We start from the raw sequence: 104,306 nt of genomic DNA on the forward strand, positions 1-104,306 counted from the left end.
ACCCACCCCACCTTTAGTAGCACTTTCCATAAGACCCGGAGCCACAGCTCCAAACTTCCTGCATGAGTCTATTACTTTCTATTAAAGAAAGATCCCCCAAATCCTGTATGAGTGTAATCTCATTGATGCATTTTCCCCTCCTGACTTCACACAACTCTCAATGTTAATTTAGGACACGCAGAGCTGGGCACTGAGGTCTTCAGAGTATGTAGTGATTACTGCCGGGTTATCTCCCATTGCTCTGATAAAAAGTAGCTGAGAGATAACTGAGAGTTGTAGTGCTCATGAGCCTGATGCTGCAGGGTCTGGCTGAGCTCCTGCTGCTGGGTTCTTACCAGATAGCTGTGGCTGAGGCCCTGCATCTTCTCTATATTTCTTCAAAGTCTGTGGCACAAATCTACACAGACTTCGGGTGTACAAATTTCAAAGGCTAGGAACTGTGATGTCAGCTATCTTCAAAATGACTCCAAGAAAACAAGAGAAGGCACAAGACTGGGTATTCAAAACAGATTTTGTGCCTTGGTAAAACATATGAGGATCTCACATGATATTCTTATTCCTGCCCATCCTTATTCTACTAAACGCAGTAGACCTGATGCATACCAGGTGAGACTCCCACTTCTCACCTTTTCCAGAAAGGATTCCCCAGTGCCACATGCTGTAATGTCACGCTGCTGTAGCAGGAGAAACGATGCCAAAGCAAATCTGGGAGGGAGGACTGGAGGTTAGTGCAGAAGGTTGGTGCCAACTCTGCATGGATCAATGTGAGTATGTCAGCATGAGGGCAGTTACTAGAGAAAACAGTTCCCTGGATGGGGTGGCCATGCCTGTGCAATTTCAGTGCACTTTTCACACAAGAGCTGGAGCAGCTTATCCATGGGGAGCCAGAACTGTACTCTCCAAACTGAGACTTCTCTCACCATGGACAATAACCTAGAGACAGAAGAAGTGCATTGGTGAAGAAGAGGGAGGTGATTACTACCTTGTTCCTTAGCTACTCACAGCTTTGTCTGATTTTCTCACTTGTCTGGTTTTCCCAAGTTAATTTTACCTACTATGATTTGTTCCTGGCAAAGCAGAAAAACACACTGTATCCTGAGCTCTTAGACAATGTCACTGAGTTTCTTATGTTCCTGAGCAATTATGTGCATTGGTATAAATTAAGGGTGTTTTTAGAAAAAAATGATTACCTGCAGATGATCAAGTGTTGGCCTTCTACTGAAACAAGCACCTGGCAGAAGGGTTACTTTTAAGGTAAGCCCAGTGAATGCATCCACATCCAGCACTGGTATATTCCCCTCTTATTTCAGCCTGGTTACCACTTAGAAATCCCTAATGAGTTCTAAAATGAAGATCTTTATGTATTAATTCTACTGATGTTGCTGGCCATATTTAGAGAAGATGGTGTGGATATTCTTCATGTCTAATTTTCCTTGGGGGTCAGCCATTTGCTTAAAAAGCTTTGGGTTCCTCATCCCTCGGCCAAGTATAGGAGGTCTTTGTCCTGAGTTAGTTCTTCACTGGTGGAGAGAAGGGCCAGGAGGATCCCAGCTGTGTGGCCCTTCTTGCACCACTCCCCTACATCAGATCTCACCCCCACAAATACCTTCCAGGTTGCTTTTCCACACCAATAACCAAGCTGCACGGAACAGTTTTGAACAGGTAATTTCTCCTGCTAAACCTTTGTGCTCCAGGCTCATTTCTAAATGGAGCACGAGTGGCAATTTCTTGATGACACCACCATGTTGGACCATGGCTTTCCTGTTTTGGGTGAGCAGAGCTGTTCCAGTACCTTCCACACAAAGAACAGAGAGACATCAATCTGCTGAGCAGCGTCAGACAGTTGGGGCTATGAAGTAATGTCTCCTGTTTCATCTTGATTTGTCTTGTGGTTGTAGGGTGTAGCTCCTGAAGCTGGAAGAGAGCAAAAGTGGTTTGAAAGGATGGTGAGAAAATATGTAGGACTCTTTAAAACTCTCATATTTTATATTTTAGAGCCCTGATGCATGGTTTAGTTGGGTTTAGTTGTAGCTGTTGAAGAGTTTACCTCCCTGTATAGCCAGGGAGGATTTTTTTTTTTTTTCAGTGGTATTATCCCAACTTGGCTGCAGCTGTGCAGCAGAGTCCTCAGCTGCTGCAGCTCACAGCCTGCTGTGAAGTGGGATCATTTGCAGAGCCGTGGGGTGGAAGGTGCTGCTGCTCAGCCAGGAATGAATCAGCAAAGCCAGCCCAGAACGATGGACTCCTGTTTTGAGCTAAGTCCAGTAATTATTTTTTTTTCTCTCTTTTTGGCACACATGCAAATGCATCAGCTAGCACATGCTGCTGCAGGAAATATCACTGTGACCATATAAAACTAAAATCTGCCCTGGTAGCTACACTGCTACTGACCACAAAGGCACAGAGCAATCCACAGCTTCTTCTCCAGAACAGCAAGACAGGGATGGCTGCTAATAAAAGAGTGAGGGAAATGGCTTTGGTGGAAAAACTATTGTGTTCATTGAAGGGGTGGAATGCAATAAAAAATTTATCTCAGTGATGGGTGGGGAGAATGCTACGTGCATTATATCATCCACTGCAGGTCAGATTGAGTGGGGGAGTGTTTTTTGTGGTGGTGGGAGAGTTGTGCAGGAGGTATGCTGTAAAGAGACTTTTCCAAAGGTGCTTGTTGCATTTCTTATTATAGTAAACTTTCTGCAAGTAGCTTTTCACTTATGCATCCAGTCTGCTTTGTAAAATCATGGCCTGATTCTATTGGCTACCGGTAAGCTTTACATTTTATTTTATTTTATTTTATTTTATTTTATTTTATTTTATTTTATTTTTAAAGATAAAACAAGAATAAGTCCAGATAAATGTAGACTTTCTTGAAGTATGTTGAATTTAATCAAAGGCTCTGTCTTTGTTCAGAGCATCTGGAGGGAAAGCCCCCTTACAGACACAGGGCATTCCCAGCACCCACCACAGACACCGTTGCTCCATCTAGTAGAAACTTCAGTTGGAAATTTGTAGCTCTTCTATGAAGTGAAACCCCGTGAAACCTGTGATGTCCTGCTGTTTTTACACTGTTTGCATTTCAGTCACTAGAGGGCAATCTCGCTCTCAAAAACGCACACCTTCACACCCATCCAGGATCTTGCTTGGTCTCAAAACCGGTGTCTTACTAGTTTTCGTTGGACTGAGAGACAAATGAACTCGATTAATTGAATGCTATATTCCACTGCCAAAAAGGAGAGAAGGCAAGAGACCAAGGGGGAGCTTTCTAATGAATAGCAAGACTCAGGCAGAAAGTCTCTAAACTCTGGGAACTGCTCCAAGAGCCAGTTATGGATTTATTGCTTTCTGCAGCAGAAGATGGGCTTGCAGTAATTCCCAACAGCCTTGTTTTGGGGAGAGCACCACCAAGCAAAGTGCAGACAGGGTGCTGGGAAGGAGGGAACATTTGGGAGTAGCCACAGCCCTGCCCCATCCGGGCACGTCCTGCCCTTCTCTCCATGGGCCCACTGAGAAAGCAACACAATCATGACTTCAGCTTCCTGGCATCTCCATCTCCCTCTTTTTCTCTTTCTCCCTTTTCCCCGGGAGAGATTTTCCCCAACTCATTTTCTGATGCCATTCCTTCAGCTCTGGTGGGAATGGTCAGCCCTGACTGCACATCATCTCTTCTTTGCGTCATGGGACCCGTGTGTACACAGTGTCCATTACAGACCATCTCCCCCTTCCTCGTGCTCCTTCTTGGTTTGGAGTGATGCCTAGCACTGAAGTTAGGCTACCTTGCGAACAGTATTCTTGGTGGAGCAGCCCAGCCCCTCTGAGCAAAACTAGGACACTGCAGCGATAAGAAAGATAACAAGCTAATTCTGCCTTCATGATACATGTTTTCCTCTCCACCAGTGCTAGGATTGCTATTCTTAATGATAAATATCACTTTTTATTATTATTATTTTTTCCCCCTAGGACTCACATCCAAGGCCCTTGTGCTATCACATGAGAAAGGGGCATGACACCAGTGCTCAAAACAAGGGGAGGGATCCTGCTTGCCCTCTCAGGCCAGCCTCTGCCATGTATGTGTACATCTTCCTAGCATCACCATAGCAGGAGTGCAGTGCCCCCAGCCTCTCTGGGGTCTGACTTCTCTGGCTGGAGGAAGATGAGGAGTCTCACAAAAAAACTAAACAGTTCCAGGTGGCAAATGTTCAACCCAAGATGTTGCAGCACAAAGAAATTGAAAATGCTTTTTTCATGACGCAGGTATTTGTCAGTTTTGCTCCAGGCAACACCTTTTGTCTGAAAGAAGGGGACAGAATCAGAGCCTGGCTTTGAAAGTATCTGCTGGGTGGGTGATGAGGAATGCACAGAGCCTACCAGGCACCAGGGCTTTTGAGAGCATGCAGAATACATTTTCCACAGGAAAGATTCTCTAATTTACCCTTAGCATCCTCACAAATAGAAATTACAAGGAAATACATCAAGGAAAGAATTAATCAGATTGAAAGGCTTTGTAGTAATTAGAAGAATGAATGGCAACTTCTCAGGCTCCCTTGGGTGGTGGTAATTACCAGCTGCATGACTGTGATGTGTGCAAGTTAAAGTTTTCTGGATTAAAAAGCTGAACATCATCATTTCCTTTTTAGAGGAACCTTTCTTGGACTTAGGCAGCTGTAGGGGCCAATAGCTCAGAGAAACCTGCATTGTGCCTCCTTCTGCCATGCCACTTTAGCATGCGGGGTGTTCTGCAGCCTGATCTCAAGCCATGGACCATTTCCCATCACTTTTTTGCTGTTGCCTTGGAGGAGATGTGTACCATTTATAACCCAGCAAACCAGGCAACCAAATCCTTTCTGTGGCAGCTGCAGACAGCCTTGGACCCATCTGCTTCTGCACCATATCCCAGCAGCAAAGGCCAGGTCATATTCCCTGCAGTGCCAATTCTGTCACTGGTGTGGCTGGGCAGCCCAAAGTGCAAGGCTGCATGCCTCATAACTCCAGGGGATAGACACAACTTGCCAGGGAAGGAGTTTTATTAATTCAAGAGAGCTTTTGAATGTCTGGTTTTAAGCTAATAATGACCTGAAATGGCAATGCATCTCAGGAGGAAATAAAAAATCTCTGGCAAAAAGAATTTTGAAGAAAATGGACATCAAGTGATGGATTCCTGTGGTCCCCTTGTAGAAGGCTAAGGACACTGGGCTAGGGGTTTCGTCAGTCGCTGAGTCCCATCACCTGCTCTTTCTGGTCCTTTTTCCCAGATGAACCAAGAGCTGTTTCAAAGGTCCTTAGACACTCCTAGCTCTTTTGGGAAACAGAGTGTTTCAGAGCCGCACTGATCATCAGGCACTTTCTTTGAGTTTTCAGGCTGAAATTCAGTTCACAGCCAGCATTGTCTGGTTTTGTACCAACACAGACTCTAGCTGCTGTTCTCCCTCCATAAGGTTTTGCTGTCTCTACAGCCATCACAAGGGTAATCATAAGCTCCCTTGGCTTTAGCAGAGCATGACTAGATATGCCAAACTCTTAAGGTCTCTTTTTTTCTCTGATGAAATATCTGCTGCAGTCCTGCTCTGCACCTTTTCTAGGTGTAGTTCACCTGAGTGTGAATAACCACATGGGGTCTCATCAGTATCTCCCATAGTGGCACGTCACATAGACAGTACTAATCCATGCTGTGCTGAAGAGAAAAGAACACCAAAGGGTCAAGTCCCCTTAAAAAATAACTGCAGCTTCAAAGGAGGAGCGACTATCGTCAATGATTTCCTCCAGCAAACCAGGTTAGGCTGGTTGAAAGGCTTGCCGTGGTCTGCTTGTCTTTGAAGTGAACCGAATTCCCAAGGCTGTGAGCCAACAGATTCATCATCTCCTGCAGGCCTGAGCTCTGGCCAGAATCGATCGGTCTGTTTCGGTGTGTTCCTCCCTGTGCTCCCCAGCCCCTGGCTGTCTCGGGGCTGAGCTTCTCCCCAGCTTCTTGAGTCGCTCGTGGTGTCCATCCCTCCTTGCAACACCCACCTGGCTTTTTACACCTCAGCCGGAGAGTCTGTCTGTTTTCTAGCTTTGTCATTACAATACTGTAGGCTGGAGAGGCAACAGATCAGTGACCAGAGCTAATAGCAGCAAAAAAGATTAAATGAACAATAGGTCTTGAGAGTAATTTATGAATGCCATTAGCCACTGAGAGGGAATTACGTTATGGCTGTAGCTCCGAGGGGGGAGCGTGGTTCTTATCTGGGCAGGAAGAAAAAAAAATAATGTCTGATTGCATTTGGATTAACAAACAATGGCATTGATCAGTCATGTGAGGCATCTCAGACTTATGTTTAGATTAGGTCTAGTGACATCTGAACAAAGATAAACGGTGTTTCCTCTATCTTGTGTTCAGACCCCCGTGGCCAGCGAGCATCGGGTTGGCATCTTGGGGCTGTGGCCATACAGCGACGACCACTTTTTTTTGATGGTTCTCCATCAAAACTCTTGCAGAAAGCAGGTTTTCCTCCTTTCCCACGTGCAGTGGTCTGCCTCAAACAGGATATGGGTTGCACGAGCGTTTCCCTGCAGCCTGCCTACCACGACCCAAGGATGGCACCGAGCAAACCCCTCCTTTGTCTGAAATTTCTCCTCCGTGTTTTGTTTCACAGTCAGCGCGGCATCTCATTAAACTGCTCAGCCTGGCAGCTGGGACCGTTTGTTATCGTGTGATATGAAGGCTCATAATCAGATTAAACCTCGGGATCATATTGTGGAGGGAGAGATTAGGCTGCAGAACAAAGCACGAGTTTAATTTTGTGCGACAGTGCAGTCACCTCTCCTTGGGGTCGAGAGGGGCAGAGGAAGACGCCGCGGAGGGTCTGTGCCCCTGGCTCCTGGCTCAGTTTTCAGCAGAAAGGCTTTAGGACCTGCTTTGAAGTATGGGGTGGCCCTGCAGCCACCAGCTCACGGGGCTGGCTCACTCTGCTTGCTGTCCCAAATGGGGACTGGAAGTGAGGGCTCACATGGGAAGGAAAATCCAGGGGGTGTAGGTGGTGCACTGGCAACTTAATTTGTATCTCTGTGCTGGAGTTAAAGCCATTTAGGGGGCAAAATCTGTATAGAAAACTGCTTTTTCTCAGGGAAACTCTGGGCTCGGGGGAGGTGCAGGCACCCACATCATCACATGCATGTCCTGTTATCACCAGTGAAATCAGTGGGACTCTATAAATACACCCACCTTCAGAAATGGTGGCTAAGCTGACTCCTGTCCCCAAAGAAGTAAACAGCTGTCAGGAAGTGGAGATAAAAACGCATACATACATTTTTTACAACTGTACCTAAGACAATTGTAAGCTCTGTTCCTGCACTCCCTGTTACTTGTCCTGGAGATGCACTTAATGAATAATATATTCTTTCACCAGCTTGATCTTTTGCTCAGATATTATGCCCTCTTCCTCCCCCTTTGTCTGCTCTCTGTTCCCTGGAGACTAAGCAGCTTAGGGCAGGAGCCTGGCATAGGAAGATCTTCGTTTTCCTTGTGCTTCCTGAAACTTAACACAATACAAACCCGCAGAAGAGCCTCAGAGTAAGGGAGGAGATCCTGAATCCGAACCGCTGGAAAGCAGCCAGAGACCTTCCAGCTGCCCGAGACGATCGCTGCGGTGAGGAGGGGAGCAGATGGAGGAGAGACACCGGCACCTCGCTCGGCACAAGAATTACCTCCACGCAGATCGCCAGCGGTGTCCCCTGCTTTCAGATGATGAAGTGCTGGCGTGCTGGGGGTGGCGGTGCCAGATGCTCGATGTATGGCTTCAGGGAGTGCGCATCCAATGTTAACAAAAAGAAGAAGACGGCAGCGGGCTGTCTTCCCCTCTCAGTGCCTGGCAGGAACTGAGAAAGGGCACTCGCACAATGGGAAGGCATAAATCTGCCTGTGACACTCTTTAACCTTGCAGCAGGATCGGAGGATGGGCCAGCGGGAGTCCTGGGCTGTCCCCAGGACCTCCACATAACACACAGCTTTTGGGCAAGCTCCTGGCCCCAGGAGGGGCTGGGGAAGCTGCTCTGGAGGCAGAGCCCTCCAGCAGTGCCTGGGGGCTTCTGTGCTCAGCCCACAGCAAGGGTAGGACTGGAACAGAGGTAGAAATCCTTCTCCAGCTGGCCAAGCCCACCTGGGCTACAGCAGCGCTCTGAGCCAGTGCTGCACGGGGTGAAAGCAGCTATGAGACCTCACGAGCTCATCCCTGCATGGCACCACATACTCCCAACAGCATCTCTGCTGGAAAAAAAAAGGATGCTCTCAGCAAAGGCATCCCAGGTCTTGCTGCAGGTGATGGGCATGTGCAGTATGGATATGATATGCATTATACAATGGGCATAGCATTCTAGACATAGGCTGTATTTTCCTGCATCCCTCTCCATGCGTACGCAGGCCACATGTCACAGGGGCACAGCCCAGGCTCCCTTTGCCCCTGCACCATGCTGGAGATGAAGCCGCTGACCCTGTGAGCAGGGTGCAAAGCACATTGTGGCCGGGTGAGGAGGCTGACCTGGCCAAAGGCTGGCCTCCTGTTACCCTGGGGACTTTCTCAGGTAACGTGGCCCTGTTCCCGGGCACTCTCTGTTCTTGTGCTCTCCCAGCACGGAGAACCTGTAGCAAGCAGTTCGTTCACTTGCTAGGATGTACATTTTTCCAGGCAAAGTGGAGGACCACGTACCTGTTTATGTTGTTTAACATCTCTCTTTTACTTAGGAAACCACAGCAAAGGCCACTCTTCATGTGCTCAGGCGGAATCTCTTTGAACCCTCACCCTGCAATCAAAGTAAGAAAAAGGAAAATAATGCTTCAATAAATAGTCACTGTTTGCATCCCAAATATGTGTAATTTATGAAAAACAAGCTATCATTCGAAACCAGTGCCTGCTGACTGAGCTCTTCAAAACACGTGGTTAGTAAACAGGAGGGTAGCGGGTTCCGTGCGTGTTTTTCTGAACAGGAAATATCTCAAAAAAAAAAAATAAATAAATTGGCAAAACTCCATATTTAAAATGCAGCCTAAAGCACCACTGTGGGAACAGCCTGGGAGAGCCCTGACACCCATTTCTCTTGTACCTTGTGCCGTGGGCACTGCAGGCAGGGCTTTTGGAGGGGCTGGTCTGGTGCCCACATGCTGCCCGTGCTATGCTGGAAATTTCACACGAAACTCTGAGGTAGGAGCAGGTGCATCCCCTTCTCAGTTCACAGAGAGGCCGGCCGGGTGTGTGAACAATAATGAAGGAAAGCTGCAATATGTGCCAAACTCTGAGGCTTAATGGGCAGAAACCCTAATATCAGCCCAGCAAGCGTCTTGTAATGCTGACAACAGGGCTACAGGGGAACAAAACGCTGGCTCTTGCCTATGTACCCTGGGCAACAGCTCAATCTAAAAATCACTCTGTAAGAGGCCACACATCAAATGTAGCTTTTATTGATTTCTTTCCGTGGTCTGCTCTTACAAGCTGGAAAACCCCCATAACAAAATCCTGGTCAGATAAAACATAGGTGCCAGAGTCATATTTGAAATGCTTATGATGCAAGGTACACAGTGGTGTTTTGACAGAAGAAGACCATTAAAATCACTGTGATCTCTGCTTTTCTCCTTCCATTTCCCTTCAATTTGTTGACAGAACATCCCTAAAAGCATCCTCAAACCCTCCTAGACCTCCAGCCAGACCCTGTCAGGCAAGGCATGAACACGCTGTGATCACCAGCCCACCTCTGAGAGCCTGCAAACACTGGCTAGGACTCGAGGCGGGTTTGCTAAACATTTGCTAGGACATTTAAGCTGCGGTTTGTCCTGCTGAGCGTGGCCATTTGGCACAGACCGTGCTGTGCATCGTTGGCTGGGGGAAAGGGAGGTGTGACTGTGGTGATCTGTGTTCCTTGTGTCGCTGCATGGTGCAGGAGGGCAGCACGTGGCTCATCCAAGGTGACATGCAGAGGGTGGTCTGGCTCTCCCAGCCCTCTGTCCTGCTGGCCTTGCTGCTTGCTTAGCCTGTGCTGAGCCAAGAAGCCATCCCCGAGCCTGTGGCTGCTCCTCAGAAAAGCTGCCGCTGTTGTTTGTGACGCTGCTCTGCTCTTCTCCCTGCTGATATTTGATATTCTTAATGGATATGGGTTTCTTGCTTGCTTGCTTTGTTTGTTTGAATCCTGCTTGGTGTTTACAAATCCATCTCTTGTCCAGTTGCAGGGCTTTGTCTGCACAACCCCTAGCATTTCTTGTGCCTTGGATGTAAATATTTTTGTTGGTTTCTGGCTCTATGTGCAAGCTGGTCATGAGGGGAGCATCATCGCTCCTGCCGCCCGGCCCCCACTGTCCTGTAGCAGGGCAGTGACTGGAAGCATGGTATTTCTCAGATGGACCAGAACGAGCCGTGTTAGCAGGAATTTTGTTTCTCCAACCTGTGCAGACAGCTATACGACTCTCTGGACTGCCATCTATCTGCCCAGAAGCACGGTGACAGTGCCCTCATGTTCAGTGCCAACCGGTGTTCACCTCCTGAAAATTTCCTCGTGCATTTTAATGCCATGCAAAGCTGTGTGGTTTAGATTTTTTTTTTGGTTGGTTGTGTTTATTTTTTTTTTTTTTGCTTTCCTCACCAGCTCTGATCCAAGCCTACGTTTTCCTCTTTGCGAGCCCTGCCAGCATGAGCAAGCAGGCTCTCCCTCCGTGGCACACATACCTGGTGTCCCCTGCCCCCCCCCCGCTCCCTGTGCACCTCCTCGGCTGGGAACAAGATGTACCTGCTGGGTGGTGTGCCCCAGCACCTGCCCTGCGCTGTTCTCTTCCTCAAGCCCTCAAGCCAGCACCAAAATTGTCTTCCTGTTTTTTTTTTTTTTTTTTTTTTTTTTTTTTTCTTTTCCCTGTAAATGAGTGTGTTAGATTTATTGGGCAATGGAAACTTTCCGTTCCAAATGACTCAAGTTAAGCTGGAAACTGAAATATTTCTCAGCAGCCTTTTACCCAGCTCCCCCCCTGCTCCTTCTCCCCAGAAGAGCTTTCAAAGCTGCAGATGAGCAGGGGGAGGCACTTTCTGCTCCCCCCTCCTCGGAGCACAGTGCAGGCTCCAGCTTGCAGCCCCCCTTGGGCAGCACGGGGTCTGGATGCAGCCAGGTACTTTAGCCTCCATCCGTCATCCAAATGCCAGACTTTTCGGCTGGCCAATGAAGCTTACTGGCACTGACTTGTCTGCTTTGTCCCTCCTTAATGCCGTGTGCTCGTAACCAGAGCCACGGGGTCCAAATTCCTCCCCGCGCCCAGCCAGCGGCGCAGGAGGAAGCGATGATGCCCCAGCCCAGACAAATCTCGGCGGTGAGGGTGGCTGGGGGGGGCCCTGCATGTCTTGGCAGGGTGATCCTGCCCCCCCAGGACCCTCAGGGCTCAGCTGGCCCCACTCAGCACTCAGACCAATTTGAGGCGATGCTGCGTGAAGCCTCATCTGCCTCAGAGAGCGCGTCTATAAATGGAGTTATTCCAGATCAGGGGAAAAGCGCTCGCTCTTCTTCTTCCACACATGGTGTTACTTAGGCAGAACAATTAACATTCAAACGCCACTTGCATCCAAATTAATTGCTGAGCCAGGGCAGGCCCTGTGTCAGCAAGTCAGCCCAGCCCTGGCTAAGTGACTTTTGGAGCCCACGTGCCCGGCAGCGCTCCCCAGGGCACAAAGAGCACGGAGGGCAGTCGGTGCGACTCCTCAGGCACAGCACCGGGGCTGCAGCAACCCCCAAGGCTTGGATGGCAGCCAGGAAGGGGGAACACCTCTTGTGCCCCATGGCACAGCCCCATGGCACGGCCAGGTGCTTCCAGGTGCAGGTACAGGGGCTGTAGGGGATGCCTGCGGCCCTGGCATGGTGAGGATGGTCCGTGCAGCACCAGTAGCTGAGCCAGCCAAAGTGCTTGGCCTTGCACCGATGTGACAAAATGAGTCACATCACCCGGCTTTTCCTGAGAACAGCAGGCGTCGCTGAGGCTGACTCACTGCAGTATGCAAAGTGCAAGGAGCCATCTCGGCTCCGTCCCCGGTGGGAGCGTGGCTGCAACCAAATCCGCCCGGGTGGGACCAGGAGCAGGGGCTGGAGCTGTGCTGCAGCAGTCCCACGGCATCAAACCAGCGTGTTGGCCGTGCTGCAGCACAGCCAGAGGCTTGGCACTGGCAGCCAGGCGAAAATAATCCCTCCCTGTCCTTCAGGGGGCTGTGTTTCCACTACGGGAAATGTGGAACGGGAGGCTCCTGGCTGAATTTTTGCCTTGCTGCAGCTCTGCAAGGTGACAGAGCAAGCCACACCTTTTAATTTCCTCTGTCCCATCTCCAGCAGCATGCGTACTGTTTGTATTCCCCTCGGTTTGCACCTCCTTCTGCTTCCTGCTGGGGTTGTGTTTGTGTTACCTACAGGGATACCTGTAAATCCGGGCTATTTCCCTCCATTCCCTCTCGATAGCGATCATTTCTCCAAACAAACTATGTGATTTATACTCTTTTGTACATCAAATGTCTATCAGCAGTCATAAACACATGTAAATCACTTCCATGTTTTCCATATTAAATATCACTTCCCCAAGCCCTAAGCACAGAGGGACAGACCTTGCTGCTCACCTTCAATATGACTGAAACCTGATGGTCCCTGCGCAGGTGCCTGTTGCTGTTGCTCCAGCCAAACCCCAGATCTCCCAGCCATGTAATTACCAAAAACACAATGTTTTGATTTAAAATCCATCTGGGGGATCACAGAGGGGGGTGAAAAAATGAGCCTACAAGCCTCACATTTCTGAAACCGAGCAGCAAACAAACCCCTAAAAAAAATCCTTTTAAAAAGTTGTGATATTTTAGCCATTTTCCTGAGACTTTGGAGCCTCAAATATGATTTTTTTTTTTTTTTTTTTTTTCTACAGGAGGTTTAGAGCTGGCAATAAAAAGGAAGCTGTTAATGCAGCCATCAAGCAGTTCTGACAATACAACCTGTGGCAAGGCAGCCGACACGGCTGGTGGTGCCAGGATGGCTGCGTACACGGCACGGGGGTAAGGGGGGGCTTCTGTATTTAACAGGCTAATAGGGTGGTTTGGGCAGAAAATGAGACAAGCGAGTCTGTTAATTAGGAATAGAGAGCCTCAGTCCCTGCAGCTCTGGTACACATCACACTTTCCTCCAGCCCTTGGCTTCCTCTCCGCCCTGATGATTTCATCTTTCTTGTTCCTCTTATATTGGATTACGAGGTCTTTGAACAAAGGCTTCATTGACCCAACGCAGCAGCGTGGCCAGCTGTAATGCACTTTCCTGCTCTCCAGGTCCCTAAAAGGGTTTCTCAGCGATCCCCACCAGGGGGGACAGCAGCTCTAGTGCCTGCTCCGTGTTAATCTGCCTGCCTTTGACCTCAGGGTGCTGTTTAATAGCACAGGATCACCTGGCGCTGGTGTCAGCAACCTGGAGCTGACATTTCTTTGAGGCACCCACTGCCCAAATTTTTCCCAGTGATGTTGCGCTGCTCAGCCTGTAGGAAGCTGGGACATCTGACGTTAAAGATTTCAAAATCAATGAGTTTTGTAACTCGTGGCTAAAAGAGCCATGCCAAAGAGCGCTGCTGTGTTGTTTTAGGCTCGGTATTTGAAGCAGGAAGTGCCCGAGGTCTCATCGGGAAGCCAGTTTCCACAAACCCAGACCAATTTTGGCAAACTCGGGAGGCTTGGAAAGTGCAGATGGCTTTTATACTGATCCCAGTCACGTGGAAGCAGGAGGGTGGGAAGAAGCCCGGTTCCAAGGCATCTGAGGGTTTGCTCATTGCTTATACAGAGCCCAAGTTTCACGGACAAAACGTTGCACTCTCTGCTGCATGAGTCCCTCAAGTGCAGTGCCTGGCCACGGTGTGTCCCCATGGCTTGGTGTCACCCACTGGGCTTATTTAGGGTTCCCAAGGGACACACAGGGTGCTGGGCACCCTGTTTCATAGGGAAAACATCCTCTTTTATCTTATTCTGGCATAACTAGTGGCATTATTAGGTCTCCTTCTTATAGTTTGGTGAGAGCCTGACGAGGAGCTTGTGGCATGGGGTGATGGGCATCAACAATTAGAGGGTTGTAGAGGTGGGATTAGGGATATGACCTGTCCCATTGGTCCCATGCTGCCAACAAAGTGAGTCCAGCTGATGCTGGGGACCATGGTCACCTTCCCAGTGGGAGCACCATGCCCACCTTCTGCCTGCAAAGCTTGGTGTGATGGACTTTGGGGGCTGACATCAAATGGGTGATTGGGGTGTTGGGAACACAGTGCCCCCATTTCCAGTGCAATCCCAGCAGAGTCTGAGTGTGTGGCCCAACATGGGGCAACCATGAGTTCCTGCTCCGCTGTCTGCCTGCAAGGGAAAAGGATGTGGAGAGTAGCAAGGGAAGGAGGAAAAAATCCACCTCCCTGCTCTGATGAGGCAGGGAGAGGCTGTCTGGGGCTCACCCAGCAAGGGCAAAGGCTGGGCTGTGGATATTCTTGGAGAAGGGGGTGGCTGGGGGTTATCTGCTCATCTCAGGCTCACTGTAATGCTCCCAAAGGCTGCATCAGGCTACCAAGAATAGTAATTCCCCCGGGGGCAAACATTCACGGCAGCTGCCTGTGCTCCTCCACAGCTGAAAAACTGTGCTGCAGCAACCAGAGGGGCAATTCTCCATCAGAGGCTCTGAATGCCAGCCACCTGTAAACCTCTCTGCCCCACCTACAGCCTCAAGATCCCTGCTCTCAGTAATTCAGCGTGGCCAGATGCATCCAGGAAAGGCTTGGCTCCTGTCCCCGGGGGACTTTGCCTCCCGGGCACCAGGTAGAGCTGATACTGCCGTTTTTCCCCAGGGATGGGCTCGCCCCAGCAGCCAGCGGACGAGAAGCACCCAAGTCCTGCTTTGCCTCCAGTAAAGGGCAGCCGTACACTTCCATCTTCCTGCATCTGGAGGTGCTGAGCTGATTAATCTGCTATCAACCCCCTGTCCTACGGCTGCTGTGGCCATGCCAGCACGTGGAGTGAAAGGCTCTCCTGTTCCCGGCGATGGGCACCGCCGTGCCAGGTGTACGATGCCCTCATTAAGGGAGGAATGCTTATCTCCTGACCCGTGATGAAGACCGTGGTGTGCCCTTGGTTGTGTCTCGGTCCACGCGCCAGGCTTTTGGCCCGAACACGGTCATCTGAGGATATGTGATTAGATAGCAAGAAGCAAGGAGCAGGTACGGGCAATCACAGGTGAAGAAAGATCAGAAGTAGGCTGAAAATCCCAGCTGCCTCCTGGCTGATGCATCCAGGCTGCTGGTGCTTCCCTGCTGCTACTACCAGGAGTGCTGTGGGATGGGGAGGGAGAAGCAGCCAAGTGCCCTTAAATTACCCCCTAGCAAAGGAAAGGAGCGAGTCCTGCTGCCTTCATTGCAGGTGGGCTCTGTGGGCTGGTCTGTGGGCATGAACTGCTTTGGCAGGGGAGGATAAAGCAGTGGAGGAGGTGGTGGGCATCTAGGGGTACCCCAGGGGAGTTCCTGGGGACAGGGGATGCTTGGAAAGGTGCAGGAGGTGGAATATCCTCCTGCAGTGATCATCAAGTGTGGAGCTTGCTCCAGCACGGGCATCTCAGCTGGGCTCGGCCGTGGTTGTGGCTCCTGCTGCAGTAGTTTTCCACTGGGGGATGTGTGCGAGGCTGGATGTTTTCCAGAAAGTAAGGCAGGAACATTGACATCTTCCAGGACCCCCCTGGCCATCAGCTGGTGGAGCTGACTCATTTTTATCTTGTTTCGAGGGCTGCGCCTGCCTTTTATTTACCTCTCCCCTTACATCTCCCCCGACACAGCCACTGCATGTACCAACACCACCAGCATCGCCAGCACCCCTGGCTGGCTCTGGCCACCAGCGTGGCATGTGGCCGTCCCCATCCCTCCTCCCAGCAACATCTCCAGACTCTCCTCTAGCCCCCAGGGGAAAAAATATGGAGACAGGGGGTGAGGGGCAAGCGGGCAGCAGTGCTTGTCCCTAAAGGACGGGGCGAGCGGCCAGACGAGCCTGCCCTCCTCCCGCCTCCTTGGCCGCATCCAGGCTGTGGACAGCCGCTGCTTTCAGCACCGAGACCCACCCAGGGCAGCCGTGCTCATTTATAGACAGCTTCCTGCCCTTGGCTGCCTTACAAAATCTTGCAGGGAAAACTACCGTGAAAGGAGGTTTTTGAGCGCTGACCTGCGCGAGCCCAAAACCAACAGCCCAGAAACGTGGGCTCGTTAACGTCTCCTTGTGTAATGAGGAGAGAAATGAAAATCCTTCCTCGGTCAGGAAATTTCGGGCCTGTCTCCTGGTTGGAGTGGTTGCTTGGAGGCTGGATTGCTGCTCCAGACTCTTTCTATGAGCTTGACTAGACTGATCCTGCTCCTCTTGGCTCCTTGCTCTCCCCAACCCATTTTTCTCCAAGCCCTAGACTCTGGCAAGAAAATCTGTGGAGCTCCCTTGTCACGGGAACAGCTCTGGACTTAGCAAGAGCTGCTGATGGTAGTGCCCACAGCTGCCCTCAGCACACATCCTCATCCCTTCCTGGCTCTGAGGATGGGAAACCAAATCCACGCTGCTCATGCTGACCCCACCAGGGTCTGCTTGTGGTCGCTTCCTGGAGACCTTGGCTTCATGCCTTGGGCCAGTGGAAGGCGTGTGGTGCAGGAGCCAATTCAGTGAATGGGAACATCCTCCCTGCGAGCTGCAGTGACATCCTGCTATTGTTGGCATCCCCCTTGGCAGGTTTGTTCAGCTGACATCTCCGTTGACATCTCCGGGCTTTCATCAGCACGTCGGCATCACCATAAGGCACAGGGGCTTCCTGACTCAGCACCCAAGGAAAGCCCTCTTCTCCTGTTTATGATCAGGATGCGAAAGTAAAGGAAGCTGAAATGCTGCTCAGGAATCCACTCCGGGCTTTAATCACTACTGTCACTGCTAGAAGGCTTGGGGAATGCTGAAAAATAATCACCATCGCTGTGTAATAGGATGCAGATGTTCAGGTTGTAATCCATCCAGACACCATGACCTCCTGGCTACTGGAAGATGAGCCCTCGTCAAAACTCCGGAGCTGAAAAACGTCGCTGCCACGAAGCCTCCAGGAAATGGGGATCGACTTCGTGCGTGGTTGTTGGATGCACAGCGGCTGTGACCGGGATTTTGGCTGGGGCAGAGCGCAGCTACCTGCTGATGGATGGGACAGCCACGCTGCCATCTCCTAGTGGTGGCCTCCTGAGCCCAGATGTGCCACCGCTGCATGGGGACACCTGGGGCTGAACTGCCCCAGATCGCAGCCCACGCCGATCCCGTTTCAGGTTTGAAGATGCGTGGGTCTGAAGCGCACTCTCCATGGCTGCCTGTGGTCTTTCAAGCCTGTGTCAAATTAGGGGGGAGCCCTGCTTCAGGGTGTTAGTCCCTGGCTGTCATCCCCAGCTGGGCAGGTGCACTGGGGGACCTGAGCCCCTCTGTGGCTGCTGGCCGTGGCTGTCACACCACCAGCAGCCCCAGCACGGCAGCACAGGCACCCTCCATGCACACACCCCACCAGCACAGGCAGCTCCAGCAAATCCCAAAATAGCCGAGTTAGATAAATACAGAGAAAAGAGTTTATAAATTTCCAAGTGGGTGACAAACAGCACTGCTCGCTGAGGAGGGGAGCTTTTTTTAACCTTTTTTTTTTTTTTTTTTTCCTGCCCACAGATTCTTTCCCTGCGCAAAGCAGAAGATAGTTTACTTCTAAAGCAAAGTGGCCTGAAACTTGAAGGCTTTTTGACCAGCAGAGAGAGAAAGATTTTTTTTGTGGCTTGCAAGAGAGCAAACAGCCTGAGCCTCAAGTTTGCTTTTTTTACAGATCCATGCCTGCTGAGAGCCCAAGCAAGTAGCTCTTTAGGAAGCACAGAGGAGCAGAGCACATGGTATTACTGGAGCAGAGAGCAGGTAACCGAGATGTCTGCTTTTTCTCCCAGCTCTCCTGATTTTTTTCTGCGTGAGCTGAGCAAAGCACAGTGCTTTGACACACCTGTGTGGACACAGGTAATGGCACTGCCTTCACTGGAGCTAGTGGGGCATGTCCACCTGCCATTAACTTTTGGCAGCCTCTGGAAAACCTCTACACATGGCAAGCTTTTAAATTAGTGTGTTTTTGGTCACATCTGGTCCCTGCCCTGTACTTTCTTAGGATGTTTCTCTTTGCCTTGCAGTGATGGATGCAGAAGGCATCTGTGCTGCTGGGGCTAGGTGAGGGTCTGCTGGGGCTGTGCCTGTCTTTGGGGGGACCCCGGGTGGGTGTAGCAGGGACAGACATTGGGCAGGGTAGGATATTTCCCCCTCTGCCCAGGCTCACAGAAGGGTGCAGCTGAGGTTGGGGCAGTGGGTAACGAGACTGGAGCATCCCCAGGGACACCCAGAGCCACCCAATGCATGGGGCATACCGGAGACCCTGGCGGTGCCCCTTTATGAAAGGAGCATTGTTATCCCACGGAAATGACTTCTGGATTCCCAAAGCCTTTATTCGAAATGAAACGAAAACAACACAAGCAGGTGGGGACAGCGAGGGCAGCAGCAGGTCTCCTCCCTCTGCTTGCATGTATTTTCCCCTCAGGAAGAAAAAAAATAAAAAAATAAAAAGACCTTAAAATGACCAGAAGAGAAGGAAAACAGTTGGGCTGGGTTCAAACTGCTGAACAGGAAGCAGAAAACCACTGCAAGTCTGAAGCATATTATTTGATATTTTAAAAAAACCCTAAACAACGTCGTCTCGCTAGGGCTCTCCTCTTTCTGCTTTCTCTCCCGTTCATTTCTGGCTTTTTTCAAGCACCTCTCTTCGCTGTCATCACGTGGGAAGGCTGCATGAACTCTGTTTCATCTGTGTTTTGGTAGGGCAGCGAAAACAAACTGGGGAAAAAAAAAAAAAAGAAAAAAAAAAAAAAGGAAATCAGGTGATCTGGTCACTCTGCTTGATTTTTAGAGCCCATAGCTCTCTGCCTGGACCTTCATGTCTACAGAGGGTGAAGCACAAGGATTTTCCCAGCCAGGCTTTGTGGTAGCATCATGGTGTGTGCTCCCATTCCCTCCTCTGCTGTACAGCCCCTGCCAAACAGGGCTCACATTAAACACTTGTGACAGTTGCGGGGTAATTCTGAGCCTTTCCAAGCCAGAGACAAGGACTTTGTTTCCCAGCAGACTCGAGTTTTTCATCAGGGGCTGGATAATCACAGTGTGGAGGAGGATGCTAAAAGCAGGGCTGTGCTCAGGAATCGCGTATTCCCGTAGCATCCTTCACGCAGGAAAATCCCCAAATCCTGCCAAAGGGCATGCTGGTAATGCAGCCATGACAGTGGGCACCAAGTGCCACCGGCCAGCTCCTCCCTCAAACCCCCAGCAAAGCCTCAGGAGAAACCTCCACGGGTACCCCAGCACCTGCTCTCCATACTTTTGGCATCTTCAGGCCCCGTTCCCAGCCCCTTTGAGCAACCCCAAGCGAGGCCGTGGATGTGCCAGCCCGCTCCCAGGAGGACGGAGCCTTCACACCGCAGGCAGACACGGCGTCTCCTCCGGCTAATTGCAGCCTTGTGCGGGGCTGGGGAGGGAGCTGGCTCCCCACCAGCACTCCTCAATCCACGGGGGCTGTCAGCCAGACCTTCTCCAGATCCTGGCTGCTCCTCTGGCGAGCCGGCTGGGGGAACAGGCTGCTTTCTCAGCCCTCTGCACGCCTCACGAAGCAGTGAGTGGCCATAAAGGAGGGACTCGCTTGGTTAATCTCTGCCTTTCTCTTTCTGGTTTTGCCCAGCACTCTGTGGGTTTGCTACCCAAGGGGACAACGTGCTGCTTTGTCACTGGAGGTGGCAGGTCCTGAAGGTCTCCAGATGGCTGGCCTGGTTTGTTATTGCAGGTTTGTTATTGCAGGCTGCCCACGAGTGTCCCTTGGTGCCCACCTGCCGGTTGCACGACAGCAATGGTCTGGTGACGGCTGAGTCACCGACACCCATCTCCCACATCTTCCTCTTTCCTCCCCACCTCCTGACGGCCATCGCAAGCATTGTTTTGGAGGAGAAGGAAGCACACAGGCCTCTGCAAGCCAAGGGCCTCTTTGGGTTTCTCTGCATGCCCCGACTCCTTCTAAGCACGTGTGTGCACACGCATGCCGTGGGCACCAGCCCCATAAAAGGAAAAAAAAAAAACTCCTTTGATTTCTTTTGGCTCTGGGAGAAAGAGGAAGGGCCAAAGCGACCATCAGGCTGCAATCTGGTCATTTTGTGACGTTTTGGCCAGCCGCAGCCAAACAGAAAAGCCTGGTTCCTCAGCTCCAGAAAGCCCTGGGTCCGGGACAAAAGCCCTGAAACAATGGCCCGGCTTCCCAGCAGCCGGGAACCGAAGGATGCACGTGTGGAGGCCGTCAAGCATCCAGGATTAATGACAGCCAGAGGAAGCTGCTCGCCGGCTGCACCGCCGTGGGACTCGGCAACACAATAGCGTGCAGGCCCCTCTGCTTTTTCTCAGGGCCTAGGTAAATAATCCCCTTCCATAGAAGCCCGATCGGTTCCCATCAGGCTGAACAGCAAAAAGCCATTCCCAGGCTCATGGGCAGTAATCATTGTTTCCCAGGCCACGTAATTATTATTTTGACTATAAGAAACCTTGGAGAGACGGCACGCAGACACAGTGTTTTCCTGATCAGCTCGTGGGGAGCAATTTCACTCGGCAGCGAGGGGCAGAGCCCGGGACAGGGCCCCTCTCCAAATATCTTGCATGGCTCGTGCAGATGAAAACATTGATGGGTGTTCATTTGCAGGAGGACAGGAGCCCCAGCAGCTCCGGCATGTGTGGCTGGTGCAGAGAACCAGTTGGATCACGCTTCTCAGTTACCAGGGAATTAATTTTCATGGCTGAAGAAAAACCATACTGCGGGCAAAATCCTGCCCCGGCAGGTCGGAGCTCTTCTCCTGGCAGCGGGGTGGTGCCAGCCCTGGGCGTCACCCCCCCATGAGATGGGGCACATGCCGGCGAGCCCGTGCAAAGGAGCAGGATGCGAGCACTGCCACGAGCACGTGCCAGCACAGCAGGGCTGCCTGAGCCAAGCCCTGCCCTTGGGAGCAGGCACGGCATGGCCCGGCACGGCATGCTCACCTGTACGGTGAGGTATGCAGGCTGCACATTGCCCGGCTCCTTCCCCGGGGCTGGGTTAGCCCCTGCTCAGCCCGGAGCTAACTCCTGAGTTTGCATCAGCTAGGGCAGAAGGCAGGGTAAAATGCAGTGAGAGTGTGGCTGGCTTGGCTTTGGGCACCAAGGGGTGATTCTTCCAACAAGTGCAGGGGTGACAGCATCTCTGTGGGTGCCTTTTTTTTTTTTTTTTTGGTGTCTTTTCAGACCTGGTGAGGCCTGGGTTGTTCCATTTACCTCAAAGGGCTGCAGCACCCCAGCTGGGTTTCCTGAGCCTGTTACTTAACAGTGGCAAAATGCTCCTGCATGGCTCACGTGGCTTGAAAAGCACCAGAGGTTCTGCATTGCTTTCCTGAGACATGGATGGAGACTGCCTTAGCCTGACACCGTCAGTGCCATCCCTTATTGTCTGGGTCCATCTGTTCTTCGTGGGAGAGATGGACAGGGAGCACAACAGCCCGGAGGCAGACAGTCACTCGAGTGTCCCCCCGCCAAAAGGGTTTCACCTCCTCCACGTTGTGTAACTGCTTCGCTGTGCCAGCGCCAATTCTGTTAGGCTCAGGTTGGGCTCAGGTTACACGGGAGGATTGCAGGATCCGTCTGGAACCGAGGAGCTGCTGCTAAAGGGCACGACCACCGCCCCAGAGGGTCTGCTTGTAGCAGCACGGCCACCAAACCCACCAGCACAAAGCAAAGGCCAGGAGGGATTGCTTGGGGCAGGGCTGTGGTGCAGGCAGCCCAGGCAGAGCAGTGGCAGTGCCTTGCCTGAGGTCGCACTCGGAGCTGCCTCCTGCAGCCTCCTCCCCTGCATTAGGACTAATGTGCTTTTGGCCACGGGCCCGTTTCAAGGTAGTTCCTGATGGCTGTTGTTTTCGGAGCCGCTCTTTGGAGGGAAGAAATGTTGGCTGCTCCGCCTGCAGGTCTGAGTAAACTCTTTGCTTGCTTAAAAACTCATTGTTGTGGGCGAGCACACGATTGCTCTCAGGCTTTTTGGAGCTGCAGCTCCCCAGCCCTTGCGGCTCTGCTAGCAACAGGGAGCCAAGCTTAGGGGGTGGGCCAAGGAGTCCGACTTGTGCCCATTGCCAGGGCAGTAACACTTCCAGTCAAACCTGAAAAAATCAACGTCTTTTCCCTGGGTCCAACTCTAGGGCAGTTGGATCATCATGGGTGCAATTCTGTCTCAAAAGGGAGCTCTCTACAGATGTAACTTCTCCAGGGACTTTCCTGTCATCTTGTCCTCTGTGAACCTTTCCCTGCAGACCACGATGCTGTCATGGGAATGGGCAAAGCTGCAGGGCTGCTGGAGCAGAGCACTGATAACCCACGTGTTGTCATCGTTGCTGCACAGGGATGGAGGAAGGTGGTGCAGGAGACCTGGAGAAGAAGGGCAAAGCAGGTTGCCTGGTGGACATATTGTGTCCCTGAACCCCATACTGCAAGCACAGCCCTTGGGAAGGTGTCACAGCCTGAGCAGTGGCAAAGGAACCTTTCCCCATGCATGCTCTGTTGCAGGACATCTCTCTGGACCACTCACCCTTTGATCCTCCAGCTGAACCAGCCACAGGAGGGGTCACACCACACCATCTGACAAGGACCATGTCTCTCAGTTTGGGGCAGACACCCATGATCTTCAGCTCCTGGCAGCCAAAGAGAAGCATGGAGGTGGTGCCACAGGGAACAGGCACTGTCTGTTTGATCTCTGATGGCCGTGTCCGTGCCCCACCAAGGAGCTTGGCCACACTGAGCGGTCAGAAGTGGTGTGGGATCCTGCCTGCTCTCAGAACAATAACATCCCTGCTGCCTTCAGCTGCTGTCATGTTTGAGCCATTGTATCTGTTGACAATATGTTGTGGGGAGAGCTGAGGCACTTCCAAAAATCAGTCCTCGGGGCCAATGCTCTAGCTCTTTGTCTGGTACCCGTGTGAGGCAGCACTGCAAATGTCTGTTCAGAGCCCTGAGTGGCAGCAGGAGTGGATGCTGGAGACCAGGGGATGAGAGGCAGAAGAGGGGGTGAGTGGAAAGATGGAGCTTGTTTTCCAAGCTCTTGTTTTCCTCTCTCTGACAGTGCTCCCCTACTGTAGTATTTTTGTCGAGACAACCTGTTTATATTTCCTTTCTGTTCTGCTTCTCTCTTTGGGCTTGATAGAAGAAAAAAAAAAAAAAAAAAAGGAATGGATGCAATGGAAAAATGAAGTGAGAACAGAAATACTCCTAGGTCACCCTCTTTTTCATTTCCACTGCGCTTGCCAAGCACAGCCCGTTTTGGTCTCTGCTAACAATGCTCCGTGCTGCAGGACGGCATGCTCCAGCCCTCCGGCGCAGGAGCTGAAGCAGAACCTCCTGGGAGCCCCCAGGGACGTGCAGCAGCCACCACCAGGCTTTTACCGTGAGGCCAAAGCTGCCTGGCGTCACTGTCACCAGATGCATACGTCGGGACACTGGCAAGGGTCACAAATGGCCGAGGAGGACGCCACGTCCTGCATCTGAGACATCCGCCAGCTCCATCCCTGAGTGCATGAGAAATGCCACGGTGGTGATGGCGAGCCCCTGGGGGTTTATGGAACAGCCTCTTGTTATTAATCAAAAAGATATCTTTTTTTTTTTTTTTTTTTTTTTTTTTTTTTCCCTCTGCCTGCCCGCTGTCCTCTCCTTTCTGAATGGTGTGCTTTTCAGTCTGTCCTAAAGAAGAGCTTCAAAGCAGAGATTGCTGCCTGGGAGAGTAATCTAAGGTGGAGCCCAGGTGATACCTCGTCCAGATGTCTAGTCCCTCATGCTCTTCCCGAGGGAAAGGTTTAGCTTGCTTTTAGAAAACATTGCAGGACCTGGTTCCTTCCACAGTCCTCCCTTTAGCCCTGGCTATAGAGCAAGTGGAGGATGTTTTCCTTCCTGGAATATTTATTTCATTCTCGAATAAACTATGGGTCAATCTAGTTTTGGTTGTATTTTGTTTTTTTGGTGGGTTTTTTTTGGTTGTTTGTTTCATGGTTTTTTTTTTTTTTTTTTTTTTTTTTTTTTTTTTTTTGCTGCTGGTGGTGGTTTTTTGGTTGTTTTCCATTGTGTTTTGTTTTGTGGAAGAAGCACAAACCATTAGGGATCTCACAAGCTTTTAATAGCAGCCTTCGGTCCCTGGGCACTAGGAAGATTCATGTGACCACTGAACACAGAATAGCAGAGGGCCCCGGGATCAGCCAACCCATCCTCCCCTCCAAAACAGGATTAACTCAACCTAACCCATGCCTCAAAGATGTTTCTTTGGCACATCCCTAGCAGCCCTGCAGCCCACTCAGGAAGTGATGGGCTCAACTTGTTGTTTAAAAGTGGTTCGTGCCATTGACCTGCCTCTTCACGCTGTGTTTCAGGCACATGGGCTTGACTTTCCCGCAGTGGGAAAAGAGAGCGGGTTATTCCTCTCCCTTCTGCAGTGACCTTTCACATGTCTGAAGCCTATTACTGTGGCTCCTCTCAGTCTCCCGCAGATTGAATGGGAACCCAAGTCATCTTTTCTAGACCTCCCATCGCGGTCAGAGGGCTGTGATGGGAAAGCAGCTGGGTAACCCTTTGCACAATCCTTCCACTGTCTGTGGTGGGGGCAATAGAGAGGGAGGGGATGAAACCAGGACGGGTCAAATGCTGCCTCTGCTCTGTACTCCCAGAGCCTCGCTGGGAGCAATGCATGTGCATCAGCACCAAGATGCCCGTTTGCAAACTTTGTCTAAAGGCCTAAAAGCTATGACTTTGCAAAACTCCCTCATCCTCATGATTCACAGGGTGCTGGATTCAGACTCCATTACCTGCTCTGCACCCTCCACCAGCATGAACCCTGTGATCTGTGCTGCTCTGACTCTTACCTCCTACACCACCGAGTTTCCAGAGGCTTGGACTGACACTCCAACACCCTCTCCAGGTGGGCAAGTTCAGACACAGCCAGGTGTTTGCAGGCAGGCCTTTGCTTCACCCATGGACAATTTTCATCTGGACAATTTGCCTCCATCCCCATCTGTTGCGGCTGCACACAAGCAGCTCATGGCTTGTTCTCACCTCCTACTCCCTGGGCTGCCAAAGCCCCATCCCTGTTACAAATACCATAGCCCTGTAGCAGCTAGTTACAGTGCCCCTTATCGTGTTACAGGAAAATCGATCCCTTTCAGCCACAGAGAACTAAAGCTGCATTTAACTGTTTTCTGAGTAGGGGTGCTCTTGAAGTGAGTGAAAAGCCAGTATTTGGTCCATGGCTTTTGCAAGGCTTTGTTATGGCAAACCTGGATGATCCCTTCCATGTAGGTGAGGCCAAGCTTTGTTTACAGTGTGACATTGCTCCACATCTCAACTATTGCACTGCTGCACTTTCTATCTCTGATGTTACAGTCCAACCCTCCCACATGTGAGGCTTTCTGTCAGCCCATTAATATTGCAGATCCTCCTGAATGACACAGCAAGACAAAATCATGTCTGCAGATAATGTTTGAAGAGCAATCCTTAGCCAGGCTGAAAGCTGGGGCATGTTGGAGGTGTTTGGCTGATGCAGCACAGGTAGCTTCATTTCAGCATGCACTCAAGGACCTTATACTCTAGCCTCATCCTCTAAAGGTCTCCCTTTAACTGCAGTGCAGCATCACAACATCCTTTCATGCACACGGGTATGCCTAATGGGGCAAGTGTACAGCCAGCTGTGGCCTTCTCCTGGTCCATGGCTTCACCTTCATCCTCAGAGCAGCCATTTCACTGGCCTTGGGTCTGTGGTTGACCTCACAGGTCCCTGCTCAGGTTGCATGGAAAATAAACAACCTGGAAAACATCAGTGATTACGTGTTAATTCTGTCGAGGCTACAATGGGATGTCCTTGCCCTAAGACCACGGTTTTTCAGTGGAGATCTGTGCCGACAGACACGCTCTGTACAAACTCCTATACCAGCCTGCTTCCTACCTGGGGTGTGAACAGAGCCACATCTCTGCTGCAGAAATGCAGTTGCAAATACAAGTTCTCCTGATATATACAGACCCAGCACTGTCTGTCATTCAGCATTCCCAGAATTATGATTTTGAAGTCCCTGGCAAAAAAAAATATTCTGAATTCACATTCTAGAAGGGCAGAAACCTTTTTGTTTTCCTTATCCAGAAGAGCAGGAAAATATCTTTGATGGTGACCTACCCTTTAGCATACTGCTTTTGTTCACAGGGTTTCTTAAAGTGAGAGCCAGGTCTGATCCTTGCCTGTCTGCTCTGAACAGTACAAAAACTTTGTATTATGTGGTTGTCAGAAAACCATGATGAGGCTTGTCCACCAGGGAAATTTTGCTGGCATAACTTCTTTGTGTGAATTATGCTGGCATAGCTAAACAGATGATAGATATGACCACATATTATATGTCATTTCTTAGATAACAATACTGTGCAGAGAGCATGTTGTGGGCAATATGCTGTTTTGATGTCTCTGGCCTGCATAGACAGCGGCTTCCTAAGATTATAATCTGTTCTCAGGGTTGCACAAGCATTATGGATTGCCTCCAGGCTTCCAGTTGGGGACCACTGTTATGTGCAGGGGTACAGTAATAACTAAACTACATAATTGCTTCTGATGACATTCACCTCAGGGGCTGTAGGGCCAGGCCTTCCCTACATCTGGTATCAGTTAAGGCTGTGAAGAAGTGTGATCTTTTGCTTACTGAGCTGTGTCAGCAACTCCCTGCTGTATTCGACTTGGAGAAGTGGGGATGAACAACACTGGTAGTGTAAAGCTCCGAGTGTTTTGCTGTGCAATTGCCAGTGAGCTACATTGAGAAGGGTTTTCTTAGTGTGGGACTTGCAAGAGAAAGAGCCTGGCCAGGCAAGAGAGTTTTGGATCTCACAGCCTGCACGCAGCCCTCACCAAAGCACTGGCACAAGGAAAGGATGAGTTTTGGTGCCTGAATGGCAGCAGGGAAGAGAGGCAGGTCCCAATGCAACTGTGTCCTGCAAACAGGACACTGGACACTGCCACCTCCAGAGCTGGGCAAGATACACACACTACTACAGCAGAAATGCAAGCCGTTTTGGTTTTTGCTGCAAGGAACAAGCACCCTCCAGTCTTTTTCTGATTAGGAAAGAGCAAAGCTGGGATGCTGAGAGCCCTGGGTGTGCCTGGGGTCAGCGTTAGGCTACAGTGTTAGGCTTTGCTACACGTGGCAGCATTTTCTGGGCTAGGCTCCTGCTGCTCAGAGGGTCACACGACAACCTCCTGCCCTCATTAATGCCAGGCTGGGTTCCCTCCTGCTGCCTGCAGTGGTGTGGCCTCCAGCCAAGGCCTGCTGGGGAAAACCCGACCTTGTAGGTTGGGTGTCAGCTGATCCTAACTGAGCCATGGCGCTTGGGCTGGGGGGGCATAAAGAAAAACAGCAGGAATGGGGACAACTTGTGGCAGAAAAAGGATGAGGATCGAAGGGTTAGAAGTACAAGAATGTGGAACCAGGGAAGAGCCCTTCTCGTTGCAAGCATCTAAAGCACAGGGAGAGAAATAGTCACAATGGTCCCTCCTCTTCATCTTCCTCCTCCTGGGGCTGCAACAAGGCATCTCTCATGCCGCAGAAAGGATTTGTGTCTAGGGACCATGCTGTGAGCATGCTTGTCCCGGCTGCTGCTGGGGGGAATGGGGTTGGCTCATGGAGCAAGCAGAATTGCTGGGGCCCTTCAACATCTTTTGAGGGTAAGGGGCATCCTTGTGCCCAGAGAGGAGGGCTCCCCGCTGGTTCGGGAGGGCCAGCCCAGAGGCACATGCTGTCCTGAGGTACTTCTGCAGCACTTGTGGCATTCTGAGGGGCAACAACGCTCATGTTCCCAAGACAGTTATCAGTGCTGTTTCTTTCTTTCTTCCTTTCTTCCTTTCTTCCTTTCTTCCTTTCCCTTTCTTCCTTTCTTTCTACCTTCCCTCCTTTCTTCCTTCCTTTTTTCCTTTCTTTCTTCCTTTCTTTTTTGCTCACTGTTTTCCCATCTCACTTGCACCTGAGTTTGCCTCCTCAGTGACATCCATTTCTTAAATACTGTCATGTCAGCTCAGTCAAGTACATAATGAACAATTCTCCGATGTCCTCAACAACCTCAGGAGAGATCCCAGATGGAGATGCACATTTCCCTCACGCGTGCTACCAAGAACACCTGTAAATAACCCATTAAATATATCTGTGCACATACACACCCATTTGTTCCTACCACAAATACAGCGCAAACAGGAATCTGAACCTCTGCGCTAGCAAGCTACTTAGCAACCTGAACTCTTACTATGAACTAGGCTGGCTGCACCAGTCAGCAGCACTTGTCACAAAAAACACATTATCTTCCCTTCTTGCTTCTCGTCCAGACACTGTGGCAGCCTGGGAGTCACGTTAGGTCAAGAGATGTAGAAGTCTGAACTAGCTGCAGCTGCCTCCAACAGCTCTGCAAGAGTCTTTGTCTTTGTTCTGTTGTGACACTGCTTTAGCAGGCAATCATAACTGGTTTACGGCAGCGTGCACAGTGTCTGGGAAATCCACTGTTAGAACAGACACCCGGCTTTGTCCAGCGCCTGGGCACCTCATGCAGAATGGGGACTTTGTGTTGGCATGTAGAAGATAACCAATTCACATAGGGGGTTCATGAATATTCAGCTGGTGCTTAGGACTGGGGAGAGCGATCCCTAAAACAAAGAGGCAAATTCTTTTACCGTTCACTTGGGGAAAGGCAGTTCTCAGCCCGCAGGCTTCAAGTAGCCTGTGGTCCCAGTCTGTCACAGCAGGACCAACTAATGCCTGAGCTTCTGGATGAAGGGGAGTTTGGAGGTGAGTCCAAGAATGTAAGGACCCAACCATTTCAGAGCTAAGACACACTGTTAAGGTATTGATGCCAACAATCTACCCCCCAAAAAATATTTTTGTTTGTTTCTATACATTCAATATCCTTGCATGTGCTGCGAACTCTGAATTCTGTCACAGACAACGAGCAGCTATGTGCAGAACTTTGCTACGCCACAGTGACCTGGGTGCATACCTACAGTCTTGCCAACATACCTCTCCATACAAAGCACTTGCCAATGGTGTTTTTTTTTCCCAATAATTTCGCAAGTGAAGTGAGCTATCCTGGTTAAAGTGCTCTTTTGCAGCATGACTGTATCTACGCATGTGTTGTTACCGCTCCGACAAAGTGCTGCCTTCCCTCCTCTTCCTGCCCCCTTCTGAAGTGATTACACAGGTAAAGCTTTTAAGTGCAGCCTTGTTTTCCTTGCCTTCACCCTCAGAGAAAGCCTCCAGGCTCCTGTAGCTTTTCCGCGTTGTCCAAGCAAAGCAGTAGAACAAGTTGGGTGACGAGTGTGTGACTGATTGCCACCCCGCACCGGAGAAGGCAAACAGTCTGGGCTGAGCTGGGCAAAGCAGGCACTTCTGGCACCAAACACGGGCAGCATCATGTCTGTAGGTCTCTGGTCTGGCCCCAAAACTCTGCACCAGTAGCAGAAGGTGACGACGCTAGGAGGACGAGGGAAGGAGGCTCTATGCAACCTCTTTCCTCTGCTATGTTTTGCAGCACTGGTTCCCCAAAGAACAGTCTCTCCTCCATACTGACACCCCTTCACTTCTTTCCTGAGGGTGTCTGTGTGCTCCTTTCCCCTCTCCACCTCTCTTACCCCAGGATCTCCACTTCCTCCTGCTCTGCTCCACCTTTTCCATCACACCCCATTCCCACCTTCCTCTATCCTCCCTTTCCATCATAATTCATCTCCATTTTCCAGGAGTGGAGTTGGTCAGGTTGTCCACCTGCTAACCAGTTTTGGGAGGAGGAAGAGGGATGAAGGAAAGACATGGCTCATGGGCAGCAGGACCTGGCGCAGCATAACTGCACGCTGCTTTCGCAGAGAGCTGATGGAGAGGGCTGTTAGGATTATTGTTGTGTTGGCATGGCAAAGATGGGTGGGAGGAGGCAGGGGATGGGGGGAAGGGACTTGAAGTGGCTGCTGCCCCTTTGTCTTTCCACAGCCTCTGGTTTATCTGGTGTCCTGTGGAATTTACGACCCCCCCCTCCCCTGCAAGGGGCTGTTGTACTGCAAGTTGGAGCGCTTGCCAGCTGGGTGCTAGACCTCACCTCCTTCAGCCAGCTAGCCTGCCCTTTAGCAACCTCAAAGGGCTTAATAAGCAATAACAAACTTTGTCCCAGCAACAGATTTGGGCACTCTGATTATCTCTTGTTTTACAAGCTGGGAAGCAGCGTCCATCCAGTCCAAATCTCTGTGGTGGTGCCGAGCAGTGAATACAGCATGAGATTTCTCATACATTGCTCCGAGGTTGCTAATGAACCCCTGTCCTTTCTGTGTCTCCACGCTCAGCTGGATATTTGCCCGACTTTGTGAGAATAAGGGCATTAACTCTTTCCATCTGAAAAGGCAGAGAATAGGTAAAGCCAAGGAGGATGGGAGTGAGTCCAGCTGAAGTCAGCCAGAAAAAAATCCCCCCTTCAGCAGCAGACGCTGTCATCTAGGTACTGCTTTTCAGGTAACATGGGTAAAGGACCTTACAAGCGTCAACTTTATCTGCTTCTCACCTCATTGTTATAGTGTGTGGTGAAGGGGACAAGAGGTGTGGATTGAGAGGATGTAGCCCTTGCAACCTGCTATTGGAAAACCATGGCTTCCAAAGGAGCTCTGACAATGCTGTGTTTTTTACAGTGAAACCCCAGTGTCAGTGAGCACAAGGAGCAAGCTCATGTCACATTACCCCATGTCCCTTCACCAGCCAGGGTCCACCCTCCCCTCTTCTCCAGGCAAGGTCACACACAGGATGGGACCCAGTAACGCCAAGGTAACACCAGCAGCAAACTCTTCCTGAGCACCGTGCCTTTTTCTGGCTAACTGGATGCAGCTGAGAGGGGCTGGGAATCAGAGATAAGTGCTGGCACCCAGGGAGTACATCTCTTTTTAGCCCTGTAGCATGGTGAGAGAAGCAGATGAACGTGGAGATGTGAATTCCCCACCCACCAGCTTCAGAGGATGAAGGTGAGTGCATGGGGACATATCAGGGATGACCAGAGCCCCTCCGAGGCCATGGGTAGGTGCTGGCACAGCCTGGTGAAGCAGGGTGCAGCTCTTCCTTTCACACAGCAGCCTGAGGGCCCATCCTCTGGGTCTGGGCATGCAGGGTGCCCTCACAAGCTGCAGCAGGTAGCTGCAGGACTGTTGACTCCCTGCTCCCCTTCCCGAGAAAGGGAAAAGGCCCTCCTCCTGGATGTGGGGCTCCAGAGACCAAGCTGATACCCGTGAGATCCACTTTTCTTACAGCTGCTTTCCTACATGTGGTTTCTTAGACTCGGTGCGTGAGACAGGGATATATAAGCTGCAAACTTGTTGGGTTTGTGTGCTTTTTTGTTTTGTTTTTTAATTCATAAAACATGAGAAGCCTGTTCTCTAATAATCTCCATTACTGCTATATTGGCATCCTCTCGGTAGGATTTGCAACAGGATAGCCCATGGGCTACAAGTTTCTTGGATCGATTTCAGCTTGCCTTCCCTGTGGCTCTGCTATGGCCTCTCTGGTTACCATCTGTAGCTGTGCTGAAACCCAAATCAGCAACAAACACTGTGCCTTATGCTGCTGGTGCCTGTGGGAGGGCAGGGAGGAGTGCCACCTGCAAATGCTCCTTTGCCTTCACAGAGGAGCCCTGCAAGTCTGAGTGCTAGGACCTGCAACTCAATCCACAGGTGTGACCTCTGGTAAATCAAGCTGAGTATCCCAAGTTTCTAATTCCTCTGCATTATTAATGTCTGGTTCAGGAATTAACATGGGTTGGGCTCTGCTCGTGGACCTATGCACTCATCTCAAATGTGAGCTTATCCAAAGTTTGGAGATGGCTAAAGGCAGGATTTGGAGTTTTTATTACCGTTATTGAAAAAAAAAAAAAATACTATGATGTTATGATCCAGGGGCAAACATCCCCATAGACTGGTGGGTCCCATGTTTGTCTTGTATCTGTTCTCTCAATGGAAAAATTGTGTACTTAGGGTCAAGGGGAATTTTATGTTGGTGTCAGGATTCAGGTGAAGTTTAGGTTATCTCAGATTCTTTAATGTGAAATAACCCAGAGAGGGGATTAAAATTTTTGAGAGAAAGCAAGCTAGACAGAGGACTCGGAAAACACGACCTCTGACGAACATGTTAGATCAGCATGAGCTAACCAGTGAGGCAATCAGGTACTGCCCGTGACCTTTAGCTTTGGAAGATGAAGGCTTTAGGGAAATGCGTTACCTACTTAGTCAGCATCCCCTAAATCTGGTTCCAAGAGGCTGGGTGATCAAAGCCCTGCTGTACTGCTGTGGGAGAAGGCACAGAGGTAGGCACTCCTGTATACAAGTGTGTGGTCCAGAGAAGAACAATGGTTTTCCACTTAAGATGTAGCTGGAGTTCCCTAGGCTCTGTGATGAATCCTCACCAATTAGCACATGGTATTTTAGGCTTCAGTATGGTGGGAAGGAGGGTAATACCTGTGCTGTTAAGCCTGCAGATTGGTGGCCTTCCCCGTTCAGCAGTAAATCCTACCCTTTGGCTCAACTTTAACCTTTTCTTTCTGATTTAGGGCAGAAGTCTATTCTCACAGTCAAACTGGTGTAAAAACTCTTGCAAGAGTGAGTAAGATCTCAGCTACCCAGTGTTCAGCACTTAGATGCAGTACTTCAGTACTTGGGTTACCTTTTTATTACACTGCAATCTTTCTTTAAGGCATTCCTTTTTATAGTTGCAATGACCCAGTTCATACTCATTAACCTGGGTAGACTGGCAGCAAGGATCTTGGCTTTCCTGCCCCAGCCACATCAAACAAAAATCCTGCATCACCAGAGGCACAAGTACTGTCTGCCAGCAGGAGCCATAGGTGAGAGCTGCATCCAGCTGCACAGATGTTTTTTTTTGCCCCAGCCTTTTCTCTTATGTCTATGAGAGACCTCTTGTAATCTGCTGCGCTGATCCAGAGCAGAGGAAACGGGGCTCCCCATGGCATGACAGCAGGGCAGAAATTTGAGAAGATAAGCATGGGAGGTGGAGCACCCAATTTTGCCCTGAGGTCCTGAAGATGTTCAGATGCGTGGGTGCTGCCACCTTTTCACTGCACTCCAGTTTGCTACAGGGGCTTCATGTCACCCTGCCTTGATGTCCTGTCGTGCACTAGCTTGTTCTGCTGTGTTTTTGTTTTCTCGTTCCCTTAGAAGCTGATTTCAGGATTGCCAGGTGGTCACAGGCTATGGAAGCATCTGTGTTTTGTTATAGGAGACTCTAGAAGCAGTGCTAGGATCTATCAGGCTCCTGGTGCACTGCTGCCTGTGTTGACAACATGGACAAAAAGTATTTCCAAAACTCAAATGGAGATCGGACTCCTTTGGACAAGCAGTAAACAAATCTCCCCTCCTCCTTCACCCAAACAACTCTATTTTCCTTTGTCTCCTCAAAGAGGGTTTTATCCTTTTATTACTCTGTTCTCTGTCACCTGGGAGAGGCAGAAAGCCAACACAACAGATCCATCTTTCTCAGGGTGGAAGCTCTCCCCAGAGCCTCAGCATATTCATGAAATCCAACACCTCAGAGAACCACCCACCTAGCTCATGTGAAAACCATTTCTTGAAAGATCATATAAAACAGCCTGTTGTGCAACGCTCAGAACATCAAATAACCCTCTTATTTGTAGTATATACACTTGCAACAATAAACCTCCCTTTTGAACTTGATTGACCAATATAGATTAAAAGGCTTTTTCCTGTTAATCAACATCTGAATTTGTTGTTTAAGCATTCAGTGCTTTGGTTTGACGAGGGCTGGTCTGGTGACTTCCCATAGGACGAGCTGATGAGGTTTGCAAAACCTTCTGCTTCCTCCGCTGTGGCTCTGTGGAAGGAGAGGTACCGCTCCAGTTTAATAACGCTGGCGTTTTGCTCAACACGCCCTGCTTGCACCAGGAAGCCTTTGTGACAGCTGCATTTTTAAGTTTGCAAGTACAACTGGAAAATGTCACCCCAAAAGTGAAGGGAGAGGGAAGGGCCACCACAACTGATCTGCTTAGGCTGAGCTGAGCCAGGAGGGGAATTCTGCCCTACCTCCCAGTCCTGTCAGCAGGCATGACCATTATGCCTCCTCCATCACCCTGCTTATTCCCCCACCGCCACTTATTTCGGCTTGAGAGCAGCCAACCCCCTCCGCTTCTTCCCCAGTCTTCTCTGAGTCTCCGTCTTCATTGCCAGTGACTTCCTCAGGGCAAGGAAATAGTTTCTTTCACATGTCTGTACAATGCCTGGAGAATCATTTGCATGTTTTTATGGGCAGTCCTTGCCCTTGCCTGGAGATGCATGAAAAGAGGTTTGAATGGGTGTGACGTGCATTTAGCTCTCCAGAACATACCTCGGGGAAGCAGTCTGGTGAGCTTGGCAATGCCCTTGGAGAGGTTTGTGTGCGCGCTGTAAGGGTAATAAGCTGAGAAGAATGAGACAAGGCTGGTGTTTGTTATTCCTGTCTTCCTACTCACCGGGGCATAAATAACAGAGGAAGCTCTCACTGTTTATGTAGGAACTGGAAGCAAGGCAAAGTTTGCTCATCTTCCCATTGGGATAGCTTGGAGAAGACTCATTTTTAAGCTGTTCTCATCACTAGCTCTTTGCACAAGCTATATGCATATATATATATATATATTTTTTTAACCTCAGCAGGGTCTTATTCTTAAAATTTCCAAGTGTGAGTATTCCAAAAGAGCTATCCTAGCAAACCTTCCTTGTGGGAGTACTGCTTTTACTCTCTCTCAGAAGAATTTTGTTGGTTTAGCTGATCTTGATAAATGGAACAAAAATGACCACATATTGGCAAAAAGACATATAAGTGGATTCAACAGCATTTGCATTAAGGTTTTGGCCGTTACAGAAATTTCAACTTATCTGCCAAAAAAAAAAAAAAAAAAAAAAAGAAAGAAAGAAGTGCCTTAACAATAATTGCTATTCTGGCACAAAAAAGACTTTTACTGACTTATCTTACAATGAATTTTCCCAGGTATTTACTAAACTCATGATTAGCCTCTCCCCACAAGGTACTTCCATTGTAACTACAGACCAGGCTTGAGACAGCTAGCACATCCAGCTCTCCTCCTGAACAGTGATACACTGAACAGGAGCTGAACTCTTACACTGAGCCAAAACAAAATCCTCAGACTTCTTAAAACTGGGAGAATTCAGCTCTGGAAATGCTGTGTCTGGTGATTTTTTGCTTTTATCTGCAGGAGAGGAGACTGATGGATTTGAGCATTAGATCAGAACATCTTGAGGCTTAAGGGTGGATCTCAATTATACAGCTCAGGTCTATCACAAACCATAATGGGCTCTCTGCATTGTTTCTTGAGGACGTGCCCGTGCAGACAATAGCTATGTGCTGGCAAGCTGGAGTCTTAACCTATCTAAACACTATGTAATCAAAAAAAAAAAAAAAATCACAGTGGGGAATGGGGAGCTGGGCTGCTGGTAAGGAATGTACTTGGCAGATACCTGTGGGCCTTGAGAGAGCAACGTCATGCAAGGAGCAAAGAACTTTCTCCCAGGGTATGTGCTCTCTCCTCTGGGCTGCTCCCCTGATCCACAGTCTCCACTGTAATTGCATTTTGGAGTGTTAGAGGTGCTACAGCCCCAGGGGACACTGCTTTTTCAGCAGCCTGGGAGAAAGAACAAAGAGGGCAACAGGAAAGCACCCAGAGCAGAGCCCAGCAGGAGACACCTTGCTCCATCAGGGAACAATCCAAAAGTACAAGTCAGCAGATTTGCCATAATTTCCAGTGCTGCTAAACCAACATTATGGTCCTAGTAAAAGTATGTGTTGCATGAATGTAAAGCTGAAGCTGCCCAAAAATAAATGCTCCCAGAAATACATTTAAAAGGAACCATTGGTATCCTGGTGAACTTCAGCTTGCCCAAAAATTCAGGTTTTTGATTTCTTTATTTTTTTCTCCTCCTCCCTCCCCCTTGCACAATGTAGATAATGGCACGATGGGGTTCTGCGTGTGGGACCTCTTCTTCCTAATCTGGATGTTGTCACTCAGGCAGAGCCTCTGCTCAGCTCTTATCTCAGGCAGCCAGAAGCAGTGCCCAGAAGTGTGACGGCCACACAATAGCCTGCCTGGTACGATGGGGTGGAGGTGGGCATCTCCCGATAGGCAAGAAAGGACCTGGAGCAGTCATCTCCCCAAACCTTTCCTTGGTGGCTGGCTCTGCCCTGGAAAACAGGACTGTGGGATTTGCACATCTGGATGAGACATCCCAGGTCTCTGCCTGGTTTGATTCAGAGCCACTGCTGCTCCACGTTAAGTTTTGGAAGGAGGATGAGCTGTCTGCTGCCCTGGCCAGGGGCTGGGCTCACACAGTGGGGACAACATCCAGACACCCTCCCCTGGGTATGTCATGCATCAGCACCCAGTCAAACCTTTTCTTTGCAAGGCTCGCTGAAGTTAGGAGAGGGTGTTAGGCTGGGCTCTTTGTGACAAAGGGCTGAATGGATTTCGAAGTACCTGCTTTAAAGACTTGCTCTGCTTCAACATGCAGAGGAAACATGCTCAAGATCTTGATGACCTCCAAGTCTGCTTTTTAAGCTCATTTACTTGCATTCTGAACACATACACAAAATTAATTGTGTGTGTGTGTGGAAGGCAGCAAGCAACCATGTTAGCCATGTCTGTCATCTGAGTTCTCCCTCTCCCTCATCAATTCTCTTCTTGTAATTAATTTTCTTACTTTTTCCTGTAGGGGGTAAAATTACAGAGTGTTGATAGGCAGCTCTTCTGTCCCAGAACAAGTGCTCAGTGCTAATAGGTCGGTTTTAAAATCGTGTTACAGATGAGAAGGCCTCATAAACTCAAAATGAAAGCCTACAGCTGGTCAGCATTTCGCTTACCCATATCTATCCGAGCTGCTCTGGGAACACAAGTTACCTTTGGGCTATCACCCATCTGCACAGAACAATTTTGCTGCTGAGTGTGCTTTTCTTACTAAGGGCAACTGCTCATCTCAGGGCTATAATGATCCTGATGTACTCCCGAGATGAACTGCAACCCACTGTTCTGGCAGTTCTCTTGCCTTATTTCCCTGCCACAAGAGCTGGAATGAATTGTGTTTGTTGGCGGAGCTTATTTCTGTTGGCTTTCCACTTAAGGCAGTGGAGGATTTTATGGAGATATCTTGTCTGTTTCAAAACCTTTTTATAATCCTCATATTTCCCACTGGTTACATTGCCCTGAAATAGCTCCACATATAAACACCGATCATGTGTATGTGCTTCTTATTTCCCAGGGCACAAAACTCACCATGTAAATGCAGTCTAGGAGAACTACTGTGGGACTGCACCTCCTGGCTTACCTGGCTGTGGCTGGGATAGCTGACATCCTTGCTCTTTACAAGACATCTTGCACCCCCCAGCAAAGGAGACAATTTCTTCTGCATGTAAACTGCATGAATCAGGAGTATTGCTGAGCATCAGGGATTGGGACCACCTTCAGACTGTCCCAAATGCAGTGGGATTGGGGTGTTTCCTAGTCTAGCCACTTCTGCAGGACCCCAGGAGCATCTTGAGTTCCTACCTCTGTGCTTCAGTCTGGTAATGGAGACATGAGCGCTTCCTTACCATTTCCAGGTGTGCAGAATGCTTTTCCAAACAGCCGTGAATCATACGGGTATTATAAGCTCTGGGACCTCTATAGGGGCAATACATGATTACCAACAAATCTGGGGACTCTTGGTTTCCAAGCTGTGGTGGCAATGCTGCCTTGTGCTGGCAATGCTGTCTGTGTGGACCTGCTGTGAGAGCAGGTCCCAGAGAAAAACTCGCAAGGAGTTTTCAGACAACAAAAGAGAGGAGCTGCTAGACTGTCTGCTCTGTAGTGCTTGCCTTATCACAATATCTGGTTCTGTAACTTTTTTTGCTAAAACCTTCATGGGGATTTAACTACCCCAAAAGTGAACTTGCACGATGCCTGACTCCCTTTCAGAGCCCAGCACTTTCAATCTTTTCTCTATAAGCCTGAGGCTGTATAGAAGAATTTCATTGGTACAGGGAAACTTATTTCAGTGCCATCCCCAACCAACAACTAGCTGACTCCTGATGCTCGAGCACTCCCATGCCAGTTCAATAAATACCAACTGAAAATGTGTCTGGTGGAAGCTCTGGAGTGAGTCTGGGCCTTCAGATGAGGGTCCTAATCCATAACCTATTACTGTGCACAGCAATTGCCAAGAGAGACCACACAGTGAGGTAAGGTTGCAGCATGCTCTCTGCTCCCTTGCATAAAGTGCCTGATTTAATGAGAAGCAAGTCCCTGATTCAGCAAAGCACTTAAGTGTTTTGATGAACCAGGGCCAGACTGAACATCTTGTGCAGAACTCAGTTGTCTAGCGAAAAAATATCAAATATTTTATTGATGGATGCAGACTTAAATGAAATTTAAAGACGCGGCTATTTAGGGCTGTAGGTGCCCAAACTCATATTGTTCATTTTTTATTGTATTAAAGTAATCATCTCTACGGGAACAGAACCAGCCACCTCCAGAAAATCCATCCTTGTTGTGCTGGGAAGAATATTCTCAGTCTTCCCCAAGTGCCCTGTCAATTAGATGGCTTGTGGAGTAGCTAGCCCAGAAATTCAGCACATTCAGGCTATTTCAATAAGTTTGAGCTGTATCTTCTCTTTTACTGCCAAGAACACACAGCTTTAGTAGCCCTGTTGGGTGTACAACGTTGGGGGGAGCGAGGCACAGCTCTTGTAGACCAGATCAGGTATCAGATCAAGAGAGTGAGCTCCATCAGAGCACCATCAGGCAGATCTCAGGATCCTGCTGTCATCGTTGCTTGGCAATCAGTCAACAGGCAAGGCGATGAGCTCTGTGCAGACCTTGGTCTCCAGGGGTAGCTCAGGCGCAGCCTCAGCCAAGTCCCAGCCAGGAGGATCTCCATCAGCTTGCTTTCCTCTCCTTAACACCTCCCAGTGCCCTACAAGAGAGTGCTTTCAATCTCAGAACATTAATTTTGTAAAAAGAAGCATTAAGGTGTCACGGAAGTGCCAAAGCTGAGACCGTTACAGATAGAAATTGCAGTTCTACATTTTAATGTTACTGATGTAGTAACAAGAGAGCTGCCTTTGAATTGGCACCGTCTCCTCCTTTTTATGCGACTCCATCCAATCCTTCCTGTGGTCTCAGGGATTGCACCGGCTGTGTCATGTTCAGCAAATGGTCCAGGATTTCACAGAACTCAAGGCCAAGTGTTTTATTCTTGACCAGATTTGACTTCATGCTTGTAAACCAAGAATACAAAGTATGGGATAGGTATTCATGGGGCAAACCTTTTGGGGAACAAAATGGAGTGGATAAAATGAATTTGGCAGAGATCAGAATGATGAAGATAAACCTTGGTCTACAGAAACTTGCTCCCTCTTATCAGGCAGCATTTCACCTGAAACGCTGAATGCAGCAGCCTGTTGTATCTGAAGACTGCACCACAGCATGTGTGCAGACAGGTGGAAAGATGAGAGGCTGGACTTTTGGCACATCCTGACCTCGTGATGGTTCTCTTTGAAAACGTCACATTTTCCTAATGCAAATTTCTAATAGGAAGCTATCAAATGGGAAGGGAAAAATAAAGAGCACATTAAGACATTTTTAGCTCAATCATACGCTCTTTCAATTATGCCCATAGAGCCACTAATGCTCAAAACTTTGCAGAGAAGCAGTGAGCTGGGTGGCACTTGGTTTATCTGCTTTGGAACCGTGAAGTGCACAGAAGACCCTGGACAGCTACAAAGTGTGATTCCAGGGAGTCTGGGGATTTCAAAGCTGCTTTATCTTCCAGATAGCTAACTGGCAAAGAAGGGCGAATTAAAAACAGTGTCAGTAACTAAAAATGGAATGATAGATTATGGTGTGTATTTTTTTCATTATAAAAACAAGGCATCACAAGGAGGTTACAGCTTTAAATGTCTCGAACTCCTAGAGCACAAGTTTTAAATCATTTTATTTGTGGATTACTAATTATTTTTTTTTTTTCCTGGGGAAGTGCAAATCCTTGAATGGCATGTTTGAATGTACTGTCAATGGCTTTGCTTTTCTTGCTCTCCCAGCATCCCCCTGCTAGTCATCTTTGGGGCATTGTCAACCATCATTGAAAGCCCTTCATCGAGCAGTTAGACAGGACCCCAACTCTCTTAAATTCCATACTTTGACGTGATTTGTGGCAAGCCTCTGCCACCTCCTCAGTAAAGCAGAAGAGAACAAAAGGAGAAGAAGAAAAACAAAAACAAACCAACCCTACCACACTTTCAACTTACTATTGAGAAAGGCTGAGCAGCTAAAGTTCCCACCTACGGAAGTACCAAGTGCCTAGGAATTTTATATAAGCGTAACGCTGAGGCACTCAAAATGACTGGAATGTCTGATATTTCTGCCCTTTGCCTCTGCAACCCACAATGTTGTGGCTCTGAATGAAGGTAGTACCATTCGTGTGCAGTGGCAAAGGATAGAAGCCTAATTTTCAAAGGGACTTTAAGAACTCTTTGTCATGTTTTTTGCAAATGGCATTTGAATGACTTAGTTGAAAGGCTTCAGAAAAACGCAAAGTGCTGTCAAAAATGCAAAATGTTGTATCCGTCAGCCAGAGGGAGGGGAAAAAAGTGCACGAAGAAAGTTAGCCAAGCCTGACTGGCTGTAGTGGATCTTGATCTTTGCTCACTCCATAGTTACATATTGTTTTCTCATTTTAATACAGTCACAGCCTTATCTCTTAAAGTGATCTCATTAAAGGCAGGAGACAAGCCAGCAGGGGGTGTGAGACCTGTAATTGCAGTTGGACTGTGGAGAGAAATAAGTTACATACAATCACCTGGGGTTCTCCGTGTCCCCTATTAAGTGAATCCTCTTTGATTGCCTTTCTAAACTGCATTTATATAGACATCTCACGGAGGAACACAGCTCACTTTATCTGCATTGCTGCTGTTTTTACTGCCTACTTTATTGTGCTGTACGCAACTCCATTCTCCGGAGAGAATGGATTATTATTATTTTGCTAAGTGGGAGCTGCGGGAGATGTGATGGTTGGACTTGATGATCTTGAAGGTCTTTTTGAACCTTGACGATTCTATGATTCTTCTCTGATGTGAAGGACGTTGTACTGCCCACAGGCAAACCACCCCAGTGTGTGTGTATTACTTGCCACTGAAGCAGCAGCTGTGGTTTCCAAGGTGAAGGCCAAAGCATGGCTCTAGTTACAGCATGTGAAAAATGCTCATGGACGCAGTAGATCTCACAGAAAGAAAAATGAGGTGGGAGATGACCTTCTTTCCTATTCCAAGATGGTATCTAACATCCTAGCTTTCCCAGCAAACATAGCCCTAAGCTACAGCAGTTGCAAATGGATAAAGGTTTGTTTCTCTACGTCAAGCTACATGCAGGTTGCTACCAAAAGCAGGAATACGCCTGAGCAGAAGCTGTTGTCCCTAACACCAAGAGCAAAGGGCTGTCAGAGCCTTGGACATTTACCTGGAATCTGCTAAACCTTTTCTGCCTGTCTTCCCTTTGACTCCATTTTTCCCATCCCTAAAATGGACTTAATAAAACTCCCTGCTGTAAAGCACCCTTGGGTTCTCAAAGTAAAAAATGTTACAGAAAGATGGTGCAATGGACAAGCTATTGATAACAGCAGCCAGCAGCAGGCATTCATATAGTGCCCTGTGCTATCTACTGAAGGCCCACCCTTTTCAGTAATCTGTTGTTTCCTCCCCCTGGAATCTGACAGCCCTTCAGCACCCCACAAGGAGGGCGGGGAAAAACAACCTCTTGCCTCAGATCTTCAGAAAGGATTCATGATTACTCACAGGATGAACTGAGAGGGACATGCAAGCCAAAGAGCAGGATTTTTCAGGCATTAAAAACTGACTTGGACCTAATCCACTGGCAGGAGTGAAGTTCCCTGTATGTTATCTCTGCTTCTCCTAGTCATCATGCCAAGGTATCAAAAAGAGTTTTGTAATTGCTTGTAGATACTGAAAACAGAGTTCTCTTGATTTTTCTTAATCTCTCTGGTACCTATTATGGGAGGAGAACACAAGTGTGCTACCCTCTGTGCCTGGTCTTAGATAATAAAATTTCCTTTGATCCATATGGATTTGCCCTCTGTTTAACTCACTGCCAGCAAGAGAACGTTTTTCTCCTGGAAGAGATGCTAGGTATAAGTTTATAGCATCAGAGTTGGACCCTCTGGTTTTAAGTCAGGAAGAAATGGCAACACGTCAACTATCTCAAAGCAAAAGATGGATGAAATTCATAGCGTTCCAGCTCAGCTATATTGTTAGCATAACATCTGTTTCACATCAAGGGGCAAAATGGCTTAGAAGTTGTCTGGAGATCTTCTGTTAATGTCCTATTGATGATGCTTTACAGCCACATTGAAGGAAACTGAAGCTTGATACAGTAAACTGCTGTTAAGGATTGAAAATGAAGTGAATGGGTGATTTCAGACTGAAATTTCTACCCAGTTCCTAATTCCTAGCTGGTTTCCTTCTCTCCACCCACAGGCAAGTGCTAGTGTTTTCATGGGAAAGAAAACCTCAAAGATGAGTAATAGGAACTAAATGGGAGTTCTGCCTTGAGGTCAAGATGGTGCAGCCTGGGAGGGAGACTGCTGCTCAGGTACCATGGGTTTTATAGGTAAACTGAAAGATCCAGCCTCCAAGTCTGCCAGATCTATGCCAGATCCAATACAGACCATTAGTGGGATAAAACAGAGCTTACAAAGCAGACTAAAAACATGGCTCTGAAACACTTTCCTGCCATCTACAATTGCATCTGAGCTCATCACAGGTTTTTACTTTAAAGTTCACTATGTTGACTCCCAGAAGTGCCTCGGTATGGAACGGGCCAAGCCATTTCTAAGTCCAGCTGGAATCCCAAGATGGATCAATGTTCATTTGTCTGCCCATACACCATCAGAAGCTCCAAAAGCAAGTCCAGGACACAGTGACAGCATCAAGCTCTACCACTGGTGCAGTGCCTCCCACCAGCCTTCAAAACAGTCATCTACCATGGTTGTGGTGGCATCCCTTCCTGTTACATACACGGGCCTGTGGGCAAACAGTTTGATCAGAAAGCTCTTGTCCAGGACTTTTTTACAGCCACAGTTCAGTTCTCTTCTGTTGAGGGCAGCTTCAACCCCTACTTACCTCAAAAGAACTGTACTTACCTAAATGTAAGTTTCCATACTTACCTACTTCTATGCTTGCTTATCTAAATGTAAGTTTTCCTCTTCCACAGCAGTGTTCCCTATGCCCCCAGCTATAATTCAATGTGCTTGGGGCCCTCAGCAAGTGCAGCCTCCTGCAGGGAAGAGGCTCCCAAAATACTTCCTTGGTGGCTCTCCCTGGGCATTTCCAGGTGCATAGAGGGTCCTCATGGTTCTTCTAAGCTGTCAAGAATGAGAAAGATCATGAACTGATTATCTTTGCCGGAGTGTAAAGAGAGAAGTAAGGATCAAATGCTCTGAGCTACAGTTTCTGCGTCTCTTTGCCATGTTTTTGAATGTAAAGCAACTATGGGTACCACCACATCGTTAGGTGCTCTGAGCAGCAGAGGGCATAGAAATACACTCCATAACTCTTCCCTGTGGTCCCGGCTGCCGTTTGCAGTCATCACAAAGCGTTAAAGCTGCGGTTTTGACCAGTATTTATCCATCTCCTAGCACAAACAACGAGCTTTAACCTGAGGAGGCGTGAAAACACTTCGGCTGCCACGTCTACCCAGCGTAGCCCGACGGCAACAGCAGGGTCAGGCGGGGGCCCCGGGGAGGCACCCAGCCCCTCACGGCAGGCTCCCCCGGTACCTCGGGGGTCCCTCGGGGGTCCCCACGGCTGCCTATGAGGGGACACAGCCCGGTGGGCGACCCCTCACGGGGCAGCAGCGCGCCCCGACCCGACATGGCGGCGGCGGCAGCGGGAGCCAGCACAGCGCCCTCCAGCGGCACCGCCCCGGGCAGAGCCAAGCGGGAGCCCACGGCCCCCCGCGGGGCTCCGCTCCCCCGGGCGAGGCGCTGTGGAAGGCAGCCTGAAAGCACCCCCGGAGCCGCTCTGCGGGCACGGCTCCCCCCTAAAAACCTGCCCCCGAGCCTAATGGCTCCCCGCCCGCAAGGGGCGGGGCGACAATGCAGGACGGGGAGGTGCAGAGCAGCCGGGGCTCTTTATCCGGCGGGAAGCCGGCGGAATTTGGAGCTGCGGCTGGAGCAGCGGTGCCGGAGGTGGACGAGCGAAGAAGAAGGACGACGGCGACAAGGAGGGGGACAGCAGGGAGAGAGCGAGCAGCCGCTGAAGGAGCAGGGTGGTCGGCACCTGCCGGGCTGCGCTGAGCCCCGCTCCTTGTCGCCTGCCGCGTGGTCTGCACGCCGCCGCCCCGCACCATGGGCAAGGGGGTGAGCGGCGGGGCTGGGGGGCGCCGCTGCTGCTGCTGCTCCGGGGAGGGGGCTGCGGGGATAAAAAGGGGGTGCTCTGCCGGCTGGGGGGGTGGGCTGCCGGGCTGCATCTCGCCCCTTGCTTTGTGCGCTCTGGGAGGAGCAGGAGCAGAAGCGGGAGGAGACGGCCATGTCGTTTTCGCTGGGGCCGCCGCCGGAGGGTGGCGCCGGGGCCGCCCCGACACATCCCGGTGCAGGGTTGCCGTCTGCTTCGGGAGAGGGAAGGGAGGAGCAGGGAGGGACGAAGCAGGAGGGCGGTGTGGGCAATGGCCGCGGAGGGAGCGCAGGGCGCGCCTACGGGGCGCGGGGCTGAGCCCGGTGCGGGATCCGAGGGGGGGGTCCCCGGGCTGCTGCGGGGGGAGGCTGCGGTTATCTCCTGCCCTTCTAGAGCCCCTCTCGTGGCTCCTGGCCTCTGCAGGAGTACTTTAGACTTGTTGAGACAGCAGGCCCCCGCGGGGGTGTGACAGGATAAAGGGCTGGTTATTAGCGCCCATTCGCTTATCTGCCCCCGCGGCTACTCATGAGGCTTGGTGGCATAAGGAAGGTGATCATTCATGACTTTATCATGTCTATCCTGCTAATTGGGCTGATAAAAGCCTCCCAGCATGCTGTGCAGCTCGCAAGGCGCTGTGTCAGCCCCGGCTTCCTTCCAGCCTTCAGCCCGCAGCGCAGCGAGAAGTCCTTAATCCAGATTATATCTCTTAGCTAAACGCAGTCGAAGGCTCTTGAGAACAGAAGTGGGAACTTGAAGTTGGATGTTTAAGCTCACATGGCCGGCTGGGGAGCAGAAACAAAATGTGTCCTTCCACGTGGAGGGCGGAGCTGTGAGGTGCCCGGAGGCTCAGGGGTAGCAGCCCTGTCCCTGCCTGCTGCCTACAGGCGCTGCTCAAACACTGGCTGATTCCCCATTGTCCTCATCCATGTGAGGTACAACCAGTGATATTGACACAACAGCACGAATAGGAGAGGTGGAAGAACACAGCTGAAAGGATGGTTGTTTGGAGAAGGGTTTGAGGAGCACGCGGGGGGGAGCTTGGGAGGGTTGCTCTCTTGCCTTGGTGTGAAGTCCTGTTGTAGTCAGGTAACCCTGCACGTTTCATTTCAGGCTAGTGGGCAACAGGTAATACGTACAATAACCTCACCTCAAATATAATTAATATTTTTTTTTTGTGGGGGAGACATCAATGCAGCCTTCTGGATGCTTTAAACCTTTTGACTCTGTGTGTGACAGCATTGCCACAGGCTTCGGGGACTCAGGCCATCTTGCCTTCACTAATGGGAGTTAAGTGCTCTCTAATATAGAAGGCTAGCTCTAATATATATATATATATAGCTAGCTCATTTGCACTTCAAATTACGTGGGTTGTGTGTGCATAGTAAACAATTGGCTTGGAACCGAACCAGCAGCATACTACCGGGAAGTCTGGGGCAGCCACACACTGTTGCATTATTCCTCCAGTCACAAGATTCGCTCATTTAGCAGGGAGAACATGCGGTAATTAGGACCCTCTGAAAAAAAATAGGGATGTGAAAGAGCAAGGTAGTGGAAAAAAAGGGCAGGGTGTGACTGCACAGCTCAACAGCGTGCGCTTGCCCTGACTTAGGGCACCCAAAAAGGAAACCTCCTTCCCATGGGAGCCTGGCCTTGAACAGAAAGTAAGAGCGTGTGTGTGTGTGAGAACAAGCTCCCTGTGTGTGGCGGCTGTGAAGAGCAGCTGAGTGGAGCGGCTGTTTTACTTTAGATGGCAATGGGAGGGCCGTGAGCTGCCAGGGTATGTGCATTATCAGGGGAGGAGGGCAGGCAGGCAGGATTTCATCTCTGTCCGCAGACTCTGTCCTCATTACGCTCACAGGGTGGATGGTCATTACTGCGTGCTCGGAGTGGCTTCTGGGGATCGATACTAATGCCTGAACCCCGGGTTAAGTTTTCTTCTCCTGTCAGGAACTAGGAAGGTGTGTTGTGTAATAGACCAACTGAGGGGAAATTATGCAAATCAAAGCAATCATCTGGTGCAATTAAGAAATCTCAATGTTGCTCTACCTACGTCTTTCACTCCCACTTCTTACTGGTATGCTGAGAGGCTATTCCTTTGGCCAGAGAAAAGGCTGGGCCTAGTCAACGCACACTTCCTCAAAGCAATGTGACAGGATAAAAAGGTTTCTGTCAGGTTGTATGGGCCAGTGGGGTCCTGACACACTGAAAGCTGCATGGTTGTGCTTCATCCAGCCCTTCCCAAGGGGTTGCTGAAGGTACCAGCTCCTCTGGTCTTCATGTGTGTGTCAGACACTGGAGATGTGATCCCTTTGACTGTAGAGATGCACTAGTATGTCACATAAAGAACTGTAGGAGATGGCACTGCTACAGTATATAGCGATACAGCACTGAAAAACACTCTGGTGTTTGGAAAGCCAGTTATGCACCTGGCTCTTCAAGAGGCTCCATGAGAAGAAATGCTTGTCCCAGGGTGTGGAGAAGACTTGAGGAATGTGGATAGTCCCTCTTCAACCTTGAGGATGAAAACCCTTGCAAGTTTTAGCCCTCTGGCCATGCAGGGAAGGCTTGTCCTCCCATAGATAGGGAGGCAGCTGTCTGCTTGCCGAATCTCAGTGAGGAGAGCTCATGATGAGCAGTTGCTGGCTGTCAAGAACTGCCTCGTCCTGTCCTGGCTGCCGAGAGCCTGCTCAGCTGAGGCAGGCAGTTGGGCTTTTGATGAAAGATGGGAGGTTGAACGCTGCTTTTTGGGAGGCAGTAAGAAGGATCCTGGGAAGGCATTTACGTCCCTCTCTTAGTATTGCATAGGGTCATGGAGCAACCTTTCCAGTCCAGTAGGGATGGTCAGTATCATGACTCATCTGCTTAATATATTTACTGAAGGTTGTCCCATGAGGCAGCAAGACAGTAACTTTTCTGTTTTCTCTGCACAGTTGATTGTAATGACATAAGTACTAGAACAGAGCAGGCCTCCAGAGACGGCTTAATTTGTTTTGGCTTATTCTTGACACTGCTTGGTGGATTAGGCAATGGCAGAATAGGATACTTCAGAATTTGTCTGCTGATTTGCACCCCTCCCGTTTCCTGGTCAATCATGGCTTGTGTTTAAGACATCAGCTATGAATGGCTCAATTAGTCCAGAGAGGAAAAGCATAAGTTGCCTCAAAGACAATAGGGTTTTCTGGGGGATGTGTAAGACTTCTTACACCGGTGTCGACAACTGTTCTGCCTAAGCCAATGGAGAAAAAAAACGTATAAGGGAAGGAAAAAGTTGTGTTTTTCTTTTATTTTTTTTCTTCTGTGGCACTTTTGATGAGTCAGAAGTGTTCCTCAGCTAAGCAAAGTAACAGATGTGACATTTCTGATGAGACAGACCTTCCTTTGTGTCCAGGCCGTGTGCTCGCATCTTGATAAGATGAGGGTCAGGACTACCGTATGCTTGCTCTTATGTCTGGCAGGAAAAGGAGGGGAGAGCAGGGAGACCTTCCAGCGCTGTGGGGCAGGATGGACACCTTGTCCCAGGGCAAGCCTTTGTGGAGCTGTGAGGTTCCTCTGCCAGCTGCCCTGAGGGCAGAGACCAGGGGCAAGTGCTTTGATCCATGCCTCAAGGTCACGTTTGAACGACAGAGCAGGAAGCTCAGAGCTGAGACCGATACTACTGGCCCACCTTTTCTGTAAGGGTGGGAGATGGTAGTAAGCAACAGAAGGGAAGGTACTGTGCTTTTTTTTTTTTTTTTTTTTTTATTTCTTCTTAAACTGAGAAGCTGGTAGGCTAGCAAGTACTTGGGTTCTTACAGAAACAAGTAACTCTGTCTGCTTTTTGTCCTGCCTGCAGCTGATGCTGGGCTCTTTTGATTTTTTTTTTTTTTTTTTCCTAAGCGAATCATGCGTGAACAAGGGTGGTGAGCCTTTTCATCTTGGCCTCCTTGCAGGTTGTCTCTGCAGCTGCAAGAGCTAAAGCTTCCTGTGTTCTTGGGCTATATTCACTGCTGCCCCAGTGGGCTAAGCCACTGTACTTGTTGTGGAAGTCCCCAGGAGCTTGCCATGCTTTTCTGGTGGGGAAGGGGTGAAGCCAGAGGTGCTGGCATGCCAATCCGGGCACCAGCTTCTTCACCTTCATTAGAAGTCACTTATTTAAAGCAGTAATCAAGAAGCATGTGTTTTGTGGGGGACTGTTTTGGACTTGCCTGCCAGAGATCTAGCAGCGGTCGAAGTTGTTTCTTTCAGAGACTGAAGGAAAGAGAGAGAAGCTTCATGGTGACTTTGTGAATTGCCCCATGGCAAATTCTTAGGATGCTGGAATGCGAGGACTGTGCTGTTTGAAGTTCTGTGGCTTTCGCGCCTTTTTTTTTTTTTTTTTTTTTTTTTTTTTAATAGTGCAATGGGAGTTTAGGTACAGGGAAGAGAATGTCAAGAATGCTGACAATCTGCAGTTGTGTGTCTCGTTTCCCTGGCTGGGAGGTGGCAAACAGCCAATAGTCTCTGCTCCACTTCTTCAAAACCGCTTCCACTGCGCAGCTCTGCAGCTGCATGCAGGGGATGCAAAGCCCACCTTTGCTGACCAGGGTAAGGAGGAATTCCTCTGTACACGTGAAATGTGTGAATGTGGCTGCAGTGTGATGCGCCCAAAGCTTTCTTAGAACAATATAAATCCTTGTCTAGATGTGCCCGATGATTTTTTGCAGGGAAGCTGTGATTATTTATTTTTTTGGATTATTTTTTTAGTGTAGTTTCACTTTTAATTTGGTTTTCTGCTTCTCTTGCTGTAAGTAATAATAAAAATAAGTTTCCTGTGCTTGCTGCTGAACAGGACGATTCTTGGATCCCAACAATAGTTTCTGTGTCCAGACTGTTCTCAGGAATCCGACTTGTGAGTTGAGGCACTCATGCAAAGAGCAAGGCAGCGCCTTTGAAACCTCCCCTTAATCTTGTTACCGGTTTGACTGAGGTGTTGCTGGCGGCTGTTTCATCTCAAAGTACTTCTCGGAGATCTTACTGGGTGAAAATGTCATCGCATGAAACTTGGCAGGATGTCGTAGGCCCTGCACGGTAGGGAAGGGGGGAGGAAAGCAGCTATTGGAGGCTTGTGAGGGTTGGGAACGAGCTTATGGAGTATTTAAAGGAGGAACTGCTCTGTGAGGCCGTGCTGGTGCCTGGCTTCGGTACCTTGCAGGCTGTCCAAGTTTCTTGTAGTTTTTTTTTGGTCTCAAGTGATGCCTGTATTTGCTGCTTCATGCTTTCTTTTCTTTCTTTTTTCTTCAAAAGACGTTTAGATGTAGAGCTTAGGGATATGGTTTAGTGGGGACTGCTAGCGTTAGGTCAGAGGTTGGACTCGATGATCTTGAGGTCTCTTCCAACCTAGAAATTCTGTGATTCTGTGATTTGTCCTTAGATTCTCATTTGCATTTAAGATCCGAGTCTCTGCGTGATTCAATGTAAAATTAACCACGAGTAAAGAGAATAAAAATCCATCTGAGTAAAGAGGTTTTAAGCAAATCGTCTGCTTCTCTGAAGCTGGACTGAGCACGGATCAGGGCTGTGAAAGTGAGCTGCTCTGAATATCGTTCTTACTGGACAGATTTCCATAAATTGAAAGCAGGTTTCCGTTGTGTAACAGCTCAGCTCGAGCGCCAAACTGAGAATGAAAGTGTTTGGAACTTACCCCCCCAAATTTGAGTTAGAGATACCACCTCTTACTTACCTCCGGTTGATAGGCTGCTCCTTGCCAGAGGATGTGGAGGGCTGAGCAGGGGGGAGGAGGAGTTAATGCCTTGAAGGGAACATACGTATGCACTCAGGAATTGGTTTCTTCTGCTCTTCATCACTTTCTGCCTGAGCTGGGGCTCGCACACCAAGGCTGGCTGCATAGCATACAGCTCGCTCTCCTCCCAGCCAGACTTGTAAAATGTCAGGCTGTAGGCTGCGATGCTGCTGAGCAGACCTAGTTGCCCGCTAACTCTCTTCTTTAATAATGTGGTGTAACTAAAGTTACACCAAAAAACACAAATATAATTATTGTCCACCTGGCAATTTCGTGTATATGGCTCATATCTGCTGCCGAAGAAGCTGAGCGTAGGTGTTTCTTAACAGTACTCTGTCTTCTCTTGTAGGCTGGAAGAGACAAGTATGAGCCTACTGCAACATCCGAACATGGCGCAAAGAAGAAAAAGGGGGCGAAGGTGGAGAGGGACATGGATGAGCTTAAGAAGGAAGTCTCAATGGTAAGAGTTGTAAGGCGTGGAAAGAGCAGCTTTAAGAGTGTTCACAAAGCCTTGTGCCTCACGTGGCTTCTCGTAGAAAAGTGCTGGTGAGCTGACAGCAGGGAAGGCATTGATTTTCCCTTCCCATCCCTTCTGCCTTCAAACTTGACATCCTGTGAGCGTTTCAGCATCATGATGGCCCTGAAAACATCACTTCTCAAAAGCATTTGACACAGAACCCAAGTCTTTGTTTGCCTGGGTTACACGCAGCAAAGTGTAGCTGCTTCTCCTCACCCAGGCGAGCATTATCTGGATAGCAGCAGTACTTTTATGTGCTGTCATGTGGGTGAGACTGCTGTTTTCGTTCCAGCTGAGGAGTGGAATCTGTACAACTCCATTTACTGTTGGCCTCAGCTCAGACTGACCTCAGTATTAGTACTCCTTAATCGTGTGTGAGGACGTGAGGAGCGTCTTCCATCCCCATCTGTGAATGGTGGATGATGCTGTACATATGCATGAGCATCACGTGGCGTAGATCTGCTCGCCTTGAAGTTGATACAGGCTTTATTTCTGTGCTGTGTATGGAGACTGGGCTCACTTTTTTTTTTTTTTTTTGGCCCTGTTTGTTAGGGAGAGGGACTGCTAAAACTTGCTCAAAGATCAGGTTTTGTGTTTGGTGGAGATGCTAGCTTAAGGCATCTGTTCCTTGCAGTGCCACTGTTTAAGTGAGATACTGCTGTGTACTATTTTTTTTTAAACTGAAAATAAGCTGGCTGTGAAACAGAGCCTCTTTGGGGGAGAAACATTATTTAAGCTGGCAGCGTTACTTAAACATGTGAAATTACACAGCTAATCTTATGTACACCTTCCTTTCCAACCCCCCCACCTCCCACAACCAAAACAAAAAAAAAAAGAGGCTTCACAAAATTTGTTGTGAGATAGACTGCCCTGATATAATCAGGGATTGCTTAAAAAGTTATGTTGTGCCTAAATATCCAGAAGAATGCTGAAGAGGAGACTGTTTTGAATTCTTGAACGAGATGGGAAGATTCTAGCTTATCTTCTCTGTGACAAGAGTTTCAGTCTCTGAGGTGTTACAGAAGGGAAACCTGTTGATGGGGCGAATCATTGAGTTTGTACTGACCAATCTGCAGGTAGTGTGGTCACCCCTCATCTGTTTCTTGTCTTTCAGGATGACCACAAGCTCAGCCTTGATGAACTTCATCGTAAATATGGAACAGACTTGAGTCGGGTAAGTAGACTTTGTTTTCCCTCCCTCTTTGCCCTGATTGGAAAAGGAGCAGTCTCGGCTCAGAGCACTTCACAAAGGGAGATCTGGGTGGTCTGTTTCTTTTCCTTTTTTTTTTGTTTAATCTCTGCTCTTCCAGTGAAGTTTCCCAGGCTTTGAGAGAACTGTTGAGCTCACAAATACTCCTCTTCGTCCTCCCACTGTACAGCCAGCATGCAATGCTTTAGTGACTTTGTTCTCTAACAAAGTCACTGTTATCTGCCTCTGAATTGTTCCAAGGTCAAACTGATTCTTGGATTTTTTTTTTTTTCCTTAAGAGCTTGTAATAAAGGCAAATGTTTGTTATATTGCAGATGTAATCTAGTGAGCTAGTACATGCCAGAGACTTGGTGATGGTTAGCAGTAGTTAAAAATTTCAATCCTTTTATAGTAACAGGTGTGCAAATGTTCTGGCTAACCTCAAAGGCTAGTGCAGAAGCACTGCAGTGATTCTGCAGTGCACCTTTGCTCTTGTTTGCTTTAAGGTGTGTGTTTTTTTCAGGATTGCATACAGCAACAAGTCTGCTCTGTCTCTGTTACAGAAGGCTTGCATACTTCTGTCAAAGACCTTGGCTTCTAAAAGCTGAACTTCCTGGAAAGACAATCTCAAGTGTCATCATCTTTATAGTCCCCAGCTTTCACTTGTTCCATAATTTGATAGGATGGATTGCACTGGGCTGTTCATCAGTGATCAAAGTCTGCTGCTGTAGCACTCTTCCCTTGCCTGCCTTCTGTGTTGTAGCCTTATGATGTGCAGGCTCCTCAAGGAGCATCCAACATCCTGTAGCTCCTCTTCTAGCATGCAGCTTTCACATCCTTCACTTTGGTTGCCGAGCCCTGGCAGCTGTGGAGGTTCCCATTATCTGTTAGCATCTCCTTATTGCTGTGGCAGGCCTCTACCTGCATTCTCAAGCAGAAGATGAACAAATTTAAAACTGCTTTCCCCAGCCAGTCTTGCCACGATGCCTCTAAAAGGAACTTCTCTTCTAGGGTTTGACTACTGCGCGCGCAGCTGAGATTTTGGCTCGTGATGGCCCAAATACCCTCACGCCCCCACCCACCACCCCTGAATGGGTGAAGTTCTGTCGGCAGCTCTTCGGAGGGTTCTCACTCCTCTTGTGGATCGGTGCTATTCTGTGTTTTCTGGCATACGGCATACAAAGCGTGATGGAGGAGGAGCCCAACAAAGATAACGTAAGTAAAAAAATGTCTGCTTTACCTCCGAGGCAGGCTGAGCAGCTTGTTTGGCTTAAAGCATATCGGCTTCCTCTAGGCATTCAGTCCAGAAGCTTTTCCCAGAAGTACGGGAAATTCAGTGGGTGAGCTTAACATGTTTTGGAGTGCTTCCATGTAATGAAATGGACAGCCGACTTCCTTCATGTTGTGTTAACAACAGTGGCTTGTGGACAGCCTTTGTGTACAAAATGTACGGAGACTGCAATTACCTCCACGCTTTGTAATGGGGCATTTAAATACCAAGCAATTCATCTGGACGAGCTGGAAGCCTTTCAGGCAGATCACGCTCTCAATCACTTTCTCTGCTCCTTGTAGCTGTACCTAGGTATTGTGTTGGCAGCTGTGGTTATCATTACTGGCTGTTTCTCGTATTACCAAGAAGCAAAAAGTTCCAAGATCATGGAGTCCTTCAAGAACATGGTGCCTCAGGTATGGAATACCTCGTTTCCTTGATCTGCCACGCTTGCTCAGGGTTATTAGCTGTATTAAACACGAGCTTCACTCACAAAATGCCTTGTGGTGAATGCTGTGTGTTGGCTTTCAGCAGGCAAGATGTCTTTTGTGCCAAGCTGTTAGTGTGGGTTTCTCCCTCTTAATGTTGAGGGGAACGCTAGTTCCTCTTTCTGTTCCAAGTAATTATGCTAATAATCCAGGGCAGTTCCTGGCACCCTGTGAGATCCACCAGCTTATTAAAATCCATAACTTTCGTGATAGTGTAGGGAATTCTGTAACTGGTGTGATAAATGAGCGCTAAAACTCAGAGGACATGGACAGTCTGTATCATACCTAACCATCTTACTGTCACCTTGGCAACAAGGAATTTAAGTAGTGAGAAAACAAGAATAGTTATCTTTCTTAAACATATCTGAGATAAACATGTTAGCACAAGCAGAAAGCTCCTTAGACGCATGAGACAACTATTTTAGGATGCTTGGATATTTTGAGCACCTTTCTTAAGAGTTGCTTTTGACGCAAGTTGTTTCTTTACTGTCTTCCAGCAAGCTCTTGTAGTCAGAAATGGTGAGAAGATGAGCATCAATGCGGAAGGTGTTGTAGTTGGAGATCTAGTGGAGGTGAAAGGAGGAGACAGAATTCCAGCTGACCTTCGGATCATCTCTGCACATGGTTGCAAGGTGAGTAGCGACAGGCTGTCTGAAAGCTTCGTAGTGGAGGATGATGAATTAGTCTGGTTTCTAAGAATTTCTTCAATGTTGTGAATGGGTTGAGTGGTGGGGTAAAAGAGGAACGTTTGGGGAGCGCCTGGTGTTTCATCAGCTGTTGCTGCTGAATCATCTGTCCGGCTGTGTATGAAGCAGTACTCTCCTCCATGCAGGTGGATAACTCCTCACTTACTGGCGAGTCAGAGCCTCAGACCAGGTCTCCAGACTTCTCCAACGAGAACCCACTGGAAACCAGGAACATTGCCTTCTTTTCCACCAACTGTGTGGAAGGTAGGTGGCTCTTCCTAGTTTGCTAAAGTATTAACAGTGCTAGGGAGTGAACTCCATAGGTAAGCAGTGCAAACGTTGTATGTGTTTAGAGTACTTGCTGTTAGTCCAATCCTACCATGCAAGGGCAGGCTGGAAATGCCCAGTGAAGGCTTTCCATTGCCCATTCCAACTCCAGGACGGTACAATGGGCTGAAGGCTCCACAGCACTACTGTTTTTGTATGCTTTTCCCAGAAATGAAGCTACATGGTGTGTCTTCAAACATGACTGCCGCGTTACAGCAGTGTTAAATCACAAAGTACCATTATTTGAACAAAGAGGGCTAGGCTGGGGTGTACACAACAAGCTACTGCAGAAATCCAGAATTTCAAACATTTCTGGCAAGACTTCTGTAGTAGCTCCAAGTACAGTGGTAGGCCCTCTTCATGTTGCAGCCCAGAGCATCTTTTCCATATCACAGGGTGTCCACTAGTGTGGAAGCTCCACATTCTGTCCCACCTCCAAAAAAAGCTCAAAATAACCTGCAGTACCATGGAATATTCTTGATCTTTAAGAACCTTGGGAAGAGAAAATGGGCTTCTCCTTTAAAGGGAGAGAGGAGGACATAATCCACGTCTTGAAGACCTCTTTCTCCCATTAATTGCTTATGCAACTGGTACTTGAACCAAGTGGATTCTTGATTCCCTGGGGTAGTAGGGAGAGGGCATACAGCTTGGCCAGTCATGCATAAATCTTATGTAGCCCTTATCTCCATTTATTTCTGGAGACTAAAAAAGCTGTGGTGGGAGGCCTTGACCCGTTGGATTGCCTACCTGCATTATCTTGGAGGAAGCTTGTTAAACTGTAGGACAGGCTGAACAAACTCAGTTTAGGGTATTGGGAGGGAAGGTTGTCTTAAACCCTGTCTTTCTTCTAGGCACTGCCCGTGGCATTGTTATTAGGACTGGGGACCGCACTGTGATGGGCCGTATTGCCAGTCTGGCATCTGGACTGGAAGGGGGAAAGACTCCCATTGCCATGGAGATTGAGCACTTCATCCACCTCATCACCGGAGTGGCTGTGTTCCTGGGTGTCAGCTTCTTCATCCTCTCGCTGATCCTTGAATACACTTGGCTGGAGGCTGTAATCTTCCTTATAGGAATCATCGTTGCCAACGTTCCCGAGGGACTGCTCGCAACTGTCACGGTGAGTGAAGCTGGAAGAAGAGGTTGACTTCATGCATAAACTGTATGGCTCTTCAGCAAATGGAGTGCTTCATGCTCAGCATGTGTTTGCAGAGGTGAACCTAAAGTTCTGTAGGTTCTCTGTGTGCTGAGTGTGCAGGGTTAGGTTTTATAAATTTGGTGTATTCTGACCAGTTGCCTGAATCAGTCTCTGGTTCTGCAGCTGTTTATCTGATGAAGGTGAGTCTCTTGAATTAGACCTGCAAAGAGCCTTGGCATTGTAGAATGAAGTGAGTAAGGCTAGGAGTCCTGAATTTGGCTTTTCTCCCTTTTTCTGTGGTGGGGAGGGGTCCTTCTACTTTAAGTGTTGATTTGTTTGCTTTTTATACCCACATACACACCTGCCCCCCAGTCCTGAAGGGCTATCAGAGCATCTAGCAAGTCTTGCTGTTGTCCCCAGTTTTGATCCGGGAGCTGGTAGAGGTTCTTGTAAGCTTGGTTTCCCATATAGATAGAGGAGAATCCAGGTGCTCTTAGCTGTGTAGAGGGTCGTGGTGGACAGGTCTAGAGGCTTCTGTGCAGCTTTAGGCTGCAGAGCAGCTGCTGAAGCAGGAAACAAACATTTGGGAGCTTCAACCCCAAAGAGCTTCTGGCAAGAAAGCAGCTGGGTCTGCTTGCTTCCTATACGAGCAAGTCGCTGCCCTATCTCCAGGGCTGTTTTGGGCTTTCTTCTACATGGCCTGCCTCTACCTATTTTGAGAGTTCCTCTTATTAGGGAACTGTAATGTTAAACGTTAGTTAACACTAAAATGTTATTCCAGGGCATGTTATCTCCTTCCTAATACACCGAGAAACAGGAGGCTGACACCTTAAGCCATTTTCTGGAGAAAACTGTCACTTAAACGTAGTATAAGAGCTGGCCCTAAGCGCTGCAGTTCATGCTCACCCTGCTGGTGTGCAATAGGAATCACTTCAGGGCGTGTAATTTTGTCATTCCGTGCCCACAGTGAGTGGGGTGGCATGGTGTTAGTGCACAAACATATCTAACCCGTTTTATTCCTTGTCTCCAGGTATGTCTGACACTAACAGCCAAGCGTATGGCTCGCAAGAACTGCTTGGTGAAGAACCTGGAAGCTGTGGAAACTCTGGGATCCACATCCACCATCTGCTCTGACAAAACAGGCACTCTGACACAAAACCGCATGACAGTTGCGCACATGTGGTTTGACAATCAGATTCATGAGGCTGATACTACAGAGAACCAGAGTGGTAAGGCCATCTCTTTGTGCTGGATGCATCTCTTTCTTTAAAAAAAAAAAAAAAAAAAAGGGTTTTGTGTAAGAGCCTGTGTTCCTAGCTCTTCAGTGCAAGTGAAGTTCATGGTGCAGGGACTCCTATCATGATTTGCTAAAAGGCTCGTGGTGAATTTTAGGAAGCTTTGCACTATACCACAGTTCTGTTTAATCCGTAAACGGATTACCTAAATCCATAAACAGGAAAAAATCCCTTGATTGCTTTTGCATCAAACCAGTCCATTGGAATTTTAACCTCTTGAACGTTTGGGTCCTTATTTCCACAAACAGGACAGGCATATTTGCTGTTCAGTACTTCACAGTACCTGATTACTTCTGCCAAAATATATCCCAAATTGCCTCATCCTAAGCTGTGTGTGCAGCTTTAAAAGTGGACAGAAGAGATGTTGACACTGATAATGAATTCCTTGAGACTAGACGTGGACTGAAATTTCCCATGTTGAAGTAGACAGCTGCTCCTGGACAGGGGTTTTCCCAGAACGTCCTGGTTGTGGTAGCAATGAATGAAGCCTCTGTAAGAGGCGAGCAGGAAGTTTCTTCCAGATACTGATAAGAATCTGAAATCTCTGCATGCTGTGCTATTGAGAGGTACTTATCTCTCCAGAACTGTTTAGTAAGTACAACCAAATTCAGGAGTTTTCTTGCTCTCATCTACCTTGTGAAAGGTTGTGCTTGCAGCATTTTACCAGCATAACCTTTCTCCAATGGGGCTGCTGTTCTCTGCCCTGCTCCCCCAACCGCTACAAAACATTGTTCTTGTCCCAACCACTTAAAGCTGCTTTATTGTTCTTAGTCTTTAACGCTAGTGCAAAGTAACAAGCTATAAATAAAGTGTTATTTGGAAGCACTTAGTTCTGGCTTGGCAACGGTTGGCTTGGCTGCAGTGGAAATAAACACAGAAGATTCCTCTTTGTGGAAAGTACATCAGCTTATCAGTTAGCTGTTCACTTCATCTCCCTTGAAGCCATCTTAAGAGGCAGCATGGGAGAAGCATTATCTCGGTGTGTACTTAAGCATTGTTTCTTTGGGGGGTGTTTCATGGGGTGATGGATAAAGTGAGACAAGCTGGAAGTGGCACCCAGTATCCTTTACTTACCTACTCTGAAAGGATGTTGCCAGCCTGGTCTCTGCTGCTATTGCATTCATCAGTTACTTGGTGGCAGAGGTGGTTTTTTGTGCTATCATTATTTCACCATCAGGTCTTAAAATAATCAGCTGCTCATCAAGTACCTGGGGAAGGGGGTGGGGAAACGAAGGAGTTGTAGTGTGCCAACAGGCTCTAGGTGAGTCTCCTGCTCATGAGGTACAGGCTTCTCACTGTTAAGCCTACAGAGTGTTGTGTTTGTGTGGTTTTTTTTGGTTGTTTTTTGACATTCTTCCTCTGCTTTCAGGTGCTTCCTTTGACAAGAGTTCAGCTACTTGGACTGCTTTGTCCAGGGTTGCAGGTCTCTGCAACCGTGCCGTGTTCCAGGCCAATCAGGAAAATGTACCAATCCTTAAGGTGAGTTCCTAAAAGCAACGCTTGCATTGCTCCTTTCCCACCAGTCTCCCATAATGGTGGTGAGATTCAATTTCATTAGGGCTTAAGGAACTCTGAAACAGAGACATCTGTAACTCTTGGTCTCATCTGCAGTCAAGTGCCCTTATAGATTTGCTGTTGACAGAGGAAATAGGACAGGGAAGATGCTTTCCACAGCAGGCTCTTTGCCATCCACTGTTATCTTTGGTTTGTCTGGGGGTCAGATACATTGGAAAGGACTAGGAAGGGCCAGAAACTTTTTCTAGGCAGCTTCCCCTGTCCAACTGTTCCAAGAACTGCTGTTTCTGTCATGTATATACTTAAAAGCCACAAACACCCAGTTCTGGGAGCCAGGATAAGTGGACACTAGAGTTGTGGGAGCAGCAGCCGTGGGACTGTTTGTCTTTGGCCGTTCTATTCTCACTGGCAAGTCTTAGCTTTTTAAGTTTTTGCTGGTTCAGCACGGGTGCAAATGCCAACATAACATCAACATGGATTCCTGATTCTGAACTGTGACCAAGCCAGGGCTGAATTAACTGTACAATGCTCATAATCTGTCAAATATTAGTCATATTATGTCATAAACTTCTTCCCGAGAATGTTATCATAATGTGGTGATGGAAATAATAGGACAATTTATTTTTCCATAGCAGTCCTGACTGTAACTTCTGGTCTTTTTTAACATGGAAGATAGAGCTGGACTTCCTCCAGTCTAAGGAAGACTGAGCAAAGAATAGTTCTAGAGAAGTTTTTAGGTACCAACATAGTAGTGTAAAAATAGAAGAAAAATATTCATGGACAAAAGAGACAGAAGGGCAAGAAGTAGTTTAAATTACAGCGAAGGAAATTCAGGCAGGACACAGAGCACATGCAGATCTCCAAGGCTGAGAATTCACCTGCAGTCTCTACCAGTGCTGATTTTACTTTGGGGTGTGGGGAAGGGAATAGATTAAATTTTCTCATCCAGAGGCTTGTTAAGGTGATCTTGTCTTGGGGTGGGAGAGGGCATACAAGTATCTATCTCTATGCATGTCATTAGTTTTCAATCTTGCATTTGCATTTTTGTGGCAAACAGCTTGCAGTATATGACTGAGAAATCCCTCATATCGGTTCTTAAAGTTCACCATTCACCCTCATTCTGACTTCTCCTGGTTAGCTGACTCTCTACCATTTAAAAGGGCTTGGCTTTGGTATCAGGAGACTGTTATTCTCTCCGACAAAAGGCCTAGCATTCTGAAATGCAGCTCTTTGTCAGGGCTGGATGATGGAAATATTCTTTACTGCTCTCATGTTATGTAGAACCTGGGACTGGGCTGAGCTGAATGCACTTTTTTTTTTTTGACATGTCTGATCTTGTGGTGAGTTCACTGGAACATGCCCTTTGATAGTTGTCTTTTTTCCTCAGAGAGCAGTGGCAGGGGATGCCTCTGAGTCAGCACTTCTGAAATGCATCGAACTGTGCTGTGGTTCTGTCAAGGAGATGAGAGAGAGGTATCCCAAAGTAGTGGAAATACCTTTTAACTCTACCAACAAGTACCAGGTAAGCATGTTTCTTGTTTATCTCTTGAGGGGGAGACACTGTGTGAAGTACTTACGTAAATTTGCATGAAGACTACTTCAAAACTTGTTTTGACACCAAAATCTTGTCTAGTCATTACTGTTTGTAGACTGCTTGAGTCTATATATAGCTTGTGAAATTTACTTAGTTATGCTGTGTAAGAGCTGCTGGAGCTACCTTGACACAGAGGCATCAGTTGCTGAAAGAAGATAAGACTCTTTCCCACCTATGTGGTAGTAGTGCACAGAGAATGGAGGAACTCAGAGCTGGGAGGGAAATGATCTTAGAGGTGAAGCTTGGACACAAAAGGCTTGTGCCACGTCTGTAGTTTTATGGTAATGTTACAGACTAGGTAGTAAAACATATTAGGAGGAAATTCTTCACTGTAAGGGTAGTGAGATGCTGGAAAAGGTTGCCCAGAGAAGCTGTGGATGCCCCATCCCTGGAGATGTTCAAGGCCAAGCTGGATGGGGCCTTGGCCAACCTGATCTGGTGGGTGGTATTCCTGCCTATGATGGGGGGTTGGAGTTAGATGATCTTTAAGGTCCCTTCCAACCCAAGCCATTCTATGAAAACCTTAGTTGGAGGACCTCCTTCAAGTCTGGATGAATGAAAAGTAGAGCAGAATGTCACCAATAATCCTGAGCTGCTGTAGTCACAAAAAACTTAAAGCGATGGTGATGTGCTGGGAAGGGCACAAGTAAATGTCTAAAACTTTAATTTCTTCCATCCTAGCTGTCTATCCACAAGAACGCAAACCCTTCAGAATCCCGTTACTTGCTGGTGATGAAGGGCGCTCCAGAGAGGATCTTGGATCGGTGCAGCTCCATTCTTCTTCATGGCAAAGAGCAACCACTGGATGAGGAGATGAAAGATGCCTTTCAGAATGCCTACCTTGAGCTGGGAGGCCTTGGGGAGAGAGTGTTGGGTAAGAAAAACAGCTTCAATAATAAATAAAGGCTTGTCCCTCGTGCTCTGGTGCAGAGACCCCGCAGGTTAAACAAAGCACTCGTTATACTGCAGGAATGAAGTGCGTAGTGCTGAGTCAAGGTCACTTCAGTGATACATACAGGAACAGTTCTGCTTTTAGCTCTTAACCTACAGGGCAGCCTGCAGGGTCTTGTCCTGCCCAGCAGCTGGGTTGCTTGGATCAAAGTGAAGCAAAGTATTTGAGCCCTTCAGTCTCCGTGGGGTCACATCATGTTAGATTTGCTCTGTTACGTGGGAACCAAGCTGTGTTTGGGCACCCAGCAACGGCCATTAGTTATCAGAACAGGAGTGCAATAAACATTCACACTCTCTACCTCTTTGATGTGTAGGAACAGAATAATCGTGGGTTTTGATGTGTTGCAGGATTCTGTCACTTGGCTCTGCCTGATGACCAGTTCCCCGAAGGCTTCCAGTTCGACACGGACGAAGTGAACTTTCCTGTAGACAAACTCTGCTTTGTAGGATTGATGTCTATGATTGACCCTCCTCGTGCTGCTGTGCCAGATGCTGTTGGCAAATGCAGAAGCGCTGGGATTAAGGTAGCTACTTTCTCGGCTGAGATTGCCTAGCTTTAAACCTCTGGATACGAAGGGCTTCTCCCATGTTGTGTGTGAGGCTATAATGTGGGTGAAGGGAAGTATTTGGTCAAGATCTCCAGAGTTGTAGGGCTCCAGACTTGTAGGACACTGGCAAACGCTGTAGTGGTGTCTGTCCCAAAACAGGTGATTTGGCTCAGGTGTCGTTCTGTACGTCCCGCAGTACTGACTGCAACCAGAGAACAAAAAGCACAAATTGGAGAATGAACTGGAGATGTGACTCAGGGTTATCAATTTTGTCTTCCCTTCACCTCAATCCCTTGCAAATGCATAACATGTTATACTAGCTGTACTTCAGGCTTGCTCTGTACTGGGACTCGATAATGGAACAAAAGCCACGTGGCCCTTCAGTCTCAAGGGATCCTGCCTGCTGGGCAGTGCTGCTCTGCAGCAGGGGCAAGGCTTTCACGGCAGTCTGTTTGTGTTCCAGGTCATCATGGTTACAGGAGACCATCCGATCACAGCCAAAGCCATTGCCAAGGGTGTCGGCATCATCTCTGAGGGCAATGAAACAGTGGAAGACATTGCAGCTCGACTCAACATTCCTGTCAGCCAAGTAAACCCTAGGTACTGACTCGGGGGGAACACTAAAGCTCTTCAAAGAATTATTTGCCTCTCTCCTTGCCTCAGATAATCTGTCGGCATTTCTCCCCAGACATGAAAAGCACGGCTTAGGCTTAGCTGAGGCTTTTGTGGCTTCTCCACAATGTGTCGTGAGCTATGTGAAGAATACATAAAGCTGCCTTGAATGTGCATGTAGTTCAGAGTAAGCCCTATCTAGACAACTTCAGCAGTTCCTTCCTTCCTCTGCCCCATATCTTGATGGTCTGCCCCCCAGCTGGGGGAAACAACCAACCAGCAGGCTGGGTGGAGTCTCTTTTTGTGGGGGATGTAACTTTTTTCCCCTGGAGCTGAGTGTTTCCACCGAAGTCACAAGCACTACATACTGGGCAGGAAAGAATAGCTAGGTAGTGGTTTAGGAGAAAAAGGTTTAGGGACTGTTTTGAGCAGTGCTCAAACCCACACGTTCCTGTGATTTCCGATCTTTAAATAGAGGTTAAATCTAGTTTTGCCCCCAAACATATATTTTAGTTAAGCTTCTTTATTAAGTTACCTTAGAGGTTCATAGGAAAACTCTGCTTAAAAAAAAAAAAAAAAAAAGACCAGTTTGTTGGCCAACTTACTTTGGATTGTGGCTACAAAAAGTCAAGCTGGTTTAACTGTTTCTCACTGTTGAGAGAAGAGTTGAAACACCGCATGTGAACTTGAGCACTCATCGTCCAGTTCTGTTCCTCTTGCTTGCAGGCTCAGTTCAGGGTCTGATTTCAGGTAGGCGAAGGGAGCAGGACTTGAGCTGGGTGGAGGAATTGCTGGTCAGTAACTGTGAGCGCAGGATAAATGTGAAGATGGAGTTCTCTCCCTTTATGGGGTTAAAGTTCGTCTTCGCAGCCCAGTGCAGAACTGAGGCGTCCGAAGAAAATGTGCTTTGGCAGAAGTGGGCTGTTTGCAGAATGGCTGGGCTGTCTGCGTTGCTTAGCTTGACCCAGCCTGTGTTTGGCCTGGAGGGTAGCCATGTAGTTTATGAACTGTGAATAGAGACGCCCTGTGGGATGAATTGTTAGGGGAAGGCAAGTATTGTGGCTGAATTCTTCTCCCTTTTATTGAGGGTAACTTCACAGCCTAGCAATGCAGGGCTGGGGATCACTGGGCTGTGTGACTGAGCATATCAACAGCTGGCTGTAAGGGTGGGGAAGGAATTTCCCTGTCTAAACTGCGTGATGTCAGTAGCTGCACGGATAATCCCCTAGACCTATAAGGGATGGTATGCTGGGTTAGAGAGGTGGTATTTCGCCGTAGCATGCAGGGTACCAAACCAGTCTAAATATAACATGTGCTTTTGTTGCTGAAGAGAGTAAGATAGGCTGAGCTGGCATAGCACGAGCTCTCTGAAAAGCCAAGCGTAGGTCAACAGTCTGTTGGAAAAAGGATCGTCTGCAGAAGACGAGAGCATCTTTTGTGATGTTAGAAGCTAACTGCCTGAGCCAGGGGTTCCTCTCTTTCAGGGAGACCAAGAGCTGTGGAAACAATTCGTGTACGCCTTGCCTTTTTCAAAAGCAATAGAAAGAATTAGGCTGCTTGTGGGGCTTTCTGTCTGTTGCTTGGCACTGCCTTGTGCTGCTCATCTGACTTTAGACTTGGAGCATTAGACTAAATGCATAAACTCCTGTGCAGAGGCTGCCCAGATTGGTGCTTAGTCACCCACAGCAAGGGTTGATCTTTGCCCAGAGTACTGAATAGCTGTAGCTTTATGGGACAAATATAACAAAAGTCTAACTTATGAAGTAAAATGTTCTTGTCTCTTGATCGCAGGGATGCTAAGGCTTGTGTTGTTCATGGCTCAGACTTGAAGGACATGACTAGCGAGCAGCTGGATGACATCCTGATGCATCATACAGAAATTGTCTTTGCCAGGACATCTCCTCAGCAGAAGCTTATCATTGTGGAAGGCTGTCAGCGACAGGTAAAAAGACAGGAGACCAAAGACTTTTATCAAAGCAATCCCTAGACAATAAATTATCAATAAATTATCAAGCAGTGTTGCCTGCTGAAGTAGCAGGGTTAAGTTTTCTCAGTGCCCTCAGGTAATGGGACTGGACTAAACTTCAGTCTGTCAGTAGCCATTGGGCTAATCGGGCTAATTGCTAGTACCTATGTGTACAGGTCTTACAGGTTAATTACACTTAATTCTTAAATTCTCTGGAGGTGCTTGGGGGAGGGTTCAGGTTCAACATGGCACTAATTCCTCCACCATCTTTGGAGGGAGCAGCATGCCTTCCTGATAAGCCAAGCCTGATCAGAACCTAAAAAGGGATAAGAGGAAGATAGGAGAAACCTCCTCTGTCCGAAACACCATATAGATGTTTTCATTCTTTGCCCTATGTCTCTTCATGACTAGGGTGCCATTGTAGCAGTCACAGGTGATGGTGTGAACGATTCCCCAGCCCTGAAGAAGGCGGACATCGGTGTTGCTATGGGCATTTCAGGCTCAGATGTCTCCAAGCAGGCAGCTGACATGATTCTGCTGGATGATAACTTTGCCTCTATTGTCACGGGCGTTGAAGAAGGTGAGTTTATAACTGCATCTAAACGGACAGTTGGGACAGCTAACAGTGGAAAGCAATTGGGTAACAAAAGCTTGGTCCTTTTGCCTATCGCTTTGGCCCTATGGTCATCCTCTCAAAGAAGAGCAGAAGGGTTGGGGTACCTCCAAGGACTCTTGTTCAACCTCCAGCAAGCAGGGCTCAGTATTATACTGCTGTATTGCAGTTAACCTTGCAGACAAGGATTGCAATGACCAGAAAATGCTACTTTTGAACAGGTGATTTAATGCTTGATGTACGCAGTCCTTGTTGTCTTGTACAGCACCCTTACATGCAGGAAAATTCTTCAATTTATTGCACTAGCACTTTGCCATTCCTTGTTACCAGTGAAGATGCCTGTGAGCTACTTGTGCTGATAAGCAAGGGTTGTGCTCTTCTCTTCCCTGCCCCAGGGCGTCTGATCTTCGATAACCTAAAGAAGTCCATCGCTTACACCTTGACCAGTAACATTCCTGAAATCACACCTTTCCTGATCTTCATCGTTGCGAACATCCCCCTTCCACTGGGAACGGTCACCATCCTCTGCATTGACTTGGGCACTGACATGGTGAATGTCTTTTTTTTTTTTTTTTTTATCTCAAAAAGAATTGTGGATGTTTTTAGGTACCCTAAAAAAACGGGTGTAGGGAAATGTTCAAATACAGTTTTTCCTGAGTGCTTTGTTTTAAATAAGTTCCCACTTGATACTTCTGTAGAACCTACTCCCTATTTCTTGGCTCTCCCAAGTCTGAGCATCCTTTAGTTCCATGTAAAGACATGCTGGGGAGGGTGGAGGTCGTTACCAAATGCCACATCTTGGGTTTTGAGGCAGTGCTGTTTCCCTGCCTCATACTTTCAGCCTGATGAGGCTATGCACAGCGAAAAACAGAAGTGGTTCTAACGGCAAACCTGTCACCTTCAAAGGTCCCTGCTATCTCCCTGGCATACGAGCAAGCTGAGAGTGACATTATGAAGAGGCAGCCCAGAAATCCCAAAACAGACAAGCTGGTGAATGAAAGGCTGATCAGCATGGCCTACGGGCAGATCGGTAAGCTGCTCCGGTTGCTCTGGCACTGTCTTGGACTCGATGGTAGTGGGGGATTATATGCCATCCTGAGTCAGTGACTGTTGTGTTTATTTTGGTAGGGTTGAAATTTGGGCTGTGTAAACCAGAACCTTCAGGCTTTTGAGAACTTTCCGTGATCCTGCCCCTACAGCACATAGCGGTGGCTTGTGCAGCCTGATCCATTGAATCGCTTTCACAGTAATTTTGTTTAATTGCATAGCACTGTAAAGGAGCTGGCTGACAACCAGCTCGCCTCTGGTTCAGACTTGTTCAGCAGGAACATAGATCCCATTGTTAGTTTAATTAGAAGTAAAGGATTCTCTCCAGCATATCCCTAAACACACAGCATTAGGAGCCTTGATTAAAGGCAGCTACAGAGACGTGCCTGGTTCACAGGATGGGAGCTCGTGCTTAATTGCAGCAGACCTTGGGAACCTTCTTGACTGTATTTTGCAAAGACTGGGGGGTGGATGAGGCTTAATGAGAACACAAAGGGAGTTTTATCTGCTGTCCTTGAGTACCATGCATTTCACGGCACAGAGCAAAACAGAAGTAACTGTGTACAAAGTTGGGAGCAGAAACTGCTCAGCAAAAGGTCTGCAGTTGAGTTTGTTAGCATGAACTAGTTCCACAGCTGCTGTTTTGGGAGACTGAGCCCCACAGGGAGCAATTTTTTGAGGTGCCTGGGGCCTCCAGTAAACTGCTTTCTGTTAATTGCACTGTGCGGTAGCTTAATCATTTTGTCTTCCCTTTTCTTATCCGTTCAGGTATGATCCAGGCCCTTGGAGGTTTCTTCACCTATTTTGTAATCATGGCAGAGAATGGGTTCTGGCCCTCTGGATTGCTAGGAATCAGAGTCCAGTGGGATGACCGATGGATTAACGACGTCGAAGACAGCTACGGACAGCAGTGGGTATGTTTTGAGGCACAGCTGAGAGGCTGCCAGACAGATCAGTAATGCGTCTGCTGGACTTGGTGCTCAGACCAGAGAGCAAAAGCAATGTACCTGAACAAATGTTCTCTGCTTTGTCTGTTCCCTAGACCTATGAACAGAGGAAAATAGTGGAGTTCACTTGCCATACAGCCTTCTTTGTCAGCATTGTGGTTGTGCAGTGGGCGGACTTGATCATTTGTAAGACCCGAAGGAATTCTGTCTTCCAGCAGGGAATGAAGTAAGTAGGGCCATCTGTGGAGGATTTGGGGTGGGAGCACAGCACGTGACATTCCAGTTCACCATCCTAGCAGTGCCTGGGCATCTTGGCACAAGTCTTAAACAGTCTGCCTTGGTGGTGGGTAAAGGCACCAGGTGTCTTTCTCGTTCTTCCTGCTGCAGTCTGTTGGGCTGAGACAGAGTGGAGTGCTGACTTGTGGTGACACTGTCTGTAGAAGCTAACTCACCTTGAATGACAGTGGCAGGGAGATATTCCAGCACAACAGCTTTGTGCGGTGACAGAGCAGCCGAGGTCTTGAGCTGCTGACCTGAACCCCAGCTGCCTTCTGAACTTGTGGTGAAGGCCACTGCTGGTTGGTGCAGTTGTGAAATACTCGCTCTAGAGACACAACAGGACCCTTCTGACAGCTATGCCAGCAGCTTGGACTGCCTGACAGCCCCCACCTGATGGACTTCTGGGCTAGCCCAGAACGTCTGGCTCCAGTCACTACCATGTGGTAACGAGGGTGGGTTCTAGGATATGGTCCATAAGAGCATCTTGAGCCTGACTGTTTTCTTTCCTGTTTCTATTAGGAACAAGATCTTAATATTTGGTCTCTTTGAGGAGACTGCTCTGGCTGCTTTCCTTTCCTACTGTCCCGGGATGGATGTTGCTCTAAGGATGTATCCCCTCAAGTAAGTTGTACCACGCTGCTTGTGCGGCAGGCTACACCACAGAACAAGAGTGCTTGAGTGGGGAGATAAGAGCAGCTACTCTTGCACTTGTACAGGGGTATTTTTATGGGCAGGGGACTGTACCTCCAAAGAAAGCAAGCTGAATTGCTATAAAATATAGGCCAGCTATCTCCTCTTTACTGAAGAGTTGGTGATGACATCTTGTGCCTGATCCTACCTTCCAAAGAATTAGCACAAAATCTTTAAAGAGGCATAGGTGCAGATAGATCAGTTGGTGCATGCTAATAATCCTAATGGTTGAGGGAGTGCCAGCATAAGCATTGCCCAACGGCATTGCAACATTTCACAGCAGGATTTAGGCTCAGATTGACTGTCACTTAACTTCCATGAAATCTTCACGACAAAAAAAAATAAACACAAGAACAAAACAACAACAAAAAACCACTCCTGGTATGTTTTGAGTTCTGCTCAGAAGTGTTGTTTGGAGTTAAGTGCTGAAGTGCTAGAATTTCCTAACAAAAAGCTGGCATCTGCCCAGTGCCTGCAGCAACTGGAGGTTAGCACATGTAAGTCATAAGGGAAAGCAGCGCAGTTTGAATGAGCAAGACCATGGGTACAAAGGTTACAGGCACTTAGAGGAAATGTTGCTGGATTAATAGGTGGGGAGGTGCTGGTACAGAGACGAACAAAGGTGCTGTGACACACCTTGTGTTGGAATTAATATACAAAAGTGGATTAATCTACTGCAGTAAAAAGGTGGTAATTCTTGGCTTGGAGCATTTTCATTGAACCACGGCCTCGTGGGAGTGGGTGCACTGGCAAGCTGGGGCTAGCCAGCCTTCAAGATCTGTATTCCTCTGTGCTATCAAATCAGAGCTCTTCTAGGCAAAGAGCATCTCCTCTGCCTGTGTTCTCATTGTCTCCTCTCCCAAACAGGCCCACGTGGTGGTTCTGCGCCTTCCCATACTCCCTCCTTATATTCCTCTACGATGAAATCAGAAAGCTCATTATCAGACGCAACCCTGGTGGTAAGAATGTGTTGCTAATTTCTGTGTTTCCTTCCCTACCTCCTCATGCTGCTGAGGTGTGCTTGGGGACCCCCGGTGCTGAGCACCTCGTGGGGGTGTGTTTTGGGGTGTGTGTTTTGCTGCGTTTACTATTCTTTGACAACTTGGGCCACTTAACCTGTGGTGAGTTTAATTCTCAAGCATTAATTCTGTGCATTAATGCTCGGGAAATTCTAAAAAGTCAGCAGAAGGCCCGAAAGCTGCAGCACCCCAGTTACCTGGCAAGAGTTTTTGTGACTAGGTCCCTTTCTAGCACACGTATGGCTGTGCAAGTTTTCAGAGCCTGAAATAAGCTCTCTGCATTAGTCTCAAGGCTGTAAAGTTCACTTCTCCTTCCTTTTATCTTCTAGGTTGGGTGGAAAAAGAGACCTACTACTAAAAAGCGCCTGTAGAACATTCCACGCACAGCCCATGCCACCTCTCCACCATCTCCCCTGTGTGCATGTACTTCATCTTTGCAAGCGCAGAACTGTGCCTGGGCAGGAATGAGCTGAAACTGGAGGAAGCACGAAGAAACATGGACTGGAGGAGAAAGCAAGGGGGAAGAATGGGGGGAAGTGTCAGACCATCAGTCCATGGGGATGAGAGATTGAGTAGCTTTACGTGCCTTTGTTTTTTTGTAAAAGGAAACAGAAGATTTTATATGTGGATTTTTACAAATAAAGATGGATTCTAAGAGGATGCCCCCACATGGTCTTAGGCAGCTGTTTTTCTCAAGGCAAAAAACCCGTTCAGGATGTGGCACTGACAGCGTAGGTTTCCAGCCCTCGGCTTCCCCTTCTTGTAGCTGGATCCAACAGCACCTGCAGTTTAAGAGCCACGGTGCCTTTCCACTGCCTAGGTCAGTGCTGAACAGGACAACCTGCTAGCAAACGCACTGCAAAGCCTTAAGCCTAGGAAGCTTCCTGGCCTCTAACTATGTATCTTGGCTGCTTTCTGGAAGAGTCTTCTGCCATGCAAATATAATGTCAGGTGCAGAGAAGTGGTGGCTAAATGTCTGCTCTGGCCTGCTCCCACGGGCTGTGACTTGTGGGCTGGGCTCAGAATGAGAACAGGCTTCCACTGGCTGGCACTTGACCCCAAACCCTTGTCTTCCCCCAGCCCTGCCATTGTGGTTTTCCTGCTTGCTTAGCCAAGCAAGGGCTCATGTTTCCTAGCACCCTTTTTGGATACACACTGAGCGTGTGTGCTGCCCCTAAGCCAGTGGCAGCAGGGGTTAGGTTTTATGTCTCTAGTGGGAGTGGGGGTGGTTAAGTCCATCTTGCAAAGCTTCCTACTTCCCTCTCTTACTTTAAGCTGGTTCTGTTCTTGGAGCTCTCTATGTTGCTTTTTTCCAGAGTAGAGTGAGAATGAGGAAGTCATGTCACACTACCCCATCTCCATTTCTCAACACCACCCTCGTCTCATCACCGAGGGTGGGCAAAATAGCAAGTGGTAACGCCTCTCCCTTCAGCCACATCACGAATGGTTTAAATAACTCATCGCTGTTGTAAGGCAGTGCTTGTCTGGTCTCTAATCTGCCTCTGGGCTCAAGGGGGTCATGCTGCTTCACTCTGGATTTCCAGCTGTTTTCTGTATGTTATGATCTATGGTTTAATGTCTGTATGGTTGACTGCTGAGAGCTCAGTGGGAGAGTTGGCGTTTCATGTGTGGACAGTCATCATCTCAAAGTCCTAACCTCGTGTTCCTTGTGTTGTTGTTCTTAAACCACCTGAAGGTTCTTCAGGCCCTTAGTCCTGTCTCTGAACTGCTAAGTCTGTGAACCTCCTGCCTGTGTGTCTGTCTCTGCAAAGTGTTGTTCTAAACCATATTACAGAAAGCATCTGCAGTTAAAACTCTCATGTTGTCATCCATCCTTCCATGTTGTTTTTTTGGATGTTATTTTAAAGCGATCACTTCTGTCATCTCCTTTACGTTGTAGGCTTGTGAACAGTTTTAGTAGTACACCAGGGAGCTATGGTTGTAGAAAGTGAGAAGCTGGGGGTGGAACTTTGTACCTTAGCTGAGATGCTCGAATGTGGAACCCCTGCCTGGAGATTATTAAAACAAAGAAAAAGTCTTCCACTTGTGTGAGTGCCCATGCCAACAGCTGAATCCGTGCAATTGTGGTGATGCTAGGTGGGAAGGGGGAGATGAGGAGTTGCGCTGAAGGAGGAAGGTGGGATGAGTTTTACTGGCTCTGATGATGATGGGGTAGTGATGCAGAAATGACACTTGCTCCACCCAGAAGTGACGCTTGCTTGAACTTTTTGACTAGCGCCTGAGCCTTCCTCATCAGAGAGTCCTACTGGGTTGCAAAATCAGTTTTGCTGATGCTGTCAGAAAAAAAAATAAAAAAATAAGGAAACTGTTCTTCCTCCCCCTGGCAGTTCAGCTTTAACCAGCCTTAGCAGCAGGCCTCTCAGTAGAACAAAAAATGCAGGTTGGGGGGGCTAAACGAAGGTCCAACGCCTTGATCAGAGAGCAGCCATGCCCTGCAGGAATGCTTCCTGGCTACGCCTGCTGCTTCAGCCTAATATCTCACCTGGATACCAGCAGTCCAGGGGCTCTCCTGCAATTCCTGCTGTCTTTGGCCAGCCTAGTTGTGATCTCCTGAAAGAGAACTGGTCTGAAGCTGAGCCTGGAGTAACCTCTCTTCCAGAGTGAAGAAAGGGCAAAGGGGACTGATGCTTAGGGAAGGAGCAGGCAACCAGGATCAGTGCGGTCCTGTAGGCAACACAAGATGTTTTATATAGCCTCCGGGTATCTGTCAATATTTACAAGCTAAGCAATGCCCATTAATTAGTGGCTAAAATTATTAAATGGCAACAAAGGTGGAGTACGAGGTGCAGGCTAAAAACATAACAGGCTTTTATAAGGGGTGGCCTGTACACACTGCTCATACCACTTTGGAGCGCTGGCCCTGGGGAGCCATGAAACTGCATGAATGAGGCCAGGCACAAACCCTTCCCTCCATGGTATCTCAATGCAGGTTCCTTCCAGCAGTTTTCCCCATGCTGAGACCACCCTGATAGCAATATTTGCTCTGTTCCATGCGTGTTTACAGAGTCAGCATCAGCTGCTTGGGACTGCATAGCCACTACCAAGCCAAAGGCAGAGGCCCAGTGCTGCTGTGCACCAAGCAGAGCAGCAGCTGAGGTGACAGTGTCCGGCATAAAACCTGCAAAACCGATGCTAATCTGTCCCCTGTGATTTTCTGCTCTAAGGGCTTCATGCCCTTGAGAAGTGCAGCCCATGGTGCCAGGCTCCTAAAGCCTTCAGAAAGGTTTCCTGATCGAGATCAGTTTAGGCAGAGACTGAAACAAAGAGCATGGTGGTGATTTCATGCTGTGGATGGTGGATTTCCAGGCTTTTGTCGCCAAAAGCTGATGCTTAAATGGTGTTGCTCTTGAAGAAGAGTGTGCTGACTTTTCTCGTGTGCTGAATCCATGCTGGTTCCTTCAGCGCAGCCACAGAGGGCCCAAGGCCCAGGCCCACCTTTGTGGAAGCTCTCGCTTCACAACCTGGTGGGTCTATCGTGCATGGGCCATCAGCTAGACTTATGGTCGTGGAGGTGACAAGCCTGGGCTGTGTCACAGAGGATTTCATGTCACGGTGTCCCAACCAGAGGGTGTTTTCTCTCGTTTGGTCACTCCTGCCCCATGCAGAGGTGGGCGGGTGGTGAGACAGGGCTTTGATTCAGCATGGCCCCATGACAGAGGGACTCAGCAACCTCCTCTGGGGTGTCTTCAGGAGTGATGGGCCACATGTCCCTGACAGAGCTGCCCTCTTGAATTTTTAGGAAGCCAGCTCAGCCTCCCCACTGCACACAGAGGTGCAGAGCCAGCCGCGTTTGTGGCAAGGGCACGCTCCACCTTAGCGGGCAGGAGGGAGGTGAAAAAAGCCCAACGGGAAACCACCTGAATTTGCTGCACGGGTGCCAGGCGCAGAGCTTTAATCACTGCCCCACGGGCTTGGCAGGCGGGCCAAGCACAAGCAGCAGGCGTCTTGCATAAACAGTAGGAGGGAGAAGCTGGAGCTGCTTTGCTCCCCTGACCTTGGCTTCACTGAGAGGCTTCTTCCCCGGCTAGCGATGGGGGCTCACCCAAATGCACAGGGGCAGGAGGGCAAAGCCACCGAATCCCTTTTTTTTTTTAGTGGGATGGTCACACACTGCCCCACGGGGTCCTCTGCAGCCCCCCTGGGAGGGCAGCCGGGCTGGGTGGCGGGCTGCGGGACGGCTCGGGATTAGCTGGCACCAGGACGGGTTTGAATAACAGGAAGGTTTGTGTCTGCTGTGATTAAACACCGCCAGACCTTGAGTGTCTGCCGGCAGCCGGCTCGGCGTCGTCGCACCGCCGGCGTAGTTTCTCTTGCGGTTTTGTCGCCGTGCCGGGGGGGAGCTTGTGTGAGAGGCCCTGGAGACAGCTGAGTTTTTGTTCTGCCCCTTTTCATACAACTTATCAGCTCCGGGGCTCCCTTTTGTTTCCTGCCCGGGAACTGGGAGCTTTCCAAAACACGCTGCTGTGTGTTGTCTCTTCCACGGTGCCTTTCCAGGGGAGCAAGGACTTTTTTAGGGACCAGTCTGGACACCAGCTCCAACCTCTGAAGGGATTGGACCCATCCTCAGCCTAGTGAGCACAAAGGTGTTGGAGCAAACGTCTGCCTGGCAAGCCTTGCTTTCAGGTGGTCCAAAATGCCAAAATGGCACAGACAGTGCTGGCACGTCCCGTGGAGCTGTGCTCCTCCATCACAGTCTCCAGGAAAAGCTCTTTAAGCTCGGGTGAGGGTGGAGGGGTGGCATTCACCACAGCTTCTCCTTAGTGCAATGAACACTTGCTGCACAGCTGAGCTCCCCCCCCAAAACACAGCTCTTCTTCCACCCTCAGCGGGCAGGGTGGCAGTTCCTGGTGGTGGCGGTTTCTCCTTTAACGTAACGACGAGCACCATTTTGCACGAGCTGCCTGTGACTCACCCCTTCCCCACCAGCGAAAGGACCCGAAATAGCAAGGGAGGCCGAGATGAGTGCAGAAGGGCTCCCTGAAGGCAAAGTTCACAGGGTACAGAAGGACAGCAGAGGCAGGTGCCCGGCCCACGCACCTCCTCTGCCTGGGGCCCCGAGGCAGCAGGGTGAAGGGCCAGGCAGGAGCAGAAGGCTCGGTGGCCGCCAGGACGGGCCTCATGCAGACCTGACACCACATCTGTCTCCTTCCCCTGGCTCCATGGCCTGGAAACACAAGGAAGGGTTAAAAACACCCCCCACACCCTCCAATGTATCTGGCCCTGAACCATCCGATCAGCCAAAACACCGAGCAGATTAACCCCAATTAGGTGGAAATGTGTAAGCAAACAGTAAAGCGGAGTGATTAGCTGAGGGCCTTTGGGACAGGCTCCCCAGGAGCCTGGCATTGAGCACACCCCCCAGGGACCAGGGAGGCCCAGTAGCTCCCACTCTCAGCTTCACACTTCATCAGTTCCCGGGCAGTGCTTGGGGCCCTTTCTGTGCTCTCCTGCAGCTGCCGGCCTCAGATCAGATCCTATCTGCCCTTGCTTCAGACATTGCCCTCTTCCTCCCCTCTTCTTCTCATCATTTCCAGCCCCCGCAGCCCTCCTCCATCTCTCTCTGCCTTACTCCACGTGCCTTCCCAGGAGCTTCTGGATTCCTGGGCTTTGCAGGGTGAAGGGTCCCTAATTATGGGAAAATTTACCTCTTTCCCTATCCCTTTCATCACACTCATCCTTCCTCCCGCTTCTTTCACCTGGTTGTCCCAAACACAGCAACATCATCACCTGCGTGAACCTTGGAACCCTCTGAAGGCTGGAAAGCAAATATGGGGAGTTTGCCCAGCTCTAATAACAGCAGCAATAGCTTCTCACATTTCTACGGTTCCTTTCACTTTAAAAGGCCCCAAATTTCCTGCAGGGTACACATAAAATCTCCCTCAGCCTCCGGGAGGCTCGCGCTGCTGTCAGGCAAACAGCCAGTTCAAACAGTCAAGAGAGGAGACTGGATCAGGAGGCAGATACCGAAAACCTCCTCTCGAGCGAAATGCCATGGGAACTTTCCTACTACGGCTGGAAAAAGCCGTGCTTCCTCAGCAGCACGAGACTCGGGTCCCTGCGCCATGGAAAGTCGGTGTCACCCTGCTGGGGGGTGTGCCTGGCTGGCACCCTGAGGTGCAGCGTGCTCGCCAAGCTGGGTGATTCACAAGAGGCACAAAGGCAAGGTGGAGAGGGAGGGATCCTTTGGAAACCATCAGCCACGAGGCATGGGAAACCTCTTGCCACGCAGATCGGCTCGGCTCCTCCCCGTGGTGCTGTGCAGAGGTTGAATGGCCAGCAGAATAGCGACACAGGGGGGTTAAATGTTAAAAGAAAAAAGAAAAAAGAAAAAAAGAAAGGAAAGGATTCTTGACACCATGTCATCTATATGGGCTTGAACCCACAGCTGTCTGAAATCACGGTTAAAAATAGGCATCGGCTGTAAGGGCTGAGAGCCGCCGTAGGGGAGTGAGTCCCAAGGTGAATTATGAAATCGAACACGCGTTCTCTCTGTAACAAGTTTGTTTTCTTTTGAGGGTTATTTACCTTGGTCTTCATACCTGCCTGACACAGTATGCTGCTCTCGGATTTCATGGCGAGGCGGACCTGGGCTGGATCAGGAGCCAGCAAGGAGCAGACAGAGTGTCATTACAGAGGATGCAGAGCTCCTCACGGAGCTCCTCAGCCAGAGCACCAGCCAAAGGAGTTTATACATGTAAAAGGTGGTGAGGATATGGTCGTTTTATGTCCATCCAAAGCCCAAAGTCTGCATTACCCACCCATATAAATCTGATCTGGCTGAGGTGCTGCGCTTCGGTCAAACTGCCCATTCATGAGGACTGTGTGGTGTTTGTGCTGGCTTGGCCCCAAGTACAGGACAGGCAGCGTCTGACCCAGAAAAAAAAAAAAAAAAAAAAAAAAGAGCAGCACAGCTGTAAAGCCTGGCTGTGCCGAATTGCTCTCTCCAAAATTCACAAGCGATTTTGAACCAACAAGTTTGTACTCATCTGCCCTTCGTGTTGCATGGCTGGGGTGCGTTTGATCTGATGTCAGGAGCCCGGCAGTGGGGTTTACCACATTGTCAAGCTACAACCTGAGTCAGCTGGGAAGCATCTCTCTTCCCTCCCTGCTGTCCCGGTGCCCGAACCCAGAGCCCTGGGAGGGAAAGAGGTTTAACAGAGACCTGGATCTGTTCTCCACTGAGGCTATTTTCACCTGGAAATATGAAAGTCTGACAGGAAAGAAAACTTAGCATGAAGATGAACACCCTCAGGATCTGCTGGGTAAGGTCAATTTTGGTCACAGATAGATTTTGGTCAAGGCAGGGTGCTCACCACCTCCTCTGGAAGCAGCCAGATAGCTGAGGTTTGTCTGAGCCTCCCTTCTTCCTTGTGGGTTTCAGGGCATTTTTGCAATCAGATGCCTGAACTCACTGACACTGTTAACCCCCAGTATTGTTACTGGCACCAAGAGACTGGTGTTGGTGTCAGCAGGGTCCCTTTTTATGCCGTCATGAGGTAGTTGCTTCCATTTCACCGATGAGGTTGTGTGAAAGCCCCAGATTACTACGAAATCATGAGGAGGTCAGCGTCTCTTCCTCTCTGTGCATCATCCTCCTGTTAGCCCCTCACATGAAGCTTGCCACTCACACTGCTACATGCACATGGTTGCTGGATCCTCACTGAACACACCTCCCAAAAACACCCCCTCATTGTAAGGAGCAACCATGCTATAACCAAATATTCCGGACTTAGCAGAACTTTTCTGCCACATAACCCTTAAAAGCTACCTTGTCTTCACCCAAATCAGTGGGATATTAGCACCTGAGCACTCAGGCAACATCTGGTTGTTTACATACCTGACCAGAGATGTCTTACAGCTACAGCTGTCTAAATACCCTTGCCTGACCACCTTGCAGGCCTGAATGGGCTTGTCCCAGTACTTAGGCAGAGCACAGCAATGCTGTTTCTCCCAGGGCATTGGTGGGGCCTGACCCCCAGCAGCCATGCCCTACAGGCCCTGGATGTCCTCCAGCAGCAGCGTGGGAAGGGTGCAGCAGCCCTCAGGGACAGCAGTTGCACCCTCTGCTCAGAAAGGCAGAGGGAAGCAGGTATTTTGCCCAAGGTTTTATGGAAACGAGCTGAATTGCCCACAGCCCCAGGGAGCAGCTTAGGATGTGCCTTCTGGGGCCATAAATGCATGAAGATGCATTGAAGATGTTCTTTTTCCAGCTGCCTGTTCCTGACACCCAGTGGGACATCTCCGGTGCACCCTGGATGGTTGTGGTGCAGGCGGAGGCTGCTGAACACCCCAAAGCCCGTATCTCCTTTCTTGTCAGGAAGACGAGTCTGAACAGGCTTATTCATTGCTTTTCTTCATTCTAAAGCACTTGGGAGCCGACAGCTTTTGCTATAAATGGCAGGTTTTTGCTGTTCTCTGGGGAAAACAGTGTTACCCTTCACCTAGGAGCACAGAGCTAGCCAAACCGCAGGTCCTCCTTCCTCTGTACCCGCATCATCCCCAGCTTCCCAGTGCCCTGAGCTTCCCATCCCCAGCCAAGGCTGTGCACTGGGGAATGCAGGAGAAGGGGGTTCTCAGCAGAAGATCGAATCTCAAAACACAGCATTTGCACTCATTAGGAGGCAGTAAAGAAACGAAGCAGGCAGGACAATTAGAGATAAGGGCAGGCAACACGCTGTTCCCATGCTGATGTCCTGCCCGCTGGTAAAAGTGGGGGGCGCAGCCCGATGCATTCTTGACATTTTGTTCTCCCAACTGATGCCAGCTCAGCTCTTATCAGATATCTCCACGGCCAATGATTTTTCACGGTGGATAACACCACCAAACTGCATAGGAAAAAATCATAAACCTCTGTCCTAGGCAGCTAAGCAGAATGTTCCCATCCCGGCCTTCATATGGGGGTAGTTGTGGCTTTACCTTTTCCACCCTTCCTCACTTAACCTCTTCTCTGCCATACACATTTATGGCTCTGACCCATCCTGAGTTGCATGAAGGTGAGGAATATCCAGCTGCATCCCTCCTCTGACCTCCTGGTCCAGTCTGATCTCCTCTGTCCCGAGCAACCCAGGCTCACCCCCTTTTTTTTTAACATTGATCACATTTCTTGATCGCTCCTCGCTGGTAAAGCCAACCAGTTCAGATTTAACAGGGTGTGTGCCTGTCCTGGGGTGTCTCCTTGCAGCAAATGGAGCTGCCTCCATCGGGAATCTGCCCTTGCACGCACCAGCCCGACCTCCCAGTAGAAGTGGCACCTGAAGCTCCCTCTGGAGCTGATTTTGGCTGAATCTCAAGGATGCTTTCGCTGTTGCTCTTCCTTTATACTGAACTACACGAAACTGGGCTTGGTGTCCCCACGCCATGTGAGGGAGACACCCTCCTTGTTCGGCTCAGAGTCCAACTCTCTGTTAAAGCAATATTTGGGAAGCTCAGTTACATGTGCTGAAGCCAGGGATGCAATCCCATTGTGTCCCTTTAGGTTCTGTGTGCCGGGATGAGAAAGGTTTCCAGTGAGTTATCACACGTGGTGAGAAAAGCACACCCTTGCCTAGGGTGACACACAATAGCACTATTCCAGCAAGGTGCTGCTCTGCCCTCTACCCTCAGCTTGTGCTCGGGAGGGTTTTTCAGGCCCTCACAGATGAGGCAATAAGGAGCGTGTTAATTTTGGCCAGGCAGCACTGGCCTCAACCCACCCCAGGCTTACTTTTCAGATCAAAGTGGGAGAACAACAGCAGAGTTCACTAGCTCGGGGCACAGCAACGAAGAGCCAGGACAATCCACCTGGAGAGCGATGCCTGAGAGCTGCTGCAGCACCCACTGCTGTTGTTCAGACTCGCAGGACTCCTCCGGGGCACCTGCAATTGCTGCCAGGAGCAGGCATTTTCCTCAGCTGGGTGTTTCACCATCCCTGCAGTGCTCAGGGATGTGGTTCTGCCATAGCACTTCCCTGCTCCCTCACCTCAGATCCTGGGGCGGCTGCTTTTGTTTTCTCTTCCTTGTCTCTCAGCACTTGCTTCAAATCCCCAGTGCCTCTGGCAGCAGGGTCTTTCTCTTCGGGTTTCTCTTGAAGGTAACGTCAGCAGGTAGAAACATACTCTTTGTTAGGTGCTCTACTGTAACATACATAGATATCGTCACATATCCATGCCTGCGAGTGTATCCTGTAAATATATACCTACATATACAAATATCCGTGCACACACAGACATCTATATCTCTCTCTATTATCCGCATGTATATTTACACACCCTACACCACACCACCACATTACTAGTTGCTCAGCAGTGCTTTGAGCATGTCGCTGGGATAGCAGGATAACCCTGAGATTAATTATTTCAGCAGACCAGCAGACATGGTGGGTTAAACAGGCAAGTTTCTGGGCCAGTTTAGGCCCTTCTTTGGATCTTGGCCCACACACCGAGCTCTGCAGCTCCTAACTCCTGCTCTAGGTCCCTTTCTTGCAGTGCTGTGGATTCCCGGCCCTACAAACAGATTTGGGATCCTATTTGCTGGGCCGTAGCCACTTTTTGGAGGGGATGCGCTGTGTCGCTTGGCACAGCTGGGGTTAGTTCTGGCTCTCCAGCCGCCCGTCTTGTTTTCGGTTCCAGCTGTGGGCTGGTCTCCTCTAAAGGAGCTGGCTGCACTCCCCTTTTCCTTCCTCCTCCCCTAAAACTACCAAACCCATCAAGTACACCCGAGCCAGCCGCTGTAAGCCCAGAGGCTGCTTCACGAGGACGTTTTGTTTCCTCACACCTGGTCCAGGCACAGAGGGAAACAGGCTGTGAACTCCCTCTGCTGCTTCCCACCTGTGAACCCACCTCCACAACCCAGGCGCTAATCTGTATGGCAAGGGTGTCTCTACCCACGGCCCATCTCCAGCGCTTTGGATGAGAGTCAGCCAGGACTGTCCTGATTTTACAGGAGTATGTAGCAATGGGAAGCAGTTAAGCAGGTGGCTTGTGGATGGAGACAAAATCTAGCCAGACCGCATGCCTCCCTCCTGGCTAGATATACACGGAGGGTACGTGCATCTCTCCCGGGACAGCTGCTGTGCACAAAGCTCCCGGCTGGCTCTTCCCTGCGGGTTATCTAATGACAAGGCAAGGTCATCAACCAGCAGCTAAGGTGCACGTAGAGGAGACCAGCAGGGACTGGCTGCCTCCTCTCTCCTGGCCCCAGAGGAAATTTGCTGAAGATCTCCTCCTTGGAGATCTTCAGAAGCCACCTGGACATGGTCCTGGGCAAGGTGCCCTAGGTGGCCCTGCTCCAGCAGAGGGTTGGACCAGTTGACCCCCAGAGGTCCCTGCCAACCTCGGCCACACTGTGGTTTGGGTGCATGCAATGCTGCTGGTGCACACTGGCACTAATTTCGATGATTAATATTGTTTGTTTTCTCGGAGGGCAGCGCTGGTAAAAACACTCCATCTCCCCAGCAATATAAATTCGCAGCTGCTTCCTCCCAAACAGGAGGCGAATGGGAGAGAGATGAGTGAAAGCCTGTGCGCGTTCATGGTGCTCAAGCTGCAGAGAAAAAGAGAGAGGAAATGAGCCTCAGTGCGAAAGAGAGGAAGTGGAAGAAAAACAACACAAAGCAAACGCTGCGTCCATTGAACGGGACCTGAATTGGCGTCTTGGCTGCCGGTTCGACTAACTTATGGTATCACTAAATCCCATTCTCCGCGTGGGGAGAGAAGCCCTGCAACTGTGCATTGTCAGCGTGGCGGAAGAAAAAAAGGCAGCTGATGCTGGTCAGGGCAGGATTGCTCGCGGGCTCACAGACGGGGCATTGTTCCCAGCACAGCGACAAAGGGCTCCCTTCTTTCCTCTACCTCAGTCAAGTTGCTCATGGATGTGTAGGAACAGTGCATCTTTTAGGACCGCATCGGCTATGGGTAGTAGGATGCCTTGGCTGGCTCCCATCGGGACCCCTGATGCCTCATAGCCCTTGGGAAGGGGCAGGCAGGGTGGTTCAGCTCTCTGGTTACCCTCAGCACATCCTAAATTCATCCTAAATTCCCAGCAGGTAGGGGAATGGGAGTGGTGGTGATGAGTGGGATTACGACAGCCGCACTTCCAACTCCCTTTAGCGTGTTAGCATAAGGACTTCACCTTCGTTACATTTCTCACATTCTTGGTACGGAGGGAGGAACTTGCAGAGAGGCATGCAGAGACACAAAATAGGGTCCGTGCCGTGATGCACACAGGTCCTGATGAGACAGATTCAGAAGCAAAAACACAGAGCCCCACATGCCAGAAAAAGGATCTTGCATGGTCACACAGCATAGTGCAGGAAGATAAGGACAGACAGACAGAAAGATATCCTCAAGTGTGCTACAAGAAATCTGTCATTGTCCATAAGGGTGTCTGACAAAAGAAGCACAGTACATTAGATTTGAAGTTGATGCTTCAGTATCTCCCTTTCAGAAGATAGGGAAATCGTTTTTTAACCAGTGAGAGCAGCAAACAGCAGTGTATGGAGGAGGCAACAGCGTAGGTGCCGCAGCCTCCTCTGCAGTTTTGAACCATGCAAAGCACTCAGTGGGAACACCACACACTGGCGATAGTGCCTGCACACAGTCCAGATGAAGTGAGACCAAATCTCTCCTTGGAAGCTGTGTCTCCAGGCTGCATTCACGCGTAGCAGCCAAACTGCAAGGAGTGGCCACCCTTGCATGAAATATGAACGTCGCTGGATGGAGGTAAAACAGGCGGAGCTGACCACATCATTCGAAGCAGGGGACACATGACTGATGTTCTCCTCTCCCTTTAGCTCTCCCAGGAGCTATTTTTCCCCATTTGGGCTGTGCCTGAGGCCAGGCAGGACAGCTCACATGAAGCCTAGCAGGCACACACATGTGAGGACAGACCTGCCTCTGTCTTGGGGCCTTCACGAGCAGCCCAGGAACACAGCTCAGCCTCTCCTCTGGGGTTTGGGTCCTGGATCTCTGTTATTTTTAGAGCAGGGATGGGCCAGCTGATTCCACGTGTACGCAGGGTAAGAAAAATGAAAAGGGAAGATGAAAGATGTTTTGCGGTGGAAGACATCTTGCTAACCCATATGTATTTATTTCCCTTACCTCTTGGGCTTCTGCCCAGAGCCTCATGAGGAGCAGTGGCAACATGTCTGCTTGTATCAGAGAGTGCAAAACTTTGAAGGCAGTGCCAAACATGCATTTTGGGGAGGTCACCAGAGAAGTTTCTCCTTCAAGAAGTTTCTTCTAGCTATTAGCAGCCAGCCATGCAGCCAGATCCCTGGAACCATGAGAAGAGGGTTTGTATTTTGTAGCTCAGGTTAATTCGGGCAAAACCACTTCCACTGAATCTATGGCATTTGGGCAGACTGACCTTCTGCAGCTGGAGTTAGGAGTGGCCAGCAGCATGGTTTAGCTAACTTCCCACAACAGAGCAGAGGGACAGCTTATTCCATGTTGGTCGAGGGAGGGAGAAAGTTTGGCTCCGGAGCTGTTTTTTATGGCTTGCATTTGAAAACAGCTTACAAGCGGTGAGAAGGAAGCCTCCATGTTATTACAGTTAAAATCACCTCTGAGTATCTGGCCTCTATTTTAAGTCGGTGATGCATATATGTTCGCATGCCAGTACTCTCCAGTCTTTTAGCTCAAATAGCAGTTCTGTTTCGCCGGGATTTACCCACCTGATGTATTAATAGGCAGCAATCATATGCCCTCTTAACATTCATATTGCTAGGCTAAAAAAAGCAAAGACCGTTAGACTCCTACCATCACCTCTTTCTTTTTTCCAGATCACTCTACTGCTGGTCCTTGCCCTTGGTACGTTTTTCTCACTCCTTTTCCAGCTCTGGAAGCTACCTCTGTCCTCCTCAGTACTGGCAGTGCCTCCCTGTTTTGTCTCTTCAGCAAACATCTACGTTTCTTTCTCCAAGGTCATTACTGGAGATATGAATTTGACTGGTGCCAAAAACAGCCCCGAAGGAATGTCATCAGTAATTGCCTCCTGCTCTATGTTTCAGTGTCTCTTTATCAAGTAATTCCTTGCCCACTTTCTAATTCAGCTGTGAATCCCTGTACTCCCCTGCTTTCATGTCTTACTAACCACCCTTGTGAAACACAAGTGCATTTAATACTCCACATAACCGATGTCTTAAAATGAGTTTTCTCTCCTCCAACATAAAGATAATCCAAACCACCCCACATTTCATTTAACCAGCTTGAATTTTCTCCCATTCTCCGTACATGGCATGTTGTTATTTACAGACCCGAGATCTCAGAACAACTTCATCATGTTTAATTGCTCCTACTTTGTTTGGGAATAAAAAGAGAAGCTGTTCTGAGATCTCAGGTCTGTAAATAACAGCATGCCTTTTTTGTTTCATTACTTAAATTTAGGTAAAATAGTTGGCACTGTTCAACTGTGTGGTCCTTATCCACACTTCAGTCTAACAGGTTGATTGAACATCCTTGGTTTTGGATTTGTTGCTACTTGATGAAGTCATTTTTTTCAGATCTCTGGGAACCTCCTGATCTGAATAAACCTTGCAAGTTTTGTCTTAACTTCTGATGGAATTGTTTCTATTTCCAAGTAGTTTTAGCTGTTGCTTACAATCCCTTTCTTCCACATCATTTTCCCTGCAAAATGAGGCAAAGTGTTGTGTTTCTGAGGCAAGCCTTGATCTTAGCCTCACTGCACAGAGGTCTGGTCTCTTTCCTTGATCCTCTTACCCTTGCAAAGAACTTCTTTCAGCAGCTTATGATTTTCCTTGCCAGGTCTCTCTCTCCTTGATTTCCTCTGACTGACAGGTCTTTTCGCCTAAACTTTGTGACCTGTACAATGTATTTGTTCTTGCTGACCGCTCTCATCTTTCACTGAGGAAGTTTTATCAGCAGAGAGAGGCATGTTTTCCAAGTAAGTGCTCTCCATCTACTTCCTTTCTGAAGAAAGCAAGTTAGCTCTTGCAATGCTGAGCCTGAAAGTCTTCCACATACAAGTACTTGAGACTTTTAGCTCAGATTGCTTCATCGCCTCAGCCCCGTAGCTTCTGTGACGATTCCCGTTTCACAGTTGGAAAAAACCTTCACTGTGGTCCCATGATATTTACTCTTCCATTTAATTTAAACAGAATCAGCCTGTGCCCAGTCAAGGTTAAAAGTTATCTTCTGCCACATTGTTCTGTAATGTCTCACTGGTTACCAAGAGCAGGTCAAACACAACAGCAGCTCTGATTATCTTGCTGCCTCTTTGGTGCGGAAATATATCAGCCAGTGCAGGAATACCAGGGTCCAGCCTATGCTAGTAGCAATTATTCTCCCCACAGGGAAGTTAAAACCAGTAGTAATGACAATCTTGACACCATGTCTCACTATTTCCAATGAATACTGGGTCTGTCGTCTTGGACAGAGCTCCTTGCTGCAATGAGTATTATGTCCTTCCTCTTACATGTTCCTTCATTCATCACTTTGTCTTAAAGCTCATTCTCCTCCTTCAACTACGCATCAAAAGCAGGCGTGGAAAATACACAAGTCCCAGACAAAAAGCCCACATAAACTCCCAAGTCTCTTAAGTGAGAATCTGGCCATCATTTGTCCCAACATGAAGGGTGCCACTGGATTAGTCTCTCTCTCTGTCAGGCTCCTTTTCAGTTCCAGATTCCCTTTGTAACAGGGCAATTATTCCTCTTAAAGAGTCCCCAGTCACACAGACCTGTTCGCCCTAGTGCTCCTTGGGGTCTCTGGCTCCATTCTGTCCATTCCCCCATCCCTTTGCAGCTCCTCCTGCAGCCTCTCCTCCTTAGCAGCTCCTGGATGTCATCCTCATGTTTCCCTGGGCTCTGACTTTGAGTTGTTCCCACCTCCTCTTTTCCTTCGCTGATGGGTTTAGTTTTTCATTCCTGCTTGTTGCTTTTCCTCCCCATTCCCAGTCTTAAAGCCTTTTCTTGAATTTCAGGTTACGTAGTAGCAGGGAAGAACTTGCTAACATGCCTGATGAACTCTGCTCTGGTGTCTGCTCAGCAGGCAGAGTAGGGATGACCCAAGCATTTCCACCTCTATGCTGCAATTAGGGAAGGGAGACGGGGATGGGAGAGTAGGATCCCTGCTGCAGTGGGATTTCCACATCTCCAGATGACCTAGAATGAAGTAAAATCACCTCAACCAGGCATGTGCAAGTAAGTGAAACTTATTTTGTGCTTCTGAATGTGTCAAACCTCCTGCTCCCCTCTGCAATGCCTGAATCCCAGTCCTCCCCACAGCTCCCCTGCCTCTTTCCCTCGGGTGCCGTGCTTTCCACCACAGTGCCACTGAGCAGCATTGCTCACGTGGAGCACGTTTGCTTCCTCGATGAAGTTTCCATCCCAGAGATGATGCTTCCACTTGCTGCCTGAGGAACAACCTGCCCCAGCACAGCAAAGCCTGGCGGCAGCATCACAAGACCGTGTCCCCTCGCCTCCCGCCAGCCTTGCCCAAGGTCACGCCGCGTGGCAGCGACAGGAATAGAGCTTGCGAATGCCACCTCCTTATCCCGCTTGTCCCAGGGCCAAGCCCCTGGGAAAAAGAAATATCCGGCCAAGTGCAGTGGCAGTGCCCGGGTGTTATTGTGGAGCTGAAGAACAGGTTAACACTCCTGCAGAAAGCCCAGCAGTGCACACAATAGGCAGCGCAAGGTGCCAGCTCCGGAGGCTGGGGGCCTGGGGACAGGTTGTGCCGGGAACGCGCTGGGGCCCCATCCAGCTGCGCCGGCACTCCCTCCCTTGCTGTGGGACTGCCAGTTCCTCCCCAGGAAAAGAGCAACGCCCCGCTGACAGCGCTGGCAGGAAGGCCAGGATTTAGGGACAATGCCCAGGCAGGGTGATCAGGCCATTCAGCAGTGCACCAGCCAAGGGGGGAGCTGTGCATGCACCACTGTGCACACCTGCTCTCTGGGTTTGCTTTGTGCTTGCTTTTTGCATAGACCTGCATGCCCGGGATGTTTTCCCCGGGGCAGGCTACATGCAAAGGAGCAGCAGGGCAGGTTTCACCCCATCTGCTTCCCTAGAGGCATGCCTTGAATTGGGGCCATCACTGAGCCATAGGGACAGCCACCAGCAAGGCCCTCTAGAGCTTGAGGGATTCGCGCACCCAACCGCTAAGGAGTAAAATGCACTGCTTCGCCTCGCTGGAAAAGGTCATGCATCACAGGCTAATGAGAAATGAGCCTGGACAATTAATCAATACACAATCTCCTCCGCTAATCATATTGATGGAAGATGAGCTCCATCCCCCAGGAAGGGCAAAGGCCATTGAGCTAAACCATTTAGCGGCATTTATTTATATCCTCGGTGGTTCGATAATTTGAATCTTGCCTGATAGCATCAAGTCCCCAGGGGCTAAGCGATATTGTCCCTCTGGGAAAACAAAACAAAACAAAAACAAAAACAAACAAACAAAAATCCCAACCAACACAACCAAAAAAAATAAAGATAAATACACATACACACAGAGACAAACAAAAAATGCTTAAACACGTATATCTAAAAAGAAAAACAGCCTTTGGATGGAACTGAATACCTTAATGCATAGGGAATGCTTATGCAAATGCACTCCCTTTCCCTAAATTTTCAACCACATGCATGTGTGCATGAGGAATTTCTGAGACATTGCATACAAATGGTTCAAAACTATAATTTTCTAAGGGAAACGTTCGAGAAAATATTGGCAAGGTCCCAGGGCATACCTTGCTCTTGGTTGCAGCAGAATGCCCTGTTTTAGAAGCCTACCATGAAGTGCTAAGAGAGAATTTGCCTCTCGGTCATTCATCCCCAAGCCACACCTTTCCTCCTGCATGTAGAAACCACCTTGCGACAAAGCAGGCCCTGTAGGTAAGGTGAGTTCACGCTTGTGTAATTAAAGCCCGTGTCGTAACACACACGCACCGAGGGACAACGATGATGTCAAGGCACAGCTGTTTTGGCCACACAGCTGGCCTCCTGGCTCCCTGATAGAAATCCCGCTCTTGCTAAGCTGCAAAGAAGCGGGGGGTAAAGCTGTAAATTGGTGGCTGCAGCCCGTCCCTGCCTGTTCTCTGCGGTGCTCGGGCTGTCCGTGCAAAAGCTAGCAGAGCCCTGCTCTCGCATCCTCTGCCAGATGGAGTGACCTATGGAGAAAGGCACTGGTGCTTGCAAAGAAGCTGTTTACTTACAGAGCTGCCCGCTGGGACTTATTTACAGAGCACTGCTGAGAGCCACCAAATCTGCTTGTATAGCTCTGGAGACCATTCAAATCCTCTGTTCCCAGACCAGCGATTAAGCTGCGCGGAGAGAAGTTAGGACGGAGGATAAAACCGAGCTTTCAAAACAAGGGCCTCTGATCTCAAACTGAGCAAACATTTCCCCTTGCCTGTGTCAGCTAATTTGCCCTCCAGTAAAAGGGCAGATCGCTTGGGAAACCACGCTGGTGAATTTCTTTCCTACTGCCCCCAGCGCCCAGTCCTGCTCCCTCCACCAGGGCACCAGCAGAGTGAGCAGCTGGCACAGCGAGGGCTCAGAGGTAAGCTCAGGTGTTGGCAGGAACAAGAGGATGCTCTTTAAAGCCTCGCCTCCTCCTTAACCCTTACTTATAAACAGCCACAGGGCCCACGCGTGCTCGGAGGATGCGCCTCATCCTGCTGGATCCCAGCACAAAGGCACCAACGCAACAGCTAAAGCCACCCTTTGAAAGGGCTCCGGAAGCCAGAACAGGATTTTCTCACACTTTTGAAAGCATCTCCAGACAGGACAGATTCGGTTGCATCAGCAAAGATGTGCTCTGTGTGAACAGGCAGCTAACATATAAAAAAGCCCCGTGAGAGCAACAGCCCGAGGCAGTGTGAAATTTGCACGGTCCTCCCCAAGACGGGGCCTCTCCCGCTGCCCTGTCACCTGTGCACACAATATGCAAGATGTGGTGGATGGTGATAAATCTGTGGCTTTTAGCCTACACATAGAGAAAGCAAGTGTAGGGGTATATATAAATGCATGCACACACTGTTATTCAGACACTCCTGCTGCGGGAAGCCCACCCAGCCTTGCCTCCAGTTCTCCCAGTGACCGATGTGGTCTTGCTGAAAAGCGCTCCGAGCTTGCATGCATTCAGGTTGAATTTCGTGCTGGTCTTTGCCAGCTGAGTTTGCAGAGAACGCCGCTATTGTGAGGCCAAGAGCCTTTCTGCCATGCCAGCACACGCAATGGATGATGTTTCATAAGGTGCCTGCCGTCGGGAGGACAAAGTCCTGTTGAGCGGGCATTGGCTCTGCCATCCCTCGCAGATAGCGAGGGATCAGCTGAATGCAAGCTTGGCAGCCTCCCAGCTCATGGCACAAGGCTGGCCAAGCATGTGAGGCAGAGTCATTATCAGGGCACTGTCCCGAACAAAGTGAAGACATTCGGTTTCATCGCGAACTAATATTTGCCCCTACTCTTTCCAAGCAGAGGAAGAAAGACGCAGACTGCGCCAGGTCCCCTGCTGTGACATAAACTTTGTGTAGTTACCAGGAGCTGAACAAATGGGCAAACACTTCCACATCGGGATTCAGGAATAGCATCCCACCCAGGTGAAAAGTAGAAACAATAAATAAAGGCTCTTTGGGAAGGAGCGGAGACAAAAGGACTTAATTCCATGTGTTTTCCCATCACTGCAGCTAAAGAAGCTATGGTTTGCAAGAGGTAAGTGAAGGAAGCTTGTCCATTTTCCTTCAGGTGAAAGAAGGTGCTGGCTGCCCAAAACATCTGGCCTGGTATCTTATCATCTATCTTTAATGCCAGAAGCAGTAAAGATGAAGCTCTAGGACTTCTTTCAGCATTTTAGTCCTGGGTCAGGACACAAACCAGCCAGCATCTCAAGCTAAACAGGATGCTGAAGTACCTAAAGAAATGTAGAGCCATCCTAATTCTGTGTGAAACTTGTTTATTTTCGTTGTAACTAAGCTCTATCCACGAACCAGATCCACTTGCGTTTGTAAGTAAACAAAATCCATTCGTAAACAGAGACTTATTGGCACAGCTGAGCCTCAGTGATGTGACATGTAGTGGAGACATCCTGCTCCTGCTGGGACAGTGACCACTTTCTGCAGAGTTGTCCTGGGAAATGCTTTGCACGGCCATTGCCTGTGAAGCAGTGGGAATGCCGAGTCCACGAAGAGCCGAGTTGCGATGTCCTGGTCAAGGCAGGCGAGGCAGGGCTGTCTGCTTACAGAGAGGTGCCTGTTCCTCCGCACGCATTAGGCTGAGACTCTGACAAGCAGGGAGTCCTGCCAGGAGCGAGGCACAGCTCAGGAGGTCACTGTGAACCCAGCCAGCCCAGAGAAACAGCAAGGAGATAGGCTTTGTCCCCCTTTCTGTGCACCATGCAGTGACCCTGAAGCTGGTCAGCTTGCCAGCTCTGCCTTTTATGCACGTCCAGGCTTTGGGCACGCAGGGATGCCCAGCACCACGCAGAGCCACCACAAACACACCTGCCTGAGCCCAGCAGAAGCAAGCATGTGCCCTGTGTTTAGCCAACCTTCAGGGAAGCAATATAAGCCAGCAGCTGGCTCACAGGAGCCAGGACTCCTTGGTCTCATGGCCAGCCTTGCCCATCGTCTTGCTGTTTGGCTTTGCCTTGCTCGGCCACCACGAGGCCACCCTGCAGAGCAGGGAAAGGCAGAGGCTCGGTTATCTGTCTCCATGCAGGAGTTTAACCACCTGAACACCACGTTATGGATGTGGGCCAAACACCTAAGCACCTGGCAGGACAGAGGCCGGGCAGGAGCTCAGAGGCACTGATAATGCCCCAGTGCAAATGCCAGAGGCCAGCTGGTGCCACCCAGCATCACTGGGGGCTGCTGGAGCTGGACTGGTGTGAGAGAAGGGGCTTCAGAGAGGCTTCACAGCAGAGAAATCAGAGTGGCTCTCCACTATTCCCTTCCAGAATTAAGGTGACCGACTTTTTCAGCAAAGGGGACCCTTTCCTGGGCCTGGCATCTGTGGAGCTTGCCTGCAAGGCTTTATTTTTTCCTGTGATGTGCAGCCAAAGGCTCTGGGGAGTCAGCAGGTGTGTCAGTCAGGTGAATCTAGGCACAGACTGGTTTTAAAGACATGGATGCTCTCTCACCGTCTCCGTCCCAGAGCCTGTCTCCTCATTTGTGCTGCTGCTTTACAGCCTGCTGGGGCCTCTGCACCCAGTTCAGAGTTAATATTTTATCTAGAGGTCCAGGGAAGCTCGGTGAAAATTGTTCTAGCCTTGAAATGCCAAAGGTAACTTTAAAATGTTTCCTTCCGGCCTCTGAAATATTGCTATTAGAAATGTATTCTCTGATAAGGAAATGGCTCTGGCTAACATCTGGGGATATTATTCATGGAAATCAGTGCTGTGATTGTCACTGTGTCCTGTTCATCTGTCTTTCCTGAACTCCACCTTTGTGGAGACTGAGCGCATTAACCTCCCAGCACCAGCGCGAGCAGTGAGAAAAGTGAGAGCAGCTCTCCAGCAGAGGAAAATCTGCTCATCCTGAAAAGGCTGCTTTGTTCTCATTGCACAGGATCATTTCTCTACCATGCAGCATATTTATGGGAGGGACAGCAGTGGCAAGGGGAGTAATGACGCTTTTTTGTTTAATAATTAACTCACACCGTCGCCTGCTGCCTCGTATTCCAGTCAACACAGCAAGGCAGTGGGGCTGTGCCGGCTGGGGAGCTCAGCATGAGGCGGGCAGTAAAGAAAAAGATAATTTCTCCTTCATCTGCTCATTTATGTTGTGCTCTGACCTGCCTTACTTTGCTGTGCTTGGGTTTCTCCACCAGCAACATCTGAACGGCTGTAGTAGGTTTATTCCTACCTGCCAAGCACCGTCCCAGCAGCACTTTGAGCCTCACACACCCTACACACACAGTTTTCCAGAAACAGCTGACACCGTGGTGTATTATTTCTGGGGGACCATGTAACAACTACTTCCAAGAGCAAAAGCAGCTAGAGTAAGAAAGGCAGCCAGGAGAGATTCATCTCACTGAGTTCTCTTGCTGCCATTTGTCTTGCAACCCATCGCTGCGTAGTTCACAAGCCACCAGGATGAATTTTACAGCTCGGAGATACAGGTTTCAGGAGAACTTGCTAGAAACCTTCTGCCAAACTTTATTCAAATTGTAATGGAAGTTAATCACATCCAAATCATCTCCAGGGGAAGCGCTGCTTTCAAAGAACGTGTCAGCTTGAAATATTGCTTAGGGGATCCCTTTTGTAAGGATCATAATATTTAGACATTTTTTTTTTAAGTAAAAAGGATCTTCACCACAGATTTGCAATCCTTAGTCAATAAAAAGGAGAAGGCTAACTATACATAAGTGGTTCTAAATAGAACATTTAGGTTGCTGAAATAAAACCTTTCAACTGAACAAAAAGAGCATTTTTTCTAGTAAAATATCAATTCTTTAAGAAGTTAGAGGTTTTAACTTTTTATCCCAATTCAAGATACACATTTTTCATTAACACCTAGATTGGTTGGTAGAGGGGGAATTTATTTCCCATTCAACTTGCCTTTTCAACAAGCAGAATACAATAAAGCAGAGGCAAATTTTGCTGGAAAAAAAATTCTCCACCAGAACCCTTTACTTTATTGAAAATGACCCCAAGGCAACCGGTGACATTTGTCACCGAGGTTGTCAGCTGTAGTTTTAGCAGCTCTTCCCTCTGTGAGCAAACGCCTGAGATGTCAGCACGTGTCCATGCAGCCCGGGAAATGAGCTGTGTTCCTATATCTCTGTCTATTTTAAGGCATAGCCCATATGCAGCCCTTTCGGCTCCTCACAGTCAGGAATGTGGCTCCTTCTGGAAACCATCCCCTCGGTGAGACAGCTGGGCTTTGACCGAGGGCTGAATATTCATTCACCTTACAACACAGCCTGTGTGGCGTGGGTTAGGATACCCCGAGCAGTGCCGTCAGCAGCAGCGTGTGTCCAAATGAGCACCTTCGTGCTGCAGGTTTCCAAGGTTTCACAAACTCAGCTCTCAGGGCAGATCAGTGAATGTGGGAGGGACTTTGGCTTATGCAATTCCCACAGCTCCCGCTTATTTCCAGCCCTCATGCACCAAGGAACTTTTAGGCTGGACCCTGACACCCGCTTCTTCCCAACCTGGCCCCCCATCAGCTTCCTTTTGAGGCCTCCTCCACTCTCTGTACACTTCAGGCCATGAGTCCTCCTGATGGCTTGTGCCAGGTGACCGCTTCTCCACGTCTCGTGGAGGCTGCCAGCCAAGCTTTGCTGCTCTGCTTAGTCCAGCGCTCTGAAATGACCTTCAGGAGATCAGCTGCAAGGTGAAAGCACACAAGCAGATTGAAGCTGGTTATTCAGCATCCAGAAATTAGAGCAAATGAGAGAAAACAAAGCTGGTTTGACCATCTTCTGCAAAACTTCATTGTCTAAAAGTCAGATCTGTAAGCCCCAAAGCAGAAGCTAAGAAGAGCCAAGGGCCAAGGCACCACGAACTCAGGGTCCTGAAGGACTTCTGGCTGGGCTCCCAATGGAGAGAGTGGGAACCAGGGAGAACTGGCACAATATTATTCCAGACCATGTCGAACTGGGTATTGACATGCTGATTCAAATCAGTTCCTTATGTTCCCTGCTTTTCCTATGGCCACTCCTGAGGAAATTCAGTATTACACCATCATACTCAATTTCCTTGTAGTGTAGTCTTTGATTCAAGGTGGGCAAGGCAACAGTCCAAATCAGGAACAACCTTTGGAAACTGACAAGTTTCAGAAGAGATCCTTGAAAACTCTCCCCCAACCAAATGTCCTAATGGTTCCTGAGAGCCCTAATGCAGATTTTACCTGCCCTGTGAGCACTGAATGTTATTGTGGCATTCACTCTCCTTATCCTCAGAGCACTCCCATGGCAGACTGGCCAGGGGGAGAGACAGCACCTCAGCTGCCCCACAAAATCATCAGGTGGTCAATTTAGTCTCTCAGAGCAGAGGTGAGTGACCTGGGAAGGGAAAGAGGAGGAGATCTCAACACTTCTCGATTCTGCTTTTATTTAAGCACCACCACAAAAGCCTCCTGCAACACCTAGTCTGTAAAGATGGTGCCTGGGCTTAGGGGGTATCAGATTTTACGACTAAAACTCTCCCTCCTCAGTCCTTGAACAAGAAAAGAGTCTCCACGTTTCCTCCCAAGCCCATCAAGCTCATTGATGTGTGACTAACTCTTTCATTGACCAAGGCCCAACCGCTTTCCTCACGTGATCTTACATAACTGCTCATCTATTTCATTAATGAATGGAGCTTGAGAAAATTTCCATTGCCCAAGGCCCCTGGGGGAAAACGCGTGAGCGCAATCTCCACTTTTTGTGTGCCAGTGTGGGATTTTCCTATGGATTAACTGAGTACAGTGGAATTTTTTTTTGGTTGCTGTCATTGGTGCCTGAAATGGTACACAAACAGATGGGCACCACAAAGAAAGAATTAAAAAAAAAAAAAAAAAAAAAAAGGAGCCCCTGCCTGAGCAAGAGGAAACAGGAGTCTCCCTGTGCCAGGAGGAGTGGCAGGGACGTCATCACTGTGGGCAGGGACTGCACCTATTCCCAGGCAGGTGGCTGCTGCCAGGCAATGCTGCTGTGTTTGCTCAGCCCTGTGCAGAGCCAAAACATCTCAAAGCCTCGGCAGAGACCCAGCAGCGTTGGCTTGCTGGTGTCCTGGGGGCCTGCGGAAAAGAGCTGGCGAGCAGCTCTCTTTGACCTGACACAGCCAGGACAGGGCAGGCACATGCACAGTCCCTATGGAAAGGTCTCTCAGGGTGCTCCATAAACTGAACTGCTTCCTCAGAGAGCTCTTCAGCTTTTTATCTGCTCATAGGGAAGGTGTCAGTGATCCAGAATGGCCACAGAAGCCTGGTCTGCTCTCCTTGCTCTGAATGCAGTGCAAATCCCCAACTCCCAGTCTGACGCTAGGCAGCAGTGGAAGGGGCTGATATCTACCTGTTGATAGTATCAGCATGTCAAAGACACACACACCAGCATTTACCGCAGGTAAGGAACTGGAGGAAAGAGGGGGATACCCTACTATTTCTAAAAGCCCACGCTGATGCTTCAGCTTTTCCCATTTTAACCACTTCACTGTGCTGCTCCCTAAGAAAGAAATTACTTTTACCATGAAAGTCCTCCCATAGGTAGAAGGCTGGGATAAGGGGAGCTCTACCTCTCCCAGAGCAATGTCACACAGAGGCGTTCATAAGTGCTAGGGACACGTGATTTTTCAGAAACACTATTCATGCTGTTCTCTGAGGATGTACTTTGGAACCAAGGTATTTGTTGGGTGTGCAACGTGGGCTTCCCGGTGTGTGAGCTACAAGTTTCATGGCCACAGGGCTTGGGGAAATGCTGCTGAGGCTAACAGAATAGCTATCTTGAACTGGGCACTGGACTACCATGAAGGATGGAAGTGGCAGCCCTAAAATACTGGAGGATGCTCCTTTCTCTTTCATTTAATGGAAAGAAAATGCAAAGCCAGCCCTAGCCTCTGTAATGTCTGGTCCACGTGCAATGATGAGTGAATATTTAACTGCAGGAAGAACATTCCCTTCCAGAGATTGAAGTGTCCAAGTTAATCAGTTCCAGAGTATATATTCAAGCATATTCAAGTCACGGGTGTCAAGAGGACAATGCAAGTTCAAAACCTTGAGGATGTTCAAAGTCTTCTACTACTCCTGGCCATGTCTCCCCTGCGATGCTAAAAAGGGGTATCTTTTCACCTGCTGAGAAAGCAGGATGATTAACTTACTCAAGGACAGGCCTCATAGAGAGGGGGAAGGGATGGATAATTGATGAGCAGGGAGGTTTTAGATCCTCCTTTTGCTTCTGGAGGGTGCTTCAGAAGCTTGGGAGCAAAGGCTGCTGCAGTAGTTGGGCTGGGAAAGCCCCCAGGCAGGACTGGAAAGGTTCCCTGGACTATCAGTGTGCTGGGTGTTCACCATCTCCTGTTAGGCTGAGATTCTCATGACAGAAATTGTTAGTGATTGTGGTTCTGAGGCTTTGGAAGATTTTTGCCAGACCCTCTTCTTACACAACAACATATTTAAAGCTATTATTTCACCCTAGTATGCTTTATTTCCCCTCATCCAACAGAGACTTAGGTATCAGTATACTTTCTCTCACCTGCATCACTGGCTGCCTGTTCACTCCTCAGCCAAGCTCTGACTTTGCCTGGCACTTCTCAGCAGGGAGATGGCTCCCTGTGGAGAAAAAACAAAACAAAACAAAACAAAACACTAAAAAAACGTTCATAATGCATTTACCATTAGGTCCACCTCTTCCCTGTTGTCTTCCCTGTAAAACCCCTTGAGGTTCAAGGTGAGTGTTTCCAGTTCCCTGCACCAAACAATATTCTTTTTCTCCGTGCACCCAATTTGCTTCAAGTTGGGAGGAGAAAGGAGGGAAATGATGCGGTGTCTAAGTCCATTTGGATGACTGAGCATCTCTTAAGTGCTTCAGCCAAAGTACTCATTACTGTTGTGGTTTTTTTGTTTGGTTTTGTTTTGCTTTCTTTTTAACAGTCAGAGTCAGAGATTTTATTATGCAAATGCAACTTTTGTGTATCATGCAATGCTCAGCTCCTCCTAGAGGAACGATGAATTAGAAGCTGTAATGGTAAACTGAAATCTGGCTACAAAATAACAAAGAAAAAGGTTGTGCTGTCATTTTTCACCTTGTATTGAAATCTTCTGGACTGAGCAGCCCCAGCCAGGCACTGCATAAACTTTTTTTCCCAAAATGAGACAGGGGCCAGGGGCATGAGCTAAGCTGATTAGCACAGCTAAAGCCGTATCACATTGCCACAGTGGGATCATATGATTGATCACTGGGGTAAATAGTCAGGAAGCTTCCCAAGGGATGGGGGACAGACCGGACATACCGAAGAAGCCAGGCGAAATGGACATTCAGGGTGTGTCGAGGGGAGGATCTGGTATCATTCGCCTGCTGTAGGGCAGATTAAAAAAGCAGGGTGACCCTTGCTTTGAATGACATCTTCCACCAGCTCTGAACATGTGCTTTCCACCACCAACCCTCATTTTCCCTGTGAGGTATAGGGGCAGCCCCATGGTCCCAGCGCTACCAGGCCATGCTGAGGAACCATCTTGTTGCCGAGGGCAGTGCCCCAAGATGGCACCTGCCCTGAGATGGAGGCCCTGGCCTGAGACAAGCCCTTCGCAAGCACAGTCAGGGCCCGGTGGGTCCTGTGGGCCCAGACAGCACCAGATCAAAGGCTGGGGCCAATGCTGTAAAAAAACAAAACACGAAGGCCACAAGGCTGTGAGCAATGGAAAGCAAGCGCTCAGCTGCCCTGAAGAAGCTGTATTATTAAACAGGTGTGAGCGCCGGCTGCCACCTGCCTCGGGAGCCGTGCAGGGAGAGGACAGCTTTCCGCACATGCAGTGCTTTTACAAACCTTGCGTCCTATCAGGTGTTAAAAAGGAAGCCCCCCTCACCTGATATGTCCATGCGAACCTTCTCGTTTAACCACAGCTTTGCCAAACAATTTAACCACCAATGCCAGTTCGCATTCCTCCTGTTTTTCTCTCCTGCCCTAGCACAGACTGAGATCGTTTGCCAGAAACTAAGACAAAGGCTTGCTGCTGCCCTCCAACAAGAAATAACAGCAAGTGGGCAAGCAGGGACAGACAGAGCTGCATGGAGAGTTAAAGAGAATGGCTCCTATTATCTTGGTAAGCTGCTGTTGACTTTGAGGCAGGACTCTCAGGGAAAGGTAACAGCTGGTATTAGACAAATGATACAACTAGGAAAAACAGATGAGCTTTCAGACACACAAATCTTTCCTCTGAGCTGAAGCAAAAGACTGGGAACGTAAACTGAAGCACAGACGGCAAAAGTTTCCTGAGTCTCTCGTGTTCATCAGGGAAAAATGCAGCTCTACAGGGAAAGACCTTGCCCCTAGACATACAGCAAATCAAAGGCATGAAGAGATCCCTGATGCAGTCTCTTTTACAATGAGGTGGTATCTGCCCACCCACAGAAGCCATGGCTGTTGCTGGACCCACCAAACTATTAGGAGCTATTTGCAGGCACTGGGGAGAGCTAGCAAGGTTCAACAGAGCTCAAGAGCAGCATCAGCATGGAAAAAACAGCTGGGTTAGAGGAGGCACGGCACGAAGGCACTTGAGCTGCGTCCAACGGGCAGTGAAGCAAACTATACTCTGCCCAGATACAGGGTCAAGCAGCGGTAGCATATTGATTAATGGTGTCAAAGTCTCTAGGGGATCTGTCTGCGATGCAGCAGATACTTTACACTGCGTTCTGGGATCTGTAGTTCTGCCTTAGGCAAGCACTCCCAGTTTGTATGTGGGCAGATGCCTTGGCTTCGATATTTCAGAATGGGTCTTGCACAAGAGACTGCATTTGAATATAATCACATTGTGTGTCATAGGAGAAACCCAGCCTATAGGCAGCAAACTCTGGCCCTGTGACTGGTGCTCAGCTATGCAATTTCCTATTGCATGGCGTAGTCATTTTCAGACCTGGTGTTTCAGGCCTGTCTCACTCTCTGCTTTCCCTGTGTTATGAAACTCTAGAGACACTTCCCCTGCAAGAATAGTATTCGGTGCAGTAGGGAAAAAAAAAAAAAAAAAAAAAAAAAAAAAGGACTGATTAACACTGGTATCAACAAGCAGGTGTCTCGTATAGCAACAAAAGAACCAGCATCAATAATGGAGAGGGGAGAGAGAGAGAGAGAGAGAGAGAGATGCAATGAAGTGGAGAGAGAGAAGCCAATCAACTTAATGAAATAAGGCACAAGGTTAGAGAAGGGCTATTTATAGACTCCAACTGGTTCAGCCCTGTGCACTTAGAGGCTGGTTCAAACTGGCTCCTTAACAGCAGTAATAATCATTACAGAAAAGAAAGAGAAAAAAAGTGAAAGCTTGGAAAATTCACTGCCGGAGGTAAAGCTTTAGAGCCAGGGCTGGCTGGAGTCAGAAGTAACTGCATTACTGAGAGATTGAAAGGTTAATAGGAAACCAGCTGACACTGAAAGGGAACAATTAGAGAGGTTAAGGGGCTTAATATTAGATTAATGGTTGCCTGGAGGAAGAAAAGCAGAGATTTCAGGAAAATGGAGAACGGTGCACAGAAGGCTGTTTTTCATGGACAGAGAGACCCAGGTTTGCTCCTGCCACTCTCTGGATAAGCTGGAAGAAAGTATCTCAGCCATTCCTTGCCATTGAGGCTCAGTCTCCTCTTCCTTCTCTCTTCCCTCCCATCTGTTTCTCTCTTTAACTCCCTTTGGGCTTGCTCTCCCCCTTTAAGCACTGTCTGTGTGGTCTTTTCTTAGTGTCTTCCTTGTGTTCCTCATCCATTCCCCCACTGGCTTCTTAAAGGTCATAATAATAAAACCATGCTTAGAATTCCCATGGCCCTTTCATTCCTCTTCAGCATGCTGCTCTCCAGAGGCAGGGTTGGTAGGGGTGGGACATAGCACTTTTATCTGTATTACCTGCGGCCAGGAGTCAATGTTTCAAAGGGGAAAAAAAAAAAAAAAAAAAAAAAGTATTGACAAAGATCAGATGACAGGTCTGTTCCCCAGCAAATTTCCCCTGACTAGATGGAAAATACTGTCATTGGTGAGGCCCTGACTATCAGAAGTTATTTTCAAAAGTTTTTTAGTGGGAGTGTGTTGGACATACTGGAGAGAGTACTGAGATAGTAACATAGGAACTTATGGCATGCGTCAGTGGCATCCCAAAACCTAAAGGGAAGGTTGAATGTGATCAGGAGGGATATCCAACACATGGGCTGAGAGACCACAAGGAACACAACCCTGACAGATGAAGGTCCATGTGCACCTTGCTGCTGCATGGTGGTCTGAGCTCTGAAGGGACAAAAGGGTGAAACAGGCCCCTTATAGGAGGACAAGAGAAAGGAGGGTGTACTATAGCTCAGGTTTCACCTTGTGCTGCAGTGGGAAGGAAATAAGCAGTTTTCCATTCCCACACAGGGCAGGATGAGTAGAAAAGGGTTTTGGATGGACTCATGGGCTCTGCACAGTGCACAGACTCCACAGCCATAACCTGACCTGTCCTTTTTTCCCCTTGCTAATGTACTCAGTCCCGAGAGTCCCTGTACCTCAGTACCAGGAGAACCTTGTCACACAGCACCACCAGCTGCTGCTTAGGACTATGTTGGGAGCACTGGACTCCTCCCTGCACTACCCTGAAACCCAAGGAAAAATCCTTCCTGCACCACCCGTGGCTGCTGCACGCTCAAGGATCTTTCCAAAGGCACGTGCTCCTCCCACGGGACAGGGGGAACTTTCCCCGAGTGCCTGGCCCTTTGCTGCTCGTGGACTCAAACAAGCGCAAGCTGGCTGGATCCATCTCTATCTTAGACTGCTTCCCACAGCACACCCTCTCCTCTGAAAATCTCCCTGGGCAAGATTAGAAAGCAATGCACTCAGCACTTCCTTCTAGGGCTGTAAAAGCCAGGCTGGGGCTCAGACACTGTGCAGGCACCTGACAGAAAATTTTCCCCACTTGTGATAACGGCAGCGAGCGGTCCCAGCTTAGACGAGCTGTGGGCATTTGTGGCTCCAAAACACTTGAGATGCTGTACTCTGGCTTAACGCAAGCTATGGAGGTCACCCATGGCCTTCCAAAGGGGAGAAGACCAAGGAGGCTCTGGCTGGCACCAGGGCAATTCAAGCTGGTTTCTTCATTTATTTGTGACAGCTGAGCACTGCTGGGATACTGCTAATTGATAGACAGACTAGAGATACTGCCAGAAAAAATACTCCGTGGACGTGTGCCTCTCTTCAGTGCAGCCACATCTGCCTAAAAGGAACAAGCCTGAAAGGAGAGGCTCTCCCTCCCACCTTCCTGCCCTACACAGAGGCATTTCCCACGTCGAACACAAGCCTTTCCCTGTGCCTGGCCGGCCACATCCCTGGACATGCACCTCCACTTCAAAAGTCCTGATCTCCTCCCAGTGCTGACTTCTGCCAGAGCCCAGGCATACCCAGCACCTTCAGCCCTCAGCGTCCTGGAGCTAAAAGCACTGTTTCGACTAAGGATCTCAGAGTGCTTTACAAACAGCCATTAATCCTCAAGCCATCCCCAGGAGCCAGGCCTGCAATTATTTGGCTTGCCGTTTATCTCTGGAACTCACCGTGCTGTTCCCCCGGCCTGGGGATGAAGAAAGGTAAAACAATACCCACCATTTCATAACAAATTGCAAATTAAATCGACTCCAGCTCAACCGTTACCTTTTCCACAATCACCCCCTGCAGGCAAGAGCCTGAGAAAATGTAGCAACAGCTATTCTTTAACAGTTAGGTAAACTTTGACACAAAGCTTCAGTGACGAGCTCCAAGCGAGACGGCCAACAAGTGGCAGATCTCTGACTACAGAAATCAGGAATCCTAAATCTTGGTTTCTTGTTTTATCGACTGAGTTGTCTCCCCCTCCCCATCAAAGATGACTGCCAGAGGAAAAGAAACGCAGCTTGTGCCCTTTCTGCTTCTTTGTGAGAGACTAAGGATTCTGTAGGGTTACAGTTCAGGGAAAAAAAATAAAAAGATTAAGCATTTTTCCACTTTCTTTTTTTTTTTTTTTAAACATTAGTAACGTGGGTCTTCATGAGCCTAAAAGTCTCCAGACTGTCTGTCTAGCCTAGATCATGAGAAAATAGGAATAAGTGTAAGGCAAGAGAGCAAGGGAGAGGGGAGAGGAAATTGAGTCAAACTCCCAAAGTGCTATTTGTAAGCAGCAATGGCATAAATGCAGAAACACAACAATGCACAAAATATCAGTTAAAAAACAAACAAACAAAAACAAAAAACAAACAAACAAACAAAAAAAAAACTTGTAATTGAAGAGCTGAGTCTGAGAACCCACAGGGGTCAAACTCTGAGAACCCCTGGAGGTCTATGTGGGAAGAGGAGAAGGAATTAAAAAAAGGTTCCCCATACCTTCCCCTTCTCAAGGGAAACCCTAAGTGGCGTGAGGTCTTGAAAAAGGCAGGCCCAACCTACAGGAACAGGAAGGACTGGACAACAAAGCAGAGACACGGCTGTCCTTTTTAATCCTCCTGTGTTGGCCGGGCTCATGCAGAGGAATCCCTGGAGAGGCAACGCTGAAGGGAAGGACCCTGGAGGTGGGTGGGGAAGGCCAACAATACAAAAGGCAATTATGAAGTGAAGCAGAGGTGAAGAAAGCAGCAGGCAAACAGGGCTGGAGCAAATATCAGCACACAGAAGAAATCATCCCATTTCAGTCCAGAGGGGTCACTGGCTCAGCTTCTGGCTGTCAGAGCTGTCCCTTTTGTAGTCTTTCTCTGCCCTCTTCCTGCCTTTCCTCCCCTAAATGTTAAAACATCTCCATCTGTTCCAGCTGCCCCCACCTCTATCCCCGTGCCAGCTGTACCTGTTTAAACTACTTCTGTGGATGGGAGATTTAATTAGAGCTAGCCTGCAATATGTAGGCTTCGCACTGCTTTAATACTCAGGGGTTGAAACCTCCATGAGCAGAGGAAGCATTGTGAGAGGTGTACCAGGGCAGGTCACACCTGGATGCAGCTGAGGGGGTGCACAAACTGTGCTTGCACAAGGGCACATGGTTGCAAGTCACGGGGCACGACACTCTGGTAGCTAAAATCCAATTCACAGAATTTCACAGAATTTCCTAGGTTGGAAGAGACCTCAAGGTCATTGAGTCCAACCTCCAACCTAACGCTAACAGCCCTCCACTAAACCATATCCCTAAGCTCTACATCTAAACGTCTTTTGAAGACTTCCAGGGATGGTGACTCCACCACTTCCCTGGGCAGCCTGTTCCAGTGCCTCACAACCCTTTCAGTGAAGAAGTTCTTCCTAACATCTAACCTAAAACTCCCCTGGCTCAGCTTAAACCCATTCCCCCTCGTCCTGTCACCAGGCACGTGGGAGAACAGGCCAACCCCCACCTCGCTACAGCCTCCCTTGAGGTACCTAAAAAGAGCGATAAGGTCGCCCCTGAGCCTCCTCTTCTCCAGGCTGAACAAGCCCAGCTCCCTCAGCCGCTCCTCGTAGGACTTGTTCTCCAGGCCCCTCACCAGCTTCGTCGCCCTTCTCTGCACCCGCTCAAGCACCTCCATGTCCTTCTTGTAGCGAGGGGCCCAAAACTGAACACAGTACTCGAGGTGCGGCCTCACCAGAGCTGAGTACAGGGGGACGATCACCTCCCTAGCCCTGCTGGTCACGCTGTTTCTGATACAAGCCAGGATGCCGTTGGCCTTCTTGGCCACCTGAGCACACTGCTGGCTCATATTCAGCCGACTATCAACCATCACTCCCAGGTCCTTCTCTGCCTGGCAGCTCACCAACCATTCCTCTCCCAGCCTGTAGCTCTGCTTGGGGTTATTGCGCCCCAGGTGCAGGACCCGGCACTTGGCCTTGTTGAACTTCATGCAGTTGACCTCAGCCCATCGGTGCAGCCTATCCAGATCCTCCTGCAGAGCTTTCCTACCCTCAAGCAGATCGACACACGCACCTAACTTGGTGTCATCTGCGAACTTACTGAGGGTGCACTCGATGCCCTCATCCAGATCATCGATGAAGATATTAAAGAGGACCGGCCCCAGCACCGAGCCCTGGGGGACGCCACTAGTGACCGGCCTCCAACTGGACTTGGCTCCATTCACCACGACTCTTTGGGCCCGGCTATCCAGCCAGTTTCTAACCCAACGAAGCGTGCGCCAGTCCAAGCCAAGAGCAGCAAAAGCCTTTCCTTGGGAAATCTATTTTTCCCATTCCTTGAAAATCCACTCAGGTAACTCCTCATAAACCTCCACGCGCAGGGCGTTAAATAAAAATCTGTTCAAATTACCTCCCTCCTGACCTGCCAGGAACACTTCATTGCTAGTTCCAGATGTACTGAAACACAGAAGTCCAAGGGCAATTTGCAGGAACCAAGTGTAAATCTAGTGGAAACCCCGTGTCAGAAAATAGGTAAACACACTCACTGCTCAGCTCGCAGCCTCCTCGAGCCATGCTTGAACTTTTCAGGCCAGACTGGAGCCTTAAACTACAGCCACAGCATCCCCTGCAGAAGGGCCTGCGAGGAGCCCTTCCCACGCGGCTGCTACGAGCAATTGCTGATGCTAGAGCGCTGCCTGCTGGCCCGCTCATCTCATCGGCAGCACTTGGAAACCTGCAGTCCAAGTTCAGGAAAATATTTTTGGAGAAATCCTGCTTGTCCAGCTCTGCCGTGTTTCTGCCAGAGACTTGGCATCCAAGCTGTAAACAAGATGCCCCAGCTTCGTGAAGCAGTCTGGTATTTATTTCTATCGGATTTCCAGCCCCACATAATTTCTCATCTTTAGTTTTCAAGGTTTAAGCCAATCCCAAGGTAGTAGATAAGCATATTACTTTGGTATAACTGGCACGGCTTTGCAACTCCCCATGAAAATCTGGACCGTGTTGTCCCAGCAAGCCCCTTAACCTGTCAAGCAGTGGATGCTCAGAACATAAGACACCTCAAATCACTGAGAGCTTTTACATACCTTGATAGAAACATGCTCAAAGATCCATTAATACCACTGTTATGCAATCTGGGTGGAACAAGAGTCAAAAATCTCTGTCCTTTTACTGTACTTATGTTGTGCTGGGTGGGAGAAATGATGCTGTGAGTGACACAGCTCTCATCATAGAAGCTTGGATGCTGATGAAATTATGAATAATAATAAAATGCAATCCCAAATGAATGATCTTCATACATATAATGTATAGGACTGCTGTGCCACCTCTGCAAAAGTATCAATATTATACTATTGTTCACAGCCTGAGGATCTGGAGAAAATTTAGGCAAGAACAAAAGTAAATAGGTAGTGTACCATGTAATTCATGCAGTCACAGTACAAAAGAAAACAGAGCTCCAGCAGAAGATCAGGATTACATGTTCCTGAACCCAGAGCTCTCCTAGGTAATGACAGACACCTCTCCATACAGACATGCACATCCACACAGAGCAGGAAAGAGGCCCTGCTCCTGAGGCCATGGGGCTCAAATGGGTGAGACTGGTAATGGCAATGTCAGGTATCCTCAGCTAGAGACTTACCATTATTCACCATTATTTGCTGTTTTGCCACCTGTGAGCCGCGAGGCTGACATTCTACATCCTCAGCATAAATAGGGCAGATGTAGGTGGGAGGTGGGCAGACAGACAAAAACAATAGTAAGGCTGATTAAATGCCTTCCTGAAGAACTGGTTCTTACCTC

The 104,306-nt window shown here is 48.9% G+C and overlaps 1 protein-coding gene and 5 long non-coding RNA genes across 7 annotated transcripts; 3 read left to right on the forward strand and 3 right to left on the reverse strand.

Annotated features, from left to right (window-relative positions):
• The first annotated feature begins 14,534 nt into the window (after positions 1-14,534).
• Positions 14,535-20,229, forward strand: LOC311425152. The gene is made up of 2 exons (XR_014686241.1): positions 14,535-15,199; positions 17,845-20,229. It is a non-coding gene; the product is annotated as an uncharacterized lncRNA (long non-coding RNA).
• Positions 20,230-30,462: 10,233 nt separating this feature from the next.
• On the reverse strand, positions 30,463-30,946 carry LOC311425167. Its single transcript, XR_014686247.1, has 3 exons — positions 30,863-30,946; positions 30,690-30,755; positions 30,463-30,523 (listed from the first exon to the last, which is right to left on the reverse strand). It is a non-coding gene; the product is annotated as an uncharacterized lncRNA (long non-coding RNA).
• Positions 30,947-31,072: 126 nt separating this feature from the next.
• On the forward strand, positions 31,073-43,875 carry LOC311425135. The gene is made up of 2 exons (XR_014686236.1): positions 31,073-31,140; positions 38,656-43,875. It is a non-coding gene; the product is annotated as an uncharacterized lncRNA (long non-coding RNA).
• Positions 43,876-44,347: 472 nt separating this feature from the next.
• Positions 44,348-69,740, forward strand: ATP1A1 (ATPase Na+/K+ transporting subunit alpha 1). Its single transcript, XM_084500446.1, has 23 exons — positions 44,348-44,589; positions 50,731-50,841; positions 52,013-52,072; positions 53,099-53,302; positions 53,660-53,773; positions 54,343-54,477; positions 54,678-54,795; positions 55,710-55,978; positions 57,027-57,225; positions 58,661-58,770; positions 60,194-60,328; positions 61,082-61,274; positions 61,700-61,875; positions 62,363-62,499; positions 64,303-64,453; positions 64,889-65,057; positions 65,486-65,640; positions 65,997-66,120; positions 66,906-67,051; positions 67,180-67,310; positions 67,883-67,984; positions 68,921-69,012; positions 69,402-69,740. Exons 1-23 carry the CDS (start codon positions 44,578-44,580, stop codon positions 69,428-69,430), a joined length of 3,072 nt encoding a protein of 1,023 aa, XP_084356572.1. The 5' UTR covers positions 44,348-44,577; the 3' UTR covers positions 69,431-69,740.
• Positions 69,741-76,015: 6,275 nt separating this feature from the next.
• Positions 76,016-85,217, reverse strand: LOC311425161. Of its 2 annotated transcripts, none has more exons than XR_014686244.1 (3): positions 83,736-85,217; positions 82,170-82,344; positions 76,016-79,205 (listed from the first exon to the last, which is right to left on the reverse strand). It is a non-coding gene; the product is annotated as an uncharacterized lncRNA (long non-coding RNA). The 2 variants fall into 2 exon arrangements; XR_014686245.1 differs by lacking the exon at positions 83,736-85,217 and adding an exon at positions 82,438-83,226.
• Positions 85,218-92,352: 7,135 nt separating this feature from the next.
• LOC311425158 lies at positions 92,353-101,411 on the reverse strand. The gene is made up of 4 exons (XR_014686243.1): positions 101,022-101,411; positions 95,201-95,277; positions 92,881-93,034; positions 92,353-92,795 (listed from the first exon to the last, which is right to left on the reverse strand). It is a non-coding gene; the product is annotated as an uncharacterized lncRNA (long non-coding RNA).
• Between the last annotated feature and the right edge of the window lie 2,895 nt (positions 101,412-104,306).

This window comes from Aythya ferina, assembly GCF_964211825.1.
Source record: "Aythya ferina genome assembly, chromosome: 1".
Classification (NCBI taxonomy): domain Eukaryota; kingdom Metazoa; phylum Chordata; class Aves; order Anseriformes; family Anatidae; genus Aythya; species Aythya ferina.

What these genes read in the sequence shown, in the direction of transcription:
- ATP1A1 (XM_084500446.1), top strand. An exon ending in ATGGAACAGACTTGAGTCGG is followed by an intron (nt 52,073 to 53,098) that starts GTAAGTAGACTT and finishes CTTCTCTTCTAG; the next exon opens with GGTTTGACTACTGCGCGCGC. An exon ending in GTCTTCCAGCAGGGAATGAA is followed by an intron (nt 67,311 to 67,882) that starts GTAAGTAGGGCC and finishes TGTTTCTATTAG; the next exon opens with GAACAAGATCTTAATATTTG.